This window comes from Anabrus simplex, chromosome 8, assembly GCF_040414725.1.
Source record: "Anabrus simplex isolate iqAnaSimp1 chromosome 8, ASM4041472v1, whole genome shotgun sequence".
Classification (NCBI taxonomy): domain Eukaryota; kingdom Metazoa; phylum Arthropoda; class Insecta; order Orthoptera; family Tettigoniidae; genus Anabrus; species Anabrus simplex.
This window is the reverse complement of record NC_090272.1, coordinates 134,341,275-134,485,453: the sequence shown is the minus strand read 5'-3', so window position 1 is coordinate 134,485,453 and position 144,179 is coordinate 134,341,275.

Sequence of the window (144,179 nt, the reverse complement as noted above, 5' to 3'; positions counted from 1 at the left end):
TCTCAGTTTTAATTACTGCGTTGATGGGGTGAAAGTTCCTTTTGGGGATCATTGTAAGTATCTAGGTGTTAATATAAGGAAAGATCTTTATTGGGGTAATCACATAAATGGGATTGTAAATAAAGGGTACAGATCTCTGCACATGGTTATGTGGGTGTTTAGGGGTTGTAGTAAGGATGTAAAGGAGAGGGCATATAAGTCTCTGGTAAGACCCCAACTAGAGTATGGTTCCAGTGTATGGGACCCTCACCAGGATTACCTGATTCAAGAACTGGAAAAAATCCAAAGAAAAGCAGCTCGATTTGTTCTGGGCGATTTCCGACAAAAGAGTAGCGTTACAAAAATGTTGCAATGTTTGGGTTGGGAAGAATTGAGAGAAAGAAGAAGAGCTGCTCGACTAAGTGGTATGTTCCGGGCTGTCAGCGGAGAGATGGCGTGGAATGACATTAGTAGACGAATAAGTTTGAATGGCGTTTATAAAAGTAGGAAAGATCACAATATGGAGATAAAGTTGAAATTCAAGAGGACAAACTGGGGCAAATATTCATTTACAGGAAGGGGAGTTAGGGATTGGAATAACTTACCAAGAGAGATGTTCAATAAATTTCCAATTTCTTTGAAATCATTTAGGAAAAGGCTAGGAAAACAACAAATAGGGAATTTGCCACCTGGGCGACTGCCCTAAATGCAGATCAGTAATGATTGATTGATTGAACTCCTAAATCGGCACGCACTCTGTTCAAACAATGGATGGATTAGGAAGAGTCTACAGCATCGCTCGCAACTCACATTTCATCACTTAAACTGTGCAATCCTCTGTTTTAAAGTTTCCTATTCTCTTAATATGCATATGTTTGTATTCAAGCCCTTACTTTACGGAAATGTATTGCAACTCCCAAGATACATACATTCAATATTTTCTGGATATCATTGTTGACCAACTGATCCTGATATGTCCCTAGCATTTTATTATTTACATGTACGAGGGAACATTCTTAACCTTTCCATACATCTAGTTTCTTCTTGTTTATTTTCAAGCTCGCTAGTCTTAGGATATTTGGGATCTGAATAACCCTTAACATGCAGTTCTGTCATTATACAGCCTCAAATTTTATTCACCAATAAATTTTAAAGTTTTCAGACTCTTTCTTATTTACGTTTGGTTTCTTATGACATATATAATACCCTCTTCGGTTACTTTGTTTCATTCGTAGGGTGACAATAGTCAAGAGTAACTGAAGTAATTAGAAATTAAAGTCTTATGTTTCATAGTTACCAAACATCCGATTAAGCCATGACACAAGGTACCATGATGAGTTTTCTTGTCAACTTTCAAATTTGGCACGTATTTTGAACATAACATTTCAAATATCTTTATCTTTTGAACTAATACCATCAAAGATATAATAAAATGAACTTAACTAACGTGCTATTTTTTATTTCAGATACTTTCAGTGAGAATGCAGATGAATTTCTTCGGCCTTCTTCTGGTTAATGAACTTGCCATGGTCCTCCCGTCAGTAACAAGTATGGATCGCTGCTTGTTACACATCATGCACAAATATTTCACGCCTAATCGTCTCATTCTGGTATCGACTAGCATTTCAGAAGAAGAAGAAGAAGAAGAAGAGGACACAGATTCTAGGAGAGATAATTTGAATAGTGTTGTTCACAGCGCAGCACTGTGGCCAGTAATGTCTTCCGGCAACCGAAAACTGCGAAAAACATCCCTGTTTCAGGAAGAAACAGCCAGTTACATAGTCATCATGATGAATGAGAAAGACATGGTATCCCAGATAACTGCTGTCACACATCACTCAGCCTGGAATTCTAGAGCAATGTTTGTCATAGTCGTAACCAATAGCAATACTTCTGCGAGAATGAAGATCATTCTCTCACACATGTGGAAAAAGAAAGTTGGAAATGTCATCATTATTTCATCCACACTAGATATCTACTCGTGGATGCCATATAGTTCTCCTCATTGTGGGGGTGATGTTGAAAATATTCTATGGATAGATCGATGTGAAGGAGACACTTTTGTAAGTGGTACAGATCTCTTTCCAGACAAAAACCCTAAGAATCTTCATGGTTGCACGGTTGATATTGGTACCTTCACTTGGGTGCCGTATGTGTTCGATCCAATTTACATTCATTCACCATCATGCAAACTCAGTGGAAACGAAAACTTAGTATCTAAGCGGTACGTTAAAGGGATAGAAGTCAACTTAATTGACGCTATATCAGCCGCAGCTAATTTTAGAATCAATTACAAAGATGTATCTAAACCCGATTGGTTCAACCTGGCCGATGACGTCATTAATGGAACTGTAGAAGTTGCTTATGATGCATTTCCTCCACATCTGGATAAATCTCCTCGCACAGACACCACCGTCTCCTACATGAGGCTTACCCTGACGTGGTTTGTTCCCGTGGAGAAGCAAATTGCCCGCTGGAAAAGTTTGATAAGAGTGTTCAAGCCAAACTTTTGGCTGCTAGTGCTGCTGAGTTACTTGCTAGCAAGTGTTACACAGTGGATCCTAGGGTCGCAGACGAGATCAGACGAACTAACTGCATATCGACAAACTTTCACAAGTTTCATGATTCCTCTAGCTGTTGTTCTGGGAGTCTCTGTGACTCAACCTCTCAGCCCTGTTGTCAGATTTTTCTTCTTCATTTGGATATTTTACAGCCTTCAGGTAAGCAGACATTTTCGGATTCGTTTAAAAGGTGGAGATTCTCAGTGAAGGTGTTGTTGTTGTTTGGGCTATCAGCCCACATAGACAGGTTTGATACAACTCTCTATACCACTCTATCCTTTTCACTTCCACGTAACTACTGTATCCTATATTAACTACAATCTGTTTGTCATATTTATGAACTGACGTACAGTTTTCATATCTCATCCATCTACCACGATTTACTCCAAAACTAACTCAAGAAGTCCTGGGTGTGTTAAGATGTGTCCAACCAGTCTCTCTCTTCCTTTGGTCATACTTTTCCGAATTATTCTCCTCTCAACAACTCAAATCTGAATCACTTCACCTGTGATCCTATCTAGCTATCTCATCTACATTTTTCTGTAACATCACATTTTCATAAGCTTTTATTCTCCTTTCTATCTATACTAGTTACTATCCACGTTACACTTGCACTAAATCCCTAAACCACATAGAAATATTCAAAACTTATCCTTCATACTTGTATCTCTGTTTGAAAAGGCAAATTTATTTTCTTAATAAAGGCCGTTCTTGCTTGTGCTAGTCCGTACATTTTTCTTCTTCCTTTGGTTAGTTTTGGTTATTCTGCTACCGAAATAACAATATTCACCTACTTCATTTCCTAATAAAATATTTACTGCGACGCCTAACTACAGTATATTCTAACGCATTCCGTTCATTTCGGATTTATTTCCTCCAAGTACTCTATCCCGAAGACTGCGTCTATAAATAGTTTCAGGATATCATCTGTAAACTCCCATAAAACATCAATTTTATCGGCAAATCTCAGAGTTTTTATTTTCTCTCCTTGAATTGTGATTGCTTTCCCAAATTCCTCTTTGATTTCCTTTACAACCAGCCCTGTGTAAGCCGAAAGAGAAGGTGGGGGTTGGTGGTCTTAAGACCCACTAATTTCTTGGTGGATAGGTGCATCATTTCCTTGGCCGTGAACTTTTGTCGCTGCAGTTTTGAATACATTGCAAATAACCCTTTCTCCCAGTAATTCATCCCGATTACCTTCATAATCTGAAATAGCTTAAAACTATTAATAATAACAGTAAATGTTAGGTGGGGGAGAGGAGGAAGTGCGTAGAAACGAGCGAAGTTTTCCTAGAATATCCTAAAACCTCTCCGATGTGATATCTGTGCCACTTCAATGGACTAAGATAGGGAAGAAAATGATAGTGGTCTGCATGTCGATTTCCATACAAGCATTGAACAAGCGCTGAAGTATGAAGTACCAGCCAATCGCTTGTCGGGTGGCTTGTATAGGACTGTAAATTACTATTTTTAAATATACAACAAGGAAATAAAGATATAAAATAAATTTAGATTTCAGTAATTCGCTAGACTTCACAGAATATATTAGGTGTTCCTGCAAGGGTACACAGAATAACCAAGTGTCAGAATACCTAAGTAGGTTTGACAGTAAGTTACGTGAAGCTGGAGATGGTGTTACAAATATATTAAGGTATATTAGATAATGAAGGTGATCGTTAAGATACGAATATATCGAATTCTTGACATATTTGACCGTCGTGAAAATCAGATGGATCTTTGTAGGTATTTTTATATTACAAACAGGCCAGGGAGAGTCCGTTATCAAGTATTATTGTTCTTAAATGAGAAATATTATAGATGGATCTGTATGCGATGTTCCTAACACACAGAGATCCACTGTATGCATGTACAGGTAAGTCCTGTGAAATGAATTCTTCATGGAACGAAGTTTTCAGTCAGACATAGAGAAATAAATAGATGTCAGACCTAGAATACAGAATACAGAAACTTGGCACTGGCATTGATTTCTCATCACAATGCTTTACAGCCTAAGGTATTCCACGTTATGACAATTTCAATGCTCACACGATGAAGTCAGATTAACCACTGAAGTTGATAATTTTGATGGCACAAAAAGCCCATTAAGTGACTCGACTTGAAAAGATGCCTGTTGGCCAACTTAATGATCTGGAAATATTCGAATGCCGTGCGCTCCTTAGTCTACTACTTCGCTTTTGAGACTGGATCCACTGCCTCTCAAAGCGAAGAGTTCCTCATTTCATCTCACGAAGCTAAGTAAAATGTATTCTAGACCTAAATTAAGAATTAAAATCATTTAGCTGGTCGGAAACGGAACTTGATTCCTGTGGGTAAGAATCAACCATGGTAATCCTACATAAGGTGACTTGATTTTGACAAAATTAGAAAAATAAATTTGATGCGAATTGGCATTTCATCTCAGCATTCCTCAGTACTATGAATTTATATAATAACAGTGAGCGACAAGAATGTTCTGTATGGTATTTAAAATAATAAATAAGCCTACATTACTATTCTCAATAACTAGACTCTAGTGTTTTACCTTTGCTGGCGAGATGTAGTGCAATATGTCTTCTTCTTCCTAATGTACTATTTCCTCATAGGATATCGGCTGTCATCAGGGCAATCTGTTTCTTGTTCTCAGCAACTCGGAAAAGAGTGGGGGTACTCAAGTTTCTTCTTTTGGATGTTTTGCATGACATGTACCTCATTTTTCATACGGTGGAATACTTCAGTGTTACGTATTCTGTCAACCCAGGATTTTCTGAGCAGGCATCCGTAGCACCGCATCTCAAAGCATCGAAGTTTTTTGGTGGTGTTCTCCGTTAGGGTCCAAGTCTCGGCACCATAAATTAAGACAGAAAATACATAACACAGAAGTAAACATAGACGTAGATTGATCTTAAAGTACCTGTTACAGAGAAGTTTGCACATTCTCTTGAATTCAGTCCTTTCCTGTTCAATCCGGGACCTAATTTCAATGTCTTCTGGTATGTGCTAAAACAAATGTTCTTCATTGACTTGCCTCAGTCCTATTCTTGGCTTTGACAATATGAAAGTGACTGAGGTATGAGTGGTATTATGAATGCCACTTTTTACGCTGCCCGTCTCTGTTATGAATGGTGTGAAGATGTCACACACAGTGTCTACTGGTGCGTGCATTTCAGTGGGATTCTCAGAATCTGGCTCGGTGAAGAAAGCAACAGAACACTACCTCACTCCTTATTCCCCGGTACGCTGCTTCAGTGCCACCTAGGCCTTCTATGAAAGCTGATGCTGGAGCTGTTGAGGAATCAAGCCAGCCTTCGGAAAGACTACTCAACATATTTAGTATATAAATACACGTACAGTATCATGAATATTTGATTTAAGACATTTTTGACAATTATTTTTATGTTACAACTAGGCTGGGTTAGGTTAGCTGTTTAAATTTGGTTAGTGAGACCTTACCTCATTTCCACCTCATTGTATTCTGAATTTGTTCCACAATAACTAAAAATCAACTTGTTTTATATAATTTCGAGCTGGCTTCGCAGTCCGAGTCATGCTGCTATTAGTTTGCATTCGGGGAGCGGTGGGTTCAAACCCCCTTATTGGCAGCCCTGAGTATGGTTATCTGTGATCTATTTTGACACTAGGCAAATGCTGGGACTGTACCATAATTAAGGCCACAGTCTCTATCTTCCGAGTCAAAGCCCTTGCGTATCACCTGCTTGAGCTTGTTTCAACATCACGTCACTAGCAGAAAAAAAGAAATCCCTTCTTGCTAGGAGACACCGAACGGTCAAGAAAGAATAAAATTAATACACTATCTAACAGCGCATGCTTGTCCTTCCGTGTATTGATTTAATTTCTGACAGAATTTGGTGTCCCAACGAAGATTTTTCAGTGATGCAAGGGTGGATGATAAAAGGCTAGGATCGGGAAGGAAGCAGCCATGGCCTTAATTGAAATACACCTCCAACATTTGTTTGGTGTGAGAATAGGAAATCATGGAATACCATCTTCGGTGTTACCGAAGGTGGGGTTGGAACCCTCTATCTCCCGAATGCAAACTCACAATCACATGACCCGAACCGCGCAACCGTCTCACTCAGTGATTTTAGTCCATGAGCTATGAAACGATTCCCTCATGTTATTGTATTCTTGTAGGTCAACACCGCTTATCAGTCCATGCTCATCGTAGTTCTATCACGTAACGGATATGAGAATCCTATCATCAATCTGCAAGATCTTCTAGACTCGAACTTAGAACTTCAAGCCACACCTCTTGTTCATAATTTTTTGACAAATATGAACGATGGTCAGTATACCCCAGTTTTGCAGAAACTTGTGATTTGCACTGCCTATAAAGAATGTCTGAAGAGAGTTGCTTATGACGGGAATATCGCATTCCTGACAGTAAGGGATTACGGGGAGTTCATGAAGGAAACATCCTATGCAGAGAATGGTAAAGAGTTAATTAAGCCCCTTCCAAGCGACGTCAATGTGACGTACATACGCATGATTCTAACCAAAGGCAGTCTATTACTAGATCGATTTAACAGCATTATAACAAGAGTTTTGGAAGGGGGCCTCTTGGTAAAGTGGTGGGATGATCTAAAGTCTACAACGGCTTCTGAGCAAAGGAAGAAACGACGCCAAGAAAATAAAGAGAAAGGCGGAGAGGGGGAGGACGAGGACGAGGAGAAAAGAGTGGTTGTTCTGACGCTAGATCATCTGCAGTCTGCATTTTATTTACTCTTCATTGGAGTTTTTACTGCATTTCTAATCTTTATAACAGAATATTTATGGTACCGGCTGAAAGTAAGGAGCACAACGTTTCCTAAATCCAAGTTAATCTGAGTTTAGGTAAATTATGGATATTTGAAGAAACAAAATTAACATTCCAAACAGAGACTAACACCATCATAACTCTAAGAGTAAATTTCTTTGTTTTACTGCTCAGAAACAAAGGAGTGACGCTCACTCTAACGACGTCATGGATGACGAATAAAATAAATAAATAAATAAATAAATGCTCTTCTCCCCCAGTCACGGATGACCACCAACTGATGAAAGAGTATTTGTTTATTTTAATCATAATTATAACACGGAGTTAGTATTTGATAGTAGTACAAAATACCAAATATATTCCAATTAGCGAAATGTTACAGGAAAGGTTTAAAATACATTATACGTATCCAATAAATATTAATTAGATTTATCTTAAAGGTTACATAACTTTAGCCCTCTGAGGTATTTCCTAGAATTTAACCAAGTTCTAGAGTCCAGGATACCTCCTCCTATATGTTCTTACTATACGGGGTGTGCCAGGATGAATGGTAAATATTCAGGGATAAGACAGGAACGATCAAATGAAGCAAAACGTTTCATATGGGCATGTACCCTATTACGAATGTTTTCCGAGTTAGAACACATATAATGTACATTTGTTTCTGGACTAGTATATGTCTTATCCATCCAACCTCTTTGACGTTTTATTCTAGCCTAACTTACCTCTTTGCTTTCAACCTCTTTGCTCGGGAAGTCTTTCTGCCATTAAACCAGCCCGTTGAACGAGGAGGTGTGTTGTGAGCGAAGTAGTGCGAGGGATTGAGAGTGTATCAGAGATAAGCTTGTGTTAACTCTGTTTGTACACGCGCTGGTTAAAATGCTACACATCTACACTAATGAAGAATATTCAGATATGCTGTATGCTTAAGGCTTCTGCTGTGGTGGTGATGTCGAGGAACATCGTCGGCGCTTTCTGACAAGTCGAATTCCTGTTCGTAGAGTGTTTACCAGAGTTTTCAGCACAATGCGTCAAAGATGTATTCTTTCAATTTCCCATTTTTCTTCTGAACGTGTAGTTCAACAACTTTTGCAGGAACAGCAACAAATTGTAGAAATGGTGCAACGTAGTCCTACGACCAACACACGGCGAGTTTCTACACGTATCATGTCTCACGAACACGTGTATGGCGAACATTGCATGCGGAAAACGTGTACCCATTTCAAAACGTCAAAGGGGTTGGGTGGGTAAGACACATACAAGCGCGCCACTAGCCAAAAAATAAATGTACATTAAATTTCTATCGTTGAAATTATTCGGAATAGGGTATATGTACATATGTTTTGTTTGCTTCAAATGATCGTTCCTCTCATATCCCTGAATATTGACCATTCCTCCTGGGACACTCTGTACATGAATAGACGAAAGCAATGAGCAGAATCCCCCTCCCCCCTCACAGTAATGGATGACCTCCAAATGAGGGAAAGAGCATCAGCCGATAGCAATCACATGCAAGTAGTTTTGTTAGTTTTAGAAAGTACTAAACATATTCCAGTTAACAAGCTGTCAAAAAACATGATTAAATTACAATTTCCAATATTCCATTTCACTATGCCATGAACATTATTTAGGTATATTTGTAAATTGGAAAACCTTAGCTTTCTGAGGCACTTCCTAGACCTTAAACAAGTTATAGCGTTCATGATACTTGCTATATAGCAATGAACGAAGACAACGAACAGAGCTCCCCCAACCACTTCTCCTCCCCCAGTCATGGATGAATCACCAACTAGGGGATAGAGCATCCGCCCATCGCAATCACATGTACCTAGTTTTGTTAGTATTAAAATAACAAATTTATTCCAACTAACAAACTGTCACAAAACATGATTCAATTGTAATTTATTGCAACAGCGCCTATTCTATGAACGTTATAGACATATTTTTGAAGTTAGACACATTAGCTTTCTGAGGTATTTCCCGGAATTTAACTGAGTTATCCGGTCCAGAATACCTCTTCCTTAACTTCGTGTAATTTTCTCTCTTTTTCTTTTAGATTTTTCCCCATACTCCTCTGATAATGTTATATAATTTTTCTCTTCATCCTGCTTTCTTCCATTCTTTATGTAATAGCTTAGCAAGCGTGTAAAGTTCAGGTTCAGTTTCAATTTTACCTCCCTCTATCCCTTCTATATATTTCTCTCTGATATATCTCGTTTCTTTAAAGTTTTTAAGAAGGTGTGCCACTTTCATAGGTGTATTACATAAAATATACTTTTTCATTTTTTCTCTTAACGCTTTTATGTTTGTAAACTCCCATCCAGCACCAACCATGATTGACGAGATAAGCTCTGGTGCGTTGAAATCAGCTGATGGTGCCAGACCAACCATAGAGAAGTAAACTAAAAATCTGATACATTTGACTGCATAGCGTCTCTGTGTAGCGTTCGTTTCACTTCTGTGAATTAATATTATGGATTATATTCAGTGACAGATTACTAGAGAATTATTAACGTGTAGTTATTAAAATTAATTTTCAGTTCTATTATTCTTTGAATACATTGTTATCAAGATGGAGTAGCATCTTGTTTCGTCGGCATTAGTATTGGTTTTCACAACAGTGAACAGTTGATTTTCATAAATACAGTCCGTTCTACTATTACATTATGTGTGTGAAATTATATAACTTCATTCAGCATTTATTTTAAGTGTTTAGTGAGGTGATTGTTTCTTGTGCGCTCTACGAATTCATAACCTATTTTCATCCCATGGTGGATACAGAAATTGCACATGTCCAGAGCTCAAGTGCATAATTAATGATTCGAATTCATAAGAACGGTGGCTTAATGCAATGTGTTAGATGAGATCTTCGGAAACAACCCCGGCATCGAAGTCCCATCACTCCTACTTCGTAGTATCCGCGACTGAGCTCGAGAGTAAACGGGCTGATGGTCTGTCCGTAAAGGTGGACACTAAATTAAATATCAATAAAGTAGGAGAGTCTAAATATAAGAGGAATACAACTTCACTACTAAATTGGAAGAAGGGTGTTCCATACTTTCAAATACAATCTTTAATGAAACTAAGAAAACACACATAAAATCTATACGGAAAGATGTGCCATATAAATTTACACTGAAAAAGATATGTCGGATTTAAGGTCGGAAATTCAGGATCTATTAGTCCTTTCTGAATCGCATTTTGTATCTTATAACCTTATAACACCGAAGAGGCCTCCCTCTTATAATTAATTAACACTTGATAACACTCATCATACAATTACACATTAATTAATGAACAAATACACATAATAAAAAGGCACATCTCGCAACTATACATTCCTTCTGTATCATGAATTCATATTTTGCAAATTCATAGTTCATGGTATCATGATATCATTGTGATTGAGGCGTTAAACAAAGCTACGATAAGCACACTTCGAGATACTTGAAAGTCATATCACAACATTAGCCTACTAAACCCTATCTGAATATTACTTAGAAATCATCAAACTGTCGCACACGCATGTTTCACCACGATTTTAATAAATACTATTTGACAAGACAAATTCCAAACAACCTTGTTCCCTGTGGGACAACACATTCGACAAACAATACCAGAACACAATGTACAACATGGACAATAACACTTATCTGAAAGAGAAACACACAGAACAGTACATTTTACATATACAAAGACGTATGGAAGGTATGATCCCTCCATGATCAATAACAATGACTGTGGTCGTCACTGTCGAATGGAATCGAACCCACGTTTCTCAGACTTCGGGGCGCATGTCATAAAAATTCCTACACCGATTTAATTAAATAAAGAGGAAAACTTGGGAGGAATTAATTCATCTCTTGAAATATTGATTCAATCACGACGGTGGTAATCTATGATTTTGCAGGTGAATGTTATATCGTGATCAGTCCAAGTTCCAAGTAGCGGCGAGACAAACTTCTACCAGTCACCCCTTTCTCAGACAAGAGACCATAAATCCTTCACGGCTCTCCCAGCTGGTGGACACTTTCACTGGCATCCCTTAAATATAACAGCAGTTTCCATACTATTATTATTATTATGGAAGAATATCCCTCTTTCTTTAATCATCCGGCCTTTATCAGCCTCAATATCATAATCGAGGCTTTCCTTCAGCCTCATTATCATTATCATCGGTGCGGAATGACAGTTCGCAAATAACAAATTCACTCGGGAGACTCACATTTATATTTACGATTCAGCCTGCCGGACTCTGACACGCAAGCTGACCACTGCTCACATCCCGATATCTCAAACACATGCACATCCTTCTATCCTTCGGGAAATTCAAATTAACTGTAACACTCGTAATCTAAATATCACATGTTCACACCCCGTTGTCATGTCTCCAACATCTTGATCAGCAGTCTTAAAACTATAGTCTGGGGAATCTCCTACATTACGTATGGAGTATAAAGAGATAATTGAAGAACATTCTGACGATTCATAACAACATGTAAATCGTTGGTATCTGATAACAATCATTACGATACTTCACACTTAATCAATTCTAGGATCTTATAACTACGCCATGCATTAGTTTTCCCACGGTAAACTAAAATTTCTGGTTTCCCAACCAGAGAAGAAAAATCCCCTATAAAATATTAAACGAGGAAATTACAATCCCTCTGAAACAGCTCGTGACAGCTACCTATACTACAATTTATTTACATGCATAAATTTATCTATTTACAAGGGATAATATGAATTTCGGGTGAAAAATATTGAAGTGTACTTATCGCTGCAGCATTGTGATCAGTAGAGTGGGATCCTGGGTTCGTCTTCTTCCGGGTCACGTTCATGCTGTCCGGATCTTCACCTGGCGTCGGATGGTCTAGAAGTTCCCTTACGCGCTGGGACACAGGCAAACAGCTTGTAGATTTCCTGGACCTGACGATCTCGCTCGTTCACATATGCAAATGAGGAAATGACTTTGTTACAGCTATGTTAATTATATGTCACGTGCTATAACTCGATGCGACTAGAATCATTCATAGGCTCGAGTGTACTAGCCCAGTAACGATATTGTCCTGTAGCTCGTTTCCTATTCCTCTCATTAGCATATACAATTAATAACACTCAGCTAAATACTGAAGCATCACACATTCACCTGCACTGCCTCTGGATACACAAAGTATAATACTCTGATTGTTAATGATCTTATATTTGCCGGGCTGAGTGGCTCAGACGGTTAAGGCGCTGGCCTTCTAACCCCAACTTGGCAGGTTCGATCCTGGCTCAGACCGGTGGTATTTAAAGGTGCTCAAATACGACAGCCCCGTGTCGGTAGATTTACTGGCACGTAAAATAACTCCTGCGGGACTAAATTCCGGCACCTCGGCGTCTCCGAGGACCTTAAAAGTAGTTAGTGGGACGTAAAGCAAATAACATTATTATTATTATCTTATATTTGCTAATTCAAGGCACTTAATACGCGTAGGACATGTTACTCACTGTGTTGTTACGGTATTTAGCAGACGCTGCCCGTCTTATTATTATTAGAACATATAAGCCGCTATTTCTTCCATCAAGTTTATTTTCCGACTCTATCGTCTTGACGTTATACATATCTCTACGGCACTTCACTTTCTCTGTCTGACCATGCCCTAATTACGTTATGTACGCGTCCATCCGTACATAAATAAATGTCGCCGACTTGCCACACTGTTCAATGTAGGCGAATAATATCTGCTTCACTAGAGTTGCGTGGTTTTAACACACGCCATTAAACTTCACAATGAGTGAATAATTCACCACTCCGTAGCACTTGAATAATTCATTTATGCAGGTCGATAATTAACACCGTGCCTCACGGATAACTGTGTACATATATATATGCACACCACACCGTTATGACGAATACACTGCATTAAGACTGCACTGAATGAAGACTGCGTATACCACTTAACAAAGACTACACCAAGAACTGGATAAACACCGAGTAGAAACTAGATAAACACTGTATGAAGACTGGATAAATACTGGATAAGACAGGATAACTGGCTTCAAGAGCGATTTCTTTTATACAAGAAGTGAGCTGGCGCTGGTAGAAGGGGCAGGCAACACCCATTTCTCAAACATCGGTCCGCTAATACGTGCTTCTCAACATTGGTTCAGGTATCAAATGATAGCTCAAACATTCTCCTTCCCACTGATCAAATTTCATTCTGATCGCAGAGTAGATTTAATCACAATCTCCAAGGCATCATCAGATATTTTTCTGTAAGAGAAGCCTTGCCGTGGGGAATCCTGGCCTTATATCGCGCGGCCAGACCCTTGACATCTGTTTGCAATTTGCTGCACCCTTATACAATGCGTAGTTGATGATCCCTAATTTCAGAATCTCTTTTTTATTATTATTATTAATAATAATGTTAATAATAATAATAATAATAATAATAATAATAATAATAATAATAATAATAATAATAATAACCGAAGGCTATTGGTTGGCATCAATGGATTTGCAGGGAAACTCCCGGAGGTTTACTGTTTCACGGGTTGACACAACTTGGTAAGCACCTCCCTTTGACCTGAATTTCGGATTACGTGCCGCTTGCCTCTTCTTTCCTCTCTCCCACAGGAAAAGAGCGTTTTTCATTTACTGGCCGGCGCAAGACCTGTTTTCTCTAAGTGCGCGTAATGAGACCCTAGTCTCGCCAGCAAGCAGACAGCCACTCGTGCCCCGTATCGGGCAATACATGCTAATTATAACACTATTTATCATAGAATGGCGCGGGAAACGGCATATTATATTCACAGTATATTATGACATGCTCCTGACGATGCCGTGAAGGTTTCAAAATGTAATGTATTTTATATTTCATTAATACAAATTGTTTGGACATTTCAATGGGTTCGAATTTTCATCAAAATATAATTTCGGCACGCAAAACTTTTTAGCAGTACCTCTGTCCATCATCCCCTTCTCCCAAGAATCTTATTCTTATTCTCCTCAACCCTAAGGTTGGTGGGTAACTTCAATGTCTCCAAACTTTTCCGTTCTTTGGCCAGTAGTTCAAAGTGGCGACAGGTGTGCTTGCCTTTAAGGATGTCTATAAATTGCACTCTATGTCTTGCTTTGTTCCTTCTACCTTCAATTTTCCCTTCGAACAGTGTGGTGCACCAGTCAGAATGACGAAGCAAGTGGCAAACGAAGCTATTTCTTCTTTTGTTCAATGTTTTAACCAAGGGCACGTGTCTCATTCTCTCTTTTGAGAAGGTTCTCGTTTGTGACTCTAACAGTCCAAGTTATTCCTAATAGTCGGCGTCGGCACCACATCTCAAACGCCTTGAGTTTCATCACTTCCACTTTTCGCAGGGTCCATATATCTAAGCCATAGCTTACAACACTCCATACAAATCTTTTCACGAAGTGTTTTCGTACCTTCACGCAGATGGTCTTAGGTGTTAGTAGAGACTTCTTTTATCTTTTTTGAGCAAGCTCCCTTCGCCTGTGCAATCCGGGGGTTCATTTCTCTCATATACATTTTCCGTCAGATGTTATCAGACATCCTAAACATTTGAATTCCTTTACTTGATCTAGTTTTTCCCCATCTTCCCAAGAATAATTTATATTTATTTGTCTTGTTTTGAATTAGATTGACTTTGAATTATTTTCAATTTGAATGGTGATTTTTCACTGCTTACGGATGTGTTCTGTGTAGAGTAACGAATTTATCGCACACTGTCAGTTGGGTTTTATCTTTTATATGACTGTCATATACCAATGCCTTCTCAAATCGAAATTTAGTGAGAAACCTACGTATAGTTCTTTTGTTACTTCTGCAATAATTGAATTCAATGGACAGACGCATTTTTCTCCCTTGAATTAGTTGTAAAATGCCAATATTACCTTTATCGTTGATAATTTAGCTCATCGTGTGCGAATTCCATGTCTATATTGTGCAACCGTGACATATACAGCGAGGGAGAGAGGAAGAGAGATTTGTTTTTGCAAGAATTCAATATTTTGCCAAGACTTCCTATTTTAAGTTTATACTTTCCTGCCCATGTAAAAAAGCAAGCAAAGTCATCTCCATATAGGCCATGAAGGCCCTTGGAGGAGTGGAAGGTAATGGCTTTCACTATCCGTAACCTCAGCACTTGATGGGGTAGAGTGGTTAGCTCTACGCCCAGCCGCCTTTTGCCCCAGGAATTAACCTGGTACTCATTTTTGATGTAGGCTGAGTGAACCTCAGGGCCATGTGCACCTTCGGAAGTGGAAATCTTTTTCTAAATTTTACGACTTCCTGACGGGGAATCGAACCCACGTCCTTCCGGGCGAGCCGAGCACGCCTTTACCGCCTTGGCCAGGCAGCTCCTTTCCTTCCCATGTTCTGGGAAGAACAGTTGTATGGTAGATCGTGGAAATGAAAGAATACCAATTCAGAGTGACTGAGCCATATTTGGAAAAACAAGATTCGATCTTGAGTGTCACCTGATCAGTTATAATGTCGAACTCTCAAAGCCATTACACCACCTATTTAAAAAGTTCCTACTGCTCTAAAGACTTCCTATAATTCATTCATCACGTCTTCATTAATTTAGTTTCCTAACATTCGGACTTTGCTTATTTCAAACCATTTTTTCCCGTTATACTTTCTTTCTGCCTACCCTTCAATTAACGGAGGAAGTGGCCATCGACTTGATTAAGACACAGCTCCAGTATTTGCCTCGTGCAAAAATGGGAAACCAGGGGAAACCATCTTTTCCTACGAATCAAAATAGGAAAACCTACAGGAACTTCTGTCTCTGATTTCCCCAATACCTTATGGATTTTAAAATAATTTGCTTTATTCGGGAAACCCGTCTTTAAGTTCCACAACAAAATGTATAAGGGGCGCAGCCTGAAGGGCAGAGTACGAGACAAGGTGAGAATGAGAGACGTCACAATATGAGATTATTCGGTGAGGATCTAGTTAATGAATATTACTGCTCCCAAACAGTGAGTGATTGTTCGAAGCTCTTATAACTTTTAAGTATTTTGCTTTCGCACCTGTATCACCAATTGTTTTACTGATAAAGTGGTATGATTTTACTTAGATGATGTAACTGATTAAACGATTATCGAGCCTTGTAGTATAAAATTAAGGTGTGAAAAATATATTTAATAAAAAAATTTACTTACATTAATCCAGGCATTTAATTCGTTGCACAACTTTGTAACCTCATCTCCAACACGTGTGTTCATGTGACTTATACCACTCTTTGTAGAGCATCTCATTTATGATGTAATACCTCCTATACCGTCCATGGCGGGTAACACAACTAGAAATCAATAAGGGAAATAATTATAGCACCTACTTCCCGTTCGGTTATTGGAATGTGAGCCAGCATATTTCTTGAAATGTGTACTGGACTAAGCAACACGTGAAGAAGGTGACTATATTATCGAGTTATGTGGAGTACGCTACGTGTAAGAGCTGTGTGTTAGAAACTAATATCAGCCAAGTGATGGCAATATCACAGACATGCTTTGTGAAACAGTTCACAGTAACTTGTGGTAAATCGGTAGAGTATGGGTATAGGAGAATCCTCTTCTTGTTTAAATGTTGCATATGCATAGTGGGAACATAATTTATTTTATTGTGGAAGTAGACATTGCATTTTAAGATCATAAACAACGAAGTAAAATACTTAAAGTGAACTACATAAAAAGAGGAAAAAGTAAAATGAACTTTTAAAGACGTACTTTCGAATTTTGAGGAAGAGAAATAAATAAAAAGGGAGAACATTTTTCTGGAATATAAGACTTGTAAGTTAAAAATACCACGATTATCACCACATTGCCAGCAGGTGGACACAAAATATTCCGAAAGATGGCTTACTTTTGGCAGACTCGAGATCTGACTTCACCCTTGATCAATGTAATGAACTTCTTTTTCATGTTTATGTGAAGAAGAAAGAATGCTAGATCTGTACAGTAAAGGTAGAGAATCTGCCTCTTAACTGAGTCCCAGGTTCTATTTTCAAATTGTCTACGTACGTTACTGTAAGTCTAGTCTAAGTCCTAGAAGTGCTTTCTTTCAGCCTCAGCTGTTCAATACGAGATACAATAAACCCGGACTTGAAATAACACTAAAATGGCAAAGGAGTCACCTTTGCTGGTCGAAGCCCATAAAAACAATTTCGGTTATCCCCTTGTTTCTTCAGGTTCAGGCAGCGTTTAATTTGCGAGGTCTTCCATTTTCACGCCCTTCGTGGATCTTTCCTTTCTTTCAACAATACCTTCATTTTTCAAAGGATGGAAACTTTTCCATTTTCATTTCTTATTGGTGTTAAGGTGGTTGGTTAGTTGTACTCCCTCTTAAATCATGATCACCTCCACCATGACAACTGATTAGTGTCTGTTAAAAAGTTGATATTTCCACTTCGAAGTAATAAATCAGTATTTTGTCCCCATGCATTACAATAGTTGAATATTATTGAGCAATCGACCAGAAAGATGTAATTCCTTAAAAGTTCTAAACCCGATCATGGGTACGTCGAATGTGCCTTTTTTGTACGTTCCTTGCGCTCTTCCCACAACTTTCTTAAGGTGGAATTAGCACCTTTTGAACAAACACCCCTCAGCTAATGGTTTTAGATAATATTCTGAACAATAACTTGTTCATGGTGAAAGAGTGGCCTGACCCTCACGATCCATCGATTTAACATATGGATTAACATTGGTGTGGTTTATGAAGTAAAGTAGGGCTAGAATCCCTTCCTCCTATTTTTTGGTCCTGGGTTCGATTTTTGGCTCGTTCTCAAATTTTACGCCTGGAGAAATACAGTCAATGACGGAAGAGAACCGACACTTCGAATTATGAGCGTATCTTCCAAAGAAAGGAAAAGGTCAAGAAGGGTACGAAACTAAAAGTGTCAGTAAGCGACGTAAATCCAGTATCATCTGTCTAGGAAGAGTTAACAGAGAGCGCGAGAGAGAAAGAGGCAGGATTGGAAAAATAAATTTGAGGAACTTTGCAAGTGTAAAAGGAAGCAAAGTCAACTCCAATTGGAACGCCATGGTTGCAACTTTTGCTTCCAGTATGACAGACAAGTGAGTTACCCCTCTCAGGGCTGGTTTCATCCAGGTGGGTTAAACCTTAACCCCGAGTTATACAGTCTAAACTCTGAATTTGACTACTCATTCTATTTCATCAAGTAGGGTTAATTTTAACTACAGATTTTATATTTTTAAAGTAGTGAGTGAGGATTGATTCATATTCCTAACCACGTGTTACTGAGTTCTGATATGATAGATCAGCTGAAGTTAATCATGTGTTATCGTAACCATCTTTTCTTATTTAACGAATTTCATTGCATTAGTGAGTTAATCTGTGTCGTAGGAATTTATTGAGATAACATTTTCTCTATATTTTTCGATTTTCCGTGATATATACATTCGCACCTCCTGGAAATTTCAGTATGTCATCAGGATGTAATTCCGGAATGAGATCATGGAGTTATTAGGAGTACGTGAGTAGAGATATATAGTTCTTAATGGTATATTTCATCGAGTCTAAGTTAATGGGAGTAAGACTTGTTTCTCGGACGATAACATGTTCTCACGTAATTTTCTGACTACACATTTTGTGATATACAGTTGTGGAGAAGATTAGTCATCGTTAAAAGGTTGTTGTTGTACTCTGAATTTATGGTGAATTAGTACATGTGATATGAGTCTTCTGATAGTAAATTGTGACGTGTTTGTGCGATGATATTTTTAATGCATGATATTGATCACGGAAGGAAATAGATAATGGTTCTTCGAGAATATATAAATTGTAGTCACTTTGATAAAGTCTTCTGTTGATGATAATAATAAGTATATGTCGATAGATGTATTCCAGAATTCTGTCTTAATATTTAGGAATAACTTAAGGAAATCATTCATTCAAAAACTCAAATGTTTGTGTGAATCTTACTGGAAAAGCATTAAATTTGGATGTAGGTTCTCGAATAAATATCCAGAACAGACTGTAGTTCGATACCAGGCGAGGTCACTTTTATCGCTCGAATTCGTACTCACGTGGAGACTTCACATTTTCAATGATACTTCAGAATCAATCTAATGGAGAGTGATAATGTTAATTTGTACATGGACGTGATGAAAATATTGTAAATATTTCTTCTTTAGAATTTTTCCTGTAAATAGTTGGTAGAATTAGTCAGATTTTCTAGTTAAATTTATGTCTTGTGTATTTCAGATGGATGTGTTGTGTTAACAGAGGGAATAATCTGTGACATTTTAGTTGCATTTAATTTACAATGTTGACAGCATCCCAACTTCGATAAATTATTTTGATTTAAATGGTTTTGAGTATTAATAATTTCGATTCTTTATAGATGACCACGTAACGATAACGTTAGATCTTAGTTCTCACGAGGAGATAAGTGAGAATAACTTTGAGCAGACATACTCGACGTCTCGAGTTAATTTTAATTAATTTAAAAGCACTTTCAAGATACATTCAATGATAATGAATATTTAAAGAACATAACTTCACTAACATTTCGATATGAGAAGAAGTAGACTTTGTAAATTTTGAATAGTTTATATTTCATACACTCCATTAAAATTTAATGTATTTTTCAGATTGTTCGAGGAGTTTGATACATCATTCTCATTTTTCAAGATTCAAACATTTCATATTATTAAATTATACGATTAACAAATGAAACATGTTATACAGAAATCACTCTGTTAGAATCGCAGGGCAAATAAGTCACGTGTACCACCCCATTTGCTTGAATTTATTTTTATGTCACTTCAAGAATTATCAGTAATTTAACGTAGCGATCATTTCCCATAATCACAGATAATCAGGATGGCAAAAGTTTTTATTTTATTTTGAATAAACAATGTTATAATATTAATATTATTAGGTTATTTCCGAACCTAATGTTTAATCCTGCCATTTGTATTTATTCAGTCAGTAATATCCTGTCCAACTGAGCACCTCTGGGGTGTCTCTTGTTCTCCGACTAGACTAATACGGGCACAGTACAGAATGTAATTTTGTAAGTATAGGCGTAAGTGAGGTTCAAGTTGAATTTCCCCAACTAAGATAATGTATGCGTGGTGTATGTGCGGGCTCGCTCACCATGCTCGTCTGTGTTATGAAGTAGAGAATCGGCCTTCCAGACGAGGATACTTAACTGTTGCCGTCCTGCAACCGATCCATTCAAGGACTGCATTACAAAGAATCCCTATCATATCCGCTTTCTAGGAAACATAGTGTAGACGATGGAGAAGGGAAATGACCTCCCTAAGTTTTGGGTCCTGCAGGATTTTCAGGGGTTCGAAGAATTCTTTTGCAGGAGTAGCTGAAGATCATGGTAGAGGTTGTATCGGCTTGATGAGAGTGGTGAAGGAGGGGAAGTTCTCCTGCAGCAGGTTGGGTTGGGAGGCTGTTGGGAGAATGGTGGAAGTGTTCTGTTACGGAAGTTCAGGGTTCAGTCCCACTGCGTGGGCGAATGAGGTACCGTTCTTCATGTGGCCCGGGTTTCTTATGGAGGTGTGTGTGTGGGGAGGGTCGCCTTTTTTAGAAGAAGGGAGCCTCTAGAATCCTGAGGTAAATCTCGCGCACTTTGTGGCTCGCTGTGTGCTGCTTGCCACAGTTGGCGCAAGTAGACTTAAAATCCTCACGCCCGCATCTAGGACAAGCTCCAGCTTTGTGGTCTTCAGAGCAGATCACGCACTTCTGGTTAAACTGGCAACCAGTAGAAACATGACCGAACCTCGACAGCGTAAAATTGTACTGGGCTCTGCGACCCGTGGTACATCTCTAGGGTAACGGGAGTGTTAGCCAAGTAAGTTATCTCATAAACTGAACTTTTATGTGCATTAGTCCCATTAAACTTGTCCAGGAAACGTGGTAACTGCTGTGTTGATCTCTGTGAGTTCAGCTGGCTGATGGAGGTTATGTCATAACTGTGGGACGTGAGGTCTAGTTTGACACGCTCAGAGTCTTGGGTGTAATGCAGCCCTCGAATAACTTCCTTATGGTAGCGCTTGTCGCGTATTTTTCGGGTGTGATACTAACACTTGTAGGCCCCCACTACTTAAGCCAGCGTCTCGCAGTCCAATTTAGTCCTTCTGTCCACTCGAACTCCGTCGTGTGGGACATTCAGTCTGTAATCAATGTGGTTGTCGGCAAGGAGCGCCGTGAACTGGTTCATATCCTTGACGTAGACTGGCAAAATTGGCAGTCTGAGCTTTCTGACCAGAGGACTGTCTTCAGGGAGCTTCATTGATTGGGTTGATGAGGGTGAAGTGGGTGCTGCAGGGGCAGATAGGATAGATGTGGTGTCTACGTGATTGTAAAATGTCGTATTTGTTGGAGTCCTGGTAGGGACAGGACTAGCGGTTTGGTGGTCCCTTCTGTTAGACATCCTGTAGGTCACAATGGTGAAGCCTTCTGGATCCATAGTAATGGTCTTGAAACTGGAGTCTTTGGAACTTCCGGAACTTTGTGAGCCCCTGAGTCGAGGGCTCGCTGGTGTATCTCGGCAACTGGAGCTCGGTGGAGTATCTGGTTGTAGAGCCAGTGTACTACTCCTGATATTGCAAGGCAAGATAGAAGTCAAACGAGGAGCTGGTAGACCACCGTTGTGATGGCTCTGAAACATCAGAGATTGGACCCGTATCAACAACACCGAATAACTCTTCAGGTTAGCTGAAGAAATGGGTATTTTCTTCGCCAACGTTAGGGGGACTCCCTCTCACGAGCAGATCAGGTTACTACAGCTGGCAATTCCATTAACGAAAAGTAGCTTCGATTCGCAATAGTAACATTCTTCATGCAATGCTTCTCCCACTTCTTTCCAAACTTTCTCCTATATTTGAGTAATTACTGTATTAGTAATCGTAAGGATAGTTCTCTCTTCCACTAACTGCATTAGTGTGATGCACTTTAGAAATCTAGATGCCGTCTGGTGGTCTGTAGTAGTTTCATACATACTGTCTCTCGTTGTCCTAAACACGAGTTGACTCGGATGTCAACATGTCTCCCGCTGTCCTAAACACGAGTTAACTCGGATGTTAACATGCCTCCCGCTGACATAAACATGAGTTAACTCGGATGTCGGCATGTCTCGTGCTATCCTAAACATCGGTTAACTTGGATGTCAAAATGTCTCTCGCTGTCCGAAACACGAGTTAACTCGATGTCAAAATGTCTCCCGCTGTCCTAAACACGAGTTAACTCGGATTACAAACGAGGTGCTCTTCTCCACTTCGGAGTTCAGTCTGACGTTGTAGTTTTATTATTCATCACAAGGTGCTGTCATTTGAAATGCTCCATTCGGACGACAACCGAGTCATAAATCGGCTTGCCGTATTTTAACGATAATTATGTACCTTGAATTTTTTTTTTGACAGCTGTCTACTGCCTTCCAAGTTGGGGGACAGAAGTGTAAAGAAAGCATTAAGGAAGATATTTTAGACATCGCCTCTGTGGTGTAGTGGTTAGTGTAATTATCTGCCACCTCCGGAGGTCCGAGTTCGATTCCCGCCTCTGCCACGAAGTTTGAAAAGTTGTACGGGAGTAACGGGATCCGCTGAGCCTCGGGAAGTCAAGTGAGTAGAAGGGGAGTGGTTTTCCGTGGTTTCCCACTTCTCGTCCAGAAAAATGCCGTATGGTACATATCTTAAATTAAGGTCACGGCCGCTTCCTTCCCCGTTCCTCGCCCATCCCCCACAAGGCCCTGTTGAGAACATCAGGTGAGGCAGCCTGAGCGAGGTACTGGTCCTTCTCCTAAGCTGTATCCTCAGACCAACTGCCTCACGCACCAGGACACTGCCTTTGAGGCGGTAGAGGTGGGATGCCACGCTGAGTACGGGGGAAAAACCAACCTTGTAGGGTAAACGGATTAAGGAAGGAAGAAAGAGAATAAGAAATACTCCTGATACTGCAAGGCAAGATAGGAGGCAAGCGAGGAGCTGGTAGACCACTGATGTGATGGCTCTGAAATATCACAGACTGGATTTGTAATATAATTACGTAAGTTACAGGAGCAAAAGACGAAACAAAATACACGAAAGTCGAGACTGAGTCGAGGGTAGGGTGGGGGGGGGGTGCTCTGCCCAATTCAGACATGTGTCCTTCCTTATTATTTCTTTTTGTACTTAAATTATACAATATTAAGAATTTTTGCAAATAAAATTTTATATTTTTTATTTCCAGAGGAAAACCTATAAAAATAAACTTGCAACACAGATAAGATTACGGCCTGCAAAGTGGTACGCCAATAAAGCTGAGGTCTTAAAACATGTGTCGGGATAGAGTAAGGTACTTCGAGGACAGTTTTGGAGTCCATGCAATGAGCAGAAGGCAAAAAGTACCTAACACAGCAGCTGTTGAAAGCAAGAAACCAATAAAGGGCCCGGGCTTGGGATTGATGGCCCGCAAGAGAATTCGTTGAATTCACTGATCAGATCTTGAGAGATAACGCTGTGATACATTAAGTTGCCTCTGTGGATCCGTGGTAGAGTGTCGGCCTCCGGATCCCAAGATAGTGAGTTCAAACCCGGCAGAGGTAGTCGGATTTTTGAAGGGCGGAGAAAAGTCCATTCGACATTCCATGTCGTACGATGTCGGCATGTAAAAGATCTCTGGTGATACATTTGGTATTTACCCGACAAAATTAATTAAATCTCAGCCATAGACGCCCAAACGAAAGCCGGTTTACTCTGTCTGCCATCTAGCGGACCTAGAGTAAAACGGAACGTCGAAATTGACGAGCAGACAGCCAGATGGCGTCAAATCGAAATGTCTGCACACGGTAGCTGAGGCCATACGATTGTTATTATTATTATTATCATTATTTTTAGCAGAGGTGAGAAATTAGGTAATTATCTGAAACTTTAAATAGTTGTGAACAGATATGAAAATAAATGCAAAAAAATCACTGGACGCGCCGGAGCCCAGAGCTACACAATTATAAGCCGCGTGGCACGGCGTCTTTAGTATATCAAGATGGTAGCACTATTGCATCATCCGACGACATCATAAGGAGTTCCGATGCGTATTCCTCTTTAAAATGAGATATTGGTCTCTGTCATGTTGTTTAGGGATTATTTTGGTTTTAAAACGATCATGCTTACCGGCCCGTGCGTGATTCCTAAATTATAAGATATGCATTCCACATCAAAAGCTGTTTACATTAGAATAGAGATGGCGCTGAAAGGGTTAAGGTATCGTATAGACTTGATATTAGAGTAACAAACATTTCTGAATGACACTCATAAAATATGCAGTTTAAAGCAAAAGCACTTTGTGTGTTTATCAAGCTCAGTGTGTGTTTCAAATCATGGATACTCTATTGGGGATACGCGGCTCGTATAGTCTTAACAGCGCGAGGAGTGCGCTGTATGACAAGGTACCTTTAAAGCAGCTACTGTAATGATTTCCCCCGGGCCAAACGCAAGCTTCACATGATCGTCAAATGTACTTGGCTTCTTTGTGTATAAGTTGGGTCTGTCACACGTCCAGTGAAGAACTTTACAGGACTGAGTTTCAACCCATTATTATTATTATTATTATTATTATTATTATTATTATTATTATTATTATTATTTGAAATTTTGCTTTACGTCGCACCGACAAAGGTCTTATAGCGACGATGGGATAGGGAAGGCCTAGGAGTGAGAAGGAAGCTGCCGTGGCCTTAATTAAGGTGCAGCCCCAGCATTTTCTTGGCGTGAAAATGGGAAACTACGGAGAACCATCTTCAGGGCTGCCGACAGTGCGGCTCGAACCCACTATCTCCCGGATGCAAACTCACAGCTGCGCGCCCTTAACCGCACGGCCAACTCGCCCGGTAGGGCGATTATTATTTTAAAGGGAAGTGGAACTAGAGACCCAGCCCTACTTAACCTTTTGACTTCCAAGATCTTTTCAGCCTTATGCATATCCCATAGCATATTTTTCTGGATGTTTCAACAATGACTGAAGTTGGCTAAAAATTACTTGTGCTTACATAGCTACTGAACAGTCATGGAACGACAATATTAGCAAGAGTTTTCTCTTGGGTCTTTTACCAGAACTTGACAGTGGCGTGATAAATGTCTACAACTTTATACATTGCAACTTACCTTCACTGTACTCATAATCCGTTTACCCTCCAAGGTTGGTTTTCCCCCCCGGACTCAGCGTGGGACCCCACCTCTACCGCCTCAAGAGCAGTGTCCTGGTGCGTGAGGCATTTGGTCGGAGTACACAACTTGGGAGAAGGACCAGTATTTCGCCCAGGCTGCCTTACCTGCTGTTCTCAACAGGACTTTGTGGGGGGGGTGGGCAAGGAACGGGGAAGGAAGAGGCTGTGACCTTAATTTAAGTTAGGTACCATCCCGGCATTTGCCTAGAGGAGAAGTGGGAAAGCATGGAAAACTACTCCCCTTCTACTCAGTTGACTTTCCGAGGCTCAGCGGACCCCGTTCCTCCAGTACCACTTTTCAAATTTCGTGGCAGAGCCGGGAATCGAACCCGGGCCTCTGGGGGTGGCAGATAATTACACTAACCACTACAACACAGAGGCGATGTCTTTACACTTCTGTCCCCCATCTCGGAAGGCAGTAGACAGCTGTCGAAGAAAAATACAAGGTACATAATTATCGTCATAATACAGTAATCCGATTTATGAGTCGGTTGTCGTCCGAATGGAGCATTTCAAATGATATCACCTTGTGATGAACAATAAAACTACAGCGTCAGACTGAACTCGGAAGTGGAGAAGAGCACCTCGTTTGAAATCCGAGTTAACTAGTGTTTAGGACAGCGGGTGACATGTTGACAACCGAGTTAACTCGTGTTTAGGATAGCGGGAGCCATGTTAACATCCAAGTTAACTCGTGTTTAGGTCAGCGGGAGCCATGTTAACATCCAAGTTAACTCGTGTTTAGGTCAGCGGGAGCCATGTTAACATCCAAGTTAACTCGTGTTTAGGATAGCGGGAGCCATGTTAACATCCAAGTTAACTCGTGTTTAGTCAGCGGGAGCCATGTTAACATCCAAGTTAACTCGTGTTTAGGATAGCGGGAGCCATGTTAACATCCAAGTTAACTCGTGTTTAGTCAGCGGGAGCCATGTTAACATCCAAGTTAACTCGTGTTTAGGACAGCAGGAGACGAGTTGACATCCTAGTTAACTCGTGTTTAGGACAGCGGGAGACGAGTTGACATCCTAGTTAACTCGTGTTTAGGATAGCGGGAGCCATGTTAACGTCCTAGTTAACTCGTAAACTAGGACAGCGGGAGACGAGTTGACATCCTAGTTAACTCGTGTTTAGGACAGCGGGAGACGAGTTGACATCCTAGTTAACTCGTGTTTAGGACAGCGGGAGACGAGTTGACATCCTAGTTAACTCGTGTTTAGGACAGCGGGACACAAGTTGACATCCGAGTTAACTCGTATTTAGGATAGCGGGATACATGTTGACATCCGAGTTAACTCGGACATGGGGACCAACGAGATCGTGTTCTCGCCAGGTATTGCTATAACAACAACGTTGATATGTAACAATTGAAAAGTTTTCAACTGTACCCCCTTTTTCCTTCTCTTCTTGTTATCTGTATCCTTTTTCCGAAAAACCTTTTTGCTAACAAAATGGAATATTTAATTAAATAATCTCCCTACTATGAATATTCATGCAAATATTAAGTCCATAGACCTAGACCGGGTGAGTTGGCCGTGCGGTTAGGAGCGCGCAGCTGTGAGTTTGCATCCGGGAGATAGTGGGTTCGAATCCCACTATCGGCAGCCCTGAAGATGGTTTTCCGTGATTTCCCATTTTCACACCAAGAAAATGCTGAAGCTGTACCTTAATTAACGCCACGGACGCTTCCTTCCCATTCCTGGGCCTTTCCTATCCTTTCGTCGCCATAAGACCTATCTGTGTCGGTGCGACGTAAAGCAAAATAGCATAGATCTAGAGGGTGTCAAAGAAATTATACATCCGCGTATTAATAAGAGACTGTTCTAATCAGATCTGTCACCAATATCATGGCTGTGACATCCGTAGTTAAAGGGTTATCGTCCGTTTCCTAAAGTTGCTATTATTTCTGATTTCCCGCAAAAGGAAGAGGAGTTTGATGACCTACATTACTTCACGAATAGCAAAGACATGTCTTGAAATTTGTTACCTATTTATACAACAATCAATCTAGTGTTTTATTTTAATGTAATTTAATTGTTTTACGTTGCACTGACACAGACAGGTCTTATGGCGACGATGGGATAGGAGATTTCTAGGAGTGGAAAGGAAGCGGCCGTGGCCTTAATTAAAGTACAGCCCCAGCATGTGCCTGGTGTGAAAATGGGAAACCATCTTCAGTGCTGTCGACAGTGGGATTCGAAACAACTATCTCCCAGATGCAATCACACAGCTGCGCGCCCCTAACCGCACGGCCAACTCGCCCGGTATGGTAAAATCTCACATAGCGCATGTAAATTAGTAAGTTTTTATTATACTGCACTTCATCCATACATTATATCAATATACAGGCCCAGGATTTTGATGACCTGAAAATGTTTAAAAAATGATCCATAAAATGACTGCAAAAATCCAGTAAAGAGATCCCGAAACCTTAAAAATTTACATAAATTTTCAATGAAATTTTACAATCAAAGTACTAATCGAGTTAGTATAGCCTATATTTATGTTATAGACATTATAATAAGCTCGTGGGCTTTTGCCATGTAAGGGAAACAAGGTGACATTCTCTACGTTTCGCAGAGAACTTTGCTCCAAGTCTCCAGAAGAAAATATCAACTGTTTACGAGGATGACTTTTCCAGTTAGTGGTGTCTCTCCTGGAATGTGGACATTTCCAAGAAGTAAGTGGTGAACAAAGTTTCTTTAATCCCCAGATTGGCAGAACTTTGTGAAGATTCTCAAGTCTCCGTATTCATCCTCTCTTAAAGTTGCGATAAATGTTTCAAAATCCTCAAACATGTAAGAAAAAGACTGAAAAAGTATAAAATAATCTAATAAATTCCAAAAAATGACCAAATAATGTCGTATAATTTTTTAACAATCTAAAAAATGGCAAAAATGGCAAAAATTACTTAATAAATTAGCATTTTTTCAATGTTGGAAGTGTGATAAGGATTTCTGTATAAGTTAGAAATGTCTGTTGTGAACCAATTAAAGGATGACACGTCATCAAAATCCTAGTCGTATTACTAAATGAATGTATAAAGTAGTTCATTTTTTTTTGCTAGGGGCTTTACGTCGCACCGACACAGATAGGTCTTATGGCGACGAAGGGATAGGAAAGGCCTAGGAGTTGGAAGGAAGCGGCCGTGGCCTTAATTAAGGTACAGCCCCAGCATTTGCCTGGTGTGAAAATGGGAAACCACGGAAAACCATCTTCAGGGCTGCCGATAGTGGGATTCGAACCTACTATCTCCCGGATGCAAGCTCACAGCCACACGCCTCTACGCGCACGGCCAACTCGCCCGGTTAAAGTAGTTCAAACTGTAAAAATGTCTACTTATATTAGGCCTACATGTAATCATTAAATTTCCTTAATTGACTCTGTTTCGATAACTATTTGGAACACCGGTGAGAATTATATGGTTACTCAGCTCTAGTCAGCGTAGAGATCAACTTCTCGTAATAAGAGCCAGCAATCTTCTCTTACACAAAAGCACTAGTTATGAAGAGACATTGGCAAGCACACATGAAAACACACGACCTGCATGAAGCGTTCGACGACACTTAATTCCCCTTCACATGTTAAGAAATTGTCTAGAAAGGCTGTCTGCCCTTAAGCCACACCACGAGATTGGAAGGCTTCAGCTGGAGACAATCAGATTACCTCAGTAAACATTAGATAAAGGAAACTTTCTTATATTCTTTTAGTCTCCAAGAAAGACACATTTATTGATGTACCTAACTCGCTCCTTGGTGGAACGTAAAAGTACGTGTCATCAAACAAAGATTTCGAAATAGTTCTTCGAAAATTATGAAATACTTTATTTATTAACTATTTGATTTTTACACCCAATGTACTTCTGATATATTTGGAACATGTAATTAACAACTAGCATGTCCAATTTGTTGCAATGTACAGATGACATATACAGGGTGACCAAAAATTCCCTTAACATTTAACGAGGCAATACTTCACGGATTATTGGAGGTAGAGAGGTAATAATTGACGCACATGATTGACATGACATGAGGTTTTATTTACACCAAAATAAAGTAGATAAAACGACCAACAAATGGCGCTTCATACAATAAACAAGCAATAATTAGCGTAACAGTCGAGGTTTAGCAATGACGACGTTCTTTCTAACACATGCTCAACATGTCGGCCGTCATTCACCAATAACACATATAGTCGAGGGACATTGTTATGAACAGCGCTGTGCAGCATATCCGTAGGTATGTTGAGAAACTGCCGTCGGAAGCTGTCTTTTAGCATCCCTAAAGAGGCCGGACAATCGCGATAGACCTGCGACTTCAGGTAACTCCACAACCTATAATCACATGGATTGAGGTCAGGAGACAGTGGAGGCCAAGGATGACGAAAGTGACTGCTGAGCACGCGATCCTCAGCACGCGCATCTGACGCCCTCTCTCACAACATCTCATTTTATATCGTACACTAGTCTCATGGGGTATCACTGATGTGTTGTCCGGTTCCGCGGCTGCGTGCTGGCCTTTGGTCACAGAGGTCCCGGGTTCAATTCCCGGCAGGGTCTGGAATTTTAACCACCATTGGTTAACTTCGCTGGCACAGGGGCTGGGTGTCTGTGTCGTCTTCGTCATCATTTCATCCTCATCACGACGCGCAGGTTGCCTACGGGAGTCAAATCAAAAGACCTGCACCTGGCGAGCCGAACTTGTCCTCGGACACTCCCGGCACTAAAAGCCATATGCCATTTTATTTTTTACTGGTGTGTTGCTGTCCAGCGACATCTTTTGGCCTGTTTGTGCACTCGTTGTTGGTGTCAATAAAACCCTATGCCATGTCAAGCATGTGTGGCAATTTGTACCTGACATGTTGCTGTCCGCGTCATATGTTGGTCATTTTGTGTACTTTACTTTGGTGTCAATAAAACCCCATCTCATCCAAATTATGTGTGTTAATTATTACCTCTCTACCGTCAATATCCCGTGAAGTATTTATTGCCTCGTCAAATGTTAACAGACTTTTGGGTCACCCTGTTCAATAACTATATACAAAATACAATAGTTAATATTAATATGTAAATACATTTTAAAAATATATTTAAATCGTTCATTATATGAGGAGGGGGATCACGGTGACCAGATATTATAAACAGAAAAGAGGGCGTGGTACCCCTAAATGAAGAAAATTCAAGTATAATGTAGGTTATTAAGGAATAAAAGCTTGATTTCATTTCCCATAGTATTTAATTTCAAATTATAAGTATTACATAATGTATGAGACTATGCATAGGGAATGTCATTTTATGTTGGAAAAGTAATACGTTCTCTTAATCCAAACAAAATCATTTTATAAGCAATTAACAAGTATTTTAGTGGGAAAAGACATTGTGTGTTCAACTATATTTTTCCGATGAAAATGTCTTCCCTTAAACAATTTTTTACTTCAAATATGAGCAAAATAGCACTTTTTACATTTTATATTCACTGAATATATATTTATGCGGTACCTACCTACCTACCTAGGTACCTACCTACGACGTTCAAGCCATAGTGAGGGAAAATAATATCCATATTTTTGCTATTAGCGAAAGCTGGCTTACACCGAGCATACCCTCTGGTATGGTACAACTTGACCGGTATTACCTCTTACGGCATGATAGATCCGATGGCAGAAGAGGAGGTGGGGTGGCCTTGTACTGCAGAAACGACTTAAAAAGCCGGGTGATATGTGTATCTAACAATGCACAGCTAGGGCCAGAATTCATGTTTGTTGAAGTCATTATTAACCAACAGAAACTCCTTATAGTTATTGTATACAAGCCGCCCAAAATAACAAATATGACTGAATTCGAAGTTCGTTTACTTGACCTACTGCCTAGTTACGAGCATGTTATTGCCATAGGTGACTTCAACATTAACCTACTTACTAAAACGAACGAAACTAAACAATTTATTGACATGTTTTCTTCCTGTGATATGACCATCCTCCATTTAGAGCCTACTAATCACATTTACACAGAAAACTACGAAACACGCACGCTCATTGACCACATAGTGACAAATAACCCAAACAAAGTTATAACTCATGGCCAGTTACCAGTCCCAGCCATCTCCACTCATGACCTTATCTACCTATCCTACTCCCTTCGAATGCCAAAATATAAACCTAAGTATGTTATTTACAGAAACACAAAAGACATTGATATGGACGAGTTAAGACATGACGCTTACAATCTACCCTGGAATGACATACTCTTATTGGACGATATAGACGCGAAAGTAGACAAGTTTAACTCCCTTGTAATCACTCTGTACGATAAACACGCCCCTAAGCGACAGATAAAAGTTACTCGCCCACCTTGTCCCTGGCTAAATAATGAAATTAAAAACATGATGGCCCACCGCGATGCACTTTACCGCCGCTTTAAACGAACTCGTGACCAAAGTGACTTCAAAAATTATCGGGTCCTTAGAAATAGAGTTAAACAGTTCGTTAGAAACCGTAAATTTACTTACTTGCAAAACATGACTGCAAACATGAATTCTGGCAGTGCTTGGAACACGCTTCGTTCCCTAGGCATAGGGAAACCTCAGCAACAACCTCATGTGCCTGACATACCACTCGATAAGTTAAATGATTTTTTTACTGAAGAAAGAACACCACCTAATGTACTAAATTCCCCAAACTCAGTACCCGACTCCGTTATGAACCCTTTACCTGACCAAGAACATTTTACATTTCGCCCCGTTACTGCTAATAAAGTTAAAAAGGTATTATATTCTATCAAATCAAAAGCCAGAGGAGTGGATGATATCCCTATAACTTTCTTACACAACATTATTGGTGCTGTTTTACCCATTATTACCCACATTTTTAACTATTGCCTTAAAAATGGAACCTTTCCTTCACTATGGAAACTAGCCAATGTTATCCCTGTGCCTAAGAAACCTGACCCCTCCCTACCATCCGACTACAGACTAATTTCTATCTTACCAGCGATTTCCAAAGCACTCGAGCGTCTGGTTCACGAGCAGGTGTTGGAATACTTAAATAACCATTCTCTCCTAGACCCATTGCAATCTGGCTTCAAGAAGGGACACAGCACAGCAACTGCCCTGCTCAAAGTGACTGATGACATACGACACGCAATGGACCAAAGACTGCTGACAGTACTTACTCTCCTCGATTTCAGTAGCGCATTTGATACTATAAACATCCAGACTCTACTAAATAAGATGCAATCTTACTACTTCGATCAACGAACTATTAATTTCTTTTCATCGTACCTCAAAAATCGCGCGCAACGAATCATAACCCTTGATCAAACCTCTCACTGGCTAACCAGGAAGGAAGGCACGCCGCAGGGTAGTGTTTTAGGCCCATTGCTCTTTATTTTGTACCTAAACGACATTTCATCTAATTTAAAGAATTGTAGCTACCATCTTTATGCGGACGATTTACAAATTTATTGTCACTGTAAGACCTCTGACTTGCCTCATGCCATAACAGGCATCAATGCTGACCTTCAGCGACTTAATGCTTACTCCTTGAAAAATTCCCTCCTTCTTAACCCCTCCAAGACACAAGCAATCATTATTGGCTCTCAAAAATTGTTGGCCACACTACGGTACGAAACTATTCCTCCAGTTATACTGAATGGTAGAGTTATTCCATTCAGCCAAACTGTGAGAAATCTTGGAGTGACAATGAACGAAACATTAAATTGGACTGAATATATTAAGAATGTGTGTAAAAAAATATTTTCGATACTCCATTCGGTTAAAAGAAACAGCGATATTCTACCTTGTAATGTGAGAGTCAAACTCATGCAAACGCTAGTGCTTCCCGTCCTCGACTACTGTGACGTCATTCTGGTAGACGCAACAAAAGAGCAGACTTTGAAACTTCAGCGAGCGCTTAATTCTTGCCTTAGATTTATATACAGTCTGAGTTATGATACGCATGTCACCCCATACTATCACACTATTTCATGGCTGAAACCTGACAAACGACGAACGTATCACATACTGATACAGATATACAGACTGCTCTCTGAAGACAAACCACTATACATTTCTTCCCAGCTTAAGTATTTGTCCTCCTTTCACAGCAGTAATACCCGCTCTGGTTCCTCCCTTTCTATTCCTGTCCACCGATCCTCTATGTACAACAATTCCTTTGTTGTGGCGGGTTCTAGACTTTGGAATTCCCTGCCAGTCAGTGTCAGAAATTCCACCTCATTACCTAAATTCAAGTCTGCTTGCCGAGACTACCTGCTAAATGCAGCTGACTAACTTGTATGACTGGAAGATCGAATGAATGTGAGTTAGAAAAGTGTAATGTATTTTTGTGTAGGTTATTATTTACTGTATAATATGATGTACTCAGCCCTAACTTCGCCACCTACAAAGGCATAATAAATAAATAAATAAATAAATAAATAAATAAATAAATAAATAAATAAATAAGTAAATCTCTACTGATCTGCATCTAGGGCAGTCACCCAGGTGGCAAATCCCCTATCTGTTGTTTTCCTAGCCTTTTCCTAAATGATTGTAAAGAAAATGGAAATGTATTGAGCATCTCCCTTGGTAAGTCATTTGTCCATATCGCTGTAAATATGGTAAACAAACCTTACGATTCTGTTGAAAAATATGATAGACATGCCATTTTATAGCAGAATTTATAAATAAAGGATCGCTTTGGAAGCACAATCCCCAGAATATAGCAACTGAAACTACTATCCTCTCAAATGGAGGACATTTTTGGAATAATTGAAAATTCCTCCCGGACGCCGGACAGAAGGCTGCAATATATGGCATGTCCGAAAAGGTGGAGAACGTCTGGTGACTTTGAGGGACCTCTATGCCCCAAAATATTGCATTCTTCATTTTGTATGTTTTTCGTCATAGTACAAAATCTGCGGAAGAAATTATTCCAAGTTATTTCATATATGTAATAATTAGAGTCCCGTCTGACAATTGTTTGTTATTACAAACCATCCACTTCATGGTCCACATCGATAAATTAATCAATAAATCAAGCAGAGAAATTGTTCTACCTAATCGATACTTTTTATTTTGCCTTTGTAAAATTTAATTTTAAAGTAGTGCATGTTTCATTTAGACTGACTAAACATTATCAGCCACACTTTTATGGTTTAGGTAGAAATTCATAAAGATACAGACATATTAATCCATGCAAATCTTAAAACAATCTCTAAAATATTAAAAAAATAAAGGTTGAACCTTTGAAAATGTGGGCGGTGACGGGGGGCGGGATGGGGAGGAGGTAAAGAACTTAGATATGTCTATTTTGGTCAAAACTTATGGCTAATCTAACCCAAACATGCACTACTTGTAAATTAAATTTCCCAAAAGCAAAATAAAAATTATCGATTAAGTCGAACAATTCCTCTGCACGATTTATTTGTATGTTACGTATTTTCCGTAAACCTAGTTAGTTGGCTATGCGGTTTAGTCCACGTAGTTGTGAGTTTACATTCAGGGGATAGTGGGCTCGACTCCCACTGTCGGCAGAGCTTCCTCGGCCTACAACATATTCGAAGTGCGGTCAAACTTTCACGTTCCACAGCACCCACACCATGCATTTCCAGACATCTAGATGTTGTTCTGAATCATTCTGTATTCAGTTTCGTGTAAACCTTCATAATAAGCATTTAAACTTGCACCTTGCAAGAAGACTTAAAATATATATTATTGATCGAAACGAAACAAAAAGAAATTGAGTTCCACTGAGCTCCACTGGATAGATATTTAGAAAAAATAAGTAGCCATAATACCTTATGAAGTTTCGTAAACAGGGGGCCTTTACTTATAAGAGTGGAGTACTTTGATGGGTTCTCACCGAGCTCGATAGCTCCAGTCACCAAAGTGCGGCCAGTATCCAGTATTCGGGAGAGAGTGGGTTCGAAACCCACTGTCGGCAGCCATCATGATAGTTTTCCCTGGTTTCCCATTTTCATACCAGGCAAATGCTGGGGCTGTACCTTAATTTAGGCCACGGCCGCTTCCTTCCTACTAATAGCCCTTTTCTGTCCCATCGTCACCATAAGACCTATCTGTGTCGGTGCGATGTAAAAATAAAGATAGGTTCTCAGAATGTTTCGAAAATTATAACTAATAAATTCACTCGATATTTCACGGTTCCTTTTCATACGTTATATATCAACACGAATTGGCGAAAAAATATTCGCAGACCAATTCGTACCTTAAATGTAAGACCAGGAGTTCATTAACTGATTTCGACTGGTGGTTTTAAACTTTTGTTAGGTGTTGATTTCTTTAATTTTGGTTCTCACCACAGTGGAAGTGTATGTCGTGATCATTATTTCTGGTGATACAGAGCGGGGCGTCGGAATGGACCGAGTTTGTTTCAAGTCAAATAACAGTACGAGGAGCTATTTCTCTTCTTCGTCTTCTTCTTCTTCTTCTCCTTAAACCGATTTTCGCACAACAGTGGGATCTCGGGTGCGAACTGCGTCGCACAATTGTATTTGGCCCTGTTTTACGACCGAATACCATTCCTGACGCCAACCCTATATGGAGGGATGTAATCTCTATTGTGTGTTTTTGTAGTAGTTAGTAGTGTGGTGAGTTTTCTGATATGAAGAGGAGAATGTTGGGACAGCCTCAAACACCTAGTCCCCGAGCCAGAAGAATTAATCAGAAGCCATTGAAAGCCCCGACCCGGCTGGGAATCGGGAACCTCTGAAACGAAGTTCAGTACGCTGACTATTCAGCCAACCAGTCGGACATGAGGAGCTATTTAATAAAACGAAATAACAGAAAATTGTTAGCTATCGTTGATAAGTTCCGTCATACGGAATCAGTATTATGTCAACGAAAGGGGACAACAGGGTGCCCAAGAACCGTCCTCACAAACGAGAGGCATGGATGACTTCTCCAACAGGTGTCGCGTGTCCAGTCATGAAATTAATTAATGAATGAATAAACTTCTCTCCCAGTCAATGATGACCACCAACTGAGGAAAGCGTATTCGTTTCTCTAAATCATTACATGGAGTTAGATTTAAACGAACTACAAAAGCAATCCAAAGATATTCCAATTCCTTAAAATGTTACAATAATTATATTGCATACACACTACATATTATACAACCTTATTTATACTACATATGAATGGATGAAGATAATGAACAGAATCCTCCCCCATCGGGCGAGTTGGCCGTGCGGATAGGGACGCGCAGCTGTAAGCTTGCATCTGAGAGATAGTGAGTTTAAACCCCACTGTCGGCAGCCCTGAAGATGGTTTTCTGTGGTTTCCCATTTTCACACTAGGCAAATCCTGGGACTGTACCTTAAATAAGGCCACGGCCACTTCCTTCTCACTCCTAGCCCATTCCTATCCCATCGTCGCTGTCAGACCTATCTGGGTCGGTACGACAGAAAACAAATATTTAAAAAAACATCCTCGCCAGTCACGGATGACCACCAACCATGAGAGAGAGCACCCCTCGTCTGCAATCATCAAAATTACATGCCACTAATATTGTTAGTTTTAGGAAATCAAACATGTAACTAAACGTAAATGCACGAAGATTAAAGGTAGGACACCCCTGTCACGGACAGTCACGGAATATTAGGCCCTTATTTCGTCGAAAATGCTGCACGGAATCCAAAAACAGTGGACCACGCTATCTACAAAGAGACCTCAATTTTACTCAATTCATGCGGGATTTGCACAGTTTTTGTGACGCCTGAATCTTCCCCCTAGCCGTGCAGTTAGGGGTGCAGAGATGTGAGCTTGCATTCAGAAGATAGTGGGTTCGAACCACACTGTCGGCAAACCTGAAGGTGATTTTCCGCGGTTTTCCATTTACACCAGGCAAATGCTAAGACTATATCTTAATAATGGCCACGGCCGCTTCCTTCCCACTCCTATCCCATCATCGCCACAAGAACTATCTACGTCGCTGCATTGTAAAACAAATAAAAAATAAGAATAATTTTCGAACAACTAGATTTTTTTCCTTCTTCCTGGCCTCTTTCCCATTTACTGGGGTGAGCAACTGACGTGGATTTTGCCCAGTTTTGCCGCTGGATGCCCTTCCTGTCGCCAACCCTATATGAAGGAAGATATTCACTATTGCGTATTCTCGTAGTGGTTGGTAGTGTCTTGTGCTGCATGTAGATGTAGAGGAATACAAACTCCCATTCTCCGAGAAATTAACCATGTGGAGTTAATATCCTCGACTCGTGGAAGAATTGATTCCACGGCCCTCTGAACAGAACACCAGTAGGTAGGCCCTTTCAACAATTACATAGCAGAGCTGAAATATTGGACGGTTCTGATCCTGATAATGAATATGTTAGTCAATGTATTCAGTACTTACCTGCCGGGCTGAGTAGCTCAGACGGTAGAGCGCTGGCCTTCTGACTCCAGGTTTTCAGGTTCGATCCTGACTCAGTCCGGTGGAATTTGAAGGTGCTAAAATATGTCAGTCTCGTGTCGATAGATTTACGGGCATGTAAAATAACTCCTGGCCTCCCACAAGGCCAACCCGTCGTGGGCAACCGCATGAAGTAGAGGATTTCCTGTAGGGCTGAAGTACAGCGTGGACTGTGTATGTCCCATGACCGCTACGGTAGCTGTGAAGGCCCTGGAGGGACCCTGAAAACTGACGGCTAACAGGGCTCTGGTGAAGACCTCAACGGCAGCAACAGCGGAGAAGGAGTTCTTTGGTAAGACGAAGCTGGCGGAGGAGGCAGCCCTTCTTCTTGGGGATAATAAAGAAGAAACCACTGCCATGTGGTAAAAGGAGATCTTTAAGGCTAAGGGAGATAAAGCCTACAGAAAAATGCTGCGGTCTAGCGCAGAGAGGAGGCAGCTCCTCCACTGGACTGTGCTGTGGGCTAATAACTCGCAGACCTGAATCAGACTCATTACAGAAAGCAGACGAAATTTATGCCGACCGTATTTTATGAAGACGACTTTTGATATAAAATACAGGACACTAATTGGATTCTGTAATGTGAAAACTCTTGAATCCACAAGGTAGTCGCAGACAAGGCAGGCATAGGATTACCTGGAAGAGTGTTGGAGTCAACAACACATGGAGGGAGGTGAAGGCATTGGCAGCAGACAACAACCTGGAGAAATTTCGTCAAGGTGCTTTTCTCCACCTAGTAATTAAAGAAAATAAGTCAAGTCAAAATAACTCCTGCGGGACCAAATCCCGGCACCTCGGCGTTTCCGAAAACCGTCAAAGTAGTTGGTTAGACGTAAAACCAATAACATTATTAATTATTTATTATCAGTACTTACCTAGCGATACCATTGATCACATTATAGCTAAGCTAAAATGAATCACGGTAGATTCACTCCTTACCTTGTGACACCAATTAACATGTCATTTAAAAATATTATAGTGCACGGTTTACATTTTTTTACATATTAGTTTTTCGTGCCACCCTGGTCTTATAATGATTATGGATAGGAAAAGCTACTTTTGCATTATATAAGGTACAACCCCAACATTTGCCTGATCTCAAAGTCGAAAACGACGGTAAAGCACCTTCAGGGCTGCCAACAGTGGGGTTCGAGCCCACTACCTTCCGAATGCAAGCGACAACTTCGTGGTTCAAACTGTGTAGCCTATTCATTTTGCCACACTTTATTCATTTTCGGATAATGATAATGGTCATCGCACGATAATTAGACAAAAACCCATTTCATTATTATTATTGTTATTATTATTATTATTATTATTATTATTATTATTATTATTATTATTATTATTATTATTATTATTATTATACTCGAGACGAAAACATACAAACTTACAGTTAATATATAAGTCAGTCTGAAGTAGGCCTACTAAAAATATAGCATGTGAAATCATATTACACATGCCCAGTATTTTGCAATGTAAAAAATGCACTCTGAGTGGCTTGAAGGAGATCGTCCTCTGAGCAAGATGTTGGGCACAGAGGGCACTGAAGCATGTGGCTCGTGGTTTGTTCTTCTCCACATTCACACATTGTGTCACTTGTACTGAACACCCATTTCTTCAAGTTACACCTGGATCTTCCCACTCCTGATCGTAGCCTGTTCAGGGACTTCCACACCAGCCAGCTTTCATTATGTCCACCTGGTAACTGCTCAGCTGCTGGCATCCATCCGCGGAGGTGAGGACCACAGCTCCAGCCTTGCCTTCTCTGGCGAGACCGTAAGCACCTCAGATGTCCTCAGGAAGCTCTTCCGGGATCTCAGCCGTTGCTGAGGAGGACTATGTCCATGCAGCAGGTGGGCGCTGTTCTCTTCCACTTTAAGAATCCCCCTGTTGGAACCTACTTTTCTACGTACGGAGGGTGGCGCTATTCCTGCCAGGTAATAGAGCTTATCTGCCAGAGTAGGCTTTAAGCAACCTGTAATCAACCTCCAGGTTTCATTGAGAGCCGTATCTACCTGTCTAGCTTATCTACTAGCTTCCCATCCGAAAGTCCGAGGTTTGAACTCCGGTCGATCCTGGGTCGACATTTTCCTCTCTAGAATCACATAGCGTCAGGAAGGGCATCCGGTCTTAAATCCCCACCAAAAAACCAAAATGAGCCTGGGTGACGCCAGTGAACCCAGAAAATAACTGGCATAAGCTGAAGAAAAGAAAGATTGAGGTCAATATACTGCATTCTTCCACTGGAAATTAATTAAACAATTGTCCCACAACTTGCAATCAAAATTCATTAAATATGACCGGCCGAGTTGAGCGTGCGGTTAGGGCCGCGCAGCTGTGAGCTTGCACCCGGGAGACAGTGGGTTCGAACCTCACTATCGGCAACTCTGAAGATGGTTTTCTGTGGTTTCCCATTTTCACATCAGACAAATGCTGGGACTGTACCTTAATTAAGGCCACTTCCTTCCCACTCGTAGGCCGTTCCTATACCACCGTTGCCATAAGGCCTATCTGTGTAGGTGCGACGTAAAGCAAATTGTACAAAAAAAAAGGAATATAAACTTAAATATGCCTGTCCACGTGCAAGAAATTGTTTTCGTCTTTCATTGATTCAAAGGTAATTCCGCAATAGCTCTTTCGCGTGTGCTAGTTATATCAGGACGAAAACAAAACATGAATGTGGACATAATAGCCTGTTAGAACTTTCATAGTGTACAATCAAAATTCCTAAAATGTGTCTGTCCACATGCAGGAAACTGTTGTTTTTTTCTTTTTTTATTGATTCAAAAGGTGATTCCTCAATAGCTGTTTCGCGTGCGCCACGTATCAGGATGAAAACATGACAGGAATGCGGACTTAATGGCCTTTTATAGGTTTCAATCTAATTTATCGTAGAACAGTCCTCGAACGCAAATGATACATATTTTCATACAGGTGCTTATCTGCGAATGCACTCGTTGTCAGTAAACATACCTGTCTCTTAGAGATATAAATTACCTAATTCCTGAGAACTTCTGCGTTGAACACATTTGTCGTTCATGTACGGAGTAGGGCAGATGTTAACGTGGCAACAAATGTTTAGAAAATCGCGCTGACAATAATTTAGTGATATTTTGTGTTATACCACAATAATAGTAACAGCGTGGTTCTGTTTCTTCCATTCTAAAACACGACAGTTCATCAGGGCGCTCTCGTTAAGGGTGAGTTTCGTTCCTACGTTCAGAATGAAACATTGACTAGAATTTTGAATTGATGTGCTTGTGTATTATAGCAATGACAGGTATCACTGTCAATATGAATTTAAATCGTAAATGCATTATTGTGACTATTTTATTTAATTCAGTTCAATTGTGGTGAATATATTATGAAACTTACAAGGGGAGGTCACCGTGTGATTTTCTAGAAAAGTGTTCAAATTTTGAGGATTTTCCCCTGATTACAAAAAATGTCACCCCTGTTCAAGCGATGTTTGCCAATGGGCCTTATTTTGTTCCAAATTTAACGGTTAAAATCCATCCTCAAATTCTGTAGTCTTATTCTCCACAGCAGTTTGTGACATTTGTCCGTGGCGTAGTCACCAGTGCATTGGCATTGGGAACTGAAGTTTCCCAGTTCGAATCCGACCTTGATATTTTAATTCCTTTTCCATTCTTTCTCGTATTTAAACTATATGTTTTGGTACAACATTCAACTCTTTAGATTACATCAATTAGTTTATTATTTGTTGTTGTGTTTTTCTGTTTACAATGTTAATACCTTTATACATTATTTACAATATTTGTCATAATGTCAATGTTCGTCTGACAGTGAATCGCTTGAAACTTAACTAACGAATAAAAATTAGGACACGTTCAAGCGACAAGAACGAATGATGATTTCAAACATTGCAAATAGTTCTAAAACAAAAGAAACCATAGCAAATAAATTATTCAAAAAATAAAAGCCCGCCTCTGTGGTGTAGTGGTTAGAATGATTACCTGCCACCCCCGGAGGTCCGCGTTCGATTCCCGGCTCTGCCACGAAATTTGAAAAGTGGTACGAGGGCTGGAACGGAGTCCACTCAGCCTCGGGAGAACAACGGAGTAAAGGGAGTTTGATTTCCACCTCATCCATCTTCGAAGTGGTTTTCCGTGGTTTCCCACTTCTCCTCCAGGCAAATGCCCGGATGGAACCCAACTTAAGGCCACGGCCACTTCCTTTCCTCTTCCTTGCCTATCCCTTCCAATCCCCCCCCCCACAAGGCCCATGTTCAACATAGCAGGTGAGGCCGCATGGGAGAGGTTCTGGTCCCTCTCCCCAGTTGTATCCCCCGATCCAAAGACTCGCACTCCAGGACACTGCCCTTGAAGTGGTAGGCGTGGGATCCCTCGCTGAGTCCGAGGGAGAACACAACCCTGCAGAATAAACAGATTAAGGAGGAAAGAAAGAAATAATAAAGGAAAGTAAGGGATGTATGAGTAAAATAAGTGCTGACCAACGTCGGACTCGAACTCGAAACCTTCAGATCCCAACGCCAATGCGCCAGCGACTACGGCGAAAATTTGGAAATATGTGCGGGAATAAGTCGACAAAAATTTGAGGGTAAATGAAATGGCGTATGGCTTTTAGTACCGGGAGTGTCCGAGGACACGTTCGGCTCGCCAGGTGCAGGTCTTTTGATTTGACTCCCGTAGGCGACCTGCGCGTCATGATGAGGAATAAATGATTATGAAGACGACACATACACCCAGCCTCCGTGCCAGCGAAATTAACCAATGATGCTTAAAATTCCCGACCCTGTGACTCCTGTGACCAAAGGCCAGCACGCTAACCATTTAGCCATGGAGCCGGACATTTAAGGGTAGATTTAAAAAGTAAAAATTTTGAACAAAACAAGGCACATTGGCAAAAACCCTCCAACAGGGCTAAAATATCCTATAATGAAGGATAAATCCTCAAAATTTGAGCACTTTTCTAGAAATCCGCATGGCGACCATCCCTTCTTACTAATTCCAAGACTAAGGTGATTTCAGCAAATAATGTATCTGAATGCAAGGGAAAGAATACGAAATTGAAACAGGTAGATCATTTCAAGTACTTAGTATGTGCATTCTCTCAGGATAGTAAAGGAGTTAAAGTTAAAGAAATCAAATACAGCAAAGCTAGTACAGTGAACTCGCAATTACGATCAACATGATTATGTCAGAAAAAAAAGGGGAGTTCTCGAACTAAATTATCTTTACTACAGTCCGTTTTCGGACCAATTTTGCTTGTACGATAGTGAAAGCTGGGTTGAGTCAGGATATATTATTAATGAATTAGAAGTAGCAGCCATGAAGGTATCGCGATTGGCAATGGCATGGTCCTCATTACAAATTTAATTAAAACCCTAATTGCCTTTACTTTCCACCGATTACTTTTATTTATATTTTTCTGCCTTAATCCGTTTACCTTTCAGGGTTTTCTTTCCTTGGACTCAGCGAGAGATCCCACCTCTACCGCTTCAAGGACAGTGTACTGGAGCGTAAGACTTTGGGTCGCGGATAAAACTAGGAAGGATGACCAGTACCTTGCCCAGGTGATTTCACCTGCTATGCTGAACAGGCGCCTTGTGGGGGAATAGGAAAATTGGAAGGAGAAGATATGTGGTCGTGGCCTTATGTTAGGTACCACCCCAGCATTTACATGGTGGAGGAGTGAGGAAACCACGGAAAACAACTTCGAGGATGGCCGAGTTCGAAATCGAAGTCCCTTCTTCTCAGTTGACCTCCCGAGGCTGAGTGGACCCCTGTCCAGCCCTCGTACCGCTTTTCAAATTTTGTGGCAGAGCTGGGAATCGAACCCGGGCCTCCAGGAGGTTGGCAGCTAATCACACTAACCACTACACCACAGAGGCGGACTATTTGCTTACTTATTTACTTATGTATTTATGTATTTACTATTGATTTATTTATTTAATTTATTTATTTATTTATTTATTTATTTATTTATTTATTTATTTATTTATTTAGCAGTGAAGTTACTGCCTGTGGCTCTATTTTATACTTAACCACATGATTACAATATAATAAGGATATATAATAATAATAATGCTATTTGCTTTACGCCACACTAACTACTTTTACGGTTTTCGGAGACGCCGAGGTGTCGGAATTTTGTCCCGTAGGAGTTCTTTTACGTGCCAGTAAATCTACCGACAAGAGGCTGACGTATTTGAGCACCTTCAAATACCACCGGACTGAGCCAGTATCGAACCTGCCAAGTTGGGGCCAGAAGGCCAGCGCCTCAACCGTCTGAGCTACTCAACCCGGCAATAATAAATATATAATACCGTTTGTTAAGATACATAAACAAGATAATAAGTTGACAAATGCATAATAAGTGAAGTTAGCTATGCGCATCAAAGAAGAGTATAAAGCGGTTATGAAATACAAAGCATTATAAATAATACATATTAGGCCTATACATAATACGTTATAAAATAATTATTGTGGTAGACAGTTAATTAAAAGCTAAATATTACCGATACGCAATATTATTTGTAATAAGAATAAGAATACCGGGCGAGTTGGCCGTGCGGTTAGGGGCAAGCTGCTGCGAGCTAGCATCCTTGAGATAGTGGGTTCGAACCCTACTGTCGGCAGCCCTGAAGATGATTTCCGTGGTTTCCCATTTTCACACCAGGCGAATGCTCGGGATGTACCTTAGTTAAGGGCATGGCCGCTTCCTTCCCATTCCTAGGCCTTTCCTATCCCATCGTCGCCATAAGACATATCTGTCTCGGTGTGACGTAAAGCAAATAGCAAAACCAAAAAGAATAATAATAACGTTAAAAATAATATTATAAGCGTTAATGTTAGTTCTATTTTAATTTCGAAATCACTAAGTCACTTACATACCACAATGGTCCAAAAACGCAGTCTATCATACATCACCAGTCACGGTTTTTGGAGAAGCTAAGGTGCTGGAAATTTTTTTTCCTATTGGATTTTTTTACGTGCTGGTAAATCCGTCACACGAGGCTCGTGTATTCGAGCACCTTCATATACCACCGGACATATTCGAGATTGAACCTAATAACTTCTACTCAGAAAGCCAGCACACTATCACCTGATCCACTAAGCCCGGTAATTTCGTAAACTGCGGGTAGTTTTACTGTGTAAAGCATATTGGTACTAACTTAGATTTCAGTGTTAATATTAAGTTTCCATTATTTTCGAAAGTTAAACACCGAACATACAGAAGAATGATAAGATGTCAACAACATCGTGCACTTACAACCTCGAAGTAAATCATCCAACCTTGCTGTATTACGTTGCTGTTGATATCACTATCATAGCCACTAGACATCGTATTTTAACGTGGAATCTCAACCACAGGGCGTTCATTCAAACTCCCACTAGCACTGTCCGAGATTCTAACTAAGACCGCCTTGGTGAGAGGTCAGTTAATATGCCATCCGGCTACCACGTTTTCCCCACCGCCCACTTCATTCCATCCCTGACATTGAAGTGGGATGGGTTGCTCTCCAGTGTAATTATAGCCTACAGATGAATAAAACGTCTATAAGAAAATACAACCTGTGACAAAAAAGTTCGGTGAATTGTCCTGTACTATCAACAAAGATGAACAATGCACAACAGTGACCTTACTGTCTTTCGAAACAGTCCCCTCCCATAACTATCCACTGCTGAGACCGGCGATACATGTCCTGGAAACTTTGCAAGAAGGCTTCCTTTGGGATGGTTATCAACAGCTCGCCACGTTTCGTTGGATGTCAGGAATATCGTCAAATCTCTTACCTTTCAAAGCGAGTTTGAGTGGTGGGAATAGGAAGAAGTCTGGAGGATTGAGATCTGGCGAGTATTGTGCCTGCTTCTAATCGTCAGTCAAGTGATGTGGCACAAGACGAGAACACATTTTCCTCTTCCCTAACTTCTGGGTAACAATTTGTCGCACTGATTCATGGTTAATCCGCAGTTCATCCGCTATCATGCGCACAGTTAATCACCGATCGTTCGTGATAAATGTCCTCAACTTCTCAATGTTTTCGTCACTGACAGCGGTCGCCGGTCTTCCACTACGGGGGTTGTCAGAAACACTTTTCCGGCCTCCTCGAAAACGGGCGAACCACTCGTACACACACTTCAAAAACTTCATAAACACGTACCAGCATCGCGTGCGTTTCTTTCGGTGTCTTATGAAGCTTAAAACAAAACTGTACATTGACCTTTTGGTCGTTCATGTTCCCGTTCGCAGTTCAGAACCAACGCCCTAAACACGCACTGTGTCAAACAGGACTTACACAGCACACACACGATACTCAACTGAACAATGTTGGGAGCAGGTGGTCAAAACCTGCTTGCTACGCAGTGTCGCCAGTGTTGCCGGATCGACCGTTCTGACTTCATTCACCGAACTTTGTCACAAGTTGTAATAGTAACACAACAAACAAAACCTCATGGTGCTAAAACCCTGAAGGACCTTGGCCTACCAAGCGACCGGTAGTGGTGGTGTTTACTGTTTTAAGAGGACGTACAACTACGCAACCGTCTTCTATTAACATTAATTGGAGAGAAAAGGAAGAGATCCGACAGTTCGAGAAATGCAAGTTTCGGCCAAAGGAAGACAACGGCCACGAAGAGCGTGAAAATTAACCCATAACGTGGGAATCGGAAAAGAACGAGGGAGATCAGATAGGATAGATGAAAGTGAGGAGCCTGGCACAAGTACCGAGCAAACGCTGCTCATCTCGAAGGCCTGCAGATTGCGAGGTCATGCTTGGTCAGTGTGACGAATCTGTTCGGCCGTTATTCTTGATTTTCTAGACCGTGGTCACCATCTGAACTCGGGGCCTCCAGGTAAGAAGCAGGCAGGTAGACTACCCCTAGAGCGATGGATGGTGAAAGTAATAATAATAATAATAATAATAATAATAATAATGAAAAATTAAAACCTACAACCTGTTTTCCAGTCATTGACCGGGTCAGGGATGGAATGAATGAAGCCCCCATTTTGCGGCGAGGATAGGAATTGCGCCGGCTGCCGAGGCCTGCCGCACTCCTCTGGGGCAATGAATAATAATAAAATATATTTTATAATTATAATATATTAATAGTAGTATTATCCTTAATGTATTTACTACTTCCCAATTTACAATCTGCTTTACGTCGCACCGACACAGATAGGTCTTACGGCGACAGTGGGATAAGAAAGGGCTAGGGATGGGAAGGAAGCGGATGTGGCCTTGATTAAGGTACAGCCCGAGCATTTGCCTGCTGTGAAAATGGGAAACCACCTTCAGAGCTGCCGACAGAGGGGTTAGATGATGATTATGATGTTGTTTAAAGGGGCCTAACATCGAAGGTCATCGGCGCCGACAGAGGGGTTAGAACCTACTATCTCCCGAATGCAAGTTCACAAGTGCACCCCTGACCATACGACCAACTCGCTCGGTTATTGCTTACCAATTTATGGATTGCTGAACATGATAAATCACACTAAATCAACAGTACTAAATAATAACAGTGAACAGTATGAAGACTGGTTGTTAGAATGGAGTTCACAAATTATTTCGTATAATTCAAAATGACGCATCGAGTGCTAATATTGAAATATGCAGGAGAATGTTATTAGAACCCCCAGATTTCAAAAAATGTATACTATAATAATTTGTTCAGTTTCTCTTGCTCTGATGAACAAACCAGCAACTTTAACGATAGGAATTTCATAAGAGTACTTCAAATATCCCTCTTGGCACATTGATGCATATCGTTTCATGATCTACCTCCTACCTCCTCGGTCTGCCTGGAGCTCACTTCGAATCTGATAGCTGGATCCAAGATCACAGCGCTATCCTTCCGGTTGCCGGATATTTGCGGTCAAGGAGTTTTGCGGTCACGCCAGAAGGGAGAGGGCCACATCAGCTTAATCTCGGAGTATCCCCACTAACCTGCCTGAGCTCCTGCTCGCTCCCTTCGAGAGAACAACATTTTTCTCTCGCACACAATATCAACAATGCCTTAAAGATGAAATACATTTAAAAACGGGCACTTTTGCGTTCCACCTGCGATACACGATTAAACTATAAATTACACATTCCAAATCTCCATGACCTAACCTGAAATGGAACGAGGAAACTGATTGTGATATTGAATTTTCTGTCAGTCTATTGCTTATTTCATAAACAACCTCCAAACTCGAGTACACACAATATTTTGGTCGACTAGAGTGGTGACCGCACTTCTCCGGAGGCAGATAGGCCTACCTCTCGCACCTCGGCCGACACAACCCGGTCACAAATACATCTCAGTGGCCGCAAATGTCCGTACCTGTCCGCACACCATCCCTCCTACTGTCGATAGCGATTATGTCGACCTGTCCGCTCCTCACTCCTGTGGTGACAACAACAATAATAATAATAATTATTATTATTATTATTATTATAACAATAATAACAAAAATAATAATATACCGAGAGAGCTGCCTGCGTGGTATAGTTGGGAGATCAGAAGAATGCACATTCCAGGTGAAGCACGGGGCGAAGGGGTTTTCACCAGCAGAGCCAGTGACGCAATGGTTACCATAGCAACTCCGCTACTACCCAGGCGACTTTATATTATCTTCTACTGGCAGCTCTTCGCTCTTGTCAGTTGTAATCCAGCAAACTGCAAAGCGTGAGTCAATGTTCTCGTGTAGCAGATAAGAGCAGATAAGAGCCGATCTGTCTGGGTAGAACAAGAAGTTCGTGCTTGCAGGCCACATTCCTCATTCTTGCGTTCTTCTCATCTCTACACAGTACCAGTCACGTATCTGCCAGCTTTCACTCGGGGGATGGTGGGCTCAAATCTTAGCCCAGAAGATACCTTTCCATAGTTTCCCATTTTCACATCAGACAAATGATGGTTCTGTACCGTAATTATGTTTCTTCCCGAATCTTGCCCTGTCCTATCACATCGTCACTATTAGATCTGTCTCAGTGGATGGAACGTAAAATCAATAACATAATAATAAAAATAATAATAATAATAATAATAATAATAATAATAATAATAATAATAATAATAATAATAATAATAATGTATTGTATATTATTTATAATTATTATACCCTGTAAATTATGTATTTATTTATTTATTATTAATAGTAATTTATTATTATATTTATTATTATTATTATTATTATTATTATTATTATTATTATTATTATTATCTTTTTATCGAGCGGAGTAGCCGCGCATGTTAACTTTTTACGGATATGGAGCGAAGCTGTACATTCGGAAAACGAGTGAATTCGAACCCCACCGTTCCTGAGAAAAGTTTACTGTGGTTTCCCATTTTCACTTCAAGCGTATGTTGGGACTGTTCCTGTTCAGAGACTACAACAGATTCCTTTTACTTCCTTTCCCAGTTTCATTTACCGTCATTCATTTCATCTTCATTAGCTCATTAACTGAGAATGGCGCAGGAGGAACATCCCGGCGTAAAAACATAGCATATAACTTCATCTCTCCTCATCTCCGACATCGTATCATGAATCTGGACTAGGGGGCATGCATGGTAATCTACAAGGTCTCTCATATAAAATAAGACCGAACGCACGGTGTTTGTACTCTGTGCCACGGCAGCTGTCTCAACCGAACTTATGTCGCGCGCGACCGCCCTGTTTTAAGCGTGTATACTGTCATATATATTATCTTACCTTATAAAAGATGCTGGAAGTGTCCTCCTTCCTAGGTTATACAGGCATTGTACCTGGTAACCACATTCTGGCTGACAAGAGTGAGTTCTGCCACTGTAATGTTTCTGATTTCATTCGTAATGCTTTCTTTCAGTTCCTCCAATGTGTGAGGATTTGTTCGATACACTTTTTCTTTAAGATTACCCCACAAGTAAAAATCACTCACTGTTGGATCTCGAGAACAAGGGGGAAATACACCAGCACTGATCACTCTGTCTGCAAACACATCCTAGAATGTAAGAAGGGAATCTTTTGCCGTATGAGCAGTGGATGAATCTTGTTGAAACCACCCACGCGATTTTCCTTCTTCCATTTACTGATGGAAGAACGGCATCTAAATGTCATCTTGGTACCTCTCTGCATTTACTGCCGTCTCGAAAAAATAGGCCCGTTTATTCGTCCTGCACTAAACGCACACCAAACACCAATCTTTCTGTCATAATCAGGGACTTCATAAACAATATTCTGCATACCAGTAGCGAGAGTTATGATTGTTTACAACACCATTAAGAGGAAACCAGAACTTTTACATATGAAAACACGGTGTTGCAGTTATAACTGTCTCACCATGTTAACTGCTGAGATTCAGACTGCCGACTGATGCTTGCCAGGTCGAACAAGTACAGGCTGCTTGCAAGGTCAAGCACTATGCGTGCGCCTTCCATACCGGAGCTTATGTATCGGAAAGTACAACCGCGGCTTCGACGGTCTTAGTTTATATGAGCGACCCTGTACTTATTGAATTATCATGTTCATATTGTCTGCTTCTCCTTGCAGGTAGCTCATACGAGTGATGGGGATCGCCATCATGTTTCTTAACCTGTTTATTGAACTTCAGACGTGGCCGCTGTTGACAGCGTCCGACTGATGTGTTCTACAAGTTCTTCACACTCACTTCCCTCCAAGCCACCTGCTGTTGATATCAATGTCTACTACAACGTCTGAAATGAAGAACAGTCTTACGGAGACACTGCATGCGACAGGCCTGTGGACGATAGTAACTTCTGGTGAACGTCAGCAACGCGACGTTTCTTTATTTCGTCAAGAGAATGCGCATTACGTTTTGATAAAATTGCACATTTCAAGTGCTATTAGGCAAATGAATTCCTTATTCAATCATCCAGCTTTCAGTGTGAAGGCAAAATTGTTAATAGCAATCCCCGACATAGTGGATTGTAATTCATTCAAATCTACGGCAAGGAATATTTTCTCGTACTTGTGGCAAAAGAAGATTGCAAACGTAGTGCTGTTGTTTTTATCACTTGACTTCTGGACATGGAATCCCTACAGCTCTTCTCAGTGTGGCGAACAAGTTCATGATATTGTATGCATCGGAAAATGTCAAGAAAATGTTTCATGTGTTTCATGGCAAAATGTTAATCTTTTTCCGGACAAAACTCCAAAGAATCTTCATAAATGTGCCGTTAATGTTAGTACAATTCCACTTATACCATATGTCTTTGATCCTATTTACATAGATGCTGAAGGTAATAGGGTTAACGCAAGCTCTCTGGAGGACAGCTCAGTATTTGAATGGTATGATAGGGGTATAGAAGTGAATCTAATGGACACATTATCACAAGTGATCAATTTTAAAATTAATTATCAAACTTCTCCAAAAATGAAATGGCTTCTTCTCACAGAAAAGGTTGTGAACGGAACGATTGAGGTGGTGTTTTCAGGATTCCCCCCACATGTGGACAAATTTCCTCTGACGGACGTGACAGTGCCATATATGAACTTCGTGTTGACCTGGTTTGTGCCCACAGAGAAACCAATCAGCAGTTGGAAGATCTTAGTGAGAGTGTTCAAGGCAGACTTCTGGTTGTTGGTGCTACTCAGTTATGTGCTTGCAAGTGGTACGAAGTGGTTACTCACTAACCAGATGAGAACGTCAGACTATAGCTCGCATCATGAGCTGACGATGAGTTTCCTGGCTATCCTAGCTGTCATTCTGGGTATCTCTGTGAAGCAACCCCGAACTAATATGCTTAGACTATTTCTGTTGATTTGGATCTTTTATAGTCTCCAGGTGAGTTCCCTAGACCGAAGTGATAACCGTGATGTCTAAGGTGATCACAGAGATCAGGTCTGGTTCGCAAAGAGACACTGACAGGTTGAACCTACAGAGTCTTGCCGTCTGTAGTGCGAAGATTAGTATGCAGATTAATTGGAAGAGTGGGGTACGATAGAGTAAGGTGATACGGATTCCAGAATTGAACCAGATCAGCTCAAAACCTTAATGTCAACAAGGAATCTTTAATGAGTTGAAAAGGTGTCAAACCTCAAACACGATTATTCTTCTACCCCGTCCTGACAGGAGAATGTCAGCACCAAAATGACACACACATATTGTAATTTCGTATCCCAACCCAAAAGGAAGTGTTTATGTCTTCTTCTCCCCATCATTTATTCCGCGTAATCGCAGAATTCGCTTTTCTGCACTTCGATTTCCATCGCTTCAAATATTTGGTGTCATTTGGAGTGTCGCCCATCAAACACACGTCTTCCTCCAGTACATCGGGACATCTATTGCTCGGCAATCTCCAAATTCAACCCCGTCTTTGCAGCTGAGTTACTACTGCTGAGCAGGCGGGGGTCCCCCAAGTTGCCAGTCATTCGAGCCACTTCAAATACCGCTCTGATATCGTGGTCTTGCTTCGTGCAATTTAGTGACTTTCAGTGGCCATCGAAGTATCTTAATTTCCATTACATGGAGATGTTATTAATGACTTTTCCTTTATGACTGGCTAGCGATCAGTCCAGTATAGTGCCACGGTACGAAGGGCCGCTCTGTAATAAAATAAGCGTTGAAGTAAAACAAGATAATTCACAGCTGTCGTGTCCGACTCGTTGGCTGAATGGTCAGCGTACTGGCCTTCGGTTCAGAGGGTCCCGGGTTAGATTCCCGGCCGCCCACCCTCATCGGAAGTTCTACCACACAAAGCGGCTATAAATAGCCACACGAAATTAAATTATACATACTGATGTGTGATAGAACGTGGTGTTCTGTATGCCCAGTTCATTACCATACCAGCTTATGCCAACGCCTCGATGAATATAGGCGAGATTTCATCAAGCTTGATAGCCGCTGACGCTTAAATGCGGCCGGCATCCAGTATTTAGGAGATAGTGGGTTCTAACCCCACTGTCGGTGGCCCTGAATATGGTTTTTCGTGGTTTCTTATCTTCATACCAGGCAAATTCTGGGACTGTACCTTAATTAAGGTCACGGCCGCTTCCTTTCAACTCCTAGCCCTTTCCTGACCCAACATCACTATAAGACTTATTTGTGTCGGTGCGACACTTGCATGTAAGTAAAAAAAATCATCAGTTGTGTGGGCCATGATACTTCCCAGCATTTCGTCGGAAACAGTGTCCAGGTTTTCCAAGGAGCTCGCTCTCTCCTAAAGTCAGTAGTGGACTGAAACTGTGGCTGTATGTTTGTTTATTTGAGTATCACTTAAACACGGCAGCATTGATACATGCTTCAACCCGCCGTCGGATTGACATCAGCGCATCCGGGACTCAGTGCTACGGAGGACATTTTGAACATTTTCTGCAACAAAGAGTTTTACGTGTTAATATGGTACGCCTGTTTTTGTCTATATTCCATAATTAATGTACGATGTAGAGTTGTAGAAACTGAGCTCTAATATGGAAATAAAGCGTTTCTGTCTGTCTAATATACGGGTGTCAAAGCTTGCCCGCCGTAAGCGCAGTGCTCGTGATAGAAATGTGTGTGTACGAGGGCGCAAGTTTCTTCCCCTCACTAGGCATGTACTTCCCCACGTTGCTGTCTTGGAGCTGCACACGCCTACCGGTGACAGACTCCAATTACCTGTTTTAATCTACAGGTAATACAGCATGTGACAATAAAGTTCAATAATAGTCCTGTACTAATCAACATAGATGAACAATGCAAGACAGTGACCTTACTGTCCTTCGAAATAGTCCCCTCCCATAACTATGCACTGTTGAGATCGGCGATACATGCCCTGGAAACTTTGCAAGAAGGCTTCCTTTGGGGTGGTGTTCAAAAGCTTCGTCACGTTTCGTTAGATGTCAGAAATATCGTCAAATACCTTGTTTGAGTCGTGGGAATAGGAAAAAGTCTGGAGGATTGAGATCTGGCGAGTGCCTGCTTCTGATCGTCAATCAAGTGATGTGGCACAAGACGAGAACACGTTTTCCTCTTTCCTAACTTCTAGGTAACGATTTGTCGCACGGATTCACAATTAATCTGCAGTTCATCCGCTATTATGCGCACAGTTAATCGCCGATCGTTCGTGATTAATGTCCTCACATTCTCAATGTTTTCGTCACTGATGGCGGTCGCCGGTCTTCCGCTACGGGGGTTGTCAGAAACACTTTCCCGGCCTCCTTGAAAACGGGCGAACCACTCGTACACACATTTCAAGGACAGTGCTTGATCTTCATAAACACGTACCAGCAGCCAAGCTTAAAACAAAACTGTACATTGATCTTTTGGTCATTCATGTTCCTATTCGCAGTTCAGAACCAACGCACTAAACACGCACTGTGTCAAACAGGTCTTACTCGGCACTTACAAGATACTCAACTGAACAACGTTGGGAGCAGGTGATCAAAACCTGCTGCTACGCAGGTGCAGAGTTGCTTGTCGCCAGTGTTGCCGGATCGACCGTTCTGACTTCATTCACCGAACTTTATATTCACAGGTTGTAATTGAAACATTCAGCTGCATAGGCTGTGACGTTGTGACTGTGACAGTAATTTCTTAGAGAGTATTTGTGTACTTCAGTACCAACATGATACAGTAGTTTGAAGACATGCTACTTTTATCATAGCCCATTTTCTTTTGTTTAAGTTCACATTATTACAAGTAGCTTTACGTCGCACCGACACAGATAGGTTTTATGGCGATGATGGGATAGGAAAGGCCTAGGAGTGAGAAGCAATTGGCCGTGGCCTTAATTAAGGTACAGCCCAAGTATTTGCCTGGTGTGAAAATCGGAAAACACGGAAAACCATCTTCAGGGCTGCCGACAGTGAGGCTCGAACCCACTATCTCCCGGATGCAAACTCACAGCTGCACACCTCTAACCGCACGGCCAACTGGCCCGGTGTTTAAGTTTATAAAAGCATGGCGTTTTGTTACGGAAGCGATGTGGCAGTGGCATAGTATTATTCTGCTTCATAAATGTTCATAGTGTTCATAGGATAGGTGAGCATGTTAAGCCCGTAAAATATGAATGCCTATTATTTTGTACTTCATTGCTCATGCCAACCTTTAATCCTAAAAGTGCCTAGTGTATATCCCTTAATGCCAGGCCATTTATTATGCATTGCTTATTTGTCCTTTAAACAAATGTAAGCATGCTTAGGTAGAGAAATAGTGTAGATAAGCAGCACACCCTGTTACTGAGAAAATTAAATTTAAAATGCCCATATAAATATTAGAAAATTTACTTATTTATTGGTGATTATCAGTGTTAACCAAAAGTTTAGAAAACTGTCTTTTGTTTTTCGAATTTTTTGTTCACCATTAAAGATAAAAAAAACACTCATTTAAAAAAGTTGCTGTATATAAAACACGCAAAATTTCTTTTAAAATATTTCTTCTTTAAAATTATTGAGTTCCCAAAGATAAAGACAGAAACGAAAACAATAACGAATTAAAAGTTCCGAGCTACACACAGTTCCGTCAGCCGCCGAGCACTATCAGGTGTATGCATGTCTTTTCCGGTTTGACTAAGAGGTGGCGCCAGCGAACATTACGCAATGTATGAATTTGACACATACGTCAATTTGTTCGTCTGATATTAACCTACGAACACACACAAGTTGCGTCCGCCAAGCACTAGCGTCTGTGTTGGATCGTTCGGTGATCATGGATCATGTCGACGTTTGTGCCTGAAAAAGAACATTTGCGACACGCATTGCATTTCTTATTTAATCAAAATAAAAAGTCTCGTATAAATATTAGATAATTAGTCATCGTTTGCTGGTAAAAACATATTGTGAATATGCTCCATGCTTCGTGTCTGGTGGGACCAGAGCGGTATAGTGTACTATGAACTCTTGAAGCCCGGCGAACCGTTAATGCACAACGCTATCGCCAACAAGTTATTAATTTTAATCACGTATTGATCGAAAGACGACCGGACTGGGCCAGAAGACATGATAAAGTGATTTTGTTACACGACAATGCGCCGTCCCACGCAGGAAAGCCAGTGAAAGATCCTTGAAATCGCTTGGATGGGACATCCATCCACACCCGCCATACTGCCCCGACCTGGCGCTATCCATCGCCTCTTCGCAGCAATGGGGCACGCGCTCGCAAAGCAGCACGTCAGCTATTTCTAGGAAGTTGGAAAATGGCCCGACGAGTAATTTGCCGCAAAGGACAAACAGTTTTTCTGGCATGGCATTCGTAACTTACCTGAAAGATGGGCGAAGTGTGTAGAAGCAGATGACCAATATTTTGAATAAAGAAAAAAATAATTTATTTTGAAAATTACGTGTTTTCTGTACCACAAAAAGCGCCAAAAACTTATGCATACACCTGGTACTCGGAGTCATTCACGGAGAGTTTTCTTCTTCTGCCAGGAGTCATAGGTCTCCAGAAGTGCTGCAACCCCCCCCCCCCCGCCCCCAATTACACTTCCAAAGAAACACTAAAAAAACTCAATAATCGGTCTAAAGATAACGAAAGGAATTCACAAATATTAACAGCAACAGCGAGCGAGAGTAGAGTTGCATAGCAACTGAGACCACAGGGGAATGATTTTATATCTACCCTGACGTGGACTGAGTCATTTGCTGCTAGTGAAGAATTTGTGTTGAAAAACTTGAAATTATATTTTCAATGTCTCACTTGTTATAACAGCATAAGTGAAAGATAAATGATGTTCTGGCTGATTTGCATGTAGTATGCGTCGCGAATGCGATGTTGGCATTCTAGTTATATAATTTTGCGTAGGGAGCGCGACATTTGGCAGTTCTAGGGTTAAGGCGACACTCCGTAGATAGAAGGATATTTTTAAACAAACTTTGTGGGAATGTCACCTCCATAAAGATAGAGATGTCACGAACATTTCTTTTATATGCAATTAACAGTTTTTCCAAAATAATGTTTTGTCTTCGAAACTTTTAATTCCATTTTCTTCGTGAAATTTTATTTACATGTTAATGTAAATTCTTAATTAGGTAGATAATACTTCTTTTAAAAGCACTACATATAGATTTTTCTGTATATAATTTATATAAGGAGATATATCGTGATAACGTTTGTGTAATTTTTACGTTCTAAAATTTTGGACTTAAAAACCCCTACTACTTGAAAAAATTCCGCAATCAAAAATTGCATATGCAGGTTTCTTAATATAGCTGTGATACATATACCACATAAATTTTGTTACATTTGGCAGAATGTTATGCGAGAAAAATGGGATTTAAATGTAAAATTACAATTGGCAAACAAAGCATTATTACAGCGATAAATTGTTCGAATTCAGTAGAATAACTTCATGGCAAGAAAAAAACTCAATCCTTGCAATTTCAGTCAATAAAAAATCACCAAAATGACCTAAATATCGATTTTTATCTCCGAAGGGTCGCCTTAAAGTAATTAGGCCTACTTATTTTCTGGTACACGGTGATTACAAAGCATGTTGTTCGGCATTTTTGTAAAACAGCGTGCTGAACACATTGAATTATGTATTCCTTTAAATGAAAGAATATATATGTGTTGTGCGTCGTACCGTGGTTATTAATAATTTCGTGTGGCTATTTCTAGCCGAATGCAGCCCTTGTAAGGCAGACCCTCTGATGAGGGTGGGTGGCATCTGCCATTTGTAGGTAACTGCATGTTATTGTGGTAGAGGATAGTGTTATGCGTGGTGAGTGAGTTGCAGGGATGTTGGGGACAGCACAAACACCCAGCCCCCGGGCCATTGGAATTAACCAATTAAGGTTAAAATCTCCGACCCGGCCGGAAATCGAACCCGGAACCCTCTGAACCGAAGGCCAGTACGCTGACCATTCAGCCAACGAGTCGGATACCGTAGTTATAAAAGTGTAATATACACACCTCCAGGCTTGCACTACCTGATAACGTCCCGGGCTAGCGCTCGTAACAGCTTTTTCTCGTGCACGCAGAGTTGTCAATCAGCTCGTGACTTTCACTTGCCTGATCTAACATACTTTCTTCTTTTATGTGTGAGGAATATATCCTGCACGTTTGGTCGTACCTTAGTGCCAAACTACGTGCATTAAAACTGTGTTTACCTACGTAGATGTTGCACTAATTGAAATAACGATACTAAAAGTAGGACGAAGGACTAAGATAAACTTGAAATTGCTTGTACTGGCGTCTTGGAAAAGGTGGGCTTTATTTAGGAATGGTTCAAACAAAAATTAGGTCATTTTTACTGTTCTTACAACTTTCTCGATATATATAATTACGAAAACCATAGGAAATGTTAGCTGTGTCAGTTTAGAATCAGCGATCGTGGGACTAGAATCCCGCCACGCAACTGCTAATCCCGAGAGGAAGCCATTGGAACTAATCAACAATAACACTATACTGACAGACTCTCGTTCATTGACGTTTGCTCTGCTGCAAATCACCTTCGCTAAATGGCATTACTGCTGCAATTACACAGAAACTAACCTTTCAACAATGACTTCAATACAGATTTTATTGCAAACGAGTTTCCTAATTGGGGTTCGGCCGAACATGACCGTCTTCAGCAACTGACTCCTTGAAAAAGAAGACTGAATACAGTACTTGTCACTGTCACCAGCATGACGGGAAGGCAGTTATGTATATATGGTGTACGGTCGGTGATTGCAGAGTAGGCTTCTGCCTTCAAGTGGCCACGGCTGCTTCGTGGTCCGACAGCTCTGCACTCCGACCGACGAGCCGAGTAGAGGATGACCGGCTACAGCTCTACCATGTCTCTACACTTCTGCATTCAGGAGACGGGGAGAGGCTGGTCCCCACCGTCGGTTGTCCTGAGAATGATTTACCGTGATTTTCCATTCTCCTGCACTAAAGCAAATGCCGCGATAGTTCCTCATATTGGCCACAGCCGACAAACTCCTCACCTTCTCCGCGCATCACCTTCACCGTTATAAATGTCCTGGTCTGAGAGACGGCGCTACCGTCTAGGAGGCCCACCACCCCGTTCAGGGATGGAACGAAAACTTGTGTAGAAAGATAGATAATGTAGTCGTGAGTTCTCAATTGTCTTTGTTCGTGGTAAATTCGGGTGCTTTGTGATATAGTGTGTTTGTACAAAGGTTTTTCGAGTGATTATGCACTGGTGTCCACAAAATTGCGCTATATGAATTGGACACTATACACTATATTAAAACAACAGCACAGTGATGATAGTTTGAGAGAGTCTACAGGCAGTCACTCCAACATTTAGGCGCCTGTCCCAATGCTCAACAAGATTTTTGTACCCTCCAAATTGAAAGACGCTGCTAGCCCGTTGAACCACTCTTCCACAGCATCGAGAATCGTTTGATCAACGGTGAGGCATGCTTGTTGACGTGCGTTACCGCCGAGCTCAGTCACACTTCGTGACGGTTTTCTTAGTCAACGTACATTCTTTGCACAAGAATTGAATCATGCCATGTTATATTAGCTTGGAAATAACCGTCAAACACAAATGATGCTTTAACTTTTGCCTTTACTTAGGTGGTGCGTGTCTCAAACCGACTACGATCTAAGCTGTTACTACAATCTACAAATAATCCAGTTCTTCCACGTTCCGGCTGTTCTGTCAGTCTTTCGCAGTGTTGAGAGCTCCGTCTATTATTCGAAAAAATGTACCAGGCGGCTCGCGAGCGCCGTACCTTCTACTTATAAATGTTCCGCATGCACAAGTGATGAGTGGGATGTCTACAAACTGATTTTCACAGGGGCATTACTGCCAGCAGGTAGGTTACATCAGAATACGAAGAGATAACAACCGGACGGTCACTCACAGCATGTTCCTTAGCGCTACCCGTCTAATGTACTAGACTAGTGTATGTACTAGTGTACAGCAGTACTATATTTGCTGTCTGCATATCGGCAATAGCTAGTGTGTTCAACAACGACGAATACACAGACATCATTTTAATCTGTGGAGAATCTGGTAAGAATGCAGCTGAAGCTCCAAACAGACGTATGCCTTCTACACACGTATTTCGCTGAACAGTATTACTTTGTGTTTCATACAAACAACTCTTTTTATAGAGTGGAATGTCTACACATGTATAAATTAATAAGTTATTTTATTTTCTGCACCTTTGGCGTATTTACAAATTCACCCTGTTATGGAATGTGTTCAGTAAAATGACTGCTATTTGTTTCACAACATCCACAATACAGCACGTTGTAGCACTCCTTCGAAAACAAGTGATTAACCATCTCATGCATCACTATTACATCCGGGACAATATTGTAAGTAGTAAGTACGGCGCTCGCGAATTGCCTGGTCTTTCTTACATTGTTTCTACTGTGTATTGCTCTCTACTCTACGGGAAGGATTTTGAAAACCATTAAGGTACTTCTTTGATTAAAATCAGTGCGGTTTTAGACCACGGGGTGACGTAATCAGGACCAGATTTTCAGTATGCGGCAAGTAATTAAATATTACTATGAGACGGATGGACAGTTATTCTTCTGATTCGTAGATATGCCACAATTCGAGAAAAAATACGTTGACCTCACAAAGGGATTATGAGATCAGGGGTATACTAGTAACTTCTGTTGACAATCGGGCCATGGAGAGAATTGATGGTAGAATGAGTTCTTACACGGATTAACAAGACTGTAATCGTTCACCCTTTCCTCGGAATCCCCTGATAATAGCACAATAAAGTTTATCTGCGTTTCACATGCTGGATGTTACATCCTCTTCAATCCTTTCATTCTCATTAATTGTGAATTCTAAGTTCCTGCAATTTTCAACTTATTCTAGAGCATTTCCCATGAGGTTTATTACTCGTATATCGGGTTTCTTGGAATTTTCTACCATCATTTCCTCCTGATTAATTATCACAATCCATTTTCATTACTAATTCTGGTTGCATGTGTGTACCATGTAGGCATGGAATATATTTATAGAATGAATGTATTGTCTGTATGTATGTATGTATGTACGTACTTACACCGGCGGAAAATGAAATCCCGACACCAAAAACGAGTATTACTAGGTAAAAAAAATCGGGAAAGACTGTTTGCGCGTCTGAAAAATGACGCTTATACACATTAGCGCGCTAATCGATGAAGAGTGGTGCTAGTAGCGCCACTAACACACTGGAAAGCAAGTTTACTTTAAATACGCGCTGTACACTTCGAGAGCGTTAGTTATCGTCCGGTGTTGACATTGTGAGGTATTCGAGGGAAAAACATACCTTTAACGAGACGAAAAACGCAGTAACAGCAGCTTACTGTGGTTGAACGAGGCTGTGTAACAGGGCTACGAAAAGGTGGATGTTCGTTCCGCAATCTTGCAGGAATATATCATCAGTGCATTGGTGTTGCCAACAATGGTCACGGGAAGGCACTATCTCAAGTAAATCAGGGTCCGGGACACGGGCCACTACGGACAGGGAAGACAGCCATATTCCCCGCATGCTGTGGTGGATCGTACTGGATCTACAGCAGCAATTACAGCTTCAATTGGCACCAGAGTGACACAGCGAACTGTAAAAAATCTATTACATGAGGGACAGCTCAGAGCCAGACGCCCTGTAGCGATCAGGCCACTAACTCCGAATCACTGCCATCTGCGAATTCTGTGGTGCCAAGCTAGGGCTCATTGGAGGGCGGAGTGGAGATCTGTTGTGTTCTCAGATGAGATGCGTTTCTGTCTGCCAGTGATGGTCGTAGCTTGATAAGAAGGAGGAGAGGTGAGCTCTTGGAACCATGCTGTCTGCGACGGCTACACACTTGACCTACACCAGGAGTTATGGTCTGGGAATGATTTTCTTTGACAGCTGGAGCACTCTCTTCGTTATCTCAGGAACTTTGACAGCGGATTTGTACGTCAGACTGATGACTGAACCGGTTGTGCTGCCACTCATTCGCAATATTCAAGAGGGTGTTTTCCACTCGTCCTTATACCACTGCTGCTCTCACCCAACTCGCTCTACAGAGTGTCGACCAGTTGCCTTGGAAGGCGATATCACCAGACCTTTCACCCATTGAGCACGGATGGGACATTATGAGGTGACAAATCCAGCGTAATCCAATACCAGCATTAATCGTTGCTGATTTGACTGACCAAGTGATCTGGCGTGAAATTCCATCCCACTAAATGAAATGCTGCACCTGTAAGACACAATGATGCACATTTGCATGCTTACATTCAAAATCGTGGTTACTACAGTGGCACCACCATGTTACATGCCTTCTCGTGCATATTTCAACCTGTGACTTGGAAACTTTAATAAAATAAATATGTTACCTAGACTATTGCTTAGATTAAATTGCATTCTTGTAAACTAACGTCTTCTTGGTGTTGAGATTTCATTTTCCGCCAATGTATGTATGTGCGCATCTATTGTATGTTTGTACATAATTGCGTGTGCACATATGTATATTTTTATAATCCGTTAACTTCAATCAAGGAGAGTTAGTCAGTTTTGTACCTGGATCGCTGAAGTAGCTTGTCCTTGAATGAGTTAACACTGCTTATCATTAATCTTACGTTTTGATTACAGGTGAACACGGCCTATCAATCAATGCTCTTTGTGATGCTGTCCAAACCAAGTTTCGAGCATCCCATCAGAGACGTCAAGGATATCTTAGACTCTGGACTGACGCCAACGTTCTCTTCAAGAATACTCATCGTACTAAAAGATTCAAATGAAGACCAATACAAGGAAGTGCTGGAACGATATGAGCTATGCAAAGACTTCCATAAATGTCTTCATAGAGTTGCTTACGAGAGAGACAATGCTATTGTGACAATAAAAGCTTTTGGAGAGTTTTTGATGGAAACGGATTACACAGTGCATGGAAAAAGACTTATAAAACCGCTCAAGGACTATGTTTCTGTGAGCTATATACGCATGTGCTTAGTAAAGGGCAGCCTTTTACTGGATCGCTTTAACACTATAATCACGGGGTTACTTGAAGCAGGATTCTTTGTTAAGTGGTGGGATGACCTCATGCTATCATCTGCTTCTGAACAAAGGAAAAAGCATCGTCAAGAACTAAGAGCAGGAGAGACAGATGATAGTTTAATTGTTCTCACACTTCATCATTTGCGGTCTGTGTTTCATGTCCTACTACTCGGAATAGCATGTGCGACTCTGGCTTTCTTTGCAGAATTGGTTTTCTTCTTCTTATTCAAATATAGGAAAAACCCTCTCACACATTTACATATAAAGAACACGTGAAATGAACTAGAACGTAATTCATACTCTGTAGAGCTTACATACTTACTGGGTATTGTAAATCTCTGGGAAACACATTGTTCAACTAAGGGCCTTCGTCTGCTAGGATGGTCGGGAAGTATATGTGGGGACCGCGTGAGTTATGTAATCCTTGACATTGAGTTGGCTTATGTATTCGTTGGGAAAAAGGAATGGTGACTAAATTTTATGATGTATTTGGAGATTGTTTTGTGGTTAGAAACACGATAATCATGCATTTTAGCTTTCGAATATAAAATATTGAAGTATAAAATTATTATAAGTGCTGTGGTATTCTAGTCCCTACAGTTTGGTGATATTATTTTGAGAGTACAACAAAACAAATTAAAAGATTCTAAGTTCCGGTTTTACCAAAGGAGAGCTAGGTATACTCTAACCCCGGGTTTGTTAACTTCGGGTTAATATTTTAACCCATTCTTGCTAGCCACGCTTTTCACCAAGCTATTTCGGCAGAGGATTAACTAACACCATATTAATCCTCGCTGGAAAGAGCTACCGTACCAATCAAGGAGGCTGTGAATAAAAATTAAAGGTTGTGAACACACTTCTTGCTTGATTCTTTTGTTTCTTTCTTTCTTTCTTTCTTTCTTTTGTTTTCTTCCACAGTCCCGTGGTAGTCTGAATACCTGATGAGAGTTATCAAAAATATGGAAGAGATTCAGAGGAGAAACAAAGGTACAATTATGTATACTTTAAAAAACATAAATCGCAGAGTTAATCACCAAGTATCGAAGCATCATAAAGGGAGTATAATTTACGACTTCGTAGCAGGGTACCGAGGCGTAAGAGCGCAGAGAAGCGGTGACGTAATCGTCTGAAAGAAGCGGCATGATTACGCCTATAGAAACTGAATTCACCAGCTGTGGTTAAGTGTAACAGAAGACCGTGAGCTCTAACTTCGCCACATACAAAGGCATAAAATAAATAAATAAATAAATAAATAAATAAATAAATAAATAAATAAATAAATAAATAAATAAATAAATAAACATAAATAAACTAGTAAATGAAACTGAACTAACCACTGAATGAGACCGGTAAGATAGTAAATGTGATAATTTTGTTGCATTACGTGCAGACGAATGTGAAATAGTTTCCTGACCTACTCCCCGAAGCGACATATGTGGACTGACTTCAGTCTTGCCTGTATATCTTCTGACCTCTCCTGTGTGAGAGATGTTCTCCTCTGTTTTGTTCTTATTAGTTACGAAACCCGTACTACGCAACTTGTGGACGAGTTGTTGCAAGTAACGTTTTGGTGATGCTGCAGAACCGGGAAAATGTCTACGGAATTTTCGAAGGCACATTTTAACTGGTTTCTTATTCTTCTGCACATAACACTCGACCAAAAATGTTCTCTGCTCTGTAGTATACTTAACCTTTGTGATAATAACGTCACAACCACCTTAAAACTCCAATAGTTACTAGCGAACTGCTGCGTCATCTGTTAATACTTCTTAACACGCCAAGCTTGACACAAGCCATATGCCGCTCTGTTGGGGATTTTCGGGGCCTGTGAGCAGAAAAGTGAAGTCTTAAATCATACTCCCTGTAGAATGCAAGAAGAATGATAGTGTGAGATTAAAAGGAAAAAATGACACAGTGGAAGTGCGAACTAGCAAGCAATTTAAACAGATATGATAATTCTATAGCTGCAGTTACTTAAAAGGCCATTCTGTTGACCGTAGCTTTTGATGTCCGAACGTTGCCTCCGACCATTAAACGAAAAGACTCTGTGGCATATAACCTTAATGCAATTAATACCTGAAATATAGGAGAGAGAGGCTTTTTTCTGTCTGTTGTGTATTCTAACCTCTTGCGAATTTCATACACAACCTTACTGACAATGTCATTTGAGAGTCAATACCTCTTCAGACATTGTTTTTAGATAGATTTTGAAAATATATCCTCCTTATAGGCCCATTTCTCTTAAGAACACCGTGTAATATACTTAAATAAAGCAAATTTGCATTCAGCGTATGATTTACAAAAGCCAGCTTGCTTTTATCCTCGACTTAACAGTTTAACCCGGGTGAAATGAGGGATTAACTAACTCTGACGTTAACCTAGAGTTAAAATTTACCCTCCATGATGAAACGGAATGAGTCAAATTCAGGTTTCAAACTGTGTGACACGGTGTTAAGATTATACCCACGTTGATGGAACCGGGCCTAAATATTATATATTTAACAGAATATCATCTCATGTCGATAATAATAAATCAATTCAGATACTTCGAGAAATTAAACCAGAATTCCCCATTCGTAGCGCCAGGTAAACGATAGTCTCCGAACAGGATCAAATAGATTGAGGTTATGCAGTGAGGGGTATACAAGCCATAAAAGCAAATCTGTTCAGCACGATATGTAGGCCTAATTATAAAATACGGGAGTCGGTGTACTGTACTCCAAGAAGGGCTAATTTTCATCAGCCTCGATGTTTTTAATGCCACCATCGTTACAAATCGATATAATGTAGAAAAGTGGACGAATAGACAAACGTGAATTTACCGTTTAATTATTTGCTAATAATTTCTCAAAAATCCCCATGGCGACCTTTCTGGAACAGTATACTGACATTCAATGTTAGAATGGATCATTTTATGTAATCCTAAGAAGAGAATACAGTACATGGGCTACCTCATGGGAAAGGGCCTCAATCGGCTTTTCCTAAAACGTTTCAAGTAAAAGGCGTTGGTCTGCATTTGGAGGAATTAAGAAAGATTTTCATTTTATTTTATTTTATTTTTTACTTTAAATCGGTGCTGTAGAAGTCCTCAAAACTAAAATAACTTCTCAGAGAGGTAGCGTGTTTTACTATCGACTAAATTTATTCAAGTACTAATTACAGTTATTCACAGGAAAGCTCACTTTCGAGTTTTCCACTTCATACTGTTCGTACTGAAGAACTTCGTCGAACACACAGTACTCCAGCACGCCGGACTCCTGCGCTCCAACACGGTCACTCACAGCGCTCCGCCGTCCCCAATGAAGTCCACTCCACAGCTCAACTCGCACGCCGCACTTCGCATAATCATGACCGTTTCACTCCGCGATGACGCACTTATCCGACTCGTCTGTGACATACTAGCTCCGGACATTTCGTAACTGCTTCACACTTGCTCGCTTCTTACTCAGTATTTAATTCTTCATAGAGGCCAGCGGAAAATTCTGACAATTTCCACTTTCAGATAAGGGGCACTTTTCCATTGCTAGGCAGCTTCCATCATCTTTTCACGAGCTTGGTCAATATTTTCCGGGGCCATTGTTTAGCTCATCGCTGGCCCCGTAGACATTATTCCGCTGCCCCACCCTCGGTACTCTCGGCTTTCATTGTTAGTTTTACTGAATTCTATTTTAAGCTTATGAATCTCGTTTGTGGTGTTAAAATTGTATCAATAGAAAGCGACAAAACTCGAGTACATGCAATATCCTTTATGCACTATACAGTCTAGACGTTGAATCTGCTAACTATGGTTTGTTTTGTTCCATTTCGTAATTTCTCTGAGGAAGATGTTAAGAAAACCTTGAAGATGTCAGAAATGACTGAGTAGAATCCTCAGATTGGTATTACCAACGATTTGGGAATTTGGCCGAGACGAATGAAATCTCAACAACTACTTGCTGTAGTTTGGATGAAGGGAAAACATATTTTATTTGTTGGTCTTAAAAATAAAATACTAGTAGAAAGAAGACCTCTCGGCTAGCCTAATAGAAATCCGTGACCTTTCACAATGCATTACACTTGTCTCTGGAAATGGGATATTTCTCTTTTTTCGTACAGTAGAAGAAAATATCCGGACTTTTAGGTCGTGCTTCAATTGGGTTCTTATTCTCAACCATACAGCAGAGATTCCGCCCATAATTTTAAGGGCCCGCTCTCTCAGAAGACCAATCGTAGATCGTAGCCTTCGAGGCCAGAAAATATTTTGTATACTTGCTCGAAGACGTGATGTGAAAACCTAAGCTAAAATGACATGAACTGGAATTGACGTAAGTAATGATAGCATAAATGTCAATGGGATTCCATAAATAGGGAAGCTGCAGACGACAGTCTATATTCATTAAAATTAAAATTAATCTAGATTAGTTCTCATGCCGAGAACATTTATTATTTCCATTATTATTTCTAAATTTAGGAGCCTCCGTGGCTCAGGCGGCAGTGCGCCGGCCTCTCACCGCTGGGTTCCGTGGTTCAAATCCCGATCACTCCATGTGACATTTGTACTGGAGGTGGCACGGGTTTTTCTCCGGGTACTCCGGTTTTCACTGTCATCTTTCATTCCGGCAATGCACTCTAATATCCTTTCATTTCATCTGACATTCATTAATCATTGCCCCAGAGAAGTGCGACAGGCTTCGGCAGCCGGCACAATTCCCATCCCCGCCGCTAGTTGGGGACTTCATTCATTTCATTCCTGACCCGGTCAAATGACTGGAAACAGGCTGTGGATTTTTATTTCCATTTCTAAATTTATAGTTGAGTACAGTTCTATTTAAAATTGTCAATATCTGTGTGACGTATGCTGCAAGTATTTCTATATTTGACATACTTCAAGTAAATTTTAGATCGTTATTAATACAAATTCAATTACATTTTATTCATCGGAATTTTGTGGGACATGCTGTACAGCACGTGTCAATTTTTCTGGAACTTGCACTAAACACAAGCTTCTATAAATGTCCAAAGCCAAGACAACCAGCGTCAAATTAAACATTTAAATTCGACTGGCTTAATCGAAATTGGAAGGTAAATTCTGTGCGTTCATTTTACTGTGCTGTTTCCTGTTGTACCACCTAGAGCGGTCTACCTTCGGGAAGCGCGTCGCAGGGGAGAATCATTCTGTCTTCGGGATCATGTAGAGATCGGACGTGTTGTCCGGAAGCTCTGTGCTCCATGGGGAGCTCTGGATTTTCTTGGGGTGAGCAAATCTTAAATTTCCTAATGTAACTTAATTTAACTTGATTTAAATTTAAATTTGTCACAGGAGTGTATCCATTCATTTTACTAACATGAATCAAAATAAATTCACGATGGTGTAAAAGTGTTTTAGGGGCTGCCTTGACGAGGCGGTAAAGGCGTGCTCGGCTCGCCCGGAAGGACGTGGGTTCGAATCCCCGTCAGGAGGTCGTAAAATTTAAGAAACGATATTTCCACTTCCGGAGGTGCATATGGCCCTGAGGTTCACTCAGCCTACACCAAAAATGAGTACCAGGTTAATTCCTGGGGGCAAAGGTGGCCGGGCGTAGAGCTAACCACTCTACCCCATCACGTGCCGAGGTTAACAATGGTGGAAGCCTTTACCTTCCACTCCTCCAAGGGCCTTCATGACCTGTACGGAGGTGACTTTGCTTTGCTTTGTAAAAGTGTTTTACATCCATCCTCAAGTTTGCACGAGGCAAGCTCTTCTAACAGGTTCTGTACCTTAAGATAAGCTTGACCTCCGTAATCTGCTTTAAGTTTTTATTGATTTTCTATGACCTGTATTTTTCTTTAGTGAAGGTGGTCGCTTTACATCTTCATCTTGTAATCGACTAAGTATCTTTTCTTTGAATATCGACCCACTATGCGCAGTGAACAAATTCGCTTTCACACCGTAACTTTAGCTTTTCTTTTAACTTAAATTACTCTTCATCAAGACTAGTATCTGTACGATCATCGTACGGATGTAACTTAATTCCACCAGAGTTCACTGTTCTATCTTCATGTGTATGTTAGTGTTCTTTCTTTAATTTCGTTTTGTGATTTTTATAATAAATAGATGTTAACTAAGTTATTCTTATATGAAGTTTCGCCACAAAAGTTTACGTTCCATCGTCTCGTAGAATCCATTCCGCTTTCCACATCCTTGACTTTCAGTTGTCGTCGGTTGTACCAGATTGTATTTGTCTTCATTTTGTTTTGTTCTTTTTATACTGAAAATTTTCCATGTTCTAATTCCTATTTATTTTTGATGTTGTAAACGCTCTAGAGCTTACAATCTGCAATTTCTTTCTCATTATTATCAATTAATGTAATTATCGTTCTGTCTGCGTGCCGCCCTTAAATTTTATAGGCATGCATTCGCTGACAAGGATAATTATGCCTTCCGAGTGCATCTAAGGTTGCTGACAAAGTGTTCTTAGAGGCCACGAAGACCAATACTACTGACCACAAGCTCTGACATAATGCTGGTAAGAGAAGCATGCCTAACATCAAACAATGACATTTTTCAGCGGGCGGAGGATAAAACATGGAAGTGGATAGTCACAACATCCTTTTTGATGTATTATTGAAGATATTTATTTTAATGTTGTTTCATACACAATGGTTTGTATAGTGAAAAGAAAGAAATAGGCGTATACCATTATGAATATAAAAGTATATCGCAATATCGCATAACAAGTTGTGCTAGTATGGACCTATGTTATTACGTATGAAAAACACACAGGCCATTCAGTTTTATTTTACAACTAGCAAGATACCCGTGCTTCGCTACGGTATTATACAGAAATTTATAATTGAATGCTTATTGTTTTATATATAATCCGCCGAAATTCGCGATCTGACTCGTTTTCTGAGAGAATCCGCCAAAATTCGCGATCTGACTGGTTTTTTAATAGATTACGGCAAGTTTCCTCCCATTTTTCAATCTTTCTTTCCAGCAATCGATTTCCTACTTCCAGGGCTAGGTCCAGGTATTCCACCCGGTCAGTTGGGTCCCTAAATCTTTGCCATCTTTTCCTATAAGCATTTTAAATATGGATTAAATCATTCAGAAAATCCGGCGTGGTGTCGTCTTGGGTGCCTTGGCGGTACTGAACCCGCAGCCGGACTGCATTCTTAGTCATTACCCGTCCAGGACCCGTTTCCAGTGCGGTCCGCACATTTGACGACGGTTCAGAACATTATTATTATTATTATTATTATTATTATTATTATTATTATTATTATTATTATTATTATTATTATTATTATTATTATTATTATTATTATTATTATTATTATAGATGTTCTGGACCCCACAGCAAGATGCAAGACCGCTACTCGGCGGTAAATTACATCTGCTGCCATTGTCATTGTTGACAATGTGACCAGCACCATTGTCGTGCGTAGGCAAGTGTGCGGGATTTCTGCCGATACGAATGACATACTTCCGTGCATTATTGACCTTATTATAGAGGTGAACAATTGGACGGTCAATCTCATTCCTATCATTTATTTCAAATGTGTTTAAATTTTTATTTATATGCCAGGAGAATCTACTGTAATCTAAGAACGATCTCCGAAGGAAAAGATGGCTCTTGAAAACGAACCCAGGAAAGATTAAAAATGGTCGTTTTATGATAATAAGTACATCGAAAATCTACAGCCTGTTTCTAGTCAATCGACCGGGTCAGGAATGGAATGAATAAAGCCCCCTTCTAGCGGCGACAATACGAATTGTGCCGGCTGCCGAAGCACTCTTCTGGGGCAATGATCGATTAATGACAAATGAAATGAAATATTGAACAGTGCTGCTGGAATGAATGATGACAGGGGAAACCGGAGTATCCGGAGAAAAACCTGTCCTGCCTCCGTTTTTGTCCAGCACAAATGTCACGTGGAGTGACCGGGATTTGAAGCACGGAACGCAGCTGTGAGAGGCCGGTGCGCTGCCGCCTGAGCAACGGAGGCTCCTTATAAGTACATTATGAACAGTAAAATCAATTGGTTTCACCTCCTTTTACACACCACCGCCGTTAAGTTTATTAAGCCCCCCCCCCCCAAAAAAAATTAAAAGAAGGCGTGTTTCTTTATGTTTAAAGGAGATACCAAACACCAATGTTCACGTCTGTTACCTTCAGTTTTGAGGTATAAGTATCCCCATAAAAAAAATTCACTTTTTTGCACTTCCTTTCACACTCCTAAGCCCCCCCCCCTAAGTGAATTTTCCGAAAAAAAACTTGTTTCTTTAATAGTAAAGGATCTTTTAAATACCAATTATCACGACTCTAACTTCTTCAGTGTCCTCGTGAAAGGAATTCCACTCCTTTTCACTCCCGCTCCCCGAATATGATTTCCCACCCAAAACGCGTTTTTATTTGTTTTTAAGGGAGATCCAAATACCAATTTTCACGTCTGTAACAACTTTAGTTTTTATTGGATGTAAGTATTCTCATACAATTGAGTCAATTAATTTTTTAATTCTTTCACCTAACCCCCGTCTTCATTGGATTTTCCGAGAATACGTGTTTCTTTACTTTTAAAGCAGATTCCAATTATCAAATTTCACTTCTGTAACATCTTCATTCTTGAGATATCAGTAGCCTAATTATAAGAATTCAACACTATTTTCAGTTACTTTAACCCCCACCCCCACCCCACCACCACCACCACCACCCAAGTGGTTTATCCGAAAACTAAAAATACACGTTTCTTGATTTTTTAATAGAAATAAAAAGTACCATTTTTCACTTCTGTAACATGTTAAGTTTTTGAGATATACTGTAGAAATTCTCATTTTAAAATTTCACCCCTTCTTAGTTCCCCTTAAGTGGAGTTTCCAAAAACAAATCACCTAAGTTTCTTTACATTTACAGGAGATTCCAAATACCCTCTTTTTACCTCTGTAACATTTTACGTTTCTCAGATATTCTGTAGATTTAGTCTTTCAAAAAATTCACCCTAATTTGTCACTCCTGTTTAACCGCCATTAATTGGATTTTCCAAAAACAAAAAATACGTGTTTCTTTATTTTTAAAGGAAATCCCATATACAAATTTTCAGTTCAGTAATATCTTCAGTTTCTGAGATATAAGTAACCTCATTAAAGGCATTCAACCCATTTTTCACCCCTTTTCACCCCTCCTATTGCAATTTATAGAAAACAAAAAAATACGTGTTCCTTTATTTTTATAGGAGATTCTAAATACCAATTTTTACATGTGTAAACTTTTAAAGTTTTAAGATACAGACACACTCATTTTAAAAAATCACCCCCCTCTTCACCCCCCATTATTTCGATTTTCCAAAAACGAAAAAATACCTGTTTCTTTATTTTTAAAGTAGATCCCAAATACCAATTTTCAGGTCTGTAATATCTTCAGGTTCTGAAATATAAGTAGCCTCATTAAAGGCATTCAACCACTTTGTCACACTTTTCCACCCTTTCTATGGGGATTTTCCGGAAACAAAAAAATACGTGTTTCTTTTCTTTTAAAGGAGATTCTAAATACCAATTTTTACATCTATAAACCTTAAAAAGTTTTGAGATGTAGAAACACTCATTTTAAAAATTCACCCCCTTTTCACCCCCCCCCCAATTAAGTGGATTTTCCAAAAACAAAAAAATACGTGTTTCTTTATTTTTGAAGGAGATCCCAAACACCAATTTTCAGGTCTGTAATGTCTTCAGTTTCTGAGATATAAGTAACCTCATTAAAGGCATTCAACCCATTTTTCACCTCTTTTCACCCCTCCTATTGGGATTATCCGAAAAAGAAAAAATACGTGTTTCTTTATTTTTAATGAAGATTCTAAATACCAATTTTTACATCTGTAAACTTTAAAAGTTTTGAGATATGGATGCATTCATTTAAAAAATTTACCCCTTTTCACCCTCCCATTAATTGGATTTTCCAAAAACAAAAAAATACGTGTTTCTTTATTTTTAAAAGCGATTAAAAGTACCAATTTTCAGGTCTGTAATATCTTCAGTTTCTGAGATTTAAGTATCCTCATTAAAGGCATTCAACCCGTTTTTCACCCCTTTTCATCCCTCCTATTGGGATTTCCTGAAAACAAAAAAATACGTCTTTCCTTATTTTTAAAGAAGATTCTAAGTACCAATTTTCACATCTGTAAACTTTCAAAGTTTTGAGATATAGATACACTCATTTTAAAATTTCAACCCCCTTTTCACCCCCTTAGCGACAGAATATCCAAAAATCCTTTCTTAGCGAGCACCTACGTCTTAACATGAATATATCACCAAAATTTCATTCCTTTATGTCCAGTAGTTTTGGCTCGGCGATGATGAATCAGTCAGTCAGTCAGGACAAGTGATTTTATATATATAGATGTAATGTTAATGTTAATGAATACACTAAACAGAGATAGAATTGATATTAAAAGTAAGAATCTAAATACAATACTTGCTCCGCTGCAATCATCGATTCTGTACAAGCATTGTGGCTCCGTTTCTGTAATTTTGTGTACTTCGACCATATATCACCACCTTATAGTCTCGTCTAGTTGTCCCAAGTCTGTTTTCTGTTTTGCCACAAATTTGGATAAAGCACTTGGTCATTATTTTTAATTATTTTTGCAAAAGCAAAGTCAAAGTCATCTCCGTACAGGCCACGAAGGCCCTTGGAGGAGTGGAAGGTAAAGGCTTCCACCATTGTAAACCTCGGAACGTGATGGGGTAGAGTGGTTAGCTCTACGCCCGGCCGCCTTTGCCCCCAGGAATTAACCTGGTACTCATTTTTGGTGTAGGCTGAGTGGACCTCAGAGCCAAATTATTTTTTTATAATACACAAATAATCCTCAAATGGAATGATTCGCACATGAGTACTCAGAAGTTTATTTTACTATTCCATATTACTAATAAAAAAGTATATTTCAAATCATTATTTTAAAAACTGTTAAGGACACACATTAAACCCATTTTCAATAGAGGAAGGTTCAGAGTTTTTCAAAGATTGTTTAAATGTTTTGAAAGCATCCCATAAATTCCATTCGATGCTCAATCCGTGGGCATAATACCGTATATGGCACTATGGCATGAGCATAGCGTACTCGGACACGTTTAGCGGCTTGTCTGCAGCACAATTACGCGCTATCCTTTGTCGCAAGAAATTTTCGGTATCCACATAGGGGTTTCTTGGATATAGGAAACCGACAGTCCAGGGAAAGCTGTTTTGTGTGCAGAAGTTTGCCAAGTGTGCGTCAAATGTTGGAGTGCAACGTGAATTCTGCCGTCGATTCAACAAACAGCCACCTCGCCATAAGAGTATTTATGAGTGGCATACAAAATTCGTAGAAGATGGTTGCATATGCAGACAGAAAAACACTGGCCGTCCACACTCGCCCGATAAGTGCGTATCCGTGGTGCATTCGAACGGAGCCCTGGGAAATCTTCGACACAGGCAAACATTCAGTAGAACTTGGAATTCCTGGAACAACTATACGGCGTGTTTTCAAACGCCATCTGCTGATGAAGGAACTTAAGTCGCAGTTACTGCAGGCATTACATACTGAGAACCATAACAGAAGGTTTGGATATTTCACTGCAATTCTAGAGGATATGATAGAAGACAATTTTTGCCATTTTTATTTTTCGGATGAATCAGCCTTTCATCTCTCTGATCAAGTTAATTTTCACAATTTCAGATTCTGGGGGCGTAAAATTCTTGCACTGCCGTTGAATATGCAAGTGATTTACCGAAGGTCTTGCGCCATTTCTATGAGAAAAGTGAGTTGGTTTTTTTTCTTGATGGAGCAAACAATGACCGGAATGTTATACCTGAACATGTTACAAAGCTAGTTGTTCCCCAAACTTCAAGTAGATTCGAATAACTTCATTTTCATGCACCCCTCTTTCACTTTGAGGTCTGGTGTAACATGAATGCCACCATTCCACGACGTTGTATTGAAAGAGGTGGATAACAATATCGTGTTCATCGTTTGTGGTCTCCCAAGTGCCTAGACCTTACCGCCCCTGATTTTTGTCTGCGATGTATGTTAAATACGACGTACTTTTCACACCCACGCCTGCTACTCTTCAAGATTTGAGACATGGAATGAAGCCTTAAATTCAATAACTAGTGACCAGCTGATTCGTCTGTCACAAGATATGGACTACCATTTTTATGTTTGTCGCTCAGCGCATGGTGCTCACGTTGAGTTCATGCATCCTCAAGGATAAAATAACTTTTTCCTACTGTAACTTTATTTTATGAATACTAACAAATAAAATCATGAATAAAAATATATAAATAAAATTACTCAAAAACTTAATAAAATTAATAAGCATAATTAACCGAAATGTCCGTAGTATGGGCGCCAGAGTTCACCATAATGAATCCCTCGAATTTTGATAAGAGCATGATAAACTTTATATCCCAGGGCGTGTACATAATGCTGCGTACTGGTACATCTGCTGCAGGCCTTACCTAACCTCCTGAAAACGACTAATTAGGTAGGAACTGCACCTAGGTTCATCAATAACACTGATTCTAAAATAGCTAACTATATTCTGAACAAATTCCGTGCATGAGCACCTCATCAACATACAACATTATACATATAATACACACCTAAAATATTGCTGGAAGACTCCATATTTACAACAACAACAATAAAGAAAACCGTGGGAAAACGAAAGTGAGAACTAAGCTACCATTTGTAGATAGTCCGATGAACAATGTACATGTATGAAGATAAATACTCTTCACTGTCTCTATATCAATTCGACTTACCGATTCTCATAATCGGCAGTTATCACATCACACAGATACTGTACCTTGTACTATTGTGTTCACATATTTTAACACTTGTTGTAAAGATATATACACACGTCTGTCGATCCTCAACATAAATTTATGGAAAGTCTGAGATAGCTTTCACCAACATATAATGCTAGGCCGCCACAAGTGCTACAATACTTAATGCGCAAGCACTCTCCACAATCATCCACTTTCCACGAACATAACAAAACTACGCTCCACGAACGTTTGAAGTCCAGTCCATTGCAGCCGTGTCACTCCAGTACCGTGTATCAACACCACTTCCTTCCCGTACAGTGCGTCAGTTGTAGTTGTAGTTATCTTCCTTCTCGTTCCTTTACAATCACCTTTACAATTCCCCTTACAATGTCCCTTACAATCTTCTTCTGGTTGCCGCCGTATCATCCTTCTTATAGACATCAACATCCCCCTCCTCTCAGATGATACGTCTGGATTGGTGCTTGCCAGCCAATCATGGGTGGTCCTCTTGTCAAGACCAAGCCCTGAACTACTTCTTCCTCCCAAGACAATAACAAACTCTGGGGTATATTCCATGAGTCACTAAATTTTCCTAATACAACAACAAGCTCATCTCATCAGGCTGGGATATATACATGACTCATGAATTTCCCGACACAAGTACATCACAACAAACACTGGGGCAGCCATATGACTCATTCAAATTACCAGAGTTATTAAAGCAATGTTTTCCCACTCATGCAAAACAAATTACTCATACCTACATATGTGGATATCTTCCAGCTTATAAATATAAATGACAAAACATACAAATGAAATACCGATAATAATAATAATAATAAATCGAATACTGACAATAATATCTCTACCTTCTACATATAATTCGGGGGTGTGATATATGTACTATCACACTACATAGTGATTTTCGTAATGTGTTTCCTATTTTACAATGTGTTTGAAATAATGAATTTAAATCTGCTCTTTTTCTCTTCGAATAACCCTGTTTCCGGCCTTCACGTCTGTATTCACTGTCTCTGCTTTGCATAGAACACACTGGGAAACTACCAGATTAATTCAATTTGCAAGACGCTCTCTCCTCGGAGTCCTCCTTGCAATTCTAATTCGACAATTACGTTCTTCTCATTGTTACAATAGAATTGTACTGTCAGTAAAATAGGATTATATGTATATTTATCTTATAAATGTCCTTGAGACATCAAGGCACACAGTGCCGTGTGCATGTGCGTGTCAAGCATATCTGCAGGCTGTGTTCTTGTAGTCTTCGTACTTGTATGTGTGTCTATTGTATTTAATAGGGGCATGATTAGGGAAGGACGATCGTGGTTTGCACGCTCGGTGCCGTCCTGGTACACAACTGAATTTGCATTTTTTTAAACCACTTGTAGGTATTCTTTACAAATGTGTTTGCTATGTGAACTTCGTTAGATCTCCTAAACTCAATATCAAATTTACAGCAAAACAGAGAATAGAACTTGGGAAAACTAGACGAGAAACTTTATTGTAGTTTCATCTAGGACAGAGTTGAACAAAATTTGCTCTCGCTAAACTAACTTAGGGTTGCAAGTGAAGAATAGCAGCAATTGTGTTCATCTGCAGTGCAACACAAGTAGACAAAGGAAGAGGATACCTCATTGCGCGTTGGGGAGGGTCATTATCACCTCGGTCTTTGGACATTGAACATGTCTTTCTGAATATAAACCCCTGAAATGAAATGAAATGAAATGAAATGAAATGGAATATGGCTTTTAGTGCCGGGAGTGCCCGAGGATAAGTTTGAGTTGACTCCCGTAGGCGACCTGCGCGTCGTGATGAGGATGAAATGATTATGAAGACGACACATACATGCAGCCCCCGTGCCAGCGGAATTAACCAATTATGGTTAAAATTTCCGACACTGCCGTGAATTGAACCCAGGACCCCTGTGACCTAAGGCCACCTCGCTAACTATTTAGCCATGGAACGGCACACAAACCCCTGTATTCGTCATTAACACTTCAGTTGGAAGAAGGAAGGAAGGAAGGAAGGAAGGAAGCAAAAGAAACAAACTTTCAGAATCACAAGGTCGTGATTCGCTACGATACTTCCAATTAGGAGCATTAGGAACATTAGGAGAGTGTCGGCCTCTATAAATTAAGATCACGGGTTCAAACCCGATAGAGGTACGGTTTTTGAAGGGCGGAAGAAAATCCGATGACTTCATGAGTACTATATCAGCATGTTAAAGATCCCTGGTGACATATTTCGCGTTTGCCGTACCAAACTGAGTAAAGTCATTCGCAGATCACCCAAACAGAATTCTAAGTTACTCTATCATGTGGTAGAATAAAATGTTACGACAAAACTGACGCGCAGGAAGTCTATATGACGTCAGATTGAAATGCCTTAACACGGTAACTGAAACATTAACATTATTATTATTATTATTATTATTATTATTATTATTATTATTATTATTATTATTATTATTATTATTATTATTATTATTTCAAATGTTATGTGGAGCTGATCTTTGATTTTCAAGTAACGTATCCATTCAGCCCGCGAAAATGATGAACTGTGATATGTGAGGGAAATGAAGGCAGACGAAATATAAATATGGACGGGTATTTTGTTAGCCAATGGATAAAATACTGGCTGTGCAGCGTTCGCCGGTGGATTGAAGAACCGATATGGTCATATGTGTACATAGAAAGAAATGTACTTATTTCTACTAAGTACAGTACATAAAATGAATTCCAGAACTACATGTAATATTGGAAAAATAAATAAAAGTCAATAATTTGCTCTGGGTTTGAAGGATCTTAGTTGCCTTTTGTACCCTTCAGCACATTCAACGACATAATAAAAACTAAAATAAGCCCTATAAACCACCATCATCATAAAAAATCATTATTCCGTAAAATTTGTACGTAATTTGGTCATTATTCGATCGACTTATCATTAAACCTTAGTCATATGAGGGGAACGGCTGGTGAGTGCCCTGAGCTCTGCAGATTTATTTATTTATTTATTTATTTATTTATTTATTTATTTATTTATTTATTTATTTATTTATTTATTTATTTATTTATTTATTGCACACTACAGGACTTAGTGTCCTAATTACATTGGCAATTACGTCAGATAAGCTACAATTAACATGGTGATACTTATATCTAAACTATATTCTACAATTTTATCTAATCTCCTACAATTTTGATATAAAAAAACAAAGTATATTTCTAAAAACTGAAGAACCTTACTTTAATATGGCGGAACAACACACAACAAAGTAAAATGATAAAATAAGTGAAGCAATACACGTACAAGCATAATATTATAGAACTTCACCTTACAATTTCCCCTACTTTTAGGACTTCATACAATTGCGCGATGAAGTTCAATTACAAACTCACGCAATGGCGGACTGAAGTCAAGATTATTTTTATGAATGGCACTGTTGAAGATACTACACAGCCTGTTTACCAGCGAGTTATCATGGGCACACGTCCTGGTTTTTTCATTTAAATTTTTTTATGTTATTTCTGGAATAGAAGCGAGGTACATGGAAATTTTGGAGAGACAGTAATTCAGAATTATCAATAGCATAGTTTACAACTTGAAAAATAAATTTTACTGCATCCTTCCGTCTGCGAATTTCTAAACTCTCCACTCCGAAATTTAAAAGAATATCACTATAGGGTACCATACGGGGATAGCAGCCAGTTATTTTTATATTGTAAGTATTTTAAAAATCTTTTTTGTAATTTTTCAATCTGATAGACACATGATTGACACCTAGGGCTCCAAACTGTGCTGGAATATTCTACTTTTGGTCTTACTATGGTACTGAACAGATGAATGCAAGTTTGTGTGTTTTTGAAGTATTGTATATTCCTGATAATGAATCCTAGGGCCTTGTACGACTCAGCTACCACTTTCAGTACATGCGAATTGAATGTAAGCTTGTGGTTGAGTAAAACCCTGATGTCTTTCATCCCGCAAACCGATCGTAAATCACTGTCACCTAGCTTGTAAGTGTAGTGGACGGGAGTTTTCCTTCTGGTAAATAATAATGGCGTATGGCCTCCGGAGAGGCCTGGTGCGGGTCTTTTTCTAGTAGACGGCCTATTAGGCGACCTGCATGTCTGTGAAGATGAGGGCCCTACCTAGGATGATTTCTAATGTTGAATACGCCACACACACCCAGCCCCCGAGCCATTGGAATTAACCAATTAAGGTTAAAATCCCCGACCCGGCCGGTAATCGAACCCGGGACCCTCTGAACCGAAGACCAGTACGCTGACCATTCAGCCAACGAGTCAGTCTTCCTTCTGGTGAACGACATCGATACACATTTTTCTACATTTAAGTACAGAGGCGTGATTTAAATTCTAGTCAAAACTCAGTATGGACGCTTCATGGACCACATGTGAATATAGCAAGGCGACGTCGGAGAGAGTATTAGATTTTATATTCCTGTATTATTTTCATTGACTAAGTTCTTTCCACTATCTCAAAAATCCAAAATATGGTCTTACATTTTTTCCGTAGTTATTATTATTTAAACACTAGCTATTGTGCACCTGTCGTTGATGAGTTAGTTCTTTGCAACAGTAATACTATTAAGGAGGGATAATTGATTACAGAAAAGAACACATCTCAACTAACTTCAAATAATAGTCAATCAATACACTGTTATCGTTGTTCAACTTTCATTTTGCTCAATGAAATTATATTTAATACATCGTGTTAAATGAAGTTTTTTTTTTTTCTGAAAGCATGTGTGAGTATTGTCGTATCGTATCGTAGTCCGTTTACCCTCCAGGGTTGGCTTTTCCCTCGGAATCAGCGAGGGATCCCACCTCTACCGTCTCAAGGGCAGTGTCCTGGAGCTTGAGACTTTCGGTCGGGGGATACAACTGGGGAGGTGGACCAGTATCTCGCCCAGGCGGGCGCACCTGCTATGCTGTACAGGGGCCTTGTGAGGGTTTGGGAGGACTGGAAGGGATAGACAAGGAAGAGGGAAGGAAGCGGCCGTGGCCTTAAGTTAGGTACCATCCCGGCATTTGCCTGGAGGAGAAGTGGGAAACCACGGGAAACCACTTCCAGGATGGCTGAGGAGGGAATCGAAACCCCTCCCCCCTCTACTCACTTGACCTCCCGAGGCTGAGTGGATCCCGTTCCAGCCCTCGTACCACTTTTCAAATTTCGTGGCAGAGCCGGGAATCAAACCCGGACCTCTGGGGGTGGCAGCTAATTACACTAACCACTACACCACAGAGGCGGACGGCAGTATTGTCAAGCACGATAAAGCTGAACAAAATCGAGATAGATAGAATGAATGTCGTTTTACGACTGTATAATACGGTACAGTTACTTTCGAAAGTTGTGCAAATTTGCCCTACTATAGGTTACGTACTGTAGTCCCTGTATGCGTCCTGCGGGCCTTGGTGGGGAAAAAGAAAATTTTTATAAATGGGAATTTAGTATCCATCGTAAGATAAACTTTCAGCAATTGTGTTTTATACAGTTCTTAAAATATACCATTTTGCAATGGACCTAATATTAATGACGATGTTTAACTTAAGAATAAATAGTTTGATCTTTCGATAAACCTATGCATGCACCCTGAGATTACCTTGAAGCAGTATGTACCCGATGATGATGATGATGATGATGATGATGATGATGATGATGATCTCATGTGGGCCCGATAGAGGCCTTGTGTCGGTCTATCTAGGTAATGCCCATGGGCGATCTATGCGATGATGATGATGATGATGATGATGATGATGATGATAATGATGTTGCCGATTATTATTATTATTATTATTATTATTATTATTATTATTATTATTATTATTATTATTGTTATTATTATTATTATTATTATTATTATTATTATTATTATTATTATTATTATTATTATTATTATTATTATTATTATTATTATTATTATTATTATTATTATTATTGTACCGGGCGGTACACCTCCACGCCGCTAATTCAAAAGGTGCGCCAGTTGAAACTCCTCTGCTGGAGGAAACCTGAACTTTATTGACGGTATTAATTTTCTACTTTCTCAGAAGATGTCACTACCTGTAAATTTTGGAGTTTTAGAACTGTGTCATTTTTGATGTGTTTTTGTTTTGCTTGAAGTAAGAAGTGTGAACTTTCTCTTCTAGAGGACACTACTGAAGAACTACAATAGTGCACCCTAGTGCGAAGAAAAATAACTGTTCTTTGGAGAAAATTTTATTTCAAAAGTTTGTTCTTTGTTAAATTTCTTTCAGTTATTGGTTAAGTTGGCAATATTACCCCTTTCTTTCCCCTTGTTTTAAATCTAGCCAATCCCGAATTTCTGAAATTAATTTTCCACCAATAATGTGTTTCTTCTTCATCTTGTGTAGGGGTTTCTCTTTATTCTCCAATAAAGTGATTGTGGGCGGGTGTTCTCATTCCCCTAACGCCTAGAACCTTCCGCGAGAGTATATAAACTGCTGATTTTAGGGTCTCTGCGCCACTTCTGTTCCATCTTTCAGTGTGTAAAGTACATAGCAGGGGGCGGGAAGCGCCTCTTTCTTCTCCAGCTGTTCAACACCAGGTAATGGCCTCTTAAATAACTTCTTTTCTTGCTAGGTCGGCAGTTTAACTCTCGGGGCGGGTTCGAAGCGTTTCTACTATGTAACCTTTTCCTAAAATGTAACTACTCTTTTCATCTATTCTCTTTTAAAGCTGCATATTGGGATAGAGAGTGCTAACCCTCTCAAGCTCCCATTCATATGGTTTTGAGGTGAACTTATTTTCTCAACCTATTCTTCGTTAACGTAAAACAAATTGTTCTTTTCTAAAGTCACCTCTGTAGTATGGGATTAGCCCTTGCATTAGTGGCCTAGAGCCAGATTAGGTTTTAAAAACAAGTGTATTAGGAGTGCAGATCGCCTCCTCTCTAATTGTTATTTTAGAGGTCATTTAATTACCCCTTTTCATTTAATAGACCTCAGTAGGTTGGGTATTTTACCCCTGTGTCTATGTCCAGTGAGGACAACTTGAAGGTGGAGTTTGGTGTGGCCTTTGAGAGGCTTAAAGTTGAGAGCGAGTGGCTCGTTTTTGAAAATTGAGTGTTGTATGCCTCGTGGAGGCTTTTCGGTGTAATTTGGAGCAAGGGCTCCTAGGCATGAATGGGGTTTTCTGCCCCTCTGTTGAAACTTGTGTTTGGGGTAAAACTGAGCTGATTGCCTAAGCATTGTGAAGTCAGGGCGCGAAGCCCAAATCATGTAAATATTGTAACTACCCTTTTGACTTGCTACTTTGTACCTGCCATGCTTGTTATTTCTTTGTTTTTGAAAAGAAAATATAACCTTGTTAAATTTTAAATTAATTTTTACTTTCGTAGCTTGAGACCCGTTCACACCCGCACCTTCTTTCACGCCTAACTACCACGGAAAGCTCCGTAACAATTAGTATTATTATTATTATTAGATAGGAAGAATATGAAACCCGGTGTCTGCGTATTGCCTGCTCCTGTCGAATTACAGCAACAATAACGTCATATACCCTCATTCTATGTGAACACTGCGCGGTTTGGAATTGAATCCAGGCTTTTGGCACGCAATCTAGTGATTATTAATTGTATACCATTACCTCTCCTAACCTTCCGGCCAATATCCTGATGGAGAATTTTTTCCACTCATGGTACTCCAACCAGATAATCATTGTGTCAGGTCATAAAGAGTGGTGGTGGTTGTTATTGATTTAAGAGGAAGTACAACTGGGCATTGTTCCTCTAATTAACACATGGCAGGCTGATTGGCTCAGGCGCTGTCCTTCTGATTTCAACGTGGCATTTCCGATCCTGGCTCAGTCCCGGTGGTATATGAAGGTGCTCGAATACGTCAACCTCGTGTCGATAGATTTACTAGTACGTAAAAGATCTCCTGTGGGTCTAAATTCCGGCACTTCGGCGTCTCCGTAAAAGTAGTTAGAGGGAAGTAAAGCAAATAACATTAATGAATCTAATTAACACTAATTGGAAGGAAAATGGAAGATCTCCGACACTTCAAGAATGAAGGTAACAGCAAAGAAAGAAGGGATCACGAAGGGTGTGAAAATGAAGGGCTCCGTAGGGTTCGCAAACGTAATACCTTCGGGGTCGGAAAGGAACAAGATTTGGCCAAGGGAGGTCGGATAGGAAACATGAATCTAAGGAGCCAAGTAAGTGGAAGCAATGCCAGATTAAGCCCTCTAGTTCAACCCCCTCCTTGCGAGCCCTTGGGTCCCCTATTAGTCGCCTTTTACGACAGGAAGGGGATGACGTAGATGTATTATGCTGACCCAACCCGCAGAGGGGAAGGTACAGAATCAAGCAAGAAGCTTTACTTCACGGTCTACGCGCGTTTACTGTTGTAGTGATACTGACTAAAAGCAGTCAGATAGCGTCAGTGTCTCATTCTCCTGTCACGAAATGACCACTTCATGTCACATGTTATTTCGTCGACACTATCGCCCTTATACGTTATCGTCTTAATCTGTTTACCCTCCAGGGTTGACTTTTCCCTCAGACTCAGCGAGGGGTCCCACCTCTACCGCCTCAAAGGCAGTGTCCTGCGGCGTGAGACATTGGGTCGGGGTATACAACCAGTACCTCGCCCAGGCGGCCTCGCCTGCTATGCTGAACAGGGGCCTTGTGGGGGGATGGGAAGACTGGAAGGGATAGACAAAGAAGAGGGAAGGAAACGGCCGTGGTCTTAAGTTAGGCACCATCCCGGTATTTGCCTGGAGGAGAAGTGGGAAACCACAGAAAGCCACTTCCAGGATGGCTGAGGTGGGAATCGAACCCACCTGTACTCAGTTGACCTTCCGAGGCTGATTGGACCCCGTTTCAGCCCTCGTACCACTTTTCAAATTTTGTGGCAGAGCCAGAAATCAAAGCCGGGCCTCCGGGGGTGGTAGCTAATCACGCTAACCACTACACCACAGAGGCGGACTCTTTTTACGTTATCCGTATCTACTCCGACTCGTTGGCTGAACGGTCAGCGTACTGGCCTTCGGTTCAGAGGGTCCCGGGTTCGATTCCCGGCCGGGTCGGGGATTTTAACCTTAATTGGTTAATTCCAATGGCACGGGGGCTGGGTGTATGTGTTGTCTTCATCATCATTTCATCCTCATCACGACGCGCAGGTCACCTATGGGAGTCAAATCAAAAGACCTCACCTGGCGAGCCGAACCCGTCCTGGGATATTCCGGCACTAAAAGCCATACGACATTTCATTTCATCTGTATCTGAATCATATTTGAATCAAAGCCTGTTTGCTTTATTCCTTTACTTTCAGTTTTGAGTTCGTGTAAGATTCCTTCCTATCTCGTCCATCACATTTCACCTTTAGTTTTGATAGTTTCAAACACAATCACTAACTCTCTCTATGTCCAAACTGTGAGTTTACTGTGTAATTAGTTTACAACTTTGTAAATATTTATAGGCTCTCGTGTTCTTCTGATTCCTTAAAATTCATGGCAACTCGATTCTGTCGTTCTGCAGGAATCAGACACTGAGATATACTGTGAACTTTAATTAGAATGAAGGAACGAAGTGTGTTTAAACTGTTTACACCACCAAATGAAGCACATCCTGGTCTTCTCGAATAAAATATTTAGTGGATAACTTCAAACAGAATAAACCAATGGCACAAACATAGAATTTCCAGTTGGGACCCTGCAGAAGTTGTGTTCTATATTGTGAAGCAATTGTCCTCAAATTGATTCTGCCTCGAAGCTAACCGAGAAATATTGGAATTCTGTGGAAGAAGACAAAAGATAATGAGATTATACACAACAGACCGGAAACTTTTTAATATACTATTTCTTTACACGGAAGACAGTGTTAAATTCTCAATTGATTAACTTTGCCTTTGGCTTTGTAGCTTAGACCGTCAAGGTGTTGTTCCTTAGTTTTTCACTTTGATGCAGAGAAAACATCACGGCTACAAACAGGGTGACCAACCGTCTCGCATTTTAAAGTATTCATTCATTTCGCAATTGTTTCGTTTCCTAGTTGAACGAATTTCGTGTTATTTTCATAGATACGAATTTAAACAATACACAACTGTTCTGCCATCTAGCTTCAACAAAACAGGGTGTAACCGTTGCCAACATTATAATATTTGAAAGTGCAAAGAAGTAGCTTATAATTATCATCTTTGGAGAAGCGTTTCGAAAGTACCTTCCTCAGAGACTGAGACGGTGGTTATTTTCCGACTTCCGAGTGGCACGTCGACCTGAACCACATCCTGCTGGGGTTTAAGAGGTACACAAGGCAATAGGACGCCTCTACTCTTCTCTATTGACGCCAATATCAGTCAAATTCAACTCCACACATAAAGTATACGTTGTCATCTCATTATTTATCGGAGTCTAATATTACCGTATAAATTAGTCTTAGTAATCATTTCTAAATGGTGGTTGGTGGTTAGGATATTATTTACATTTGTTACCTCGCAGCTAATATTTGTGAGTGTTTGATTACATACGTTGCAAATATTTCTTTATGTCTGACAATGATTTTACTGCGTTCATCTAGGGATATAAATTCATTTTTAGTTGGTTGCATGATCTCTAGGGGTAACACCATTGGACAGATGAAATAAAAGTCGTTGAACGTGATTTTTGTTTTAATGGATAAAAGACAAGCTTATCAGTCTAGTTATAAGAAAAATAATACATTAAATTGAATTAAAAGTACGCTGCGACAAATAAAATGCGATGAGTACAGCTCGGGTGATACGGGCACTTTATTGGAAGTTACAATAACTCCATGGTAAACTGCACACTGATATGACCTTAGAGGATTTAGTCCTCGTGGTTGCACGAAGGAGGATAATGGAAGTGATTGACTTCAGACCTGTATCTACCCTCCACAGGAATAAGTGGTGAAAGGTGACCGGATAACTAACCCTGACACGCTGCAGAAGACACGATAGGAAAGACGAATGTAAGCATGTTTTTAATTTCACTGTATTACTGAACCCCAGGGGTTGTGTCGGTCTCATTTGTTGAATAGTGAAAGTTCTGTTTTTTGTACCGAGGGGTATTCGTTTCTATTCCCAGCAGAACAGTTCGAATTTTATCGTGAATGTATAATTCCAGTAATTCTATGGCCGGCGATTTGTTGTTTCCCCAACGTTCCTGCAACTCGTACACCACAAACCAAACTTCTTTCCACAAAACGAACACGCAGCTTAGTTCCCACGATAGACGCTGCCCACCATCGGCAAATAGTTAGCCTTACAAGGACTGTGCCTAACTCTAAAAACTACATGGAAAAGTTCAAACATGTGACATTATTCATTAAAAGAAGGGAACACAAAACGTAGAAATTGAGAAAACATGATACTGACAAGCATTAAAGAACCACCTAAAGAGTTAAATACTGATTAATGGTAAAGTGATGAAGTTCGAGGAATTCAAGTACCTTGAGAATTAACCTACCTTTGAAAATGCGTCCAAAAGAAACAGGATCAAGCAGACGAGAACTGAGAGAATTAAAACTGTTGACCAAAAACGTAAGTAACAAAAAACAAACTGCTTAGTTAAAACACGACTCGTGCCACACGTTTCTTCAATCAATGAAACGACGCAAGCAAGTAAATTAAAAACCTCCGTTCATCCCAAGTGTGAACTACCAAGGGATTGCGCTTGGACGTTATGGTTTTATTAATATTACAAAACATTTTACAATATTTTCATACTATTATTACTATTTGAAATAGAATATATCTACCGTTTACAGCTCCAGTAATCCGTAATCCGTAAGTAAAAAACCCTTGTGTCCGAAAAGCGTTTATAACAGCTACTTCAATAATTTCAAAATCATAAAAGCCAGCCAAAATAGAATAACTGACTTGAATAGATGATCAGAAATTTCAACGCAAATATATTTCAAGGTCAGTTAGAACAATAGTGAACAGTTCGCGCATCCGCCATTTGGTAGTGAAATCAGAACTCGGACCGTGCTCATAAGATTAGTATAACTCGGCACCGCCAAGTACATTCGTTTCGTCTACCCGAGATCTATTGATCTATTGTAATAATATTTGCAATAAAACGTGACTGGGTGCATGAAACTTTGTCAAAATATTTGAGAAATTTGAGAAATTTCTCAATAATTTAAATAAGGTTCAAGCCTACCGCAAACAGAAACAAGAAATGATGAGTCAAAAGTAATCCAGGAAGCCCAAAATATCCGAGGTTAAGCATAAGAAATTCACATATGTATATCTACCAACTTACACCCGTTTATTCACACGGATATGAGGTGAGATTAATTTATAAAGCATATTTTACGTCCTGATGCCCTTTCTGACGTCGAAACAATATATAAAAAGTCGAAAGGAATCCAGGAAGCCCAAAATATCCAATGTTAAGCATAAGAAACCCATATATGTTTGTCTACTTCTTTCTCCTATTTCTTCATTCAGCGTCGGGGATGAGGTTGGATGAGTTTATGTGACATGTTTTACAGCGGGATGCCCTTCCTGACACAAAACTCAGTTGAGGAGCTAATGAAGATGAAATGAATGTGAATGAAAATTGGGATCGGGTAAGGAAGTTGAAGGAATCGGCTGTAGCGTATGAATAGGAGCTACCCGGTATTTGCCTGGAAGTGATAGTGGGAAAACACAGAAAACCATTCTAAGGATGGTCTAAGATGGGGTTTGAACCCACGTGTCTCGCGAATGTAGAGCTTAGCTCTATAGCAATAGCGACCACCATAAGAGATCCCGTATACCTACAAGATAATAAATCCGAGGCGGCCGCAAGACACAACTGAGTACGTTTACAGTTCCCGTCCACATACAGAAGTAGATTGGAAGATACTCATACATATGTAATAAAATACATGAAGATTGTAATGGTATGATTTGACGTTATTATTTTATTAAAATTGCACAACTATTTACGATGTGTTTATAATTATTAGAGCCTGGAATTTAGGTTTTAATAGGTTAGAATACAAACTTGTTAAACAAGTAGCACGTATATATTAGCCCAGACAACAGTTCTGCAGTAAGATTTGCATAAGCATTAGGGCCCCAGCTTCTTAGAACCCCTGAAGTTATGTTACTCCCCATTACACTGAATAAGAGCGGGCTGGTCTACATCCCATACTCGGCAATTTAGTTTGCATTCTAACCTATTACTACCTTAACACCCGGGCTTTACTCTTTTGACGTAGAATACATCTGTCGTTTTCCTTTCCAGTGTTGGGTTTCTCAGTAAAAACCCGTGTATCCCAAAATAAAAGTGTATAATATACTTACTTAAAGAAAGGAAAACCTAGCCAAAGGAAATCTTCCTGAACCTAAATCCTGCCCATTCGCTTATTTCTAACACATCCACCATTCACGTGACGTGTTCTACTCCCAAATGCTCTGCAGCCATTGCTTCGGCATAACCCTCGCCCATTTCTATTCTAAAAGACAATTATCTTGCCCGGATACGTTTCAATTGAGTAGATTATGGTGTAAAACGTGCATTCTTGTTAGTCCCTTTAAGGTATTAAAAATTTATTTGAGATCTCTTGTCAAAGATTTGAAAGAGTTCTTCAGGTAATTTATAGGAGTCCATTTCCTTCAGGTGCCTGTAGAATTTCGATCACCGGGCGAGTAGGCCGTGCGGTTAGGGGCGCGCAGCTGTGAGCTTGCATCCGGGAGATAGTGGGTTCGAGCCCCACTATCGGCAGCCCTGAATACGGTTTTCCGTGGTTTTCCATGTTCACACCAGGCAAATGCTGGGGCTGTACCTTAATTTAGGCCACGGCCGCTTCCTTCCCACTCCTAGCCCTTTCCTATCCCAGCGTCACCATAAGACCTACTTGTGTCGGTGCGACGTAAACCAACAGCAAAAAAAGAAATTTGATAATGTTTTCCTCATATTATAATTTCGTTCCGACAGTCAATTCCTTCTCAGCTTCTCAACCTATATAGTCCTTCGGTTTGATTTGGCCCAAAGAATTTTGGATCATTGTGGTAGACTGTACTCCATTTGTTTCGACACCAAATCTGTTGTCAGAAAATTCTTTCAGTGTCTCTTCAATATGCGGACTGATTTGGAGAGATGAGCGACCAAAACCATGCGTCACTCCTCTTTTTCGACAAGAGGTTCTTTTCTTTTTCATAGCGGTTTAACGTCGCGCTAACAAGTCGGAGGTTATCGGCGACACAAGGTTGGGAAAGGGATAGGACTGGGAAGGTAAGGGCCGCGGCTTTGGTTAAGATACAGCCTCTGCATTTTGCCTGGTGTGAACATGGAAAACCGCGGGTAACCATCTTCAAGGCTGCTGATGGAGGAATTCGAACCGTACTGGAGCATGAAATAGAAAGAAAGAAAATGCCATAAAATTATTTGGGCCAAAGAAAGTCTAAGGACAGTATAGATTGAGAAGCTGGAAAGGGATTTAGAGTCACATGGAAAATATTAGCAATGATATGATGAAAACACTGGCAAAAGGATAGCAGGCACACGAAGAAAAATGGATTCCAATAGGTTACCTAATGAACTCTTTGAAATCTATTATCAGAGGCCTGGAATCAGCTTTTAATATCTCCGAAAGGCTAAGACGAATATGTAAAGTAAACTCGAGTCCTCTTCCTGACGTGGTGCAGCTCTTTTATGGCACAACCCTAATGGAGGTGAACTGCATGTGTCATTTTAATAATATACCAGCCCTCCTGTCATATTTATATCTCTGACCGTACCGGGAATCGAACCTAGCCTCCGACGACGGCAGCTAATAACGCTAACCTTTACGCTACGGAGATTGACGATGGATGTATAGTTCTTCATCATAAACTCCCCAACCCAAAACTTGGTGGGCAACGTGGATGTAGTGTATTGGCCACCTTCCTTCAGTCAGTTGTGTGGTTTCTTGACAAGGTCCTCCTTATCACAAAGTTTATACAAGGAGTAATTTTAATACCACCTATTCAATACAAATTTATTCCACTATAGTGTGGTTAAATACACATGGAAATGATCAGAAATTTGAAGGGTACATGTTTCGCCAACTATTTATTGGGCGGCATCAGTCTCAATCAATCTTAAAACACACAGTGGAATAAATTTGTATTGAATAGGTGGTATTAAAATTACTCCTTGTATAAATTTTGTGATTAGATAGTTTTCAATACGGAATAATGACGAGAATAATGGTTTGTAAGGTCCTCCTTGTCTGATACTCCCGAGAAATGCTGTTCTAGGTCTTCCTTTGAGCATTGTACCTTCAGCACATCCTCCGAGTAGCGTGGTACACCAAGTGAAATAAGTTGAGTTTTCCTTCTCTCAGTAGCATCAATGAGGCTATTCTCTTTTGTCTTGGAAATAGCTATTTTTCTTTCCTTCCATTTTAGGTCTAATATATTCGTAACAAATGCCCCCAGCACGTTTCTGTCTTTCTGAAGGTTCATGCTTCCTAGGCTTACGTAACGACCCACGATACAATGATTTTTATCAATCATTTCCGTGCAGTTGAAAATTTAAGAAATGAAATTTCCATTTTAGGAGGTGCATATGACCTCGAGCTTCACTCAGCCTAAATCAAAAATAAGTACCAGGTTAATTCCTGGGGGCACAGGTGGCCGGGCATCGAGATAATGACTCTATCCACTTAGAGTCGAGGTTACAGATTGTAAAATCCTTTACATTCCACCCGTCCAAGGGCCTTCATGGCATGTACGGAAATGGCTTGGCTTTGCTTCCGCGATGTTAGCGACGTGGTCTTAAATGTCAGAAGAATTTTCGTTTTGTTAACTGGGCTACACTACAGTAGTTGCAACTTTTTTAACATTTTCCAAATATTAGGTTGGTTAGAGAAGCAGCTCGCTGTAACTTCTCATATTCCAATCATGTCAGCCTTTCTGATTACCACCAGAGATATATTCTATAACTGTGGTTTCTTTCTTTTTTCCTTTTTTCTTTCTTTCTTTCATTCTTAATCCGTTTACCTTTCGGGGTTGGTTTTCCCCTCGGATTCAGTGAGGGATCCCACCACTACCGCCTCAAGGGCACTGTCCTTCAGAGTGAGACTTTGGGCTGGGGGATACAACTGGGCAGGAGGATCTGTACCTCGCCCAGGCAGCTTCATCTACTATGTTGAACAGGGGCCTTCTTGGGAGATGGGAAGTTTGGAAGGGATAGACTAGGAAGAGGAAGGGAAGCGCTACTAGCCTTAAGTTAGGTACCATCCCGTCATTTGGCTGGAGGAGAGTTGGGAAACCACGGAAAACCACTTCGAGAATGGCTGACGTGGTAATCGAACCCCACCCCCTCTACTCAGTTGACCTCCCGAGTCGGAGAGGACCCCGTTCCAGCCCTCGTACCACTTTTCAAATATCGTGGCAGAGCTTCCGAGGGTGGCAACTAGGCACGCTAACCACTACACGAAACAGGCCGACGGTTTCCTTCTTATTAAATGTTATAATGCAGATAATTCCGCGTTCATAATTTCTAAGGCCCCTTGCAGGCCTTTTTCCTCTTCTGCAATCAATGACATACCCACAGAAAATTGCATAAGTTAATGAAGAAAAGTACTCAATTTACCTTTGCGCCAAATCTGTTAGTTTTAACAAAATACTTCAAAGCCTCTTCGATATCACTTCATTTGGCGCGTCCTCAAAGTAGCATCAGTGCTCGCGTCGTATCTGAGAGCTACATAAATTCAATCCATCTTTACTACCCCTATATAATTTTTGGAAGATAGAAACCAACATAAAATGGACTTTAAAGTTTATTCACAACATATCCATTGAAATATTGAGAAAGGTCAGTAGCATATTTGAAACAATGAAACTAATTATCTGATTGTTCTTTTCACAGTCTTCAGGATTCTGAGATCGTAATGTTACTGATTATTCAGAAAATTCACTGAACACAACACAGTTTTACAAATTATCTTCATCTTCATTTTCAGTTTCAAAGGACCTAGAGCTGCAAGTACTAGCACAAACAATAATGAGCTAATTCACAGCAAATCAAACGCACTTTAGAGAAAAACATGAATGCTTACAAATTTACTCGGGTCGTATCTGCGAGATAAAACTGGCAGCAGCTTGTAACATTTGTATTGCAATGAAGGTCACAACACTAATGGATGTCACCAATTCCGAGAGAGGAAACTGAGAGGGGAGATGGGCTTCTAGCCTCAAGCAAACTCAAAGTACAGCAAATAATCATCACTGTGTACCTCTCAGATTACACGCGACTAATGCAGTTATATGCAGGTCGAATAAGAAGGGTCAGTGACCGAAACCTTACCGCACTGCTTCTGAGATCTTTGCTTCGACTTACTTAGTTGATGAACATACAGCAGGATTCAAAGATAGAAATATATATCGGGACTCAATGGAAAATTCAAGTGTTTCCAGAAATATTGTAGGTTACTGCCTTGAAGATCTAGTCCGTAAAAAGAAAGGGAGGTACCAGAAACAATACTCCAGTAAAGGCAAAACAAAAGTTCAAGAAGTTTCATGATTGCCTCCCTAGATGAGGAGCGAAATGTCAGACTATTTTAACATTTCTTCTGTTCCTACAGATTCAAAGATACATTGGAAGTCCCTTCACGTGTTGGAACCCGACAACAAGGAACTGCCATACTTAGAAACCCTCCAATATCATCGATACCTGCAAAAATTGAACCAGATATCTTGGAAACAGAAGGGCAACGGTAACCGACTGAGCCATTGGGGCAAGAAAATTTGCCGTCCAAATATATATATGATTTAGCCTGAAGAAATTAAAAATAAAATTAATCAAATGCCTTCTTTCTGTTCTTAATCAGCACAAGGACGTGCACATTACATTATAGGTTCCACGTAATCCAGCTAAAACTAATTAAGAAATTCAAGATGAGCTTCACTAAATCGCGGGGGTAAACAGTGTAGTTTGAAAGGGTTTTAGTGAAAGCTAGTCTTAAACTCAATAAGGCTTAGTACAGGACAATGAAGATTACTGAGAATCTCTTACAAACTCTTCTTGGTTTCTAATTTATAGCATTAGTGTGTGAGTGCTGGCAGTAGGGATGCGATTGGCTGTCAGGGAATCCTCGCCGAAGGCTTGAACGACAGGAAAAGAAGTCTCTATGTGTGCTTCATTGATACTGAAAATGCGTTTGACAGACTATCCTGGCATATCCTATTTTCTCTACAATAAATTATAAGATTGGAGTAGAACAGCAAATCATAAAACTCATGAAGACAAAGACACCTCCGTACAGGCCAAGAAGGCCCTTGGAGGAGTGGAAGGTAAAGGGTTCCACCATTGTTAACCGCGGCACGTGACGGGGTAGAGTGGTTAGCTCTACGCCCGGCCGCCTTTGCCCCCAGGAATTAACCTGTTTGGTGTAGGCTGAGTGAACCTCAGGGCCATATGCACCTCCGGAAGTGAAAATCTCGTTTCTTACATTTTACGACTTCCTGACGGGGATTCGAACCCACGTCCTTCGGGGCGAACCGAGCACGCCTTTACCGCCTCGGCCAGGCAGCCCCTATAAAACTCATGAAGGTATTGTATAACGGCCAAGAAGCCTTAAAACTCCTCCAAGAAGACTTTCCGACCCAAAACCCTGATGTAGATACCATGTTTCAACAGGAAAGTGCGCAATGTCACCACTCTTTGGTGGCACGCAGGTGGTTGGAGGAGCACTCCAGTGAAGTTACAACCATGCATTGGCCTTCAGATCTCCTGATCTTAATCCAAACTAGAATTTATGGGATGCTGTCGATGCTGGGGCACGCTCCATGAACCCCGCATCAACTACACAAGACCAATTATAGGTAGCAGTGCAAGGTGCGTGAGTCCAGATCCCTCCAAAACGATTCCAACACCTTGTAGAGTCGATGCCTCCCCGTATTGCTCCCGTTCTGTGGGCCCGCGGAGGAACAACTCGTCATTAATATCACAGAAAGCGTAAGAGCAATGGTGTCCTCTCTCACAATCCCTATTCAATGCTTTCGTGATCTAACGTTGCGGAAATCATTGAAACGTAAGTCGAAGATTAATAATATCAATAATAAGCTAAACAATTACAATATCAAAGTAGCCGCTGACATCACCGGAACTTGACGCAGCGGAAGGTTATCGACAAAGTACCCAGTTGGCCTCACGCCAATGTCAGACCATTGTTACACCACCTTGCACTCTTTGTTAGACTAGCAAGGAGAGAGGAAACACTACTGGAGCACTTCATTAAGATGAGTTCTAACTTTCAATTACAAAAAGTTATCAACATTAAACATGAAAGTTTCTACATTTCTAAACAAGTTTCATCAAATTAACAAAGTATCATTTGATAGAATCAGGTGACGTTCTTTTAAGAACGAAACACGTCATTCTTTGTTTATTAGTGTGTATTTTACAGGTCAGTTACAGTGTTACCTTTTGCCTATGGTGCAATAGCCACGAAGGACCTTCGCCTACCAAGCGACCACTGCTCAACCCGAAGACTTGCAGATTACGGGGTGTCGTGTGGTCAACACGACGATTCCTCTCGGGCGTTATTCTTCGCTTCCTAGAACGTGGCCGCTATCTCACCGTCAGATAAATCCTTAATTGTAATCACGTAGGCTGAGTGAACCTCGATCCACCTCTCAGGTCTAGGTACAAATCTTTGATCTGGTCTGGAATCGAACCCGGGGTCTCCTGGTAACAGACAGGAACGCTACCCCTACGCTACGGGGGCGGCAGTTACAGTGTTATAGGTGTTATAATTAGTGTTCTCTGTTCAATTCCAAAATCATTTCAGTGTTAAAATTGGTTTATGGTGTTTTCCGGACACTTCTTTATTTGTGCTTTATGTGTATTTTATAATTATGCTATAGGATATCAACTTTTGTATACTTCATGTATCAAAAATAAGGAATGACAATAAACAATGCTCTCTCCCTGATATGTGGATTCCAAGAATATGGGAGACGGGTATTAAATACAACAAAAGCAAAGCAAAGTAGTCTCCGTACAGGCCATGAAGGCCCTTGGAGGGGTGGAAAGTAAAGGCTTCCACCATTCGAAACCTCGGCACGTGATGGGGTACAGTTGTTGGCTCTACGCCCGGCCGCCTTTGCCCCCAGGAATTAACCTGATACACATTTTTGGTGAAAGCTGAGTGAACCTCAGGGCGATATGTACCTCCGTAAGTGAAAATCTCGTTTCTTAAATTGTACGACTTCCTGACGGGGATTCGAACCCACGTCCTTCCGGGCGAACCGAGCACGCCTTTACCGCCTCGGCCAGGCAGCCTCTTCTTAAAACATAACATAAAGATTAATGGGTGGCTAAATTTCTAGAATTATAGTAGGTAAAACATTATCCAGCTGGCCCCGTGGTGTAGGGGTAGCGTGCCTGCCTCTTACCTGGAGGCCCCGGGTTCGATTCCCGGCCAGGTCAGAGATTTTTACCTGGACGTGAGGGCTGGTTCGAGGTCCACTCAGCCTACGTGATCAGAATTGAGGAGCTACCTGACGGTGAGTTAGCGCGGCCGAGAGTATTCGTCGTGCTGACCACATGATACCTCGTAATCTGCAGGCCTTCGGGCTGAGAAGCGATCGCTTGGTAGGCCAAGGCCCTTCAAGGGCTGTAATGCCATGGGGTTTGGTTTAGTTTGGAACCATTATCTGATTCTGTAGGAGTTATATATTTTTTTTTTTTTTGCTGGGGGCTTTACGTCGCACCGACACAGATAGGTCTTATGGCGACGATGGGATGGGAAAGGCCTAGGAGTTGGAAGGAAGCGGCCGTGGCCTTAATTAAGGTACAGCCCCAGCATTTGCGTGGTGTGAAAATGGGAAACCACGGAAAACCATCTTCAGGGCTGCCGATAGTGGGATTCGAACCTACTATCTCCCGGATGCAAGCTCACAACCGCGCGCCTCTACGCGCACGGTCAACTTGCCCGGTCTGTAGGAGTTAAGAGAGTGCGGGGTCCCACAGGACAGTCTTATTGGACCTTTATATTTTCTTATGTACATAATTAATGCTCGATAGGCTGAAAAACTTTAAAGTTGCATCATTGTTATGGGACAAGCTGCTCACTATTTCCACCTAACTGAATTCCTCTCCGTAATATCACTCAGTAAGTTATACATGCAAACCATGAACGATAAGGGGGAAAGACTGAAGCCTTGTCCAGCCCTGTAACTAACATGAATCAAGAATTCATTCTACCAGCAATTCTCACTGTAGCTAGATTGTACATATAAATTCCTTTGGTTGCCTATATTTTTTTTTTGCTAGGAGCTTTACATCGCACCGACACAGATAGGTCTTATGGCGACGATGGGATAGGAAAGGCCTAGGAGTTGGAAGGAAGCGGCCGTGGCCTTAATAGGTACAGCCCCAGCATTTGCCTGGTGTGAAAATGGGAAACCACGGAAAACCATTTTCAGGGCTGCCGATAGTGGGATTCGAACCTACTATCTCCCGGATGCAAGCTCACAGCCGCGCGCCTCTACGCGCACGGCCAACTCGCCCGGTGGTTGCCTATATTAATCTACCTCTGATCGCATAATCCCCCCCAGTAATGCCAACATCTTTTGCCCTGGTACTCTGTCACTTTAGTTGTTTGAAAGGTCTCGCTGGGTGAATTACAATAAAAATACAACCGGTGTTTAAGTGTTTAACCGGATAGGATATGGAGTTGCCTTCCAGACGTAAATACTGTAAATTATGTATATCACATACGTGTTTTAGTATCTTTAATCGATAGTGGCTGATTTGAAGGAAGCTGATAAAAATGCTCCCCCTGCTTCCACTTGGCAGCAAGTCCGAGTGAGGTTAGATAACGTGATTGCGAATTAACATGGAAGCATTAGGAGTGTTATTCGATTAGTATGTCTTGAGCTATGCTTAAATGAGGTTGTGATTTACAAACGTTGTAGTTTAAAAATAAAAAAATCATGTAAATCCCCTTAAAATAGGAAAAAAGGAATGAAGGAAAACTCAAAATGGGATCCACTTCCTCTTTCTATCTCGGAAAAAACTACGACCATATGCTCATTTTCGGTTTTCAATTAAAGAAATGACCGAGAATATATTATTTTCCTAGAGCATCTATTTTTTTATACAACGGGCTGTATTCCTTGTTATATTATATACTCGTATTTTTATCTTAATTCTGGCTCCTTGTCTGAAATGTCAACGTACTGGTCCTCGGTCCAGAGGGCCCCGCGTTCTATTACCGGCTGGGAACTGTGCATACAATAGTTCATTCGTCTGGTTCAGGGACTGGGTATTTGTGCTTGTCTCGACAAACATCTACATGCAACATTTCACACACATGAAACCACCACAGAAACCAGGATCGGCCAATAGGGTGGGTCGGAGTGGGTTGTAGTTACAAAATGGAAATGGCGTATGGCTTTTAGTGCCGGGAGTGTCCGAGGACAAGTTCGGCTCGCCAGATACAGGTCTTTTGATTTGATTCCCGTAGGCGACCTGCACGTCGTGATGGGGATGAAATGATAATGAGGATACATACACCCAACCCATGTGTCAGCGTGTGACTACTCCTACCACTACACTACTCTTACTATTAATCTCCTTCACACAATATACTTTAAATTGGTTGAGCGCCAGTTGCTGTAATACGCAACAAAATTCGGAGAGCATGCCTCTTATCTCAATTATCTCAAGACTTGAGGTGATAAACTCGCACATCTGGCAATATACAGAAATATGTATCAGGACAATTGTAGATTACGGTTGAATTTCCACAATTGCGGATTGTACTTGGAAATAGAATCACTTATTATTATTAAAAGAAAACTGAATTTATCACTATACTTTACGTCACAATGAACTGGCGTTGCCGTACTTTAATTTAACACAAAAATATACCCTGTGAGATTTGTTGTTACATTTACAGAAAAATGGATCTAAATAAAGAAAGCTATTGGCGTGAACTTGAAGTGAAATATGACATCGCCACTGATTACATTCTTCTTCATGTTATTTATGCATAACATGTCTGATGCTGTAATTACCTGATGTCTGCACACACCGCTGTTGAACATGAAACTTCTGAAAAAACCATTGGGTTGGAGTCGGAATCCGTCTGCTGTTATCTTATCTTCTTATGTAACCTGGAGATGACCTACATTCTCGTCCGAGTGTAGTAAGCTCTAATGCGGTTGCGTCCACTCAGTATTTATAAGTAGAAAATTGAGAAATTTATTGAAACACCTGTAATATCCAGGCATACTACCTATCTAGTTTCACACGTTCTGATATCTAATATAGAGACTGTTGAAATAAATACAACAGTTCTATGCGATGTTAGATGTATCTGCGCTAAGTTCGATTCTCGAACAAAGTTCGCGAATTGTATAATAGAATTCAATAAAGAATTCGAAGTACCATGACGACAATTAACTGCATATCGTTATTTAAATTCGATATATATATTTCCTATACTTCTGCAAACCACGGCACTAAAGCTCTGATGAATTTACTGAAATAAATTTACATTGCGAAGTCCCACCTCACAAGTAGATGATGCTTCACTATCAGCCCAGTAACAGTCTCTACTCAGATCAGACCACCACTCGTAGATCTGTTCAACGATACTTAGCACTGCTTAACCCTGCTCACCATTCTTGCATCGACTATTATCAACTCGTGATGACCACTCATCTCCCTACTATCTGGTCATACCTTCCACATCGACACACGGTAGCTAGCGAATACAGACATTCGATCGAAACCACGTGACCACGCACTTTACAAAATTAGTCATGTGTCTTAAAGCTTGACCACGCGTACAAACGATGATTATATAGCATGTGTCAGTGGAAAATTTACTTGCCTAATAATCCTCGGTTAAACATAGTCTTGGTAGCAAAATATTAAACCAGCTCATCTGGCCACAGTCACAAGTTACAGTATGACTATTTCAAATTTCAAATTACATAATATGCGTGATACCTAAATATATTAGTCTAAATGATGAAAATCAGAATATAAAATCTAATGAATCAGGTCAATTAATGATAATAATAATAACAAATGCTGAATGAAATCTGCAACCCTGTTGTACAGTTACAAGCGAAATTAACCAATTATTTTTAAAATTCCCGACCCTGCCCGGAATCGAACCCGGGACCCTGGTGACAAAACGCCAGCACGCTAACCATTTAGCCATGGAGTCTGACAGTTACAAAATGATGACAGAATATAATGAAGGTGCTTGTGCGTTTGTGGTGCGCGCATGTTGTCATTATAAGGACTCTCATACAAGTGCATTATGTTGATATTCAGATTGCAGTACACTAAGAAATCCTATATTGAACTACAGAACGAGAATAACAAAAGTTTTACAGTGAATGGTATGTTCAGTTTTCAATCTAAAATCCAACTTTCGAGGCTTCTTAGAAAACAAATTCAACAGATTTGTTGGTTTTACAATTACGCCCCTGAATGTCCTTCTTTGTAACCTGCTTACCTTCCAGGGTTGGTTTCTCCCTCGGACTCAGCGACGGATCCCACCTTTCCTACCGCCTCAAGAGCAATGTCTTGGAGCTTCAGATTCTGGGTCGGCGATACAACTGGGGAGGATGACCAGTACCTCGCCCAGGCGGCCTCGCCTGCTATGCTGAACAGGGGCCTTGATGGGGGGGGGGAAGATTGGAACGGATAGACAAGGAAGAGGGAAGGAAGGGGCCGTGGCCTTATTTTAGGTACCATCCCGGCATTTGCCTGGAGGAGAAGTGAGAAACCACGAAAACCACTTCTAGGATGGCTGAGGTGGGAATCGAACCCATCTCCACTCTGTTGACCGCTCTAGGTTGAGTGGACCCCGTTCCAGCCCTCGTACCACTTTTTACATTTCGTGGTAGAGCCGGGAATCGAACCCGGGCCTCCGGGGGTGGCAGCTAATCACACTAACCACTACACCACAGAGGCGGCCCTGAATGTTTATTTTGTTTATTGTCAGTTTCTGTTTATTTTCTTCTTTGTAAAATTTGCACGGAAGGGGGGAGGTGTTCTAACACACAGTAACACCGCCCCCATAGCCACGCCCCTGACAGAAACACGCAATAGTGAATATATCCTTCCAATAGGTTTGGCGTCAGGATAAGTATTAGGCCGCAAAACTGTGCTGAACTCATACAAAGCGCCAACCAGTGATAACTCACAAAAGACCTGGAGAAAAGTTTAATTCGTACGGAATATTGTGGAGTGTCGGCTCAATTCCAAAATGGAGATTGTGAAAAGAGAAGCCTGTTTGTCCTTTTCATTTGAGAGCCGCTGATGGCCATTCGAAAGCAGTCCATGTTATGTGTTTGTGAGATCCGCTCTCCACGATAGCCTGGCTATTGTCTTCTCTTCTCGCTAGATTGCTCTAGACTCGCTATCATATCCCTCACTCCCTTTTCTCGCTCGTCGCCACTTCATCAGGGAGAGAAGAGTTGTTCCTTTTATGGAATACTAAAGCATTGACGTCACAGCTCTAATAACATGCTTCTGTCCTGGTTTAATAAACAGTTCTTGCTGTTGTTTCACTGATGCGAGACACAATCAGTCTCCCTTTTATACACTAACCAACATGGTTTTAATAAGATCTGCCGTTAGGGCTATTTCTGGTCACCGGTCATCTCGGACTTGCTGAACACTGGAATTCTTGTACTCTCCTGTCCATATTCTGGAAGAGAATATTCATCTGAGAGAGAAAATGACGGTCAAAGTTTAATTTTAATTAATTTTTTATTTCGTTATTATTACTTTTTTTCGTGCGTCACATGGCTTATCGTAAGCCTCTCAACGTTATGGTGGCCGAAGTTCGTGAGGCAAATTCCACCTTGTTCAATCCCCAGCCAAGCACTTCCCCTATGAGTGGAAAATGGTTAGGAACTCGTGGTCTTGAATATGTACATTTTTTCAGAGTTAAGAGACAAAAATTTAACTATTAAAATTAAAACTAATGCTGACTAAATAATTTATTTCGATAATACCTATCACGTGGTAAATTTTATATGTCGAAACTTTCAGCTTTGAATCCGATACTGCCCCATTCAATTATTTTCTTATTTATTAAAGCAGCATACAGCTGGGACTAGCCCAATTAATTTAAAAGCACACCCATACAAATCAAATAGCCTATACCAAATGTCCGACTGTCTGACACGGTGATGAAACAGCAAAAAATGAACATAAAACAAATGTATTTGTAGGTAAGGATTTATTGGCGAACAAATGATCTTACTAAAGTGAGAAAGAATCTTAATAAGTGTCTTACATCTGAACTATAATGTTAATCCCCTTTTAAACAACAAGCATCTGAACTATAATCTATGTTTCTTTCCTGTGTTCCATTTATTTGTACTTATGCATGCTGAATTATTGTGTGCTGCTATTTATTCAAAATTATTCCTGAAATTGGAGTGTTGACGGTAATTAATACGCGGCACATTGATATTAACCTTGGATGAATGCTCAGAATTTGTCATTACCGTAAGTTATCAAATATCTTATACGAAGAGTCAGGGAAAATGTAAGTGAGTCATTTTTTGTCGTAATCGAATTATAGGTGATATATACCAAGCTGGATAGCTGCAGTCGCTGAATTGCGGCCAGTATCCAGTATTCGGGAGATAGTAGGTTCGAACCCCACTGTCGGCAGCCCTGAAAATGGTTTTCTGTGGTTTACCATTTTCACACCAGGCAAATACTGGGGCTGTACCTTAATTAAGACCACGGCCGCTTCCTTCCCATTCCTAGCTCCTTCCTGTCCCATCGCTTCCATAAGACCTGCCTGTGTCGGTGCGACGTAAAGCAACTTGCAAAAAAAAAAGGGGGGGTGATATACTAGGCGTCGGACTATGTTATGATTCAGTTTAATACATTTCGAACTTCAGTTACGCAATGCATATGATTTTTGTAGCTTTTAATTTGTTCATCTAGTAATGTTTTGGAATTTATAATTTCGTTTTTCTGAGTTCTGAAGGAAGTTTACCTGTGTTTATCCTCTGACCCTTCATATTTGATGCCATCAATTTGCCGTCTGTTTCAAGTGCGTCGTTATACTGTGTTTCTAGGCTACTCGCATCTGTCTGTTAGGTCATTACCCCGCAGGCTGGTTTGATCTTCAAAAACACCGCCGACATTTATACCAATATTGTGAAACCGCAAAAAGGCGATGGAGGCGCCAAAGCGAGGCGTACTAGGCAACATGACGAGTGAGGTGGTTGGTCATTGCTTTCCTCATTCAATCACAAAGTAGGTACTATTTCAATACGATTCTTTTTTTCTTTGCTATTGGCTTTACGTCGCACCGACGCAGATAGGTCTTATGGCGACGATGGGATAGGAAAGGCCTAGGAGTTGGAAGGAAGCGGCCGTGGCCTTAATTAAGGTACAGCCCCAGCAGTAACCGATCGTGACAAATGAGCATTCAAAAGAAAGAGAATAGACATTAGCAGTGACGAATTGCACGCTCATTTCATAAATATCGATACGAAGTGTGCGATTTGCAAATACTGTTGCTGTCGGAAAATACGCGCCATCATTGCTGTCCACTTCACATTGTGGCCGCTGGGACACCTGTTTTAGGTCACTATAATATACTGTAATTATCAGTTAAGAAAAGAATTATAGTAAATCCAAAAATTACTTCTGAAACATTCGTCAGTATAATAACTCAGTTGCATTTGCTTCCGTTCACGTGTTAAAAAATCAAAATTTAAATGCTAAGTAAGATTGTCTAATATTGTACTGATTTGTGTATTCCTTAGTTCATCAGTAGTTCACCAGGCGGCTACTCCACCTCATACTTTATGAACATGCGAGATTCCTCGCACGGCTCCCCTAGTTTAAATAAAGACCATAGACGAAAAAATCACATCTGTATTACGAAATACTTTCTTGACATTGTTATTGTTATTGTTGTTATTTTTAATGTTACACTAATACGTATTATTTCCTATCATTTGTGTTCCAAGTTCGTCTGTTATACACAAACGTAGGACATACATGCAGATAAACAATAATAATAATAATAATAATAATAATAATAATAATAATAATAATAATAATAATAATGGCGTGTGGCCTCCAAAGTGGTCTGGTGTAGGTCTTTCGAATTGACGCCGTATGGGCGACCTGAGCGTCTATGAGGATGGGGCCCTACCTATGATGAATTCTAATGAAGTCGGCACATATACCCAGTCCCCGTGGCATAGGGATTAACCAATGAAGGTTAAAATCCTCGACTCGATCAGGAATCGAACCCGGGACCCTCTGGATCAAAGGCCAGCACTCTAACCATTTAGCCATGGAGCCGGTTACTTAAAGATTATTTTCCATTGTATCACTTCCAGCACATACATTACTTTTAAAACGTTAAGTCAGGGCCTCTCAGAGTGCATGCACCAGGTGCATGTACTGTGCACGGTGCAAAAGACGACTTCGCATGGTTGACCAGAGTGCAGACCCCCACTCCTCGATTTGGAGCAATAGTGCTGTCTCTCTCTTTCCCCACGCCTGTCTCGCTCGCTCCGCCTGCCTCCCTCTCCCTCACTTGCTTCGTAGTGCTCCACATCCGAGCCGAATTGAGCCGAGTTGAGCCGAGCTTAGCCGAGTAGCCCAGAGATGAAGCGTTGGTACAAGGCGAATCGAGCAGGACCGATACACCTTGCACGGAGCTCTTGCGCCTCGATTTGCACGCGTGAGATTTTGGGCGTTTGAGAGGCCCTGCGTTAAGTTATAACAATAAAATATTGTTTTAATAGATGAACTCATTTGTACAAAAATTACTTATTTGTTGGTTACATCCTTATCCCGGGAAGGTACCGCTCTTCATAATCACATCCAACCGGGCTGAATGCTCTGAGTGATGTCACATTCCTATGGCAGTAGCTCTTAACGCAGGCGATACGGAAAAGTCACATGATTTGTGATATTTTCTTTCAAAAGTAACTATATTCGTAGGTGTATGTAAGTTGGTGGGTCCCTAGCCCTGACAATGAATATTTCACTCTCTTACAAGCAATACGAGGTGCATGCATGATTTACGTTTCGAAATAATGCTCTTTACGCTGAAGCAACTATCGTCAAGTTTTACCCTGGTGAGAGCGAGTGATTATGCCACTCGCTTATTAGGTACGTTTCACTCATACTGTGATGTGGCGTTTTCAGTTACAGTCATTGATCCAGTCTACATTGGTAAAAGCATTAGGCCAGGCCGATTGCCTCAGACAGAGCAGCAGTAGCCTTCCGAACCCAAGATGTGGGTTCGATTCCTACTCAGTCCGAAGGTAATTAAACGTGTACAAATACATCTAGCCGGCCTACAGATAGTGGGCCTACTCTTATCAGTAGACCCGCATTCTATTCCCGACAAGGTCAGGGATTTTTACCTTGAGAGTTGGTTCGAGGTCCATACAGCCAACTTGAGAATAATTAAGGAGCTATCTGACGGTGATATTGCGGTGTTGGTCTAGAAATCCACGATCCGAGGGGATTCGCAACGCTGACCACGCGCCATTTCAAAACCTACAGACCATCGGGTTGAGCAGCAGTCACTTGGTAAGCATTAAGTCCATCAAAGCTGTAACACTTCTAGTGAGGTTGATGTTCGTAGATTTACGGGCGCGTAAAAGAACTCCCTTGGGACAAAATATCGGAAATTCGGCATTTGCTGCAACTTAAAACCAGTAATATTTATTTATTTATTGTTATTTATTTTTGTGAATCTACCACTTAGGATCACGCAACAATTTCATTTTTTCTTTGTCTGAAGTTTCCTCCTCGTTCAATACTCTTTCATATGGGCGCTATGCTGTTTCATCTGTTCATCCGTCCAGGCTCTTCCCATTTCTGCAGTTCTTTCAACTTGAAACCCTTCCAGATTTTGAATAATTGTCCGAAATATTTTCGTGTCTAACATCTCAACTTCCTGGATGCCGTACTTCTCTATATCTTTCCGAACTTCCTTAATCCATGCCGTCGTTGTCTTCTTCTTCCACAGATAGTCGAATAACTTTTTGGTTAGTCTGGGTTTGTGCATTCTGTACAAATGTCCGAGAAATTATAACCTCCACTTTTACACGGTCTCTGATATTTTCTCCACATTTTTGTGGACTTTATTGCTGTTCCGAAGTTTCCAATCGGTTTCAGTCTGGATTGGGCCAAAGATTTACCGTAGTATTCATATTTCTAGGTTCACCAGCTTCTCCAACTTGCAATTTATCGAGAGGCATTCACTGGCATATAGGCAGTCTGTCTTTTACTACAGCGTTGTAATGCCTTATTTTGGCATTCCATGAGATGCATTTCTTGTTGTATATGTTTTTAGTTAGTCTATAAGCTCTCTCCATTTTTGAGATACGATCGTCTAGAGCAGCTTTCTCTAGTCCGTTCTCTTATATGATTTCACCGAGGTATTTGAATTTTTTAACCCTCTGAATCCGTCCAATCTCTGTTTCAAGGAATTGTGGTCCATGTTTGTCATTCATCGTGAATTTGGTTTTCTTATTCGATATCCTAAGTTCCGTCTTGTTAGCGATCTTTTCTATTATTATTATTATTATTATTATTATTATTATTATTATTATTATTATTATTATTATTATTATTATTATTATTATTATTGTTAATCATGGATCATGGAAAGGAGAGTCCATATCTAGGACAAGACGAAATTATGAATGATTACATATTAGTGTTTAAAACTCCTGTTGTGTAAAAATGGACAGCATTCAATCGAAGCTCACAATTGATATCTTTTTTCCGGCAATTTGTTTAGAATTCACTTCTCAAGCTCCCAGCAATCACGTGAGTTAAATGCTGGATAACCATGCATGTCTGACGAAGGGATTGAACCCAATTTTATTTCCACTGTAATGCATCACTCAGCAGTTTGCATTCACTGGGATTCTACGAACAGCGAGATGAGGCTGAAGGGGGCAGGATTGGGAACGTTCCCTCAATTGATTCTCGTCTTTCTTTTTGCGCAAGCAGCGATCGTGCGGCTAGCGACAATAGTTCCGTGACCACTGCCCACTTAGGGGAGGACTCCCAGGGGAAGACACGGCCTTACGCGCTCTTCATTCGACTCACGTATGTTGTTAACCTACAACTAGCATACACCTCCGTACTCTAGGCCAGTCCTGTGCGTGCTACGCTATCTCCCTAAGGATGAGTGGTGATAAACTGAAAAACATTAAGGATAATTGGACGGTGTACAACTACACTGAACTACTTTTCCTTTTTAGGAAAAGGAAATGAAAATGAATTCATGAATACTTTATAAGAACTACGTTTCACTCGTATAGCTTTTGCAATTATATACTTAACCGTATGTAAGTGCTAGAAACGACTTTAATTTTAAATAGAAATCAGCAGTCAGTGTTTAACATAATGAATTTAATTTTAAACAAAAATCAGTAGTCAGTGTTTAACGTAATGACTTTAATTTTAAATACAAATCATCAGTCAGTGTTTAACGTAATGACTTTAATTTTAAATAGAAATCATCAGTCAGTGTTTAACGTAATGAATTTAATTTTAAACAAAAATCAGCAGTCAGTGTTTAACGTAATGACTTTAATTTTAAATAGAAATCATCAGTCAGTGTTTAACGTAATGACTTTAATTTTAAATAGAAATCAGCAGTCAGTGTTTAACGTAATGACTTTAATTTTAAATAGAAATCAGCAGTCAGTGTTTAACGTAGTGACTTTAATTTCAAATATATATCAGCAGTCAGTGATTAACGTAACGACCTTAATCTTCAATAGTAATCAGCAATCAGTGATGAACATAACGACTTTAATTTTAAATAGAAATCAGCAGTCAGTGTTTAACGTAATGAATTTAATTTTGAACAAAAATCATCAGTCAGTGTTTAACGTAATGACTTTAATTTTAAATAGAAATCATCAGTCAGTGTTTAACGTAATGAATTTAATTTTAAACAAAAATCAGTAGTCAGTGTTTAACGTAATGACTTTAATTTTAAATAGAAATCATCAGTCAGTGTTTAACGTAATGAATTTAATTTTAAACAAAAATCAGCAGTCAATGTTCAACGTAATGAATTTAATTTTAAATATAAATCAGCAGTCAGTGTTTAACGTAATGAATTTAATTTTAAACAAAAATTAGCAGTCAATGTTCAACGTAATGACTTTAATTTTAAATATAAATCAGCAGTCAGTGTTTAACGTAATGAATTTAATTTTAAACAAAAATCAGCAGTCAGTGTTTAACGTAATGACTTTAATTTTAAATAGAAATCAGCAGTCAGTGTTTAACGTAGTGACTTTAATTTCAAATATACATCAGCAGTCAGTGATTAACGTAACGACTTTAATCTTCAATAGAAATCAGCAGTCAGTGATGAACGTAACGACTGTAATTTTAAATACAAATCAGCAGCCACTGGTGAACGTAACAACTTTAGTTTTAAATAGAAATCAGGAGTCAATGATGAACGTTATGACTTTAATTTTAAATAGAAATCATCAGTCAGTGTTTAACGTAATGAATTTAATTTTAAACAAAAATCAGTAGTCAGTGTTTAACGTAATGACTTTAATTTTAAATAGAAATCAGCAGTCAGTGTTTAACGTAATGAATTTAATTTTAAACAAAAATCAGTAGTCAGTGTTTAACGTAATGACTTTAATTTTAAATAGAAATCATCAGTCAGTGTTTAACGTAATGAATTTAATTTTAAACAAAAATCATCAGTCAGTGTTTAACGTAATGACTTTAATTTTAAATAGAAATCATCAGTCAGTGTTTAACGTAATGAATTTAATTTTAAACAAAAATCAGCAGTCAATGTTCAACGTAATGAATTTAATTTTAAATATAAATCAGCAGTCAGTGTTTAACGTAATGAATTTAATTTTAAACAAAAATCAGCAGTCAATGTTCAACGTAATGACTTTAATTTTAAATATAAATCAGCAGTCAGTGTTTAACGTAATGAATTTAATTTTAAACAAAAATCAGCAGTCAGTGTTTAACGTAATGAATTTAATTTTAAACAAAAATCAGCAGTCAGTGTTTAACGTAATGACTTTAATTTTAAATAGAAATCAGCAGTCAGTGTTTAACGTAGTGACTTTAATTTCAAATATACATCAGCAGTCAGTGATTAACGTAACGACTTTAATCTTCAATAGAAATCAGCAGTCAGTGATGAACGTAACGACTGTAATTTTAAATACAAATCAGCAGTCACTGGTGAACGTAACAACTTTAGTTTTAAATAGAAATCAGGAGTCAATGATGAACGTTATGACTTTCATTGTAAACAGAATTAAGCAGTCAATGATTTAATTTTACATAGAAATCGGTATTCAGTGATAAACTTAACAACATCAGTTTTAAACATGATGAACGTAATGACTGTAATTTTAAATACAAATCAGCAGTAATTGGTGAACGTAACAACTTTAGTTTTAAGTAGAAATCATGAGTCAATGATGAACCTTGCGACTTTAATTGTAAACGGAATTCAGCAGTCAATTATGAACGTGATGAGTTGAATTTTATATGGAAATCAGCATTCAGTGATGAACTTAACAATTTCACTTTTAAACATAAAACAGCAGTCAATGATGAACGTAACGACTTTCATTTTAAAGAGAAATCAGCAGTCAATAATGAACTTAATTACTTCAATATTAAGAAATCAGAAGTCAATGATGAACGTAAGTACTTTAATCTTAAATACTGACCAGCAGCCAGTGATGACTTCTGCCTTTCATTTTTGAATTTCAATTTATCTCACATATGTGCACTTGCTTAAAAAAGTGAATTCGTGTGAACACCGCACTGAAACATATGTATACCTTCTTTAGCGTGAACGTCTGTTGTCGTCAGTAATAAATTTGACCACAGACCGAACATTAACAGGAGGGAACGCTGATGTTCTGATGATGCCGACAGCCGACATATTGGCAGGCTGCGGCCCAAAGACTTTAAACAGAAAAGTAAATCAATACATTTCCATGCTTAAAGTTTTGTTCTCTGAGCTGGTTTCAGCCAGACGTGACATAACTAGATCAAGTACCTCGTTATATTTAATTACGGTTATTGTTGCGTATTTAATTTTGTAGTTATTATTTAAATAGTCAAAAAAGACAAATCGATATCCAGATCCTCTCGTTGTATTACTGCAGATAAAACTTCATGATTTTTGAAGGATATGATAGAAGTCAATCATTACACCGTGCAATTCCGTAGTTTATTCAAGTGGTTCTAGGATATCATTGCATATTTATATCCGTAAACAATCATCATTGTTCTCAGCATTACCGTAAAAAATTTGGGGCTCACCACCATCACATAGTTATCTAGTAGGCCTATCTGTAGACCACCTGGATGGACGGCAGTCGTCTAGGTAGTCCAAGGCCCTCTTTGGAGTGTTGCATCACGGATTATTATTATTATTAAAGTATATCCCTATATCCTTCTGTGGCACGTATATGTCAAAAAAACTTGGCCTCCCAAGAAAATCCAGTTCCGCTGCAGAATTTTGAATGCGACATGGGCAGAGTGCCGACAATCTCACCCGTATTACTGGGCTTCCTTGACTGGCTACACTCCCCTTCATATCAGACAGTTGCTCATTACATCTCACGAGGCTGAGCCAAACTCTGACCAGCCATTAGTTCATAAGTAATATCCTTAACGAGCTAGGAACTGAATCCAGGATCTCTGAGTGAGGACAAAATAAGTTACCCCTACACCACGCGTTCAGCAAACTACAGAAATATACACTCCTAAAATATGTTTTTAACAGTTTGTGTTCGCTCACAATGTTTGCACATCTATAGATCAAATTATACCTCTTACACTACCGAGGAATCTACAGTTTATCTCTTATTATATTTGTGAATAATCGTAATTAGAAGAGACTGAATGGTAATCCATGAATAGCATGTAACAAGCAAGGACTTAATAACTTGTGTCCCTTGAACGAGTGTCATTCCCATTTTGGGCGTGATAGAAAGGAAGTTAGCCTAAAATCAAGAATATTAACATATTAAAAAATATTAAGTAATGAGGACAGTTGAATCATTGTCGTTCTTGCGTCAGCAGTCCATAGACTGGTTTGATGCAGCTCTCCATGCTACCCTATCCTGTGCTAATCTCTTCATTTATTTTTTACTACTACATCCAACTCAACTCTAATCTGTTTATCATATTCATTCCATGGTCTACCCATGTCATTCTTACCGCTACGCTTCGTTAAAAAAAACTAACTGAACAAGATCTGGATATCTTAAGACCGTCTTTTCATTACGTCCCTTCATCTGGTCAAATTTCGCTAAATCGTACTCCTTTCATCAATTAGATTCAGTATCTCTTAATTTGCGATTCGATCTACCCATCTCACCTTCAGCAGCCCCACATTTCAAAAGCTTCAACTCATTTTTTCTCAGCTAGTTAATGCCCATGTTTCAGTTTCATACAGTGCCACACTCTAGACGAAAGTCTTCAAAAACGTTTTTCCAATTCCTGTATGAATGTTCACAGTGAGCAAATTTCTTTTTTTAAGAAAGGTCTTCCTTGCTCGTTCTAGTCTGCATTTTTATGTCCTCCTCATTTCTGCCATCATTAGTTATTTTAGAACCCAAGTAACAATATCCATCTACTCCAAGACTTCATTTCCTAATCCAATATTTCCTACACTACCTGACTTCATGCCATTGCACTCCATTACTTTTGTTTTGGATTTTATTTATTTTCGTCTTTTACTCCTTCTCTAAGACCGTGTCCATGCCATTCAGCAATTTCTCCAAGATCATCTGCAGACTCAGATAGAATAACAATATCATCGGAAAATCTCACAGTTTTGATTTCCTCTCTTTGAACATTGATTCTTTTTTTCATATTCCTCTTTGATTTCCTTTATCGCCTGTTCTATGCTAACACTGAAAAGGAGAGAGTACAAACTGCAGCATTGCCTCACTCCTTGTTGGAATGCCGCTTCTTTTTCATAGCCTTCGATTCCTATCACTGCAGTCTGATTTTTGTACATATCGTAGATAATACTTATCAGTAACTGATCACGATTACCTTCAGAATCTCAAATAGCTTGGTCCAATCAACCGCTACTACTACTACTACTACTACTACTACTACTACTACTACTACTACTACTACTACTACTACTACTACTACTACTACTACTACTACTACTATCAACCAATCAATCAATCAATAATGATCTGCATTTAGGGCAGTCGCCCAGGTGGCAGATTCCCTGTCTGTTGCTTTCCTTAGCATTTTCTTAAATGATTTCAAAAAAAGTGAAAATTTATTGAACTCCTTTGGTAAATTACTCCAATCCCTAACTCCCCTTCCTATAAATGAATATTTTCCCCAATTTGTCCTCATGAATTCCAACTTTATCTTCATATTGTGACCTTTCCTACTTTTAAAGACGCCACTCAAACTTATTTGTCTACTAATGCCATTCCACGCCATTTCTCCGCTGACAGCTCGGAACATACCACTTAGTCGAGCAGCTCGTCTTCTTTCTCCCAATTCTTCCCAGCCCAAACTTTGCAACATTTTAAAAGCTACTCTTTTGTCAGAAATACACCTATATATATTCAGAGAATAAACATTTCCCCATAAGGAAGTTGCCCATGAGGACAAAGTATACTAAATACATTTATGACTATATAAATGATTTCTCAGTATGGATAATGAACCTTTCAAGGCATTGAGGACCACTACTACTACTAAATGTTTTCATTCCTCCCCTGAAAGGGGAGGCGGGCCTCCTAAGCGGCGACGCCGTTTCTCAGGTCAGTATATTTGTATCGGAGAAAGAGATGTGCGGAGAAGGTCAGAGGGTTGGTGGCCGTGGCCTGTATTAGGAACTGTCCCGGCATTCTCCTTAGTGCAGGAGAATGGAAAACCACGGAAAACCATTCTGACGACAACAGACGATTGGGACCACCACCTAACCGTCTCCCGAATACAGAGGCGTAGAGCCACGTTAGACCCGTGGCCACCTCTCCTCTGCTCGGTTGGCCGTTCGGAGTGCAGAGCTGTTGGATCACAGACCAGCCATGTCCCTTGTGGGCCGAGACCCACTCTGCATTCGCCGACCTCCTATCAACATTATCGAATGCCTTTTATAGATCTACGAAATCCATGTGCATGAATATTTCGGAAGTTTTAGATTTATGTATTACAAAATAATTCAGAATTGCATTATGAAATTGTTGTATCGTTTCCTCAGAAATATTTGTTTTACCTATAATAAACCATGCATCTATAGTTAACAACATTTTTAAAACGCTTGTATTCGAGCTACGATAGATTGCTAATAAATTGCCGAATAAAGTGCAGTTCTTTAGGTTGTTAGTACTGTAGTTTCGATGCAAGTACGGCTTCCCAGCATGTTGTACTTGATATGATGTAATAATCACAGATTTCAACAAACTAGATCACGGGATCGAGAGAAGTGTGTGGTGCTAACAACTTTCATCAGAGACAGTAGTGGTATTGAACGTAGTTTTGTGTTCTTTTATAACAGAAAATTTGTTTAATATTGTTTCTTTTGTTTATAAAATCACCAATTGCATTGAAATGTCAGTCATCTCCATATAGACCATGAAGGTCTTTCGAGTGATGGAAGGTAAAGGCTTCCACTATACGTAACTTCAGCGCTATTTATTTATTTATTTATTTATTTATTTATTTATTTATTTATTTATTTATTTATTTATTTATTTATCATGCCTTTGTAGGTGGCGAAGTTAGGGCTCTTGGCCCTCTCTTACACTTAACCACTGTACACATCATTGAGAGCAGAGTTTGAGTACATATTATATAATAAATGATAACCTACACAAAAATACCTTACACTTTTCTAACTCACATTCATACGATCATTCATTCTTTCCAGTCATACAAGTTAGTCAGCTGCATTCAGCAGGTAGTCTCGGCAAGCAGTCTTAAATTTAAGTAATGAAGTGGAATTTCTGACACTGACAGGCAGGGAATTCCAAAGTCTAGAACCCGCCACAACAAAGGAGTTGTTGTACATGGAGGAGCGGTGAACAGGAATAGAAAGGGAGGAACCAGAGCGGGTATTACTGCAGTGAAAGGAGGACAAATACTTATGCTGGGATGAAATGTATAGTGGTCTGTCTTCAGAGAGCAGTCTATATATCTGTATCAGTATGTGATACATCCGTCGTTTGTCAGGTTTTAGCCATGAAATAGTGTGATAGTATGGGGTGACATGTGTATCATAACTCAGACTGTATATAAATTTAAGGCAACAATTAAGCGCTCGCTGAAGTTTCGAAGTCTGCTCTTTTGTTGCGTCTACCAGTATGACGTCACAGTAGTCGAGGATGGGAAGCACTAGCGTTTGTATGAGTTTGACTCTCACAATACAAGGTAAAATATCGCTGTTTCTTCTAACCGAATGAAGTATCGAAAATATTTTTTTACACACATTCTTAATATATTCAGACCAATTTAAAGTTTCGTTCATTGTCACTCCTAGATTTCTCACAGTTTGGTTGAATGGGATAACTCTACCATTCAGTATAACTGAAGGAATAGTTTCGTATCTTAGTGTGGCCAACAGTTTTTGAGAGCCAATAATGATTGCTTGCGTCTTGGAGGGATTAAGGAGGAGGGAATTTTTCAAGGAGTAAGCGTTAAGTCGCTGAAGGTCAGCATTGATGCCTGCTATTGCATGCGGCAAATCAGAGGTCTTACAGTGACAGTGGTGGTTTCTGACGTTGCACCAATACACGGAACGTTTTTGTGACGTACGGAGAGGAAAGTTCTAAGATTGGGAAAGGGCCTTAATGAAGGTACAACTCCAGCGTTTGCCTGGTGTGAAAATGGGAAACCATGGAAGCACTAATTGTGATGGGGTGGTTATCTCTATGTCTAACCGCATTTTACCTCACAAATTAACTTAATACTCATATTTTTGGTGTAGGCTCGGTGATATTCAGGACCCTGTGCCTTTTTAGGAAGTGAATATCTAGTTTCTAAATTTTTATACTTCCTGACGACCAATCAAATTGACGTCATTTCCTGTGAAACGAGCATGCCTTTACTGCCTTCTCCCAAATGTCCCTTTAAATTGAACGCAGAGTACATTACTCTCGGCGTCTCCGAAAACCGTAAAAGTAGTTAGTAGAACGTAAAATTAATATTTTTGATAATTATATTATATACATTTGGATATTATTACAAATGCTTATACAATTACGTTTTCTCTGGTTGTTATTTCTTTGTTATTACAATGGCAGGACCGCTTTAAGATTTAAAATGAAACTACTGAATTGATTCGAATAACGGTAGTGTTCGGATTAAGATTACTGCGGGAATACTTTCCTCACAGAACAATTAACGCCATCAGTTGTTATTTCAAGAGGGATGTTACGTAAAATCATCTTCTTTTTCTTCTCCTTTCTTTTTATCAAATGCCTTGCAAACTGCTATCATTATTCGCTCAGCTGGCAGCAACTTTGAGTGGCATGTTATATTCAATCCATGCGTTTTAATTTTCAGTTACGTCTGAGAAACAAGATCTGATACGTTCTCGCACTTCTCCTTTAGACTTTGTCTTTCTTCTCTTTTTTTTTTCGCCATCCTTTCTTCCTTAGTCTTGTATAGATCAGGACTTGCTCTTCTTCTCCAGCCCAGCCTCACTCATTCAATCTGGGCACGCAGAGGCTGCGTATGTAACGTGCTTCACAACAATGCTGAATGTGTTGCCTATCCCACGGAGCTACTTGGAAAGAGAAATCGCCGCTGCTGGTCCGTATCGATTCAAGATCGTTCTTCGTTCGTTGCTCATGAGAAATTATTTTAAGGAAGTTATTACATCAGAATAAATGCATATACTTATATATATTTGTTATAACCACATATATTTTTTCCAGGATAAGTTTATTTCCAATTAGACAACACTACATTGAACTTCTCTAGTACTTTACAAAATGGATAACATGTCACTTTAAGTAATTTATTCCATCCCATTGACAGTTTATTTCAAATTAAAATTAAAATCCAAATACTAATATCTTACAACTATCCTACAACTCAAATATAAGTCAGAGAATGCTTAATACATCACGTTTATAAGTTATATAATGAGTTTTGGTAACATTAATAATTAATCTTGTATAACCGTCAAATAATAACCTCCATTCGTTTCCCAAGTTTTATAATAAATTTAGGTAATATAGAAGAAGTCTTGGACCTCAAGCTCTGCCTCATTACTTCCCCCTGTAAAACACAGCAGATTCCTATCCTATTCATCCTATCAATATACATATACAGGTAGCATGTATGAGGGTTGGAACTTTAATAGTGGCATATATTTAATTACATCTGATACAAAAGGGATACACGTTACCAAGTTTTATTGCCCTTTAAAGCAGTCACCAGCATTGTGTACAACCCATTTCCAGCGATTTGGTAGTCGTAGGATACCTTCAGCAGCGTCTGTTCTGGTGATAGTTTGAATGTTCAGGTCGTCCTAGAACGTGCTACGAGACAGTTCACTCCTGATAGCCTCCCGAGTTTACTAAACATAGGCATTCTAGTCAAGCGGTGCTGTGTGTCGACTTCTCCTTGACTGAGCCCTAGTGTTTTTATTAAAGTGCCTCACGTAAATAATCTGTGAATTATATTGACAAAATTTATACGGAAAAACGACTTGAAATGTATTTTTGAGGGATGAAACAGGGCGATAGCGTGAGAAGTTCACAACTGGATACGATTTTCTTGAAGCTGACTCAAGACCAGATGGGAATAATCCCAACCTGGAAACTGCAGCTTATATGAAGGTAATATCATCTGTACGTTTTGAAAGACTGATTACCAAATACCAGGGCTCTCACAGGATTACGTTAACTGACGGTAGGGTGGGAAAGATAGACATTAGTTCAATAGGTACGATACTGAAAACAATGCGAGTGTTAAATTTACCCCCACAAGTGCCAACTGATTCAATCCAGACGGTCCTAAATAAATATGGGAAGGATATTGATCTTAGGCAAGAAAACTGGTCTGCTCAATATCCCCTTAGAGTTAAAAATGACATTCGCGAACTTCGCATGGAAATCAAGGAGGAGATACTTTACATTATATTTATTGAAGGCTTCCATGCGCAGATAATTTATGACGGACAAATTAAGACTTGTTTAGCATATAATTACTTTTTTATTGACAATAGCAAACTCTACATACATACTAAACGAGATACACAAACTTCTTATTGTTTTTTAAAACAAAAATATTAGAACAAATTTAGGATAATTCCGCAAATAGAACGTTGATAAGTTACATCAAAACAAATTAAAATTTAAGACAGGAGAACATCAAGTCGTTCACAGCAGAAAAATTAAAAACAAGAAAAACACAAAAAACAAAAACTTTTTCCTTTTGCACGCTAGGAGCAAACTTAATTATTCCCGTCATTCATTATCCAAAACCTTGAACAGTACACAGTTTTACCACCACAAAACACTCTGCAGTTAACATAAAATTGGCAGATATTACACAAGGGACATAACAGGAAGGCACTCAGAATTTAAAAAGATGTGTTCCAAAAGCTTCTTGAAGACACTTCTGTCTGACCCTCTTCCATCGTTCTTTCCTGAGATGATCCAGAAATCCAGGTAAAGTTACACTTGTAAGCTGAGCGTACGCCTTGATATTGTAGTGAATGGTTCCGGCTGTTATCCATATGCAAGCGTTTCTACTCTCGTTCTGTGCGTGATGTAGTTCCAGATTCAGTATCTCTCTCACTCTGTCACTGGTTGTTGTTGTTGTTGTCCCTGATATCCTGTATTTAGTATTTAGTATTTAGTATTTATTGTTGTTATTTCTCAGATCTACAGTAAGAATACCTATTTGATCCGTTAAAGAGAAAATAACAATGTCCAACCTAAGCCAAAATTCACACTCTATGAACTGTAAAAAAGAAAAAAATACATATCACACTCTATGTGCTGTACAAAAAAGAGATGAAAATAATGTACGGAATGAACAAAAATGAGTAGAACAATATTTCTATTGTTTTCCCAGAATCACACTCTATGAGCTGTAAAAAAAAACATATCACACTCTGTGTGTTGTACAGAAAAAGGAAAAAAAATGTACAGAATGAACAAATATGAATAGAACAATATTTCTATTGTTTTCCCAGGATATGCAATTTAAGCTGGATTGTATATGTCACAGACCTTCGTGCCCCTGCTGAGTAAACACGCGAACCTTTGCACATTCCATTCCTCCTACATTTCCTCTACTTGACTCCCTCTGAGTTGCTGATTCCTTACTTCCGTTGCACACACATTCTGCTACAACGTACTCTGCACACGTTGCAAATTTATCACTACACTACTTATCTGTCCCTGCTCGTCTTATGCAGCCATTCTTAATCTAATTTAAATAATCAAATACAACCAACTTTGCTTACCGATCTACCCTTAATTAGTGCATCACTTATCAATACCATTTAAACTGTGCTGTCTCTCTTATCATCCATCCATCATCACTTTTCATATTTGACACTTCAATTAGAGTCCTCCATCTAAACTTCACTACCTTTCTTATCATCCATCTATCGAACTCCAGAAACCATACACATACAGACACCATCGCTTGCATAATTACCATCTAAACTTCGTTCCATCCATCATCTAAACATTCACTACCTCTCTTATCATTCATCTATCGAACTCTACAATTCATCCATCTTATACCTAAAAACACTTGAATAAATACCATACTATTACAATACACATAAAAACACCTTATCACCTCGTAACCTTTCTTATCCTTCGTCCATATATACAGACACCATCACTTGAATAAATAACATCAAAACTTCACTACCTCTCTCATCATCTATACCATATATACTTCACTACCTCTCTTATCATCATCCCTCTTGATACTTCCAATCCAGTCGTCATATCATCACTTGGATAAATACCGTACAATTAATCTATCCATCTTTTACCTAAAAACACCATCACTTCAATAACAATTATACTACACATCATCCATCTATCGAACTCCACAGCCATCCATCATTTTCCAGGCCACGATTACTTCAACAATCAGATATACTGACACCATCACTTGAATAATACCATCTAAACTTCTTTACCTCTCCTCATATCTATCCCTCATCTAAACTTCGCTACCTCTCTTATCATCCATCTATCGACTCCACAATTCATCCATTTTGTACCTAAAGACCTTAAATAAATACCATACAATTACAATACACTTAAACACCTTATCACCTCGTTACCTCTCTTATCTTTCATCCATACATACAGGCACCATCATTTAAATAAATACCATCTAAACTACGCTACCTTTCTTAACATCAATACCATTTAAGCTTCGTTACCTCTCTTATCATCCATCCCTCATCATCACCTTCCATTCTTTACACTTCAAATCCAGTCGTCATATCATCACTTGAATGAATACCATATAATTGATCCATCCATCTTTTACTTAAAGACACCATCACTTCAATTCTAATTATACTACACATACAGGCACCATTACTTGAATAAGTACACACATACAGACACCACCATAAACTACACTTCCTCTCTTGTCCTCCATCATAGGCAAACTATGTTACTTACTACTGTTACTTGACTTTTTACTTCTCGTAATTATTCCTTCCATTTTTCCTTTTTTGTCCCATAGGTCCTTCAAACTCAAGCTTCTCCCTTTGATTACGGCACTTCTTACTTCTGCTTCCTCCCTCAAACCATTATTCTCGCTCCGATTCTGTCCACTTGTCTTCCTCTGTGATTCTTTTTCTTCCCTCGCGCAGACCTCCGACACTATTTCGTCCATTAATTTCCTGACTGCTTCCATCCTCCTTGCATTTACTTTTTCTTCAGCTCTTTTCATGATCTCTTCCCAGGAACCCCATCTACTCAGTGTTCCTTCATTTACAGTATGTACGTCAGCCCTGGTAGTTTCTTCTTGCCTCGAACTGTCAGCCCTGCTTTTTTATTCTTGCCTCACATCATTCCTGGTAGTTTCTTCATGTCGCAATCTCTCAGCCCTGCTTATTTCTTCTTGCCTCAAACTCTTTTGCCTCGAACTCTCAGCCCTGCTAGTTTCTTCTTGCCTCAAACTCTCATCCATTAATTTCAGTTTCGATATTGTCCACTTTCGGGTCCAATTCCTGTCGCTCACCACAAGTATCTGACCACTAATATACGCTTTCAATCCCTGAATTTTTGCTTTCACAAAATGTTTCTTAAGAATTTTAAAATTTCTACTCTCTTCTCTTCCGAAATCTCTCTTAATTTTAATGTTCTCACACTGTAGATTACCAGCGTTCCTTATCACTATATCTGCCATCAATGAAGATAGCAGCGACACTTTTATGGGCCTGTGCCCTCCCACCTTGCCAACTCTCTCCACATTATCTATATCTACCTCACTGAAATTTATTTTCATTTTTTTTTTTGTATAACATCTACCACTTTGTAAATAATGTCCACTTTAGATTCTGCCTTGTCTTCCTCCACCCCATAAATAAATATGGATTTCTTCTTGCGCTCCTGTCTGCAGACTTCAATTTCTTTCTTCAGGTTTACCATCTCTTCTTCCATATTTTTTATTTTCTCTCTTAGTGACACCAGTTCTTTCTCGCTGCCTTCTATCATCGCCTTCGTATTTTTCATATAATCCTGGATCCACTGTCTCGTCTTTTCTTGCTCCTGGACTTGTTCTTGAAGCATTTTCTTTAATTGTTCAAACGGACACACCTCCTGTATTACTTCTCTTACTACTTTCCTCATAACCTCTACGTCTACCCAATTCATCGTATCTATCTCCTTGCCGACCGCTTGACCTTACCGCTTCCTCACTCTTAATCCACTCCACTCAGCAGGCGCACGCCACACGACACGTCCGTCCTCCTCACTGGCTTAAGCTAGACTGTTGATATCCTGTAGATAGCGTTTAGTGTCTATCTCCAAACTAGTGCCGCATTGCCGCATGTGGTAACTCGATACACGAGACTGTCCGTCTGATGACATACGAGGCATTTGTCATCAGATACTTGTCCATGCCGTTTCAATTTCTCACCCGTCGGGATGATTTCATTTGTGTACATGTAGAGCGATACCCTCCATTCAAACGGGATCCATTTGTTCCAAATATTTTCCCAGATCTGCTTCCAGTCACGATGTGGGTATTTCTGTTGTACTAGTGGAATACATTTATATTGCTCCAATCTGAAGTTGTATATATTCTTAGCTTTATCCAACTTTCCTGCTGTAATTTCTGTTTCGGGAAGTTGCTTAGAATGGAGAGAGCGTTCAGGAAGCAGCTTCTGAAGGGATCTTGTTGTTGCAGGTTTGTTGTTACATACAAATTGAGCACTCCACTGTCAAATACATCTCCTCTTGAGTACAATGCTTTAATGATATGTGACAGAAAGAGTGCTGCGCATTTCTTTTCGACTGCAATTAGGCGCAAGCCACCATCCTGTTCAGTAAGATGATCTCTTCTGATTCTGTATCTGTATCCTCTCCATAGATAAAATCCAATTGACATTTCAACACGTTGGCAAATGACATGTGAGGCGGGAAGAATTTGGGCAAGGTACCAGAGCTTCGACAGCGCAAAGATATTTATATGCCAAACTTTTTGGAAAATGTTGAATCGCCTTGAAAGTTCCTCCTTTAGCTGAAAGCGTAGGGTGTTTAGAGCAGAAGTCCAATTAGACTCTATCGTCTCTAAAATATCGTTACTGAAGGTAATGCCCAATATCTTGCAGTGGTTAACAATTAGAATCCGGGAGCTGGCAAATACTTGTCGATTTTCATTTGAACCTAATAGCAATAATGAGGATTTGCTATAATTCACTTGTGCCCCAGACACCGTACAGAAGGCCTCGAGAGTCTCTTGCGCATGATTAGCATCTTCGTCACTGGTCAACAGTAGGGTAATGTCATCCGCGTATGCGTGTACTGTGAAGCATGCGTTGTTAATACTTAGTCGGGTTAAAGAATTTTTCAAACTTTGAAGCAGGGGTTCTATTGCTAAAACAAAAAGTGCCATTGCTAATGGGCATCCTTGTCTAATTGATTTGTTTATCGAAAATTTTGCTGAGAGAAATCCATTTATCATAACTCGTGAGGATGCCTTGTGGTATATGCGCTGTATTGTTTCTATGATACTGTTTGGAAATCGAAACTTTTGTAAAACTCTCCAAAGATAAGAGTGTGCTATCCTATCGAAGGCTTTGCTGAGGTCAATGCTAGCCAGAGCTCCTGAAGCAGTGTCACACACTGAATGATATATGATGACATCACGTATTGCCAGTAGATTATGGAAGATGTTTTTCTCAGGTATAGTGCAAACCTGTCCATTAGTAATTAATGAAGGGAGGATAGTTCTGATTCTGTTCGCTAAAATCTTGGCCAGTAGTTTATAGTCGGTGTTTAATATTGTAATAGGTCTATAGTCACTGATATACGTGCAACTGGAGAGTTTGGGAATTAGGATGATAATTCCCTATGTAAATGAATCACTAATGTTGTGACTGAAGGCATAATTAATAACTTGTGTCAGGTCTTTACCGATAATGTTCCAAAATTTCTTATACCATTCATACGGGATCCCATCATAGCCTGGCGTCTTATTTGATGCAGTATGGTCTAACGCGCGCTTCACTTCTTCTTCGGAAATATTATTAGTAAGATGTGCGATATCATCTGGAGATGATGAAGATATCTGTCAATACCGAACTCTGAGATGCTGTCTTCTGCAAACATTTCACGGAAATATCTCTCACTTTCTGCAAGGAGCTGTTCCTTTGTAGTGAACATTATCCCTTTACCATTATCCCATCGATTAATAAATTGCTTATTGGCTGATCTTGGCAATGTGGTAGAGAGAGATTTTCTCTCTTTCGATGAGGGAAGTGCCTTTTACGTGCTGATGTAGTTGTTCTAGGCTGCTTTCATTAATACCTAAAATAATTCTCTTAATAGAATTTAATGCAGAAGAGACATTTTGGCCTTGCTGTTCCTTGTGATGCAGATCAAACATAACTCTGTCATAGAATTCAATTTTCCTACTTTTATCCTGGTTGTGCTCATACGCTATTGTCCGTCCGAGAGCTCTACTAGCAGGTTTAAGTTTATATGTCCACCAGTCCATCACGCTACTATAGCGATTTTGCGCTAATTTGCATTGGTGATAACACTCCGTGAAACGTTGGACATCCTCAGTATTATTGAAAACAGATCTATTCATCTTCCATATTCCTTTCCCCACGATGCATCTGTCACTCCTTGTTGTTTTCATCATAACTAGAACGCTATGGTGATCGCTAAAGGCGACGGGAATCACCTTACAGCTATCGAGGAGCTGTACTTGCGCCGTAGATACGTACATCCTATCTATCCTGGATTTCGACTCCCCACGGCAAAATGTAAATTCGACATGTGAGCCGTGTAGCTGCTGCCACACATCCTTGAGCCGCATAGGCTGTATTAGTGTCTGAAGGCCTGGACAAAAGTTAGAAGTACCTGTTTGGTCTCGTGGGTGAAGAGTGCAGTTGAAATCACCTACTAGAATTATTGGACCTAGTGTCACTAAATGGGACACTATTTCATTTGTAAATAATAGGTTTCGGTCCTGTTTGTACTGTGACCCGGATGGGCTATATACGTTTATCAATCGTGTGTTATTATAGGTGGCAGACAGAAACCTTCCCGTAGGGTCCATGATGACATCAGTGAGCTGAATTCCTTTCCTGTATACTATTGCAGTTCCTCGGAAGTTATCACCTACGTTCGTTATATAGTCATAGTTATATAAGAAATGGAAGTTTGTCTCATTAACTTCCTAGAGGAATAAGATATCAATATCATATTCCTTCACGAACCGACTAAACAGCGCTTGAGTTGTAACACTCCTTGCTCCATTAATATTAAGGGTGGCGTAAGTTGTAAGAAGATTCGCCATAACAAGACAGAGAGGGAAAACAAAATGCCAAGAAGCTGTATTCATGTTTACGTAAACGGTTATTTATCGATACGACAGGTAGTGGTTGGTGCAGAGTCATTTAGGTACAGACGCTTTAGAATTAGACCCTTTCCGCTCGGCACTCTTCTTTCTTGTATGCAGACGTGGGTTCCTATAGCTTAAGGAAGTATGTGATGGTTGACTGTCCTTCAAGCTTTTGTCCGCCGTGGATGACGTACTGTGTATTTTATTTATGTTTCTCCTTCGAGGTGAAGACATCTTACTTTGCTTCTCTTCGCCAATACACGCTTCAGTTTCCACACCTTCATCTGCCATTTCTGTATCTAGGAAGTCCCGATCGGGCGTATCTGCACTGCCCATAATTTCGGTTTCCATCCTAGAGGGGAGAGATGCGTTGTTCGTGGTCTGGCTAAGATCCAGGATTACAAGGGTGCTTGGAGTATCTATCAGGTAATTCACAGACTCCTGGGCAGGCGTGGAGTTAACTGTGGCCAAAGATATGGAAGGCACGTCTTTAGTTGCATTAATTTGTTCATGGATTTCAGGAGGTAGGGATTTGGAAATGCTATGTTCCAGCTCAGTCTTCATACGTTTATTCTGACTCTCCGTGACCGAAGGAAATTCATTCCTATCAATAGCCGGGTTTTGTGCTGTGTTTTCCTCATTGTGTATATCTGCCCACGGTGCTTGTTTACTGGCGTTGTTGTGTGGCTCGCTTAGCGAGGAGGAAACTGGTATAGTGGGGTCTAGTTCACTGACGGAGGAGTTAACAGGTGTGAGTGTGGCATTGTTTACATTTCTTCGCTCTGCCAAGCGATTCTGGCGAAGCGGACAGTCTGGTTTCAAGTGACTGGGCGAATTACAAGCAAGGCATGTTCTAGTTTGGCCGTCATAAATAACCTGTGCACGAAAGCCTTCAATATATAAGAAGGAAGGTATTGGGTCTTTTAACTCCATTCTAATAGCACATATACCGTTGCGTACTTTGAACGGGTATTGCTGTGACCACTCCTCTTCCCTGTGTTCTACCACTTTCCCGTATTTACTTAACACTAATGAAATGGACTAGATAGGTACTTCCGGGGGAACATTTAGTATTCGAACATTCTTTTGTACCCTGTCGGCTGGCATCACAGTAACTTTTCCTATACGACCATCACTTAACATTATTTTCTGAATCCCTGAATAGTGACATATCAAACGTTCGTAAATTACTGTTGAAGTTACCTTAATATATGCTGCGGATTCCAGATTGTCCAGCTGGATCATGTCGATTTGATCTGAGGAGAGTTTCAGCAGTGACTGGATCCAATTATGTACGTCCCACGCCGAAGGCTTATTCTCACGTTCAAATATGCATTTCAGAGTATTCCTCCTTACAAATTTTGTTGCCATGATATTACTTATCTTTTCACTGTTTCACTGAAAACACAATTAAACGAATTCACACAAGTAGAACTCAAAACAAACTCGTAGTTTTCTTAACAAGCACACTGTTGTGACACGAGCGACTAGCAGGAGAATGCAGAGCAGACAACCTTCTCTCACCGCTAACAGCGGCCAACTAATTACTCAAACCACTTGCGTCCGGACTGTCCCTTGCGCCAGCAACATACATTAGGGAGGCGCACTATATCTGCCCCTATTAGTAACAATATGGTAGTATCCGATACCAGCTAAACTCGAGTTGTAAAGAAACTTACTCAGTCCGTGTATGATAGAGCAGCAGGCAGCAACACAGATAGCAGCTGTAAACAAACGTCGCAATTTGGTACACTAGTAGAACCTGTCGGTGCACCTGCCGAGGCGACTAAGGCCGAAGAGATTTGTACACAAACCGCTTGGATACAGGACATGAAATTAGAGCCTGTTCCTAATGTCAACAGCGATGACTTCCCCTTAATCACCGAAACAAAATCCAAACGAAGGAAAACAGAGACTGATACGCACATTCTCGAAGCATAACCAGCTGAGAGGGACGAAATCATCCGGGACCTTCCACAAACAACACAGCAGTCTACTGCAGATTTATTGGACTTTAATGAAAGGAATAATCCGCCTCCAGTAACAAGCCACCTACTCTCTACACCTGACACACTCTCCGAGCATGCGCCTGGAAACATTAGCGAGACAAGGACACACCATGACCTGATAAACACCAACTTAACTCCATATTGTGAATAACGCGATGTACTACGGACACATACGAACAATAAAACACAAGCTTCCCGGGACAGAGGGACAGGAGAGTTGAATACGAAACTAGGTCTTGAAACCCGTGGACATACGGATGGGACAACCACGGCACAACAACAGGCTCCCATTCGGACACGATCAGTAAAGGATATGAAACGTCCAAACTAACACCAAAGGAAACTTCCCGGCAGATTACACAGCACAGTAGTAGATATCCACGCCTGCATGCTGCGAAGAGATAATTAATTCCTGACGTACGTAAAGACAACTGTTCATTTCTTCTTAACATTTCAACGTACCTTTACAATTCTGTTCGCTTCGATATGAATTTTTCCTCATTTTTCTTATGGACTTACATCGTCTTCCGACATTTTCCACTGTTAATGCCAATGGATTTAGGAACCCTATGTCGCAAGCTATGTTAAATCTTTTCGTCCGTGAGTACGATATCGATGTTATTTTCCTACAGGAGGTAAACGTGGTAAATACGAGCTTGCTTGTGAATCACGATAACGTCATCAATTTAGGACCACATAGTCGTGGCACTGCAATACTTTATAGGAAAGGAATGTCTATATCCGACATAGTTATGCATTCTTTAGGGAGAATATTATCTACCACCATGAATGACATCAGAATAATAAATATGTACAGCCCTTCAGGTTCTAAAAATAAAATTTAAAAAACACCTCCTTCGACATGACATCTTACCACACATTACTACATCTCTTCCAATACTCGTAGCTGGAGACTTCAATTACACACTGAATCCGCAGGATCAAGTTGGGATTTTTTATTTCTCTCCAGGACGTAGATCGTTGACACAGTCTATGCTTTTGTTGGATATACGGAGCACGTTATATCCTCATCAAGTACAATATACTTTCTGCAGAGGAACATATGTCAATAATTGTTAGGGCATACATTTCACACCAAATTAAACACAGGATAAACAGTTGTGAAGTTATCCCTCTTGCCTTCAGTGACCATTGTGCCTTCTTGTTTACACTAATATCTACTAATAATTACCAGTACCTCACTGGTCGAGGGACTTGGAAAATAAACATCAGATGTTTTCAAAGTGAAGAATACACTCAGAGATTTGTTACAGTGTAGCTTTCTGATAATGCTTCTTGTTTAAAGGGGCCCAACATTGAAAGTTATCGGCTGCTGTTACAGTGTATAACCAGTGTCACCAACATAAGAGTCGATATGATAATATAGCTAAATGGTGGATCGATAAGTTTAGGCCTCTCATACTGTCGACTGCAAAAACAATAACCTTTGAAATGACTCAAAACATAAATAAGAAACTAGAATTTAATGACATGTTGTTACAGGACCTCCACAATATTGTGAAAAGGCCGGAGAAAATGTGTCATTCAGTATGAGCAGCATTAGTACAATTATCTGCGAGATAAAGGAAAAAGTTTGGGAAATCTAAAAGGTCAAGAGAACGTCCATGGTTGTATCACATCGCCAAATTACGACAAGCCACGAATCGCCAATTCATCAGTCAGTGGACAGGTAGCAGCGGCGAAACACTAAGGACGAGTAAGCAGCTTCTTAGGGAAGGGGAGAGACACTTCGGTGAATTACTATCAGGTGAAGGAATATCATACTCAGTAATGAAAGAGAAGTTGCAGGCAATAGAAATCTAATTGAACGATGATACTATACAGCATATTCAATCTCCTATAGCAAAAAAAGAAATCGAATTTGCCTTACGAGCGACGGCGGTCAACAAGACCCCGGTAGCAGATTACATTCCCAATGAGTTGTACAAACACTTATGGGATGTAGATGGAGATGACCTAACCCAAGTTTTGAATTACATCCTTCAAAATGAAGCAACGCCTAAATTTAAGGAAGGCGTACCCATTTTGATCCCTAAGAAAACTATTGCTACTGGTATCACCGACGGTCGACCAATCACTATTCTTAATACAGACTACAAATTGCTTACACAAATACTAGCAAATAGGACACCTAATTCCTTCTTAAAGAAGGCTTGCCTTTTATGAATTAGACGATGCGAACCAGGTGCACGGAAGTTCATGTATGCAGTATCAAATGCGTCACTTTGTGCTATCTGCACAAACCGAGTATTTCTTTGTCAACAAGGTAACATATTTGTTTTCAATAACTACAAGTTTCAGACCACTAGGATATTCTGAAATATTTAATTGACATCTTCGAATTCTGTAACGGTATCCGGACCATAAGAGGAACCCAACTGCCATTTCCAAACGCTGGCATATCACGTGTGGCGCAGGAATAATTTTAGCAATATACCATAATTCAGATAGGGCATAGGTATCTATGTATTGCACCCGCTGTCGTGCGGTCAGCGCAATGTCCTCCCGGTAACTCGGTTTCTTCTCAGGGTATTCTGTCTATCGCTCATAAAATCTGAGATTTTATATGTGTTTGTTTTTTACGTGGTTTCGGAAGAGACTCGAACCGCTGAGACACGTATCATGGGGAAACCTAACCGCTCGAGTATGGACCAATGACCGAAAACCTCAAAAAGAATCTCTTTCTTCCGTCAGATTCATTAGTTACTTATATCTACTAAGCTTACTAGCTAACTTACAAACTAGGTGTTACCAAAAAGAATTCATAACACAGACACATCCTAAAAGAATAATATAACAAAGTTTATTGGAATAAATAATGTTCAATGAAAGTTAATGTGAATTCTGGGTAGTATAATGTTAATAACATTTATGTATAATGGGTAAGAGTCAGCGCTGGCTCAAATAAAAGTAAAATAATTATGATCTTTAAATTATTTACACTCATTCTCATTCAATGTTCAAGTTCATATCGGTTATTTACTTCTATATTCGTAACCATGTTCCGAAGTGATTTTAATTTATCCTAATTATGTTTGACAGATCACTGAGCAATCACGGTCTCCGTATAAATACTTGATGTATATACAGTCACGATAATTATATTAATTATTCTCACCTCATTTAAGTCAATTCACTGTGATAAAAATGGATGGTTTGCTAAATTGAAACGTAATAGAAATTAAATGGGATAAAGTCAGATTGCGAATATCAACCTGATCATGTCTTTGCTTATATGTCTCCCAATTGAACTCTTGCGTGAGTATGAAATCGTAAAACTGCTCTCCAAATATTTCACTCATAAATCTGAACTCTGATTATTTGGTCCTTCATCTTGAATACGCATAAATAACAACTCACGGGCCAAGACAATACCTCCCTAGAGCCTACGACATATGGCTCCTAACTAACCATTTTCCTATTCATTATGTTATTTAAACACTTCAACTCATATGATCTCTGCATTAAAAAGAAAATAAACATCTATCTAACTGTTTAGGTAGTTTCCGATCCACACACTCCTCCACCAACGGCTCAATGTGCTTTAGCTATCTCATATTACTCAATATCTCTCATGTGTACGAGCTACTCAACTCATATGGTCAGTACAGAACGAAATTAATACGTATTATATTGAAATGTCACCGCACCAAAGAATATCACATGTGTACTTAGTCATGAGCCTAGTTAAACCGTATGTTAAAGAACTCCCTCGTATTCGCTACATATCATTTACCAAAGTCAGATAAAACTGTCACGATTCACAATTCTAGCATAATACATGTCGATCTTACCTTAAAATGTGTCATCTGCGCGATGTGCACTCATTTGACATACTCTTCCATGTGACACAGAACTCACCTCATGTAAATCTAACACAACGTTTCCTCGGCAAATAGCAATTCTTTCTCATACCGCAGCACATAAACAAACATCTGCATTTCAAATATTCCATAATATACTCCGAGAAATAACCATATTTTAATACCATTCCAATATATATTGTCACACCACTGGCACACTTATTACTGTACGCATATCGCCGATTACTCTTAAAACTATGTGCCAAACATTTTAGAATTGCCTTATTATAAACGCCTTTTTATAACCTCTTATCTTTTAAAGCAATTGGAGTTCAATGCCCTATTTCTATAAAGAAAGGAATACGTAACTTAACTATATTCATCTCTGTCGCGCAGGTAAAATCGTGATGTAATCATTGTACAATTAATACGAGATTAATCGAAGTTTCACTAGTTGTATACACTCATTGCTATTAGATCTTCACAAGAAATACTTCCTTCATTTACTCATGCAAGTTTCTACTATTTGTGTGCAAGTGCAGTAGCATGTATATGATATATTAGAATTCTAATTCTACACTGCCATCTTATCTTATAGCCTTAAATATCTCACACTTCACTTTATGATTCACACACGTTCTTAATTAATTCATAAATATCACCAATTAATCAGCACATGCCGAAGTTAGAGTGAGGGTGTAGATTGCAAGAAACTACTCTACTAGAAAATGTAAAGACTTAGCTCGTTAGATGTTATGTTTGGTCTGATTGTCGCTCCATTCCTTGGTTGTGGTTCGACTCTCTGTTAGGATCTGGATCTCATGTTGGACATCGTCTTCCCGGTCATCAGCTGGTCATCAGATTGGCCGCTGCCTATCCTCATCGGCTGGTCATCTGGTCTGCCGGTCCATTCCTCCACAGCTGGTCATCTGGTTTGCCGGTCCATTCCTCCACAGCTGGTCATCTGGTTTGCCGGTCCATTCCTCCACAGCTGGTCATCTGGTTTGCCGGTGCCTATCTCCAGTTCAGTCCATCATGTAGATTTAGCAAGCAGTCATCATTCCAAATCTGCAGACAACATAGAAAACTCCTTCTGCGGAGACATCAGTCATAATATATTCCATTGTTTTATTGCTTCTTCTTAACGACGAAATTTTCTTCAATTGGAAATAAATTCTCCTTATATGTGTATTAATTTATAACAACAGGGGTAATTTTCTTGCCGTACAAAATTATCGGTCCTCTAATGTAGTGAGTCCTTCTCCGCCAATCGCAGAATGGTTGCTCACCGGATCCAAGTTAGATATATCTCACCGTAATTTATTTATTTTTGTAATATCTCGTCTCTTTTATAATGTACCCCGGTGAATTATTTTGTCTGATTTGAACGTCAATTATAAAATATTCAATATCTTCTTCAAAAGTTTAAGATGATCTTCAGATGTAAGCTTTGCTTGTTCTTGCGTCCTTCCTCTGCCGTTGAATTTTTTAGAGTGAGTAGTTTTTTTATAACAATTACTCCGCTGCTGTATTTTTTTATAAAACAATCCAATTGAGCCTCTACTGTCCTGTAGTGTCTTCCAACTCGGTCTGTACGTGACGTGCATGGTCTTCTATATACCGTATTAATGAGAAGTTCATTGCCTTTAATAGATCGCATGAGCCATACCTTCCTACGCCGCCATTTTGTAAATGGTCTACGAGATGCGAACGGGCACAGTATCAAATATTTTTGTATGAAGCTCAGTCTTCTTGAAAATTTTCCCCTCAGTTGACATCTCATAACATTCAAAAGGGTTGTCCAGTTATAACGTATAATTTCTTTCATGTTATGAAAGAAAGTTATTTCCAGAAATTTGCAATTTTCCGGTAATTGGTATTCCTAGCAGATGTGGATTTTCTGTGACTGCCAGTTCAGGAAAGGCATTATGTATGATTTGGAGAAGTTGACTCTTGCACCTGAAGCTTGGGAGAATGTATCCAATATTTGTTTGACTTCTGCGTAATCATTTTGCCGGTGATTAATACTGTTGCATCATCTGCATATCAAATCCACACACCTGCACCTGGTGATCCGAACTTGTCCTCGGACACTTCCGGCACTAAACGCCATACGCCATACCTATAATTCTAAGTTCAGGGCTTCAATACCCCTCACATTTTCGATTGGCGACAAGTCCGGTGATCGGGCGTGCCAGGGCATCAGTCTGACATCCTGTGACAACCAGAAGGCACGTGTTCGTGCCGAAATATGTGGTCAGCATTGTCCTGCTGAAATACAGCGTCTGGAGTCTTGTGTAGAATTGGTATGGCTACGGGTGGCAGGTTGACATTCACGTAGGTCAAACTGGTCACAGAGCCCTGGACACGCACCAACTGTGATTTTTGGTTGTACCCAATAGCACCCCAAACTATAAGGCCTTGAATTGGCGCTGTACATCTTGTGCGAATGCAGTCTCCCTGTCTGCGGCGAATCAAATTGCGGCCATCATTTTCAAACAAACAGAACCTGGATTCGTCCGAAAACACTATCTGCTGCCATTCCTGTCCCCAGTGACGTCGTTCCATACACTATTACACTCTAGCATGTTTATGTACGCAGACACCCATCTCGTCTTGTTCTACGGCCTTCTGAGAACCATTCTGTACACACCCATTGCACTGCCGACACACATCGTTCCACACGAGCAGCAATTTCCCGGATGGATGCATCACGTTCTCTCATGTCAATAGCGAGCTCTCTTTCAAACTCACTCATTTGATGATACGGTTCTCTCATACATCTGCGAGGTACCCTGCACGTCTCCTCAAGTCATTTTGATACATTACCTTTGGTTTATGGCGACAACGAGAGCCGCAGGCACATTTTACCAGTCGGTGGTGGTGCGCCGAGATATCGATGTGGACCTTGAACGTGAGGACCGACATGATTCAAATGATGATCATTTCTTCAGAACATACTAGTGCATATATCCTGCATATATCAACCAAGCAGCACGGTTTTCTACCAGGTGGCTCTTGTCTAACAAACCTGGCCACTCTGCATAGCTTTGCATCACACGCCATTGCAGCTAAATCACAGCTGAATATCTGCTACGTAGACATTTCGAAAGCTTTCGATTCTGTAGACCATACTCTGTTGCTCCATAAACTCTCCGAACGATTTAATATACACGGCAGTCTTCTGACCCTTCTTGCTGGCTTCCTACATAACCGTTGGTAGAGAGTGGTAACATGAGGCACTTCATCCTCATGGTTACCAGTCACCTCCGGTGTCCCATAAGGCAGTACTCTTGGCCCCTTGCTGTTTTCTTTGGTTTATGGACGATCTGCCGTCCGACCTCAACGAAACAGTGAATACCCTACTCTTTGCTGACGACTGCAAGATATTTAGGGAGATCAGGAATCCAGCAGATGCAGCTCTGCTACAGTCCTCACTTAATGCCCTCTCGAATTGGTGCCGTACTTGGATACTTATCCTCAATCCACAAAAATGCAGCCACATGACCATAACACTACGTAAATCTCCTCTACCGACATCATATTACCTACTCGACAAGCCCATCACCGTGGTTACGCAACAGCGTGACCTAGGTGTAATACTCGATACAAAATTATAATTTAAGATCCATATAGAAACATATACAACCAAGGCTATGATATTACTAGGCATTCTCTATCGCTTCACAGAAATTTCTGACCCCATTGCTCTTCGTCACTTCTTCCTCACGATCGTTCAACCTCTCTCCGATTTCGATAACAGCCGCCCCCTCCAATACTAAGCAGTTAGACAGAGCAGTGTCCTTCTTTGCTGCAATTGTAAGGAACAGAAACCCCAAGCTCAGAAATCATCAGGTAGCTGACCTGAGTTTCCTCCACGAGATATTAAATGGACATTACCGCTCGGAACATCTTGTCTCATTCTTCTCTCTCCGCGTTCCTTCCCGCTCCACCAGAACCAAAGACCTTCTCCACATTCCCCACACTCAGCACTCAATATTTCAACGATCTTTCCTAATCCGCCTCCCAACACTCTTTAACAATATTAATAGGATATAGCATCAAATAAAAGTGTATTCGAGAGGTGTGTAAATAGTATCTTAAAGATAAATTGATGTGAAGGGATTATACCGCCATCTTGACCCAGGACGATTTGGCTATGAACATGGACATTCTCATGGTTTTCGATTTGGACAGTTATTAGTAGGATGTGTACCTGATCTTGTTATATTTTGTTATGCTTGTTATATTTTATTATGAAAGTTTACGTTTGTTAAATAGTCTGTGACAGTGCAAGTGAAATTTGCTCAGTGTAGCTGTATCTTGTGCTTCGTGAATAAATAAACAAATAAATAAATAAATAAATAAATAAATAAATAAATAAATAAATAAATAAATAAATAAATAAATAATATGAACTTCCTATCTGTAGTCTTTCAAGGTGTTCTGTTTTTTTTGTGGGTTTTTTTTTAACATTGAGTGCATTTCATACGGCCAGCGGTAATAGATTTTTGACTTTTAGTCTTTAATAAAGTATTGTGGTTTGAGCTACAAGGTCATTTGAATGCTGACCATTTAAGAAAATACGTGCAAAAATATATGAGATACGTAAGCTGCGCTGGCCTGGAGTAATTTCACTGAAATGTCAAATAAGGAACGAGTATGTAGGGGGGAGGGGAGTGTTTCAAGATCGCCCCCTTCACTTAAAATCTGGGTCTATTAGGATGGTATGGTCAAGTAGGATGCCTATCAGAAGATTATATAATCAAGTAGTACACTTCCTTCCCCACTAACAAAATATGGCGGGATAGATCTCTGACTAAAGGATATGACTGACAACTTTCGAGAAAGTCATAAAAACTCTTTGACTGGAAGAGGAATGACCATTGGACAGGAAACAGTGGCATTGGCGCTTCATGATTAAGCAAGCTGACCTCGTTTAACCAGAACAAATTGAGGAAGAAGAAGAAGTCTTTCCAGCAATGGTTCTTCTACTGAAGAAATAAACGAAGGATCAAAATTGCTAAGAGAGCAATGGTCCGTCTGAAGAAGATTCCGAAAGACAAAAGCATCATCATCATCAACACAAGAAATACCCTGCTTGATCCACTGGCTCTCTCAGTTATTTTGTATAGAGTGGAGATGTAGATTTACCTGAAATGTGGTGGTGCATAATTAGAAGACATAGAAATGTGGAGGTAGAGGAAGATACTAAACATTCCTAGGGTAACTCGTCGTATGAATATGTAAATTTTGAAACTATTTCAGATCAAGATTCATGTGGCCAACTCGGATCCCCTTGGAACAATGTCCGGCATTCTAATCATTTAGATACGGCTCTGTATGTTACCATTCAGATGAATGATATAAAGAATTAAGTTTGTAGCAGTTTATTATTACCAACAGTTATACTATGGAAGAATTACACATGAGGAATAGTGCGTGGAATAGGCGCTTTAAATGTATTCCATGTTCATCGTTGAGATGTTGAATCTTGGTGCAAGCATTAAGCTGGAAATACAGCAGTTGATCTCTCACAAGACCTGCATTTTAGCACGATGGCATTGTCAGATAGAAGAGCTGTAGATGACGCATTGCAAAGAGCGACCCTCGATTGCCCCAGTGTATAAATCGTCTTGAGCAGTCGGACATTACTCGGGGCACACAGCCAAGAGCTCTGTGTCATTTTACACCAGCACTCCAGTCACGCCGAGAAACTGAAGTTCTCTCAAGCAGGCATGATTACGAAATTAATTCCTGTAATCTACTGCTTGCATTGTTAAGTACATATTGATCTATAATAGTTAGTCCTTAAAAATAGCGTTTTAAAAGTTACATCTCTATTTTGGGAAAAAATAAAGCCATTTCTATAATGTAACCATTCGTCCAAGTTGTATCGTATCGTTTTTGCTCATCATCATCAAATTATTGATTTATTTATTTATTTATTTATTTATTTATTTATTTATTTATTTATTCTTTCTTTCTTTCTTTCTTTCTTTCCTTCTTTTTTTTTCTTTCTTTCTTAATCCGTTTACCCCCCCAGGATTTATGTTTCACTCGGACTCAACGAGATATCCAACCTCTGCCACCTGAAGGGCAGTGTCTTGGAACATGAAACTTTGGGTCATTGAATATAACTGGAGAGGAGCACCAGTACCTCACCCAGGCGGCCTCTCCTGCTATGCTGAACAGGGTCTTGCTGTGGGGGATGGGAAGATTGGAAGTGATAGACAAGGAAAAGGGAAGGAAGCGGCCGTGGCCTTAAGTTAGGTACCATTCCGGCATTTGTCTAGAGGAGAAGTAGGAAACCACGGAACACCACTTCGAGGATTTGTGAGGTGGGAATCGAGCCCTATCTACTTAGCTTACCTCCCGAGGCAGAGTGGACCCCGTTCCAGCCCTCGTACCACTTTTCAAATTTCGCGGCAGAGCCAGGAATCGAACCCCGGCCTCCGGTTGTGGCAGCTAATCGCACTAACCACTACACTACAGAGGCCGACATCAAATTCAAATTATTATTATTATTATTATTATTATTATTATTATTACTTAGGTATCTAGGGTCGACCTAGTTTTCCGGCCAGATAGCCTTCCTGAAGCTAACGTTATCCGGAGAAATATACTCACTATTGTGTGTATCTCTGGTGTTTGAAAGTGAGGTGTGTATTGAGGTGAGATGTGTATTAAAACTAACTCAAGGACTCCATCTGCGAGCCAGACGAATTACCCACACGGAGCTAAAATCCCCGACAAGACCTGGAATCGAACCGTGATTCGAAGACCAGCTCAACTATATTGATGGATCGCTTTAGGAAACACACAACACACTACTGCAGAGAAAGATACAGTAGATATCTATTCTACCCAAGATCTGTACTAATACATAGAAAATAGACTATGAGTTTGTGGCTATGTAACGGGTAATCTCAGAAATTACTGGACCGATTTTGAAATGTATTTAATCATTTGGAAGATAACATTAATCCGGGTAATATAGGCTATGTATTATCCCAAAATATCAAAATCTTCCCGCGAAAACCGTGATTTAAGGAAAAATGGCAAGATTAATAAATCTCACAGTGTGCATATTTGCCTATCTATGATTTTTCACATAAAAAATACTTGACTGATGAAGCTCAAAGTTTGTCAATACCTTTGATACCTTTGGTTAACACACAGACTACTTACTATCACTCTGTCTTAACACATTGGAGACCGAGCCCGAGTGTGTATCGGGGTGGGGTAACAGCGCAGATTGACCGCGCCCGAGCCTAAATCATGCCCGCGTATTTATTACATTGTCAACACAGCCAGAACGGGAATCGGGCGGAAAATATGTATACTACTTTGTAGAACTTTCATAACAGCTATACCGTGCGCTCGTGTCCTCTGTCGTTGTTTTCTCGAACTTAAAGCACCTTCAATTTGCACGTGTTCGCTTCTAGACTCCGTGCTTCCAGCTGCTCATGGTGCGCGCTTTCAGAGTGTTTAGACTGTGATTTGTTTCTACTATCATGAGTGGATCATTGAATGAAAGTGGAATTGAAGACTGGAAATTCCAAAGGGGCTAAGTCCCAAGTCTTGAGATAATTAAATGACAATGACTTACATGAACTAACAAAATTCTTGAAATCTCTCTTATACGCCGATGACTTTAAGGTATTCAAATCCATTATCACAATTAACGACTTCGAACTTCTCCAGGCTGACTTAAGTAATTTACTACAATGGACGACCGAAAATCAACTATGTCTAAATATAGAGAAATGTAGTTCACCCGAAATAAAACGTGTATTTCCTTTAAATTAGTGATGGGCTAGCGACGGAATCGAGTAGAATCGAGTAATGTGCTCTTAGAATCGGTATTACTCGACTCCAGACTCGAGTCCAAGCATACTGGTGTCGCTATCTGTGGACATGCCTTAGAACTAAAATCTACTGTACTGGAGTGCACGGCATTCAGGGTCACCCACAGAATATTTTTGTGGTGTGGAGTGCAATATGTTTTCTGCTGATGATTGATGCTGTTCAGTCATCGGTCGTCAATAATTCGATTGTTATGATTATTATTATCATCATCACAGGCACTAAAGGTTGTGACTTACTAACAAACTGTCAGCTGTTTAGCTAGAACAGAATGACGTTCTGTCCGCTGATTTACTGCGTGAACGTACGTCACATTCTGGACGCCTCATCTTAATACCCGACATTATATCTGCCGAAAGTAAGATGTACATATAAACTGCTGTAATTCACCTGTTCCCCCGGACGATTGTAGGCTTTGGCACGGTTAGCAATAGGCTATGGTTACAATAAATCTATCATATTAGCACATTTACGCCCGTGTATATGCATAATGGCTACATGAGATATAATTTACCAGTAGCGAAGCAATACAATGTGTGCAGAAATACCGTCTATAGTCTACAAATAGCACATGTTACCGGGCGAGTTGGCCGTGCGCGTAGAGGCGCGCGGCTGTGAGCTTGCATCCGGGAGATAGTAGGTTCGAATCCCACTATCGGCAGCCCTGAAGATGGTTTTCCGTGGTTTCCCATTTTCACACCAGGCAAAGGTGTACACCAGGGCTGTACCTTAATTAAGGCCACGGCCGCTTCCTTCCAACTCCTAGGCCTTTCCTATCCCATCGTCGCCATAAGACCTATCTGTGTCGGTGCGACGTAAGCCCCTAGCAAAAAAAAAATAGCACATGTTTAAAATACACTAATTACAACATACATACCGTGACAGGGATTTGAAATAATAATAATAATAATAATAATGTTATAACTTTTACGTCCAAGTACGTACATTTGTATGGTTTTCGGGGATGCCGAGGTACCGCATTTAGTCCCTCGGGAGATTTTTTACGTCCCAATAATTCTACCGACACTAGGTTGACGTATTTGAGCACCTTCAAATACTACCGGAATAAACCAGTATCGAACCGGCCAAGTTGGGCTATGAAGGCCAGATAAGCTATATTATCAATATTAGAATAGATGGCATATTCAGTGAAGTGTGTGCGAGACGCCGTAAACGGATATTTTCATATCTTATTATGCGTATTAAGTGGCATTATTATCGTTCTCAAGTAATTATCAAATTTAGGTTATTCCTTTTCCGCATTCATTCAGTTTTTTCATATCGTACCGCGCTGTCGCAATCCCATAAACCCTCAGCGACCGCTTGTACGCATGCTTCATCCATCTACGAGCCGGCGAGTGAGCGAACGTGTGACGTCATGCTATCATCGAGCCTTCGCAAGCGAAGCGAGTCCGAGCCTGGACTCGAAAGAATCGAGTACCGCGATTCCAGGCATCACTCGCGCACATCACTACTTTAAATATAAACTAGGTTACGATGACCTGAAACCAGTAAATAAGGTTAAAGATCTCGGGATATTATTAGACCAAGAACTCACCTTCTCCCCACATATACAGAAGGTAGTTGCTGAGTCATACAGGATATTAGGATTTGTAATGAGGAATGTCAAACCCTTTAAACTCCTAAAAACCTGTATACACCTCTAACAGCTCTCTCGTCAGGCCCAAAGTAGAATACTCAAGCGTTGTATGGAATCCAGCAAACAAAATATATTTTGCACACATCGAAAAAATTCAAAAGACATTTAAAATACTTACATTAGGAAAACGGTAATTATTCACACATAGCACGGAATGAACTTCTTCTAAATTTTGAAATAGAAAGCTTGGAACTGAGGAGAGAAAAGGATGACATGAGGATTCTGTACAAAACTGTAAATTATATTATTGACAACCCTGACTTTTTATGCCTCTTGAACTTCCACGTGCTCCGCTTTAATGCAAGGACAAATGTAACTTTTCATAATGAAAATGTTAGAACAACCGCTCACAAAAACTCCCCACTCTACAGGCTATGCAATGTCTACAATGCAGTTCAGAAAAATAATTCTTTAGACTTCTATGGACCTCTAGACCTTTTTTTTACAACAATTCACCATCCGTGAATACTCTCTAATTTGTAATGCTGATTTGAACCACAAAATGTATTATAAACGTTCATCATTAAGCCCTATCCCATAAATGTAATTATATGTGTTAGTACAAGAAGAAAATAATAGTTTAGATATGAAATTACGATTTTAATTTTGTTAATTTTTATTTTACTCTTTCTTGTGAAGATTAAATTAGATTAGATGTGAAATATTGTTCCTTTCTCATTGTAAATATATAATATAATATATAATATAATATAATAATATAATATAAGAATATAAGAATAGTTCAGATATTAGGTTATTAGACTAAGTCGAAGCAAAAAAGTCACATGTAAACATTTGCCACTGTAATTGGGATTAGAAATCCTGTGGTACGCAATAAATAAATAAGGTAAGGTAAGGGTTGTTCTGCCCGAAGGCAGGTCCGAACCTCCGCAGAGGTGTTCCTGAGCCGGAGTTTACGTGCGGTAGGGTGGCCAGTTCCTTTCCGCTCCTCCATTCCCTTACCCCCCACCAACAGCGCGTGGCGACCCATCCAACTCCTAATCACGCCCAATGTTGCTTAACTTCGGAGATCTCACGGGATCCGGTGTTTCAACACGTCTACGGCCGTTGGCCTAAATAAATAAATTAATTAAACCAATTTATTCCCTGTAGAATTAATTGACACAAGTAATACGGTCATTTAATTTATTTATTTATTTATTTATTTATTTATTTATTGTGCTTCAGACAGGTACAAACCTAATGATGTGAAACACATATACATATATTATTACATTAGATAAAAACAAATATTAAATTAAAATTATAATACCTCTTATGAAAGTCCTTGTAAAATAAAGTCATAAATGAAATAAAAAATACACTTTTCTTCAGTAACATAGTATTACAAATATTCAGTTACATATGCACATATTATAACAAGGTATTTAAAATATTACAATTAAAATGATTTACGAACTGCTTTAAAGCTGCATTAGTACTGTAATTATACATGATGGTAGTGATGTTATCGAAGATAATAATGATGATGAGCTAGATGGTATAACTAGAAACTAGAATATTAACTAAAGTTATGAGGTTAACAAATGGAATCAGCAAAGTGGGATTTTAACTTAGAACAGAAAACAATTAAGTTATTTGTTTACATTGTTTTACTATGGATGTGTATGTAGTTGCAAATATATCTATTCTATACTCATTGCTATATTTATTAAATATTTTCATTGATTTTAACACTGGTGAATTACTATGTTGTTGGGTTCTTGATCTAGAGCAGTAGAAAGTAACATATTTCGGGCGTGTAGATGGATTAGGGACAGACAAGTTGAACAGAGAGAGCAAGTTAGAGCTACCAATAAGATTGTTAAATAATTTGTAGACAAATAGAAGAACTGCAATTACTCGTCTTTTTGCTAAGGACTTATAGCCAAGTTGTTTCATTAAGTCATCATACGAATCAAATTTAGGATAATTATTAGTTATTTTGTACGTAAGGTATCTAAGAAATTTGTTTTCCACCATTTCTACTTTGTTTTCATATAGTTTAAAGGTGGGATTCCAAATGGTTGGTGCATATTCCAGCCGACTTCTTACAAAGAAGTTGTATAATAGCTTTATTGCCTCGGGATTTGTGAAGTCACGTGTGCATCTCTTAATAAATCCTAATATTCTGTAAGCATCTGCAACTACTTCGTTTATGTGCAGAGAGAACGTCTATTTAGCGTCAAAATGCACGCCAAGATCCTTGATAAAATTCACTGATGACAGATTAGTATTCAAAATATTATAAGAGTGACTCATTTTATTTTTATTCCTGGAAAATACCATTACATGACACTTGTTAATGTTAAAATCTAACTTGTTAATAACGCTCCAATGTGATATGCTATTGAGGTCTTTCTGAAGAAATCTACAGTCCACCTGTGAAAGAATGGTTTTGAAAATTTTTACATCGTCTGCGAATAGCAATATGTTTGAATACTGTACGCATTTAGGAAGATCATTAATAAGTAGTAAGAAGAGTAATGGTCCAAGATTTGAGCCCTGTGGGACACCAGATCGAGTATTGAAATACTCAGATTCAAATCCTTTATAAGACACAAATTGTTGTCTATCAGAGAGATATGATGCAAATAATTTTATTAAGCTGTGAGAGAGTCCATAATAAGCTAATTTATTTAAAAGTACATCGTGATCAACTTTATCGAATGCTTTTCTAAAATCTGTGAAAACTACATCCACTTGGCCTCCTGTATCCATGGCTGCCGACACTTCATGAGTGAACTCCAACAAATTTGTCGTTGTCGATTTCCCCGGTCTGAAGCCATGTTGGGTGTCACTGATGATAATTTCTACATGTACGAACAGATGCCGATATAGGGTTTGTTCGTAGACTTTTGCTAATGCGGAAGAAATTACAACGGGTCTGTAGTTATTAATTACTGACCTATCCCCGGATTTGTGAAGCGGACTAACTCGCGTTGTCTTCCACTTTGTAGGAAAAGTTCCAGTTTTTAGCGAAATGTTAAAAATAATTGAGAGAGGGTGTAATAAAATATCTCCACAGCCTTTAATTACATACGGAGGGATTAGATCTGGGCCTGCGGCTTTTTTAGGTTTCATCTTGCGTATTGCGTTTTGAATTTCGGTAGTACTAATTTCATTAACATTTAGTACATTCATCAATGGATCTATTTCCGTATTCTCATATTTCGGTAAATCACACCGCGCCCGTTTCTCTGAGTATACAGATGAGAAATAGCCTGCAAAACTGTCAGCAACAGATTTGTCGCTTATTAGTTCTTTTCCATTGTATTTCATTACACTGACATAGGGGTTCCTTTGCTTACTTTTAACGAATGCCCAAAAGTTCTTAGTATCTACGCCTATTTCGTGCTCTACCTGCCCGATATAGGCTTTATACGCGATGCTTATATCTTTCTTAACACTTCTTCTCAATTCTTTGAATTTCAAGAAATGGGAAGTCTGATTTTTCTGCCCTTCGCGCATTTTCCTGTGATGGTATGCTTTCCGCCTAATATTTCTAATTATCTCTTGCGTAAACCAACAAGGGTATCGTTTCTTTTTCCTGACGGTTGCCGGAACACAGACATTTAAAACAGAATAAAATTTAGAATAGAATATATCTAGTGCCAGGTTAACATCAGTGTAATTTTCCAGAAAGCTCCAATCTATGTGTGAAAGTCCTCTGTATAACAATTCAAAATCTGCCTTGTTATAATTGTATACAATTTTATTTCCCGCATCATTACATTTTTCTCCCTTCTTTTGGTAACAAAAAGTAATGTTTAAGGCCGGATGATGTTTGTCCTCTGGTACGAGAGGATGGAAGTTTTGGTCGAGAGTAATGTGAGTGATATTCGACAATACTAGGTCAAGCATTCTGCCATTGTTATTAACAACGCCGTTAACATTTCTTAATCCCATGAATTGTAAGAAATTATTCATGCGTACGGATGTACACGTTATATCGTTTTCTTCAATAATTTGTGGTAAATTAAAGTCTCCTAATATTACTAACTATTTACTATTTAAAATAGAACTGGCTTCAATACCTTCGTAAAATTCATAATATGCAGCCAGTTTAGTACTAGGCGGAAAGTATACCACACAAATAAAGATACTATCAAGATTTTCCCTCAGAAGTTTAACACATACAGTACATGCTCAGCCGAAACATCTATGTCAACCTGTGAGGCCTTATATTTGTTGCTGACAGCCATACTACGCACTAGAGGCTGTTGTAGCCTGGTAGTTAACTTACAGACTTAACTGAACAACAAGTAAGCACATAGTACAAAACTAAAATGATAACTTAGAAAAGGGCTAAGTCCATTTATACTTTAATGACAAAAGGGGTAAGTCCATTTTTCTTCTGATGTAAAAAAATTATTACAATAGCAAGAAGATGTGGAAGGAGAGTAATAAATACCTTCTTGTGACATTTTACACACGTTTAACTACAAATGTCCAGGTAAAACTTCCTATGTTCTTCAGGTAAATACTGAATCGTGCTTAAAAGGTCTTTCTTCTTCTCCTTTGAAATACACTGGCGGTTCTCAACTTGCTTTATTTCAATACTAGCTGATGTACCCGTGCTTCGCTACGGAATTTTTCCCCTAAACTACATTTTCATCTAGAGTAGATAACATTGTTTATATCTTAGACTGTAGTTTATTATTCCTCGACTCTATATACCGATTTTCATTAAATTCTGTTTACCCATTTTCTCGTGGCTCAACATTGATATGGACTTAGCAACAAAACTACAAATTCCTGAATATCTGTGTTATCATAGCCGGTACGGTAAAAATGTATGACTTAAATGATCGGAAATTTAATTCTATATAACTTTAATTACGTAGTATTTATCGATAGGACCCCTGATAATATAAATATTTGAGAATTAAATTTTAGGCCTTCCCCTAAACTACCATTTCACTCGGCGTGAATAAAATGACTTATAGCCTAGATTGTAGTGGCTCATCCCCCGACTTTACATACCGATTTTCATTAAATTCTCTTCAGCCGTTGTCTGACAGACAGACAGAAATTACGGAAAAGTAAAAAGTGCATTTCCTTGTTACTGTGAATATGACCGATACAGAAAAACAATTATTTTCAAATTCTGTGCAATGTACAGACAAAACTCTTCTTTTATATATATATATATATAGATGTTGGAAATCTTCTTCAGGACATTAAATGTCGTCCACTCTTCAAGCTGGGGCAATTATTCTGA